We start from the raw sequence: 141991 nt of genomic DNA on the forward strand, positions 1-141991 counted from the left end.
TTTTGGCATTTTTCCCAAATTACAACATATAACCAGAATAATATTTTCACATATAATTGACGTAAGTCACCATATATAAAGCAGATAATCTCTGTCATAAGCAACCGATGATATAAAACCTTATGGTAATTTCCAAGTATTTTAATCCGTAGACCTAATTAATCTTTCTTTTCCAATTTTTTTTTTTTTTTTTGCCTTTCATTTTTTTTTTTTGAACTTGAGAGTTTCACAAGGGGTGTTATTGTCGATCAAAAGTGTGTCTTTGTGTTGCATTTGGTATAACTCAGAGAGTCAGTGCTGATTTAAACTTCTTTCTTTTGTGCTATTTCCATATATTCCAAGTAATCTACGTCGAAATAGTAAATAATTTTGAAAGAATTACTGAAATGTTATCCAGAAGTTGGTTTATTACTCATATCTATAAATTTTTTGAAAATTACTCAAATGTTTAGTGTCCTGGGTGTAATTACAATTTACCTCTTAGATTTAGTTTTTCGATTTTGAATAAAAAAGAAAAAGATACACATCCGCAAATTAAAATACACATCATTTTTCATTATTTTTTACAGTTTCCACTGTTCATAGCAAAAAAAAAAAAAAAAAAAGACACCTCGTCAATTGCTATTTGGTTTCAGAACCGTCGTGCTCGCTGGAAGACAAAACAGCTTGAGAAAGATTACGGTCTTCTTAAATCTCAATACGATTCTCTTCGCCTTAACTTTGATTCTCTCCACCGTGACAATGAATCTCTCCTCAAAGAGATATAAAAAATATCCAAACATTTTTTTTTTTGGTTAAAATTGAAACTTTTTGTTATAATTCACAATTTTGTTGATCCTTTTTTGCAACTTTGTTGATCCTTTGTTAAAAAAATTGAAACTTTTTTTGCAAATCTTGAGATTTAGAGAATAAAACTGAAGCTTTTGGTTTTGTTTGATGCAGATTAGTAAACTAAAGACGAAGCTTAACGGAGGAGAAGAAGAAGAAGAAGAATGTTCTCTCCCCTCCGCCGCACCCGCACCCGCCGCCTATCTTCTCGCGAATCGCGTCTGGTGACGAAGATCGTTCCGTGACGGAGGTTTATCTCATTAGCCATGGTGAGTGTGATCTCAATTTAAGACCTGATTTGGTTGGTGGGAGATGTCATGTAGCTGCGCTTACTCCTAACGGTAAACGCCAAGCTAGGGCTCTTGCTGTTTTCTTTAAATCTCAGGGTGTTCGATTCAGTTCTGTTTACTCTTCGCCTTTGGATCGAGCTAGATCCATGGCTGTTTCGGTTTGTCAGGTATAAGATTCTTAAGTCTCTCCTCTTGGATCTAAGCTTTTAATCTGATAACGAATTTGATAGAATTGGTTAGCTGATGCTGAAGAAACTTCCATTAATAGGAATCCATTGAAACCACTAGATTGAGCTGGAGAAATGATACTATGAATGTTCACTATAAACAAAGAGCACTGTCGATGTTTAGTAACTATTTAACAATGCTTCGGCGTTGAGCCTCTTAGTGATGGTTTGTTTCATATTATTGTGTTGGTTAATGGTGAGCTTATCTTGTTCATGGTTGGGTGAGGGTGCACGATTCTTTCTTTGTTTGTTTGGTCTTCAAGAACTGTAACTTTTAGTGACACTCTAAAGATTCTTAGTCTCTCCTCTTGGATCTAAGCTTTGAACAAAGATGTAAAGGGTGTGCGTTAAAGTAGCTGTACTATATTGCCTCTTTTGTGCGAATTTTGAGCTGTTATCTAAGAAAATCTATTGGAGACGAATTTGATAGAATTGGTTAGCTAATGCTGAAGAAACTTCACTATTTCGGAATCCTGGATTCATTGAAACTACTAGATGGAACTATAGAAATGATATTATGAATGTTAACTACTCTCTCTGTCTCACAAAGATTGAAGTTTTAGAGAATTTTCTTTGTCCCAACAAGATTGATGTTTTGAATATTTTTAATAAATTTTTGTTTTAATGATTACTGATGCTGTAGAGTGTATGGAGTGTAAAAGTGGGAAGGTGGAAAAGTGAAAAAGTATTAGAAAAATAAATCATATATTCTCTCTGTCTTAATATGTGTATAAAATCCTAAACTTCAATCTTTGTGAGACAGAGGGAATATATACGAAGACTGATGTCTTCAACACTGTCTTTGTTTAGCATATTTACCAATGCTTCGGCGTTGAGCGTCTTAGTGATGGTTGGAGGAAATGAGTTTTCCAGAGGAGCATGTACAATCCTCAGATGCTATTATCGAGATGAGTCTTGGGGATTGGGAAGGTTGCAATCAATTAGAGATATATAGTCTCGAAACCTTGAGTTTGATTGAACGATGCCAGCCTGATTTTACGGCCCCATCTGGAGGTTGCTAATGCTTTCGTTTCTTAAACCTCTGCTCCGAGTATAGTTTCACTTTATGATTGACATTATGAACATGCTTCTATCATCATATGCTCTGAGATTTGAATGCATGTGATTATGTATTCTTTCTTTGTTTTCCGTAATTACATTATGAACATGCTTCTATCATCATATGCTCTAAGGAAGATGATGACCATTACGATAGTGACTCTTCCAGTGGATCGTCTGCTTACGAAGAGTTTCTTGACCAGAATCAGATTTAAAATAGAATTCAAAAATTTTGTTTCCTATAAATTTTGTAAAGCGTTGCATATTATTATTATACCATCACGTTTACACTCTTTAAAGATAGTTCGTGACTATGCTCAGTTCCAGATGAATTGTACTTGGGTATGTAAAACATTGATTTGTCTATTTTCAAAGTTATGGCTGATTTACGGTTAAGTTATGGCTGAGTTATATAATTTACATGGTTGAGTTATGAATTACAGAGTTATGAGATATTAGTATGTATTCTTCTTTTTTTCCTGGGTCTTTTGTTCTGTCAGATTCCTAATTAATTATCTATTTAAAACATCTCTCGATATCACAAAAAGTGTTGTTGGGGAATCGCAAAAAATCACTAATTATGTATTCTGCTCAGATTCACACATAATAAATACATAAAGTTAGCTTTTCTCACAATATATTATTCAAATTAATTAAAAATTTCGAATTCGAATTGCGAATAAAAGAAATAAAAGTATTTCTCAAACAATTGACTGATATGACTGAGTTATCGACATAAACGGCTGATTTATGAAATATTTGTAAATTAGAATTATTATAACTCAAAATTAAAATATAGAATGAAAAAAATGAATATTACAATCATTATAAGCAATAAAAAGTAATAATTATAGACAAAGATTGATTTTTACACAGTCTGATCAAAATGTGTAAAACATTCAAAACATGACATTTAGGGGTTAGGGTTAGGGTTAGGGTTAGGGTTTGAGGTTTAGGGTTCATATTTCCAACATTATAGATTTTAATATAACAGTTTGATTTTGGTTATATTGTGTTTGGTTTAAGGTGGTAATTTGGATATACTAATATGATAACCATTTGAAAATTTAAATTTTTTTGAAATTACTTTTCGATTATTTCCGGTTATGGGTCGGTTAGATGAACATATAACCAAAAATAATCCAAATGTTATCCAAATTAGGTCGATTAACTTAATATTACCGATAGCAAGCCGAATATAACCGTAATTAACCGAAAATAATGAAAAAAATAGTTTCCGGTTCGGTTCGGTTTGGTCGGTTATTTAGTCATTCTAATTTGAGGGTTGGCAGAGTTATGGTAAAGTTATAGCTGAGTTATCGTTTAGGGTCTTCTCAATAATATAAAAACGTATTCTTCTTTCTTTCCTGGGTCTTTTGTTCTGTCAGATTCCTAATAAGTATTAAAACGTCTCTCGATGTTACCAAAAGTGTTGTTAGGGAAGCGCAAAAAATCACTAATTCTGTGCCTGCTCAAATCCACATGCATAATAAATTCATAAAGTGAGCTTTATATCACAAGATATTATTGCAAATAATATCTGGATCTTTTGTTCTGTCAGATTCCTAATAAATATTTAAACGTCTCTCGATGTCACAAAAAAATGTTGTTAGGGAAGTGCAAAAAATCACTAATTCTGTGCATACTCAAATCCACACGCATAATAAATTCATAAAGTGAGATTTTTATCACAAGATATTATTGCAAATAATTAAATAATTATTATTCGAATTTAGAATTTTATTTTTCTAAAAGTATTTCTCCAACAATTGAATATTAAAATTATTATAACGCAAAATTTAAATTTAGAATGGAAATATGTCTATTATTAGGTTAACTGATGGTTTCCCGCCAAAATATCGCTTTACGACTGAGTTATAATCATTACGGGAAAACGAAAGGTCATGTGACGGCTGAGTTATAATCATTACGGGAAAACGAAAGGTCATGTGACGGCTGAGTTATAGTGAGTTATGGCTGAGTTATCATAAGAAACAATCTGAAAGTAAATGGATGATATATATGACTTTACGGCTGAGTTATAATATTTACGGGAAAACGAAAGGTCATGTGACGGCTGAGTTATAGTTAGTTATGGCTGAGTTATCAAAAGAAGAATCTGAAAGTAAATAGATGATATAGGCTATGACTGGTAATATGTGTTACTATTGACTTAAGTTGAGTTATGGACTTAACTCAAATTTTATTCAAAAATGTTACCAATCACTAACAAAACTAACTTTTTAATTAGTTATTTTATTTCTCCTAAATTATTATTTTTTATTATCATTTGAAAATAGACATAGACCTAAATTTTATTCAAAAATGTTACCAATCACTAACAAAACTAATTTTTTTGAAGTTGAGTTTGAATAATCATGTGTTATGGTTGATGTACAAGTTTGAGGTATATCCTTTGTAAAATTGTTAACTCAAAAGATTATTCAACATCATGGAAATTTTCATGAGTTAAAGATGTGGTAAGTTGAGTTATCTATTTTTTTAATTAAAAAAAACGAAAATTCAGTTATATAATACAAAAAAAAAAAATTTTCCGCTTTTATTTAATTCATATATCAAGAAAAATAATTTTTACTGTTTTTCTTTTGTTTAATAACTTTTTTAATTAGTTATTTTATTTCTCCTAAATTATTATTTTTTATTATCATTTGAAATGAAAATAGACATAGACCTAAATATGATAGGATTTTAAATATTATGGCATGAATGTAGTTAATTTTTTCATTTGCAATGTAACAAAGAAGTTTAGTTAACAATGTAACTCAGCCACAACATGAAAAACATTACAGTAATTAAAAAGCAAAAAAAATTGCTGCCAAACTCAGCCGCTTCGTCAATTGAAAATATGTAACTCAGCCGTATCGTTTGATAAGTCAGCCGTAACTGAATAACATTCTAGTAATTAATCTTTTGTTAATAAGTCAGCAGTCAAACGGCTGAGTTGTCGATAAGTCAGCCTATGACGGCTGAGTTATAGTTTTTTTACCATAACTCAGCCGTAACAACATCTCATAAGTCAGCCGTTTTTCATAACTCAGCCAGGCGGAAAATGTTAACTCAGCCGTGTCGTTGTGATAACTCAGCCAAAATTTTGACAACTCAACCAAAATTTTGACAACTTAACCATCTGGTGAAAACTCAGCCGTAACTACAGCTGAGTTATGCGCATAATTCAGCCAGATTTAATAAGTCAGCCGTAACCTTTGCCTGACTTATGCACATAACTCAGCTAGATTTTAATAAGTCAGCTGTCCGCTCTTACTCAAATGTTTTTCCAATAACTCAGCCGCAACATACTCTGTAACGCGTTACGGCTGAGTTATGGTTACACGTCAGCGATTTCTGACGTGGCGTCTGACGTGGCAACGACATTTTTGTAATTACGTTTTTCCGGTAACATAAAACAGGGGCACGCTCGGTATTTTGAAAATACCCGAAACATTCTAGTAATAAAAAAGTTTTTTGTAGATTCTAGTAATATTACCTAAAATGAGTAACATTTGAATAATTCACCCAATAATTTTAGACAAATCCTTCCAAACCATCCCCGGGAGACAGCATCAATGAATTAGAAAAAGTCCGTGTACCATCACCACCATCCAGATATATTTGAATGTTGCTGACTTGTAGTTTTCAACTACTCTTCTTTTAGACTGTTTGGGAAAAACTATTTTTGCGTTGCTACTTCTCTGCTTACTGATAATGTTGATGTCATCCTCATGCAATTGAGGAATTGTTTACCACGTTTCCCATAATGATTTTGTGATATTGCTTTTATAACCTTTGTTACTAACGTTGAAGTTAAAATTAAATTGTATTTTTATGTGTATGTTAGACAAGTGGAGTATTGTCAACGCTAATCAACCAACAACCATGGCCGATGCCTCCCCTCAAGGTGGATCCAATCCCCAACCCCGCCCACGCCGCCGCCTTATTCCTCGTCCTCAGGTTTTCATCAGTTTCCGAGGAGAGGACGTGCGCAACTACTTTCTAAGAATGGTCGTGATGATCTTAGGATTTCGAAAGATTAACTGGTTCACATATACCCGCTTACCAGTAGGGGAGAATTTAGAAGAACTCTTCACGGAGATCAAAAAGTCAAAAGTCGCTATTGTTATCTTCTCCAAGAGGTACCCAGACTCTAAATGGTGCATGGAAGAGCTTTCCATTATTAAATTTGGGCTTATCATGGGCTTCTAACTAAAAACCAATTGGCAATTAGTAGATTGACCCTAACCCTTTATATATTAATGATAGTCCCTTCAAACTTCAGATGTGGGACTTGGATTGTATCCAACAATCTCCTCTTCAATCCAAGGACCACGCCTCCTCGAGATGACAACTCCATCTCGAACCGATCCCACTTGGACCGATAATAAACCCCTTCTTGGGCCCCCATTACTCGGGTTAACAAGAGGCATGTCCTTATCCACTTTTTCTAAATCCACCAAGATTTTTAACCTTGGGCTCTGATACCATATTAAATTTGGGCTTATCATGGGCTTCTAACTAAAAACCAATTGGCAATTAGTAGATTGACCATAACCCTTTATATATTAATGATAGTTCCTTCAAACTTCAGATGTGGGACTTGGATTGTATCCAACATCCATTATAGACGAGCTAGCGAGAGACGGCAAACTTAAAGTTGTCCCAGTCTACTACAAGGTGAGCCACAGCGAAGTGAAACACTTCCAGGGAGAGTTCGGCGAAAGTTTCGAAAGATTGAAAGATAAATATGAAATCAAAGAACCAGAGAATATCTTGAAATGGAAAGCTTCTGTGGAGTCAATCGCAAAGAGAAAAGGCTTGCTCTCTTACATTCGCGGGTATTGATTTCTATAATAATCATTAGTAACGATTAATTACGGTCTAGTTAGTTAGAATACAACTATGGCGATCTTTACGTTTGAATATTTAGAATCTTTACCTTACTTTGTTTATTTTTATATTTTGTTTACGACTCTGTGTTGCAGCAAAGTTCCAGCGCCTCTTCATTCCCAGATCGTTGATGCTGTTATAGCTTACCTAAACAAAATGCCAGGTGGAAAGGTCAAGCCCCTGGACACTAAATTCACGGTGATAGACGTGTTCATTTTGGCCTTTGTTGTAGCTTTTCTTTGTCGCTACATCATATCCCCTCTGTTTTTCAACAATGCGGATTTTTTAAATAATCGGAAGTGGCTGTTTGGTTTCCCGACAGCTGTTGCTTTCTGGTTCCACAACAACAACAAGAATGATCAGAACAACCCACCTCATAGCACAACCACACCAACCCCTTCCAACACCGAACCACCACCATCTCCTGGCACCAGACCAAGCCCTTCTAACTTTAAACCACCACCACCTCCTTTCACTAGACCAAGCCCACCACCTCCTTTCACCAAACCAAGCCCTTCTAGCTTCAAACCACCACCTCCTCCTTCCTCTACCAGACCAACCCCTTCCAGCTTCAAACGAAGACCACCACCTCCTCGCACCGAAACACCACCAACACCATCTCCTTAATCGGTTGACCTAGTTATTGGAGACATTATATAAGTAGGAAATTGTATGTTTGTTGTTGGTTTGTATGTTGTTTGATATACACATGTGTGTGTGTTTATTACCTTCAGAATAAGTGTTGCTTGCTATATTACTTGATTCTCGTTGTCCAAGACACCTTGGTAGCCTTGTATGTCTTTTATGAACACATTTCTTTTCCATGGATCCTTTCTTGTTAGGTGATAAGGCTTGCTACTAGTTTTGCTTGCTTGCTTAATTATCTTCTGTCATAGATGATCACTTTTATTAAGTTGTGTTAGTCAAATGTACAAAGTGTATTCACAACCTTAAAGCAGTTCACACTATTTGGTTGTACATTACATCTATGTATAATTGTTATTTACTACCATATAGAAAAAAAAAAAAATAGAGCTGTCCTGTTTTACTCTGTCAGTCCTGTGGTCTAATTCTCCTCTGCTTTTCCCTTATACGAAAAATTTCGAGACGGGTAAGTGGATCTTATGCTTCCGTTATCCTGATCTTGTCTGGCAAATTTAGGATAAAGTCGATCAGAACAAACCACCAACAACAAGTTTCACCAGGCAACAGCGTCATTCATAGCTTGGTTTAGGAAACGTTTTCTTTGTCCTTCCAGTCTTTGATTCATCATTAATAGTGCGATCGCTTGTTAATCCATTGTGGATTCCAGTAAGTCCTGAACAAATAATGTACTTACTGTACTTGGTTCAGTTTTGCGAAAGGCTTAAAAACCTACTAGACACCATGGATGATCCCGGTCAGGTTTGAGCATAAACAAGAACATTGTGGGACACTTCCTTCTCTCTTGATCATGCGCTTCTCTCGATTGATCATCAGTTTGATTAGCGGTATCTTCTGAGTAACTTGTCTCCAGATTTCGTTCACACTTCCATTTGGATGCGTATAGTCGAAATATCGCCTAACCTACACGAATCAGGTCCAAAAATTTCACATATTTGTTTTCAGGAACTCCAAGAAGACAAAGCAAGAAACTCTTCTTACCTCTTTCATCGTCTTTTGGTACTTTATAATCTTCTCTGGTTTCACTTTCCTCAGCTTCTTAACCACAAACCCCGGTTTCAACGCAGCATCACTCCTCAAGAATAAAGAGAACTTTCTGTAGTCTATAACATCTTCAAAAGGTAGCTCAATGCCATCACTTACAATCACCGGAACACATAAACTGGCAATTGAATCAAATAATCTGCAAGCAGAAGGAGTATCACCAGCTGGATGTAGACAAAACTTAGAAGTATGCATTCCTTGTTTAGCTGCACGCCTATTCTCTCTTGTTTGAGTTCCATGTTTGATCACAACATCGTCTTCATTCTCAAGCAACTTGAAAAGCAAATCTCGGACTCTTCCTCCCTGTCAAACACACACAGCAGAACACATTATAGAACAAACATTGTCAAAATCAACATCCGTGTTAGGCGGCAATCACACAAATGGGCAAACAAGAACACTAACTAGTAACCATGGCGGGATTCTCTATATCTACCTCAGAAGTACTCAACTTCTAAAAACACTATTCCAAAATCAAGATTCAAGAACAATGAAGATCACTAAATCTTACATCTTTACGATATCGATGTCCCATGAAGAACAACAAGTTGTTCCTATGCTTTACTCCAAGCTCGCCTTCATAAGCATCAATCCTATGAGAATAAGGTATGATTACGTCTTTCACAAGCGACCCTTGGTCAGCTCTTAACCGGCCAAAATCGGCCACAAGCAAAACCGCATTCTTGACCCGATCCATGACCCGTTTCAACGCATACGGGTCACCTGCAACAATCACGTGATTCCTCCCGTTGTTCCTCCTCCACCACACTTGACCTTCCAACCAACCCACCAAACTCTCCTGCATCTCCTCATCACTGTACCCAAACCCGGATCCAGAGTTACCGGGTCGACCCGAATTCACAATCAAGCTCAGAGAAGAGAAAGCTGAGACATAGAACAAATCCGCCTCAGCCGGATGGAAAACCCTGACAATCGGAGACCCGACCCGTTCGATTTCAGGTCGGGTAAGATCCGAGAAGAGATACCACTCATGCATATGCTGATGACCCGGATATTTCAACCCGGTGACGTCATCAATTTTCTTATCTCCGCCGCGAGCTAAGCCGTGTTGCTCGATAACTCCGTAAGTAAAATTCGTCGGCAAGTCGTACATGTAAACCTTCGTTTTACTCGAATTCCCCGAAAAATCGAAACTTTCTCGGGAATCTGAGCCAGAATCAGAGTAAAAGCTTGGGTAGAAGAAGGTGTTAACAAAGACGAAGACTAAGAAAACAGAGAGAAACGAAAGACTGAACTTCTTGGAAGATGAATTATTATTACTGTTGGGTTTTCTGATTTTGGGGTTTAATCTCTCTTTCATCTTTGTGAAAGTTTTCTCTTTTACACTTCCTTCTTCAGTCGAAGAAGAAGAAATTGAGTATTTGAGTTTCGTTTGGGAAAGATAAATAAATATCATGAAGATAGAAAAGCTCATTCATATTCACGAGACACGAGTGAGTATTCGAAGTCTTCTTGAGGAAATCGACGTTTGAAGTTCAAATTAAATTAAATTAAATTGAAGCACGATTTTATTCATTAAAAAAAACCTTTTGAGAGAGAAAATCGGGCGAGTGGTTTCCACGCGCGGCGATTTTTTCTCTCCCAGATTCTTCTTCTTCTAATCACAACCTCTTGCTCCGTCGTTGGGGGTTCTCCGTCGATTCCGGCGACGACGAGAGCCCAAGGCTCATGGTGCTTCATCGATTAACCGCTGCATCAATCCGGTGAAAGATTCGTAGTCGAAATCAAGGGAGCAGTGGAAGGGAGAAGCTTCCTCGACACACCAACGGTAAGAGCTCTATCGGCGGTGGTGCGACGAGGAGTAGAAAAGGGAGATTCACGGCAAGGATCGAGAGAGAGGGTGGTTAGATCTGAAACTCGGAGTTTCTGGAGGTTTCTCAGGGTTGTTGTTCGATGGGGGAGGTCGTCTACGGCAAGGAGGAGCTAAGCCACCGTCGAAGGGTTCAGATCTACTCCCTACCGCCTATCTCTTCTCACATGTGAGCCTGTTTCTCTTCGACAATGAAAGCTCGGCTCTTTTCTTCCTCCTCGAAGCTGCTCTACGGTGGCGGGATGGCAACGGATCTTGGATCACCATCTCCGTTTGACTCGCGTCGTCCAGGCTCGTCGGAGGACCTGTTCCGACGAGCATCCGCAAAATTTTGGGCGGCGGCTGCAACTGTGTTCTTCAGTTGCAGAATTAGGGTAAACGAAATCCGGTTTGATTCTGGTTCGTGTTTTAAACCTGGGTCAATTTTGATTCACGGTTTTTTATTTGGTTTGATGTAAGCGGTTTAAGCCCTTTGGGAATTGTAATGGGCTAAATCCGGAAATAGCCCATTGGGCATTTATTTATAAAAATTGAATACGCTTTAACAAAAAAAAAAAAAAGTTCAAATTAAATTTTTGTCGATTTAATATTTTAAGTCGGTACCTAGTGACTAGGGCTACTACCTACAGCTGTTATGAAATGTGTATAAAACAATTTTTTTTCTCGGTGAATTTTTATAATGTTAAATGTCGTATTTAATTCATTATTTGACCGCAAAAATATAATCAATATTTGCATTCTAACACACTTTTCTATAAAAAAAATTGCATTCTAACACACTTTGGACTAACACATATTTCTGTTATTTTTTATTTTTTACTTTATTTTCTTTCTCACCCTCTCTAACTCTCTCTCAATTTCCAAATAATTTTTATTTTATTCGTTTATCTTACTCTCTCTCTTTGATATATGTGTTTGAATAATCTTGAGTAGTGAATAACAATATATATATATATATATATATATATATATCCCTTAGCCACATTTATATCTTTTTAAAATTTTTCATTCTGATATATTTATCATCTACAAAATCAAATCCAGATGCTTATATGTTTATGAATGATTAGTTTCATGTTTAATATATATAGTATCATCCATCAAATTTTTTTCATATGTTATTGATCTTCAGTTTTATGTTTTCTAGTAAAAAAATCTTCAGATTTGGCTACATTTGTAACAATTACTATGAAATTAAATTTATGATTATGGTTTATGATCTAAGGTTAAGGTCTAAAGTTTAGGATTTAGGTGTTAGGGTTTAGGCTTTAGGGTTTAGGGTTTAGGGTTTAGGATTTAGGATTTAGGGTTTAAATGTTTAAGGTTTAGGGTTTAGGATAGGATATAATGATCGGTCTCATGCTTAGTTTTTAGGGATATGATGAGGTTAAAATTGTTTGATAGTTAACAACGATTGTTTCACCAAAATACAAGTAGTTTTTAGTGGACGTGTATAACTCATCATCCATGTGGATTTTATTTTAGAATAAGTATCCACAAATAAGACATTAGTATCCACAAATACGTATCCACATAATAAGACATTTTTAGCATCCACATAACAATTAACAAATATTCAACAATAATTGGATAATTAGGTATTCATACATTTTTCCCTGATCATCCTAAAGTAAGTATTCATCTAGATATGTTAACCATCCACATAATAGCGAACAATTATTCAAATATAAATAAATAATTTATAACTAATCAGTATTCATAGCACCTCATCCACATGATGGCATCAAATTTTTATTATACAAACCTAGTTTTTAAGATAAAAATACAATCGCTCAACACAAATTAATGGACACCAATTTTGTAAAGAATGTTGTCCACGTAAACAATACATAATGGACACCATTGTTTCGAGCAGTTATATATCCAGGACCTTTGTAGAAAAACATTCTTATTGGAAACAATGCATTAATAATGCATTATTATGTTAATTAGGCATTCTTATGTATCCACAAAAAAGTATCTACAAAAAAAATATTCACAAAAACGTATCCACAAATAAGTATCCATAAAAAAGTATCCACATAATAATTTACAAATATTCAACTATAATTGGATAATATGTAATACAATTATTCATTTGAAATATAGTAAGATGGATCATCAAATGTAGAAAAAATAAAATTATAATGAATCATAAAAACAAAATTGAAAATATATGTTATAATAATTAAATAAAATGATTACAAAGAGAGAAAGAGATAAGCAAGAATCTAGGATAAAACTATCCCACAAAATTGAAAATAAATTCTGGCACTACATGATTCTTGTTAACATATAAACTTTTATTTTTTTTGTTTTTTGAATCTTAATTTTTTTGAAACTAATAAATCTAGAAAATCATAGAAAATAAGAAGAAAATAATTAAATTCTGTTGTTTAAATCTCAAAAAAAAAAATCAACTATTTAGTCGCTCATCTGAAATTAATATTTTCTGGATTAGACTTTCTACTATATTAAAAATATATATATATATATATATATATATTTAAAAAGAAGCAAATTAGAAAACATACATAAGTACGAAAAACATTGTAAGTGAAAAAACTTGATATAGGGGATTCCAAAAAAACGCTTAGGACCCTCTTTCTAAACTAGTGGTTTCATTAGGGTTAGAATAGAGAATTGACTGGAGTAAAACACTCTCCATTAAGACCTTTTCATCCAATTTATGTCTTTGTCGGCTCTTTGGATAAATCTTTCGCAAAAAGTTGTCAAGGGTTCTTCTTTGATCAAGCTCTTAATTTCAAAAGTTGGTTCAAGTTTCTTGTTAGTGGTGGTTCTACCGTTTATTCTGCAGAGAGTTTAAGGTTTGCAAAGGTTTTCTTTGTTTGGGGCCTTTGGGTTTTTAGATCTCGGATCTAGTTTTAGTCTACAAGTGTTTCAGCATGTCGTCAGCCATGGATAGAGCTCTGATGGCTATGTCTCTGGATGAGGAGGATCTTCCTTTTGATATGCCTAACCTCCCGGAGTTCTCGTCTTGTGAGAAAAACGTCTTAAGTCTGGTTGGCAGAACTCTCAATCCTGGTTGTCAACCGATGGATCAGCTCGTCCGTATCATGCTGCGTAAATGGTAGAAGTTGGGAAGGACAAGAGGAGTGGCTCTGTCAAAAGAGAGATTTCATTCTTCTTCACTTCGGAACATGATCTCCTCGAGGTTCTAGAAAAAGGTGTTCATACCTTCAATGAATGGACGATAGTGGTGGATAGGTGGGTTGAGTTTCCCCCGGATAACTATCTCCAGTTCACACCTATGTGGATCCAGATGTGGAATATTCCGATAAATTTCTATACAAAGGAGGCGCTCACAGCCCTAGGGGAATTGATTGGTCAGGTTACAGAAGTTGCTTTTGATGCCGAGAAGCCGCAGTTGCAGGATTTTATAAGGGTTAAGGTTTTGTTTGATGTATCCAAACCTCTAAGAAGATCCAAGATTGTTAATCTCCCCAAAGGAGATACTACCTCGGTTAATTTTGAGTATGAAAGGGTTCAAAAAAGGTGTTTTACAAGAGTGAAGAAGTGTATTGGAGTCAACGTAGCAGGCAGAAGTGGCTGAGATCAGAGAATAGGAACTCAAAATATTTCCATGGATCAGTGAAAGGAAACAGAGCGAGAAAGAGGATTGAAATCTTGATGGATGCTAATGGGGTAGCTAAGAAATCTGAAGCAGCAAAAGGGGAAGTGGCTCTGCTTATTTCACCAACCTTTTCAAATCGTCAAATCCTCCGAGTTTTCAAGATTGGTTTTCAGATTTTCCTGCCAAAGTCACTGATGATATGAATCAAAACCTCATTGGTAAAGTTTCATCGGAAGAGATAAGAGATGCCATCTTCTCCATTGATCCAACGAGTGCTCCGGGTCCGGATGGTTTGACTGGTTTGTTCTTCCAACAATATTGGACCATTGTTGGTACCCAAGTGATTAAAGAGATCAAAGGTTTCTTCGAGCAAGGTGTGTTTCCTGTGGAGTGGAACTATACGCATTTATGTCTTCTTCCAAAAACTCATCACCCCACAGAGATGACAGACCTGAGACCCATCAGTTTGTGTTCAGTGCTGTACAAGGTTATCTCCAAAATTTTGGTCTCTAGACTGCAACCAATTCTACCCTTCATCGTCTCAGTGAATCAATCAGCTTTTGTAGCGGATCGCCTGATAACTGATAACATTATGATTGCGCATGAAGTTGTTCACAGCCTCTCTTCTCATCAGGAGATCTCCTCTCAATGCATGGCGGTGAAAACAGATATGTCAAAAGCTTATGACAGAGTAGAATGGAGCTACTTAAGGTTCTTGCTGTTAGCAATGGGTTTTCATCAGAAGTGGGTTGGTTGGGTTTTGAAATGTGTGTCGTCAGTCACCTTCTCTGTCTTGATTAATGATCAAGCTTTTGGAATGATCCAACCGCAGCGGGGAATAAGACAAGGGGATCCCTTATCTCCCTTCTTGTTTGTTCTTTGTACGGAAGGTTTAACTCACCTCTTAAACAAAGGACAGTTAAATGGTATTTTTTAGGGCATCAAGTTTTGGGTTGAAGGTCCAGAGGTCCACCATCTCCTGTTTGCAGACGATAGTCTGTTCATGTGTCAAGCAACAGTTGATCAATGCTCATTCTTGTTAAATACCTTGAAAAAGTATGGAGATGCTTCAGGTCAGTCGTTAAATCTCAACAAATCCTCTATAACCTTTGGGTCCAGGATTTCTCAGGACACCAAAGTTGAAATTCAGACCAAGATGGGTATATTCAAAGAAGGAGGAGCTGGCACTTACTTGGGGATGCCAGAATGCTTTAGTGGCTCAAAGGTGGAGTTGTTGAATTATATTAAAGACAAAGTCAAAGAGAAGTGTTCTGGTTGGTTCTCCAAACTTCTCTCTCAAGGAGGAAGAGAGGTTCTCTTAAAGTCAGTCGCTTTAGCCATGCCGGTTTTTGTTATGTCGTGCTTCAAGCTTCCAAAAACCACTTGTTCTAACTTAGCCAGTGTCATGGCGGATTTTTGGTGGAATAGTACTGAGCGTTCGAAGAACATTCATTGGTTAAGCTGGGAAAAGCTCTGTCTTCCTAAGGAACAAGGTGGCTTAGGGTTCAGAGACATCCACGTCTTTAATCAAGCCCTTTTAGCTAAGCAGGCTTGGAGGCTTTTGCAGAACCCTGAGTGTTTATTTGCCAAAATTTTAAAAAGCCGGTACTTTCCCTCTTTTAACTTTTTGGAGGCACCTTTAGGACCGCGACCATCCTTTGCATAGAGGAGTATCTTGTTTGGGAGAGAACTACTGTGCCGGGGTTTAAAGAAGAATGTTGGGAATGGATCATCCGTTAAAGTTTGGTTGGATCCTGGATTGAAGATGAGGAAGGTTGGAGAGCTCCTTGGAGGAGAATGGATTTTTTCGATCCTAATCTCAGAGCTTCAGATTTGATTGATGTGGTCAGACGGGATTGGGATCCCCAAAAGCTGTCGGAGAACTTCTTCCCAGATGATGTCCAGCGAATCCTTCAGATAAGACCAGTGGTTGTGAGTGAAGACTTTTTCTCCTGGAAGCACAATAAAAATGGGGAATTCTCAGTTAAATCTGCTTATTGGCTGGGTTCACTCTTAAGTAACTCTCCAGTGATTGTGGAAGCCAACCAACTTCCCTCCATTAATGTTCTTAAAGCCAAAGTTTGGGATTTACAAACAGACCCAAAGATTCAGGTTTTCCTTTGGAAAGTGCTGTGTGGAGCCCTTCCTGTTGCTTCAAAACTGATTGGTCGAGGTATGAAAGTGGATCCTTCTTGTCAAATCTGTGGAGAGGTTGATGAGTCTATCAATCATGTTCTTTTCAAATGCTCCATGGCTAGACAAATTTGGGCGTTAACTGATGGTTCGGTCTTTTCCAATTTTCAGTTTCTTTTAGAGAACGTTAGAAACCCTCTCTGGCCTGATGAATTAAGGAAGTCTTTCCCCTGGACCCTTTGGAGAATTTGGAAGAATAGAAACTTGGTTTCGTTTGAAGGAAATGGGTTCTCTCCTTTGGAATCTGCTCAAAAAATCAGAGAGGACTGGTTGGAGTGGATAGAGACTCAAAAAGTTGAAGAAGAAGCAGAAGGGGAAAAGGATAAAGCAGACTCGGGTGAAGATTGCAGGCAGAGTGTTGGCCTCGATCAGAACAGAAAGGTTTGGAGAAGACCAGCACCAAACTGGCTAAAATGTAATGTTGGTTTTTCTTGGTCAAACAGAAATAAGTTAGCAGGTTGTGCATGGATTTTGAGAAACCATGAAGGAATGGTGTTGTTACATAGCCGTAGAGCCTTATCCAGGTGTAAGGATAAGCAAGAGGCTCAGCTACAGTGGGCAATTGATAGCATGTCGAGTCACAGGGTGAACAAAGTGGTTTTTGCGTTGCAAGAAGAGTATTTGGTAAATGCGATTACCAAACCTGCAACTTCGCCTTCATTTAGATATCAGTCTATGGAGGTTGCTTCGTCTCTTAGGTCTATTTTAGAATGGAAATTATTTTTGGAAAACTCATCTTCAAACAGAGGGGCTTTGCTTGTAGCTCAGAGTGTCACTACTGATTGCAGGTTGCAATCGTATGTGGCATCAGGTCACCCTTTCTGGCTAAATGGTCTGTTTGAGGAGGAACGTGTTTTATCCTCTGATTGAATTTGAGTTTTGTATTTAGTAGGTGGGTTATAGATGGCAGCTGTTGTTTAGGCTGTTTTGGTTGTTGGTTTTTTGGCTACTGTTTGTAGCAGAGAAAGGGTTGAAGTCTGTATCCTTTCTCTCTGTATGTATTTATGGGCTGTTGTAACCGATTGTATGACCCTTCAATATATACAACACCAGTTGACAAAAAAAAAAAAACATACATAAGCACATCATGATCATACAAGTTATTTAGCTACAATTAGTAATAAAATTGTCAAAATAATTTCTCTATTTTTTTTTTGAGCAAGAAGCATAAATAAGAGTTAAGAATATGTTGATGATAGAGAGAAGGAGAATCTAATAAGATATTGATGTGTAAATTGTGAGTTGTCTTAAATCTTACTTTTTTATTTGGTTGAGAGAGAGAAAGAAGTAACAAAGTAAGAGAGAAGAATGAGATAGAGACAAAAAGATATTTGGTTTGGTTACTTTTTAGTTTGTTTTCTTTGTTTATATTTGAGTAAGGGTAAACTTGTCATAAAAAATAGTGAACAATGGAAAAAAGTGCTCTAGGGCATCTTTATAGGGGAAACTATTTTAGGTGTTCTTAGAGTAAAAATATTATGAAAATAATGTAAGATCAGTAGTTAAGATCTTTTGTTAAAAAGATAGTTATTGGGAGAACATGTTTAAGATCATAAGATTTAATAATATAATATTCTTAAACATATTACAATTATAAAAACTTATAAAATAACATTTAAATTGCAAACTTATAAAACTTTTACTAAAATTCAAAATACAATACCAAATTTTTATGAAACAACAAAAACATTAAAGATAAAAAAAAACATATTACTTAATTGAAGCACATAAACATTTTATTTAATTAATATATAGTTTAATGTCCAAATTTATTCTATATATTCTTAATCAGATCCTCTTTTAATTTGTGAAAAATTGTTTGCAAACAATTGTATCCATTCACAGCTTGCCACGTCAGCTTAGAACTGAGCCAAGATCAGTCTACATCAAGAACTAAAAAAAGTGTTCTAAGCCACTATTCATTATTTTTCTATTTTTTTTGGGCTAAGAACACCCCTCATGTTCTCCCTATAAAGATGGCCTAAGGGCATCTTTATAGGCACAACAGTTTTTTGTGTTCTTAGATTAAATAAATTAGGAAAATAATCTAAGATCAGTAGTTAAGATCTTTTGCTAAAAAGTTAGTTATAGGGAGAACATGTTTAAGATCTTAAGATTTAATAATATAATATTTTTAAACATATTACAATTATAAAATCTATAAATTTGGTATATAATATTAGAATTAAACTTATTACAATTATATAATATTCTTAATCATATTCTTAAACTTATAAATTATAAAAATTATTGTATTTTGAAATTGTGTTGTGAAGCCACCAGGCTCTGATCGGTACATATGTAACTGTTTCTACAATTGTGGTGCACAATGATCTCCTAGAGTGTTTGATAACGTAAACTTAGTTAAACATTATCATAATATTTATGGGTTACGAAATTCAATCCGTATGAAATTCAATTAGTTAAACATTAACTTAGTTATGAAATGATGTTATCAAGTGCGTGATGAAGTGCGTTTTCTTTATCATCTTCCTCCAAGTTTAACAAAACCTGTGTGGTGATTGGTCTATACCCGGCCACCCTCAGTTTTTCTGAGATTTCTACGAGCATTGAGTTGATTTCTTTGGCTCTCGGGTGAGAATCATCTTCCACAAGAAACTCATGAAGCACACCATCAATGTCGATCCAACTACACCCGGGATCTTTTCTTATATCCATCTCCTTCATTCTGAGCCTCATCTCCGAAACCTCTGACCATTTTCCTTGAGAAGCATACATGTTTGAGAGGGCCACATAAGCTCCACTGTCATGAGGAACCATATCCATCACAATGTCTGCAACACGCTTGCCCATCTTGACATTTCCGTGCATTCTGAAAGCACCCAAAAGTGCTTTCCATATCACATCATCTGGTTTTATAGGCATATTAAGTATGAACTCCTCAGCCTCATCAAGAAGACCATAACGACCCAATAGATCAACCATACACCCGTAGTGCTCAATCCTATGCTCTAACCCATCCACACTCACCATTTCACTAAAATACTTCCTTCCTTCTTCTATTAACCCAGCATGGCTACAAGCAGTCAAGAGATTGATGTAAGCAACATCACTAGGCTGAACTCCAGCCCGCCTCATTTTACAAAAACACTCAATAGCTCAGTAACATTCCATAACACAACCTCACCATCTCTCTTTCTTCTATCAACCATCACCACCATATCTTTCTCTATAATGTTCTTGTAAAACAACACACAAGCATCTTTCATCAAACCACTTATCACATACATTCTAACGAGATTACTCATCACAGCTCAACCCAAGCTTCAAAGCCAACCCATGAATCTGCTTACCTTGTTGAATCTTCCCTGTTTTCGCACAAGCCTTAAGCACAGAAGGAAACGTGAACCGGTTCGGTTCAACGAACTCATCGCTCATCATCAAGCAGAACAATGCGATTGCGATTACAGCTTTGTCTTCTTCATCGCTCTCACTGAAACCTCTGATTATAGTATTCCAAGAGAAGCAATTTCGTTGAGGCCTCTGATTAAAGATCTTATGTGCGTAATCGAGGTCACGGTGATGGACATCGGATCGCAACACACAACCCCATAAATGAAAAAGAGAGGATCTTTTTATGAGATAACAGAATTGTAACTAGGAATATGAAATGACAAACCTAGATTAAACTTTGGCCGGAGATTTCGGGAGTCAAAACGCAATCAGGCACCGGCCGATCGATCAAACGAGAGGGACCGAAACAAAGTCTGGTCGGGTTGACTCGGTTCTGCAAAGCGGGTCGAAGCTTTCGCCGTTTTCTCTCTTTCTCGAAGAGGAAGAGAAATAAAAATTATCTCCATTGCAAAAAATTCTCAACCATTTCCGTGAAGCCACGTAAACAAAGAACTAAGCTTAAAACTGTTCTAATTCAAGAACTAAAAATCTGTTCTAAGGCCACTGTTCAATTTATTAAACATATTTTTAGGCTAAGAACACCTAATAAGTTGTACCGATAAAGATGGCCTAATAGCATAAAGTGTCTAAAATGAAAGAAGTTTCATAGAAATTGTGTCATTGTGTCAATCTCCCAAAATATAAACTGTTTGGTCTTATTCATTTAAATTTTTAATCAGTCCATTCATAATATCTCTTATCTTCAGCTTATTTTCGATTTCGTTGACAAAAAATTGTATGCTTTGAAAACCAATTTATATGTGTTTGTGGGAGAATCTAATTTAAAACTATAGTAGGATTTAAGTTCAAGTGAGCATTCTTAAGTCAGACAGAATATAGTGAGAATTGAAATAAAATAGGATATTTAAGTTTTATTTTGTGCAAATCAGATCTAGTATACAAACTTAAATTACCTAAAAATAAAGACAGAAAACGTTCTCAGACCCGAGTATTAAGGACCTCTACTCTACCTAATAAAGATAGAACCTGGACCAAAGACCTTGTGTATTTGTTTTGGCTAGTCGACGTTTTTATGCTAGAAGAGTATTGCTTTTTCTAGGCTGGATTATTGGATCCTATTGTTAAGGTCAGTTGAAAAGGTTGAGGAGCAACGACATTATGAACATGTCTCTAAGGAGCTTTGGTTACTGTTGTTTCCTCAACCACCTATCATCATATCCCCACCTATAACCAATGCGTCTCTTCACCAATCTTGTTTTCCTGGTTCCTATGTTTAATGATTTCAAGCCAGTGCTAAACAACAATTCTAAGGCTATTAATCACGAGAACGAAGTGTGAGGAAGTATGGCATTATGATCCCCTCTCAAAGGAAGGGTGACTACCAAAACTTCCTCATTTTTAACTCCTTTTATCCGCTTCCCCTGAACATGGATCCCAAGATTATATCTGACGACATCTGTATCATTCAGGATACGTTATCTCTCGTCTCAGTGCCCTTCTTGTGTTCCGTGCCGGCAAACCAAGAGGCAAATGACGTCTATTCAACGTCACATGAATCATTATTGAACGTGACTACTTCAAAATTCTCCAATTTGATCGCAGAAGTGTCTATGACAGACCATGAGATCGCTTGTGGCTTGTTGCATGATTCCTAGTTTATGTCTTTCGAAACTTATTGTACTTTTTTTTAAGTTTGAAGACTTTGTAATTTTTGCGCTTGAGAGGCTTGCTTGTATGAAATAAATGTCTTGTTTGACAAAAAAATAAAAGTTTTATTTTGTGCAAGTAAAAGCAAGGAGGATAATCTTTAGATTATCACCAACATAATGACTTCAACATTTGATTTTATACGAGGAGAAAGAGGATAGAGTACAGTATCTCAAAGTGGCAATTCTCTAATTTACTTTATGTTTTAAATACAAATTTATATGAATTTTTACTTGCTAAAATTTTAATGACATAGGCTAATGAATTTTGTACTGGACACTATTTTAAACCTTTAAAGGATCAACTAATATTTACTACTATTTTTCAAAATCTGTCTTTTGAGTAGTTTAAATCTGTTTCTCCTTTTTTTTTTTTTTTGAAGTGAACGTTTTCTCAAGAATTTAAAGAAATCTTGAAGAAGATAAAGATTGAGTTTATTTCATTTTCAATAGTAGATGTTAAGTGTACATGCACATGATTGCATTGGACCTGAGAGCATCAAATCTGTTACGCACAAAGGAAGTGGTCTAGAGTGACGAAGAGAAGATGGCTTGTTTTTGTTGTTTAAGGCCTACTTCCTCTTCAATCTTCACTTGGTCTTCTTTTAGTTTGATTATTGAATTGTCTTAGACAATCTCGGGTAGAAAGTTGAAACCAAGTTTGAAACAATGGTCAAAGAAAGGTTGTCGATGCAAGAACTATTTACATTGGTTTTATGTTTACAACACCTACCTATTTCTTTTTAACATTCCACATCATTTTTTCTTTTTCTTTCTCTATACAATAGTTTTGTTTAATAAAATTACAACATCGTATGCTCAGTGATTCATTTGGCGCTTCTCAGACGAGCAAGAGTTAAATCCTCTTCATTTAGAATGGCTTCATAAACAGCACTCATACCACAAAAATTCATTTGTGTAGAAAATTCGGGGAATTCGGTTACTCCAACATTCATATTCGTTTCATTATCCATTAGAGTAAAAGAATAAAAGGGTGTTTAAGATGAATATCACATCGTCGATACATGATATGAATGATAGATTGGAACATTTATCGACATGAAGATATTTGGTGGATATCCATAATTTGGTATGCTCGGGATGGTTGGGAGATTGATTTTGAACTGATAATTGTTGGGATCTGGGTAGTTAAAAAGGTAATTAGAAAAATTTTGGGAGCTAAAAGGGTTAGGGGTGTTATTGGTTTGGGAATCACATAGAATTTTAATGACTTTAAATGTTACGTAAAATATGTTGTTATTCAACCTAGACTTTTAAAAACTCTCTCAAAAATTTGGTGTTATCAGTTGTGGATTTGTAAAAAGTTATCTAAAATCTTCATAAATTTAGTGTTATTGGATTAAGAGTTTTATAAAATCATTAAAAGTTGATATTATTCAAGTAAAACAAAAAAATCTTAGATTGTTAATAAACTAAATTTTTATGTTATTGGTTTAGGGCTTTATAAACTTTTTTTTCATAAATAAAAGTGTCATGAAAACACCCTCATAAAATAGAGAGTTGTGAATCATGAGTCCATGACTTTTTATGGTTCAAAAGCTTCATCATCGATTATGTTATCTCTCACTCTTTTACTCTCCCCAATTCTAATTGTTCAGACATCAGTGGTATCACCCATTCCAATTGCGGGACCACCAATAGCTAAGCCACAATTAATATCCTCAAATAAAAGTTGAAGATCCTCAAATTTTTCATTTGACTCATATCATAGATGTTTATGTTTAGGATGTTTCTATAAAAAAATTATATTACTTATACTATATGTTTGAAAAATAATGTTGTACGATTAACCATATATAATCAAATACATACCTTGAAGTAAACCCTTACATTTAAGGATCCCATCCAAATCCATAATTGAAGCGTTGAAGGTCTAAATAATTTTGGTATAGGGATCTCAAATACTTCAATCTACTTAGGTAGTGGTTGTGAGTTTTTTGACATTCAAGTCTTTCATTGAGAACAGGTAAAAAAATTTACTCAAGAGTTAGCTTGCTAAAAGTTACCGCTAATATCACGTCAGTTTCTTTGAACTACATCAACAAGTAGCTTTACTAGTACTTTTGTCTCCTGGGGTCCTCACTGCCTATATAAATCAATTTCCTTACTCTTTTGAGAATCTTCCATTAGCTTAGCATATATGTATAAACAGTAATAAATAAATATTGATATTCACTAGATTATCTCACTCATTCAAAGAAACAAAGAATCAAACACCCAAACATAAAAATATAATAAAATATAATACATAAATTAAAATTAATCAGAGAAAAGATGAAAACCTAGGTATGTACCTGTAACTTTTGACAAAAGCGTAGAATATTTAGGGAGATCGAGTATGCTTTTGATAAAACCAAAACTTATGCTTTTGTATAAACTAAATGACTATGGCAAAAATGATTTCATAGAAGATGAGATAAGCAACTGTTTACGTGGAAGAGAATATTGTGAAATATTTTTGAGATATATCATAATAAAAGTTAGAGATCTTATTATATAAACCTTGATGACAAAATTACTCATTAACAAGATCGTGACACGTGTCAATTATATTATTCAGATGTTGACACATGTAAATTGAGTATTAAAATTTTTAAAAATAAAAATGTAAAAATTCAAAACCTAACCTAAAAAGGTTTTATATAAAAGTAAATAGATAAAATAAAACTTAATTTTATTTAAAATCTAATTATAAGATAAATTATATATATATTCCATAAAATTCAAAATTATAATATTGTTTACTTATTTTAATTTTTAGTTGCTATATTACAAGAAAAATATTACTTTTTATATAAGATAAAAAAATGACTGTGAAAATTATACATTTAGTTATTGTTTCTAAAAAAATGTAAATACTCACCTTTACATAAAGAAAAAGATTGTTGAAGTAAAAAAAATAGATCGTTCCATATTTTTTTCACCAATCAAATAATTTATTCAAAAGACTGCTATTGTTATATAGTCCATCCGTTTCAAAATATAAGATGTTTTGAGTGAAAGCACGCAGATTAAGAAATAACCACTTTAAAAAAGTTCAACCAATCATAAACAAGACTGCATAAAATAAATAAAAAATATATATAAAAGTAATCTAAAAGTTACTTAAAAAGTTGAAAACATCTTATATTATGAAAAAAAGAAAAACCTCTAAAACATCCTATATTATGAAACAGAAGGAGTATATGATAGAAGTATGTAAGATTAACGTATGCATTTTTGTAACTATAAAAGTGTTAAAGTGAACAGACATATAATATATTATTTAATGTGTCCATAAAGACAATTTGTTTGTAATAGTTAAGACTAAAGAGTATATTTTAACAGTAAAACTATTTGTGTGTACAAATAAACTTTTAGTGGTAATGTAGACAATAGATGTGTTGTAACATCCGCAAACCAAAATTGGGTTTTTGGGGATGGGTTTCGATCAACACCACTGATTTCTGGTTTGACCAGTTCGATTTAATTATCGATTTGGACCGGTTTGGTTTAGGAAAAACCATTAAACCAAGATATTTAAGGGTGTGGTCGACCAGAAGGGTTTTTGGAAGTTCTTTTGTTGCCGTTTATCGTTTTGAGAAAAGAAAGAGAGAAAAAGTGTTCTTGAGCTTTTGGGAAGAGATTGAGAGATTCCTTGCTGTTCTTGAGAGATTTGGAGCTAGGAAAGAGTTAGAAGCTTGATAGGAGGCTTGGATTCGTTGCTATTGGTCTGAATCTTCCTGCAAAGAGGTAAAGGCAAAGTGTGATCGTGGAATCAAGGCAATGAAGAGGAGGATGTTCTAGGGACTCCATTGGATGTTGTCTGGCATTGCTAGGTTGCTAAAGTTGGGTCATTAGAAACATTGCTAAGTTGCTGGTTCCTTGTTTCTTGTTGTTTGGTATTTGGTTATTGCTTATGCTATGATATTGGGTTGTTATTGAATTATTATTGGTTTATTATTGGATATTGGTTTTTGTTATTCCGCTGTTGATTGTGATGTGGTTAGGGGGCTAGTGGGTATGGGACCACTAGTTGCAGTTTATTTATATATATATATTATTTATTATTTATTAAAAAAAAAGGTCGGTCGTTTCATTTTGGTATCAGAGCCCTTACGGTTCTTGGTTTGGGTTCACTAGGTTTCTGTTGTAGATGTTTGGGATTTGCATGCTTGGATTGATTATGTGAGTTAGTCAATTGTGTGTGGCATGGAGTCCTAGAACATCCTCTTTGAGCCGACTGTGTGATTCCATGGTGAGTTTATGTGTCTGTGTTGTATTGGAAATTGTTTGCTTAGCCTTCTGTTCATGGTAGTGCAGATGGTTAGAGAGGATGCTGTGGCTGGTCGAGGTCGTGGACGCGGACGTGGTCGTGGTAGGGGCAGAATCCCAGTGGTTAGTGAGACCGAGGACCAGAGTGTGACAGCTGAGGGTGTTGGCGAGTCGCAGGATGTTTCGGGGCATTCCGTGAGTGTGGCAGGATGGGGCGGTGCTGATGCTCCAGTGGCCAGTGAGGCTAGGGTCCCGGGTGTGGGAGTCCCAGCAGGTGGAGTCCTTGGTACTGACGTTGCGGCTTTGCTAGCAGAGGTGTTAGCGCGGTTACCACCAGTGGTACCGGCGCAGGCTCGGGTAGTGCCACCAGTGGTGGCGGAGGAGCGGTAGCCAGTGGCTGCGGATGTGGGAGTCCATTCTCGTTATCTCAGCATGCTGACAGAGATAGGCCGTATTCGTACTGAGCATTTTTCAGGAGGGGTAGATCCTACTGCGGCGGATGCATGGAGGGCGAGTGTGGAACGTAACTTCCATACTCTGAGATGCCCTGAGGAGTTTTGGGTGGACATAGGGGTCCATCATTTGGTTGGTGATGCTCAGATATGGTGGAGATCAGTGGCTGCTAGGAGGGTGCAGAGGAAGATGACTTGGGCTGACTTCGTCTTGGAGTTCAACTGCAAGTATTTTCCTAGAGAGGCATTGGACCGGTTGGAGGTGCAGTTCCTTCAGTTATCTCAGGGGACGCGGTCAGTGCGGGAGCTGGACTTGGAGTTCAGTCGACTTCTTTGTTATGGGGGTCGGGCTATGGAGCCTGAGGAGGCTCAGATCAGGAGTTTCTTGAGGGCTCTACATGATGATTTGAGAGTTCACTGTAGAGGGCGGAGTTATGCTACGCGTGCAGAGCTGGTTGAGACTGCAGCAGAGATTGAGGAGGATATCCGGGCACAGTCAGTGGCGGTAGCTCCAGCAGTTCAGCCTAGTAAGGCTCAGCAGCAGGGTGGTTCTAGCAGGGGCGGTAGGCATGCTCAGGGAACCAAGAGGAAGTGGGAGGCTACGTAGATGCAGGGTGGTGCGAGTTGCTTCAAGTGTGGGAGCAAGGATCATAAGATTGCTAGCTGTCCCAAGAGGAGTGCTCCGACGGCAGGGCCTCGAGTATGTTATCATTGCAGGGAGCCAGGGCAGATCAAGCCCTTGTGTCCAAGTTGCAGCCGGCAGCAGTGGCAGCGTTGCAGCAGGTGCAGCCTGGAGGTCAGCATGTGGCACGGATTGAGCAGGGGCCACGGGTTTACACGACAGCAGAGACTGGTGGAACCAGTGCCGGGGCGATCACAGGTATAATTTCTGTTACTTAAGCTTTGTTAATTTTTAGTAGGTTCAGATTTTATGTTTCCTGTGATAAAATGGTAGGTTCTCAACACATAAGGTTTGTGTAGGGACCTTGTTGGTGGGCGAGTTTAAGTCCCATGTTATGTTTGATTCTGGAGCTTCTCATAGGTTCATTACCCCGGAGTGTGCAGAGTGTGCGGGATCAGCGAGGATCCTGGAGAGCGTGCAGGAGTTGTCAGGGTTGCGGGAGGTGAGTTCCTGAGAGTGATTGGATGGGCCAGAGGAATTGATATTCAGATCGCAGGAGAGTCGTGGCCAGCGGATTTGCTTATCAGTCCAGTGGAGTTATATGATGTTATTCTCGGGATGGATTGGTTGCATCGGCATAGGGTGCATTTGGATTGCCATCGGGGTAGAGTGGAGTTTGAGCGTTCAGGAGGGAAGGTGGTTTTTCAGGGTATTAGACCGACTTCGGGGAGTCTCGTGATCTCAGCCATTCAGGCTGGGAAGATGATCGAGAAGGGCCGTGAGGCTTATCTGGTTACTATATCTATGCCAGAGTCAGTGGGGAAGTCTACGGTTAGCGGTATTCCAATAGTGGAGGAGTTTGAGGATGTGTTCCAGTCTTTGCAGGGATTACCACCATCTCGGTTGGATCCTTTTACCATTGAACTGGAACCAGGGACAATGCCGTTATCCAAGGCTCCTTACAGGATGGCTCCAGCAGAGATGGCAGAGCTGAAGAAGCAGCTAGAGGATTTATTGAGTAAAGGATTCATCCGTCCTAGTGTATCACCGTGGGGAGCGCCGGTGTTGTTTGTGAAGAAGAAGGACGGGAGTTTCAGGTTGTGCATTGATTATCGGGGTTTGAACCGGGTCACTGTGAAGAACAAGTACCCTCTTCCTAGGATCGATGAGTTGTTGGATCAGTTGAGGGGTGCTACTTGGTTCTCTAAGGTAGATCTGGCGTCGGGTTATCATCAGATACCGATAGATGAGGCAGATGTGAGGAAGACTGCTTTCAGGACTAGGTATGGGCATTATGAGTTTGTGGTGATGCCTTTCGGGTTGACTAACGCGCCAGCAGCGTTTATGAGATTGATGAACAGCGTGTTTCAGGAGTTTCTGGATGTGTCTGTCATCATTTTCATCGACGATATCCTGGTTTATTCTAAGAGTCCTGAGGAGCATGCAGTGCATTTGAGGTCAGTTATGGAGAAGCTGCGGGAGCAAAATTTGTTTGCCAAGTTGAGCAAGTGTAGTTTTTGGCAGCGTGAGATGGGTTTTCTGGGTCAAATTGTGTCTGCAGACGGGGTTTCTGTAGATCCAGAGAAGATTCAGGCTATCAGAGATTGGCCTAGACCGCAGAATGCCACAGAGATCAGGAGTTTTCTTGGGTTGGCAGGATACTACAGGAGATTTGTGCAGGGGTTTGCAAGCAGAGCACGTCCTATGACTAAGTTGACAGGGAAGGATGTTCCTTTTGTTTGGTCAGAAGAGTGTGAGGAAGACTTTGCAAGCCTGAAGGAGATGTTGACTACTGCGCCAGTGTTGGCTTTGCCTGAGCAGGGAGAACCCTATGTGGTTTATACAGATGCATCTAGAGTTGGTTTGGGGTGTGTTCTGATGCAGCATGGGAAGGTGATTGCCTATGCTTCGCGGCAGTTGTGGGTGCATGAAGACAACTATCCTATTCATGATTTGGAGATGGGTGCTGTAGTTTTTGCCCTGAAGATTTGGAGATCTTATCTTTATGGTGCAAAGGTACAGGTGTTTACAGATCATAAGAGCCTGAAGTATATATTCACTCAGCCTGAGCTGAACTTGAGACAGAGGCGGTGGATGGCACTTGTGGCGGATTATGATTTGGAGATAGCCTATCATCCTGGTAAGGCTAATACGGTTGTAGATGCTCTGAGTCGGAAGAGGGTAGCTTCGGCTCAGGAGCAGGCGATGGAGTCTCTAGTAGGAGAGATCAGTGCTTTGAGCTTGTGTGCTGTTTCACAGGAACCGTTGGGTTTGGAAGCAGTAGATAGAGCAGATCTTCTGAGTAGGGTGCGGTTGGCTCAGGAGAAGGATTTGGGGCTGGTGAATGCCTCCAAAGATGTGGATTCAGAGTATCAGGTCTCAGATAATTGTATCATCTTGGTGCATGGTTGGGTTTGTGTGCCCAAGGATGAGGAGTTGAGACAGGAGATTCTGAGAGAAGCTCATGCGAGCAAGTTGTCCATTCATCCAGGAGCGACTAAGATGTACCGTGATCTCAAGAGGTACTATCATTGGGTCGGGATGAAGAAGGATGTAGGTAGTTGGGTTTCGAGGTGTGATGTGTGTCAACTAGTGAAGGCTGAGCATCAGGTCCTGGCGCGTTACTGAAGAGTTTACCCATTCCTGAGTGGAAGTGGGATATGATCACCATGGATTTTGTGGTAGGATTGCCAGTGTCACGGACCTTTGATGCTATTTGGGTCAATGTGGACCGGTTGACTAAGTCAGCACATTTTCTAGCCATTAAGAAGACTGATGGAGCAGCGGTCCTGGCTAAGAAGTATGTGAGGGAGATAGTCAGATTGTATGGGGTGCCAGCGAGCATTGTGTCTGATAAGGATTCTAAGTTCACTTCGGTGTTCTGGAAGGCATTTCAGGCAGAGATGGGCACTAAGGTGCATATGAGTACAGCTTATCATCCCCAGACAGATGGGCAGTCTGAGAGGACGATCCAGACGTTGGAGGATTTGCTGAGGATGTGTGTATTGGATTGGGGTGGCCATTGGGCAGATCACCTAAATCTGGTAGAGTTTGCTTACAACAACAGCTATCAGGCGAGTATTAAGATGGCTCATTATGAGGCTTTGTATGGGAGACCATGTCGTACACCATTATGCTGGACTCAGGTGGGGGAGAGGAGCATGTTTGGTGCTAGTTTTGTTCAGGAGACCTTAGAGAAGATTCGGGTTCTCAAGCTGAACATGAAGGAGGCTCAGGATAGGCAGAGGAGTTATGCTGATAGGAGGAGGAGAGATCTTGATTTTCAGGTAGGAGACAGAGTGTACCTCAAGATGGCCATGTTGCGGGGTCCGAACAGGTCATTGTCAGAGACTAAGTTGAGTCCGAGGTATATGGGTCCGTTCAGAGTGATTGAGCGGGTTGGACCTATGGCATATAGACTGGAGTTACCCGAGGTTATGCCTGCATTCCATAAGGTTTTCCATGTGTCTATGTTGCAGAAGTGTCTCCGTGAGGGTGAGCAGGTGTTGGCTAAGATTCCTGAGGATCTTCAGCCTAACATAACATTGGAGGCGAGACTAGTGAGGGTTCTCGAGAGGAGGATCAAGGAACTTCGGAAGAAGAAGATTGCTTTGATGAGAGTCCTGTGGGACTGTGATGGTGTTGAGGAGCAGACTTGGGAGCCTGAGGCAAAGATGAAAGCAAGGTTCAAGAAGTGGTATGAGAAGCAAGCCGCAACTTGAGCTTGTTTAGCCTGGTCCATCTGTAATCCGTGGCTGGAGCGGGAATGGAGTATTCTAGCCCATCTCTCTTGTTACTCGGTCGCTTGGGGTGGTTGGTTGTGCGACTCAGTAACATGATGAGGTGGTGCTCGGGGTTTCTGGAGGAAAGTTTCCTGGAATAGGAGTTTTCTAAAAGTGGAAAGTTTCCAAAAATGGAAAGTGCTAAATATGGAATTTGTCCATTTTAGCGCTGGAGAGCCTTGGAGGGGCTTGTGTGGCATTAGTGGCGGACTTTCGAGTCAGTGTGCCGTGTGTGGCAGTATTTCTTTGTTATTGTGTGGCCTTTGTGGCAGGCTGTTTAGCCAGAGTGCCTGTTTAGGCGGTCCTAAGGGACAGACGGTTCTTCGGGACTAATGGTCCTTCGGGACAGACGGTCCTTCCGGACTGATGGTTCTTCGGGACAGACGGTCTTTCGGGACTGATGGTCCTTCGGGACAGACGGTCCTTCGGGACAGATGGTCCTTCGGGATAGACGGTCCTTCGGGAGAGATGGCCTTTCTGGCGGGCTGTTTAGCCAGAGTGCCTGTTTAGGCGGTCCTCTTTAGGACATTTGTTTGGCCTTGGTGGCTGTCCTCTTTAGGACATTTGTTTGGCCTTGGTGGCGGTCCTCTTTAAGATATTTGTTTGGCCTTGGTGGCGGTCCTCTTTAGGACATTTTGTTTGGCCTTGTGGCATGTATATGATCCTTGTGTGGTCATGGGGTATTCCAGTGAGGGGATATGTGGTTGGTAGGACATTGAGATGTTTTACGCGAGCCACGTTAAGGAAACCTGGATATGGATAGGACTCAGACGTGTTCAGAATTGTTTGTTCGCGGCTCTCGGAGGACTTAGGTTCTCCTAGTACTGCCATATCGACTTCGGACGACGGTCCGGAGGCGCACTGTAGGGTGACGACCCGAGAGAGGAGTTTGGATTTTTCCTTATATATTATGGCATGCAGACTTAGGTCTGATGAGGAGCCAATAAGAACTCAAGGTCTAGGCCTATGAGTAAAGGGAAATCCAAAAGTCGAGAGCAAATGCGCTTGGAGCGTGAGTCTATCACCTAAAGGTGACCTTCTGTAGATCAGTCAGAGGAGTGCGGGCCGTGGAGACGGTTGCACGGGAGTCCTTGGCTGATGGTCGTTCGAGATTCGAGGACGAATCTAGATTGGTGGGGGAGAATTGTAACATTCGCGAACCAAAATTGGGTTTTTGGGGATGGGTGTCGATCGACACCAAGGGGGTGTCGCTCGACACCACTAATTTCTGGTTTGACCAGTTCGATTTAATTATCGATTTGGACCGGTTTGGTTTAGGAAAAACCACTAAACCGAGATAATTAAGGGTGTGGTCGACCAGAAGGGTTTTTGGAAGTTCTTTTGTCGCCGTTTATCGTTTTGAGAAAAGAAAGAGAGAAAAAGTGTTCTTGAGCTTTTGGGAAGAGATTGAGAGATTCCTTGCTGTTCTTGAGAGATTTGGAGCTAGGAAAGAGTTAGAAGCTTGCTAGGAGGCTTGGATTCGTTGCTATTGGTCTGAATCTTCCTGCAAAGAGGTAAAGGCAAAGTGTGATCGTGGAATCAAGGCAATGAAGAGGAGGATGTTCTAGGGACTCGATTGGATGTTGTCTGGCATTGCTAGGTTGCTAGAGTTGGGTCATTAGAAACATTGCTAGGTTGCTGGTTCCTTGTTTCTTGTTGTTTGGTATTTGGTTATTGCTTATGCTATGATATTGGGTTGTTATTGAATTATTATTGGTTTATTATTGGATATTGGTTTTTGTTATTCCGCTCTTGATTGTGATGTGGTTAGGGGGCTAGTGGATATGGGACCACTAGTTACAGTTTATTTATATATATATTATTTATTATTTATTAAAAAAAAAAAGGTCGGTCGTTTCATGTGTAAATGGATATACATTAGTGTATTATAGCAAAAAAACAACTATTTTCTATAACTAAAAGTTTATCTCTTTACTTTTATACATTGTTTTTACTTACGAAAAGAATTAAATATATATTTTTTGTTAAATTTAATTTAATTTTAATACTTTTGAACTCATCTACAATTATTTTCTTTGACTAAAAGTGTATTTATTTTTTTTTCCAACCAAAAAATAAATTAAAAGGAATTTCCTCGGTTAGTTGCCCAAGCTAGAAGGAAGGGGTTTACAAAAGAAACTTCAGATATAAGAGAATGCGAAGCACGGCCAAGATAATCCGCCTTCGAATTTGTCGCATGCGGGATCCAAGATATGGAGAATAGTGGAAAAAAACTCCAGCGTATTAAACTCATCGAGCAAGTTGAAGAAGGATGGCCAATATTCAGGGGAATGCACCATAGTGAGTAACCCAGCACGTATCCGCTCCATGGCCCACAACAACGCTTCTAACTCTGAATGCAGGGGGGAGGGGCTCCGTCTTAGACACTTGGCCCCAAACAACAAGATTCGCTCCTCACCAACGCAACACCACTAGCCCAATCATGAATGCTAATTGGTTGCTTTCCAAGAACCATCAATTTGACAACAAGGTGAAGAAACCTGGACATCCGAGGACGAAGATGGAGCCGACATGACCGCCGTAAAGGATAGAACCTCTTCCCAGGCTAACTTATCTCCCAAACCTGAGCAATTATATCATTCGTCTTGATCTCTAAACCTTAATTTTGTTTTTATTTATGGCCTTCCAGATTGCCCATAAGAATCATGGTAATTAAAGAAGTTTATCAGGATCACCCTGTTGAGAGACATCCCTCCAGAAAACAAAATCCAAATTTGAGTACACCGACTCATATGGAAAATCCACTGATGAGACCAGAGTTAGAGATAAATCCTAAACTTCCCACGAGTGAGGGCAATCAAAAAAAATGTGATTAATAGTCTCAATCGCAGAGTCACACCTTTTACACCAGATATTTACATTGGACACCTCGGTGTATCTATTTACTTTTATAGATAGGGTTTACTTACTAAAAATACTTACTTTATATTTTTTGTTAAATTTTATTTTATTTTAAAAACTCTAAACCCGCACATCGGGCGGGTCCTAATCTAGTACTCTATAAAAGTTTGAGAGATTTTACGAGAAATTTTTTCTTTTCTTGCTTTTGATGTTTATTTTCCGTTGTAAATTAGTCACTCTGCTTTAAAATATGAATCCTACTCATCACTAACGATTCAATGTGTATGTTTTCATCGTGTTGTATATTGTTTTGCTTATCATATCAATAAAATTAAATTTTCAGTTTCTACTCATGACTAACCACCGTCTCTTTCCTCATGTCTATGTTTTTCGTTAACTAATATGCACTATCTGCCAATTGTTTGGTTGATATATTCGTTTGTCCAAATACTATATGTTGATAATTCCCTTCATCTCTCTCAGTCTTACGCAAACGTTGCATAAATTTTATTTTAATCGTACATGTGATTGTATGAATCCCTTTAAAAATTAATTATTTCACTAAAACTCTGCTAACGTAGATTCAAATCTAGCCACGACTATCTTGAAAACTAACCAATGAAAGGACATAGTAGCAAATAATAGAGCAACAACGATAAAGATAATATGTCACATACTTACAAGTCACAACCATATAAGAGACAAGATGAGTCATGAGCACATCTTTCCGCCGAAGACTCACTCAGAGGACATAGTAGACACATAGAATTCAATATCACCCACTTATAAACAACTTTTGATAGACTTTGTTATTTTATATTTTATTCTCATTTTTTATAAAATTAAATAATTTTTTTACAGCTATTGATTAACTTGATTTACTGTTTAAAACATATTATCTCTAAGTGGAAAGATATAGACATTTGAGCTCTATAATACATACATAGCATTTGAGCTCTAATCAAGTTATATGAGATTCTTATGCATTTTTTTTTCTTTAAGAAGAAAACAAAATAACTGAGATCACAAAGGAAAAACAAACACATCTTTTTTTACAGTAACATTATCTTTCCAAAAATAATATTTTCTATATTTTATTTGGTTTATCATTAAAAAATATATTTTAACATCATTTCAAAGATTTCAGAGTATGATTATTGATATAATTAAAATTAATAAAAAACAAAATAGTATGTATATGTAAACTTATAAATGTTAAAATATCGTAAAACGGGGTTATTTTGCATAACGAATTATAAGAAAAGATAGTTTAGATTAGCATTAGTATAAATTTTAAAAATATCATTAGTCCGACACTTGAATACTGGTTAAATCTTCATATGATTATTTTGTTAGTTTCATCAATTTTAGAATATTAGACATATCTAATTAAGCTGATTAATTATGATTATGTAAAAAAAAAATTGAACAATAGGTGAAATTCTAGAGTTAATAATCAAAATAAAAGTTTACAATCTTAAACACTAAACAAAACAAACAATATTAACAAACAAACAAATATAAGTTCCTACCAAAAAAAACAAAAAAATATCAGTCGACCAAAAAAACAAATGTAGCTTAAAATTTAAATATTTTAATTATAAAAAATTATCATGCGGTATACCGCATGCATATAATTTTATTATTACTTATATTTTATATTGTATTTGTTTGTTAAATATTGAATGTTTTCCAAATAGAGCAATAACAAATTTCCCAAGTGAGGAAGGTGGAGCCAAAGTTCTCTCCATGGTGGAGGAGTTTGGACGCAAGGTTCTCTCCATAAGAGATGAGGGTGGAGCCGAAGTTTTCTCCGTGGTGGTCATACACTATTGTGATATACATCATTGATTAGTATATTATGTAATATATTTTTTATTCGAAATGTTTTTTGAGCCAACAATTTTAGTAATTAAAAAACTATGCAGAAGTGAAAGTAAAATAGTTGGTTTAATATGTTCATACAGACATTTTCTAGGTGGGTGAATATATTTGTAAGATAGAGTATATTTCTGTGTAAAAAAACACTATTTTTAATGGTAACATACATAAAAGATTTGTAAATATGTATGAATCAATGTATTATAACAAAAATTTATAAATAACATACAATAAATTTTAATATAATTTATAAAACTTTAAACTTGCACATCGGACGGGTCCTCATCTAGTGATTGTTATAAACAAGAGGTTTTAGGGAATTGTTCCTTTGTTATTCATCTATCCCATATGATATAACATATATATAATGATACAACTTTAGGGTTTTAAGTTATACATCAGATCTACTAATTAATGGACCGATAATGGACATCAATTAGATTTTAACCTGCGATACACCGCATGCCTATATTTTATTTATAACTAAATTTAATTTAAATTGATGTTGTATGTTGTAGATTTTTATGACATTATTTTTTAAAATAGCTAGAATTCAGTTACATTTAACTTTTTTTGTCAACAGAATTCTGTAACTTTTATGGATGTATATGCGGGTTAATCGAATATAAATTTGGTTAATATATAGATATTTTTAAGATGAAAATAAGTATATTGTGTGTAAAGTCTGTCCAATTATACGAATTAGAGGGCGGAGTGTAATAAAATTCAATGAAGATAAAAACCAAAATTTAAACTTATTATAATCAAAGGGATACACTAACATATATAAAATAAAGTGAAACATATTTTTTAGTTAAAATCAGTCAACTTTGTGTTCATTTTCTTACATTTTTCTTTTGTTGTACAGTTATTTAAACTTAAAAGATTTAAATTTAATATATATATAAAGAAACAAAAAAGGCAAGTGTGGTAGCTGTTTTGTATTCAAAAATTATAACAACGTACTAGTATTAAGCCTGTACTACGTACGGGACAAAACTAATTAATTATATATATATATAAATGTTCTTTTTTGAATTACTGGTTAACTAAAATCAAAATAGTAGTTAGAAGAACACAAATGAATTGGAAAAAGAAAATTTTAAATATATACCAAAAATATATTCAACATAAATTATCAATAGCCAACAAAGAAAAGAAAAGAAAATTGCAGTTATTGACAGTCAAACGATGTTGAACAATAAATACAAAAATGAATGGATTGGATATGTAAATCTCTATATATTTACAAATTCTACACTAATTAATATGCAAGGTTTTTGTTGAAATTTGAAAAATGGAATTACCCTTGTTCATGCTTCATTATTGCAGTCAGCAATCTCTCTCTTGTCTTTCTCATATTCACCCATAATTGATCTCGAAGTTGAAGGAGACTGATGTCTGATTTTTATGTAAAGTGGACAAAAAAACATCGAAAGAAAAATGGTATATATCAAACATGATGGAAGGCTTGCAGAAAAGATAATAATAGAGCCCAAGGTGAGGTTTTAAAAAAAGTAATAAACAAATCACAAAGAAGATGAAAACGTATAAATAGACGCTCAATTGCAAAAAGAAACAATTGCATATAGACATGGAGAAGATCGTGGGGAGACATGGAGAAGATCGTGGGGAAAGTGGGAGAGATTTTAGGGTTGTAGGGGTTTTAGGAACTGTATTTATTTTAGGGTTACATAATGTGCTGTACTGCTGTTTCTCGCTCAAATTTTTAAAAATTGTGTTTCTGCCACAATTATTTTGCAGGTTTTTTGTATATATATATTTTTTACCACGATCTCACTTTTTTTTTCAAGTTAACTGGATTTACATTCTGTACGTATATCACTTTTTGCTTTTTTTCCTCTCCACAATCACTTAAAAATTTGTTTTATAAACATTTTAAAAAATAACTAGAAAGTAACCCCAATCCATCCCTTCGCCACTTAGTTTGGGAACGACTAGAAAGGATTGCAATAACTAGAAATGGCCCCTGGATGGCAATAGGGGATTTCAACGAGATCAAAAACAACAATGAGAAAAGAGGGGGGCCTCCTAGACCAGAGAGTTCGTTTGCGGATTACCGCAGCATGATCCAAATTTGTGATTTCCATGAGTTAAAGTTCACGGGTGATCCCTTTTCGTGGGTTGGTAAACGACACTCGCATGATGTGGCTTGTTGTCTTGACAAAACATTGGTAAATAGCGAGTGGAGAGCACAGTTTCCAGCATCTCATGTGGAGTTCTTGGAACTTATTGAATCAGACCACAGACCAGTCATCACAACTATTTCAAATGACTTCACACCAAGACAAGGCCAATTCTACTATGATAACCGGCTGATAAATCGGGAAGGTTTTCAGGATACAGTCAACCGTTGCTGGAATAGTCATCGTTATGATCAAGACATCAGCCTTGCTTCACGCTTAAGAAACTGCAGGGCAACAATTTCTAAATGGAAACGTCAGCACAAGCCAAATGCGCAGGAAGAGATAAAGATTTTAAGGTCATTGATTGATAAAGCTCACACAAATGGTTCCACTACTCAACAGATCAGAGACCTAAGACAGAGACTGAGTATTGCGTATGCTGAGGAGGAAGAATTTTGGCGACAAAAGAGCAGAAAAAACTGGCTCTCAAGTGGTGACCGAAACATTAAATATTTCTTTGCTACTGCCAAAAGTCATTCTGCAAGAAATAAGCTGTTCTCAATGCTAGATGATGACGGTCGTGAACATTTTGGGGATAATCAGATTGGAGTGGTGGCACAGTCTTACTTCACATCTCTTTTTAAGAGTGATCTAACCCCGCAGAACAACCACTTTCATGTTTTCCGTGATTTCCAACAAAGAGTTACCCCAGAGATTAATGCAGACTTAACAAGGCCTATCTCAGAAGATGAGATCAAGCAATCTGTATTCTCGATTGGTCCAACAAGAGCCCCAGGCCCCGATGGCTTTACCGGAGCCTTTTATCAGAACTTTTGGGAAACGACAAAAGTGACTCTTATACAGGAAGTGCAAAACTTTTTCACTACAGGCAGCTTTGATCGCACCCTCAACCACACAAACATTTGCCTCATCCCTAAGTCTGATGCTGCACGACATATTAGTGACTACAGACCTATCTCTCTTTGCAATGTAAGCTACAAAATAATCTCAAAAATCCTGGTTTCAAGACTGAAGCAGCATCTTGATCGACTTATCTCGGAGGAACAAGCAGCATTTATCCCTGGCCGGATCATCACAGACAATGTTCTTATCGCACATGAGCTCCTTCACGCCTTAAAAGTTAAACGACGATGTTCTAATTCGTACATGGCGATAAAAACTGATATTACCAAGGCCTACGACCGTTTGGAGTGGGATTTCCTTCAGGAGACTCTGTTCAAGTTTGGTTTCGACATAAAGTGGATCCAATGGATCATGACCTCTGTACGATCCCCCACGTTTTCGGTCAACATTAATGGTTGTCCTAAAGGCTTCATACAACCTGAGAGAGGTATAAGGCAGGGTGATCCACTGTCTCCTTATTTGTTCATCCTATGTGCAGAGGTCCTAAGCCATATGATGAAACGGGCAGAAACACAAGGACTCATCAAAGGACTAAAGATCAGTAATACTAGTCCCTCAATCACTCATCTGTCATTTGCCGATGATTCTCTCTTTTTCTGTCAAGCAAACCTTGCTTCTTGTGCAGCCATTAAAGAAATACTAACTCAGTACGAAAGAGCCTCGGGTCAGAAGGTTAACACAAGGAAGTCCTCTGTGACTTTTGGTAAGAGGGTTAGCGAGCAAACTAAAAACCAACTTAGGCATTTCCTTTAAATCCACAATGAGGGTGGATGTGGTAAGTATCTTGGGCTTCCGGAACAATTTGGTAGAAAGAAGGTGGAGTTATTTCAATATATTGTTGAGAATGTTCGAGGAAAAACAAAAGGTTGGAATAACAAGTTCCTTTCTCAAGGAGGTAAAGAAGTATTACTCAAAGCTATAGCAATGGCGATGCCCGTATTCACCATGAACTGTTTCAAACTACCAAAAGGCATATGTGAGGAGATAGAACAGATCATTGCTAACTATTGGTGGAATCAAAACCAGAATGATCATCCGGTCCACTGGGTTGCTTGGGATAGGCTCAAATATCCAAAGAAGGAGGGCGGTCTAGGTTTTCGAGATATTGAAAAGTTTAATGAAGCTCTGCTCTCAAAACAAGCCTGGAGAATTTTTCAAAATCCGAATTGCCTTTTAGCTCGAACCTTAAGAGGAAGATATTTCTCTGATTCATCTATCTCACTGCAACTGGCGGAACTCAACCTTCTTTTGGATGGAAATCAATCCTAAATGGGCGAGATTTGCTCTGCAAAGGATTACGGTTTTCTATAGGAAATGGCAGTACTATCTCTACATGGACGAGCCCTTGGCTTTCAACACATCCTCCACGTCCGCCTAGAGTACATCCTGGTTTTCAACCAGACAACAGCACTGTTGATAGTCTGCTTCTTTCAGATGGAAGTGGTTGGAACAAAAGTCTAGTGAGAAACAGAGTTCACCCTGATGATGTTAATGCAGTGCTTCGTAGCAAAATAAGTGTGTGGCAAGTTTTGGATCTTCTTGGATGGCACTACACAGAGAGTGGTATGTACACGGTTAAATCAGGGTACTGGTTAGCTACTCACCTTCCAGACTTTGAGTTTCAGGCTCAACCCCCTCATGGCGATCCACACATCAAACATGAAATTTGGAAAACAAGAACTCCTCCAAAATTCAAACACTTCCTATGGCGTTTAATGTCCCGAGCATTAGCAACTGGTAATGAGTTAGAAAGGCGTCATATGTCTCCCAATGGCAGTTGTAAACGCTGTGTTACGGATATGGAAACAACAAAACATCTCTTCTTCTCCTGTCCCCATGCGATGCGAATTTGGCGTGCCTCAAATATACCACTCACATGTCTCCTCAATCCGAATGTTACACTTGAAGCTAAGATGAAGGCAATTTTCGACTTTCATAAACATCGCAGAATATATGATCATCTATCATTATTGCCATTTTGGATCTTGTGGAAACTTTGGACAAGCCGCAATAAGCTAACGTTTCAGAACAGGAACAACAACTGGTTTCAAGATCTCAAGGAAGCTAAACGAGAAACTGATGAATGGTTGGCAGTTGATGCGGAAAAAAGAAGTAGTAATCTCCACGGATCACATCGTCCCATTAATAGACTTGATGATTCAACATCATGGCAACCGCCGCCACCAGGATGGATAAAATGTAACTACGATGGAAGCTTTATCAATAGTGAGAGTCGCTCAACGGCTGCTTGGATTATAAGGAATGATCAAGGTCGGTTTTGTGAAGCAGGTCAAAGAACTGGTAATACGGTTAACTCTGCTTTGGAAGCTGAATGTCAAAGTCTTGTTCTTGCAATGCGTCAAACTTGGCTCAGTGGTTACAGAAACGTAATCTTTGAAGGAGATTGTCAGGTTTTGGTAAGAATTCTCAATGATGGAACGAACAGGTTTGATATCAATAACTGGCTCCAAGACATTAAAGGGTGGGTAAGACGTTTTGACTCTGTTATCCTCCAATGGTCTTCACGACAATCTAATTCTCTAGCAGACAAACTGGCAAAAGCTTAGAGAAGTGAAGCTACAGAGTTTATATTTCATTTAGCTATTCCCCAATGTATCCGCTCTAGTTTTTGCTCTACCAACATTTCCTCTTCTTAATTATTAATAAAGTATGCAGTGTTAAAAAAAAAAACATTTTAAAAAATAATAGAATTTTTTGCTGACATGTCAAAATTATATTGATGCACTAACTTGTGCTTTATAGGATAAAGGATGTTACAGATTGTTTGTTTGGAAAATGTTTGTGGACGTGTAAACAAATACAATATACAACAGGATCATTATTTTGAGGCCTATTAGTATATCGTTAGGTCCATTAGTATGTTTACTTAAATTTCTAATGAACAATATAACAAAGTAGGGAAAGGATTAAAAAATAAAAAGAAGAGGTAATCGGTTTTTGTTCATCATTTGTTTATACTCGGATATCTCATACCGATTTAGATTTGTGATCTACAAAATGAAGGGCGATGAAATATGAAGGTATGTCGGATTTCAATTAGTTAATTCTCTTCTTTAATCCTTCCTCATCAATGACTTCATGTGGGATTTAGTTTTCAGAATTCTTTTATAAACTTCCGCTTCCGTTTAATTTCTTATGAATATGGATGAATTCATGTATGAGTTTGGGCTAATTTTAGCTGAATCGAGATTCCCAATTTCTACAAAACAAATATGATTGAGTGATTCATAGTATTCGTCTGATTGCTTCTTACCATATATAAAAAATATATCCTTATTGACGCTTTTTTTTTTTTTTTGGATTTATATCAAAGACGATGTTGCTGGTCATGTACGGAAACTATGAATCCAAGGGTGAACTACGGTTGATTTTTGTCGACAAAAGATAAGAGACTAACATTACGGTTCCTTTTTTTTGGCTGGTTTTATCTTCCACGCAACTGACGCAGTCCAACATTTTCTCTTGTAGTTTACTTTGTGTTGTTTTCATCTTCCCGGGTTAATAAGAAACAGCAATATATGATTCATGAACAGATCTGAGGATTAAAGAGATAAGCTATTTCGATATTATTTTCAGAATTTTCCAACTGTGATCTTTTAAGTTTAGTGAATGTGTCTAGACAAAATCTGGGATAAAAGATAAGTGACTAATCCCAGATTGACTTCAGGTAGATTTCTTTTGCAGGTTTTTTTTAATGGTACTTAACATGATTATCAGAAGCATAAATTAGATGGTTAACATACCGTGTAACCATGTCTTTTTTGACTGATGCGTGGATTTTCATTCCCTGAAATGATTAAAGTAGGTGTGTCAAGATTCATGTGAATAATAAATAAGAATGATGGAAATTATGTTTATTGATTGCTTCTTACAGTTTCATCAGCCAAGATCAACTCCAGGGTTTCTCCTGTGCTGTTTGTGTATTGACTCAACAAGTGAAGAACTTTCACTTGCACCATCGACACCATCTTGTAAGGGCGGACATCTCTCAAGAAAGCAAATGTTGCAGCTATTTCTCTCAATTTGTTTAGCTATGCGGTTGTAGGTTTTGGTTATGGGTGTTGTGTTTTGTTTGTGAAGATATTTATACATGAGAAATGCTTTATGAGCAAAGAGTTTACGATCTGTAGCAATAAAAAAGAGATTTTAGTGTTTTCCTTATTGAGTTGATAACATTATCGCAGAATAATATTCAGATTCTTAACGTGATATATACTATATTAAATGCATTTCTTGATGCTAAAGTTAAATATACCCGATTATTGAGTTTCTAAATTTGAATTCTCGTTTTTATGAACTTCATTAATGTTATAATAGTTATTGCGATTGTAATAATTTGTTACTCAAATTCGGGTGCGTCATTTAAATTTTAAGGTTTTCTCTCCAAGGGAGAAAGGTGGAAGAGGTTGGACGTAAGGTTATCTCTCCAAAGGAGGAAGGCGGAGCTGAAGTTTTCTCCATGGTGGTCATATATTATTGTGATGATACATGATTGATTGGTATATCATGTAATATATTTTTTTTATTCAAAATGTTTTTTGAGCCAACAATTTTAGTAATAAAAAAACTATGCAGAAGTGAAAGTAAAATAGTTGGCTTGATGTGTTCATATAGACATTTTCTAGGTGGTGATAAATATATTTGTAACATAGAGTATATTTAGGTATAAAAAAATACACTTTTAATAGTAACATACATATAAGATTTGTAAATGGATATAAATCAATGTATCCATTCCATACTAACATATAATTTTGTTTAATTGTTATCTAAATTGTACCCTAATTCTCTTTTACAAACGAAAACCGACATGTACTTCTGTTTAATTGTAAAATCTAAACAATAACCACTCTTTATAAATCCAAATCGACATAACTTTTTGTTTAGTTGTAAAACTAAACTATAATTATTTTTACTCTACAATTATTTATTTTTACTTTTATATAGATTTTTTTATAATATGTTTAGAAATTTCCTTTTTCAAAATTATATACTTTTTTTTGGTAAATATAGAAATGACCCTTGTCGACATCTTATGGATACAATTAACACATGTCACGATTTTGTTATTTAGTAACTTTAAAACCAAATTTTATATAATAATATTATTTTCTAGAGTTGTGAATCATGGAATTTTAGTTTATTTTTAATACTAAAACATCATTTAATATAGACCTTTGATGTTCTTATTAGGGTTTCGTCTGTCGTGATGGCTTGCGATATAATAAACGAATTGCCGGATTCGTTGCTAACTCAGATACTCTTAGAACTTCCTACCAAAGATTCTGTTAAGACAAGCATGTTATCCAAGAGATGGGGAAATCTTTGGTTAATTGTTCCTCGACTTGACTTATGCACCGTTGATTTCCCTTATCCTTATGAAGAAGGCTTCGGAAGGTTTATGAACTGATTTCTGGAGTTTAACCGCGGGTCACAATTGCAAAAGTTCAAGATATGGTATGAAGGTTGCAATGGCTATCGAGATCAGTTCATGGAGCTGATTGATACACACTACAAAAAATCAGTGGTACTAAATCATTTATTTTCTATTATTGTATCAGTTTTAAGTGATGCAAAAATAATTTGCATCACTTTAATGAATGATTTATATTTTGTCGATGCAAATAATTTGTATCAGTTTATATCAAAACGATGCTAATATTCAAATATTTACATCAATTATTATAATCAATGTTAATATATATCATTTGTTTAAAATTGATGTCAACGTTTATATCATTTTATTTAAGTGATGTTAATATTTATGTCATTTAGTTAAACTGATTTAAAATTAGTGTCAATTATCACAAATGATTAGAATATTTGCATCAGTTTCAACATGTTCTAAAAGTCGGGCGTCTAACCGATTACACATTCGAGTAGGCGCTGATCGGAGCATACCCGCTAGCCCTGAGATGTTTTTCAGGGTATCCGGATCCGGATCCGTATCCGTATCCGGCGGATATTAATATTATATATCCGAATCCGGATCCGTGGACACCAGATATCCGAGATACGGATAACCGTTTAAAATATTGTTCCCCGGCAGATATCCGGATCCGGAATTTTATCTGTAAAAAACATTAAATTTCAAACTATTGGGTTTTTGATTTAAAATCATATGGATCATTTAAGCCCAAAAGACCCAGGCGTCGATGATATAGAAGAATAGGAAGGAGTCTATATTTATAAGGAAGTAAAAGGGAAAGAAAATAGGTCAGGAGCGATGTGGGACAAAGTATTAGAGGAGAAGAGAGAGATTGGAAACCCACATCGGTGACTTGAAAAAAATGACTTCTTAAACATTAGTATATATAAATCGTCAAAAAAAAAAAACATTAGTATATATAATTCGCTTTTTCCCACTTTCACCGCATGTCTACCTTTCTTGACATCTTATAATCTATATATATAAAGTTAACTTTTTCTCTTTTTTTGTGCAGCCACCTCATCCACTTCTCATTAATATTTATGGATTTTCGCTTTTTATTTGGCCCAGAAAAACAATCACATAACAATCAAACTGACCCAACACCACATCCACTTCTCTCTAATATTTTTATGGATTTTCGAATTTTATTAGGCCCAGTAAAACAATCATTTACCTATCTAACTGATAAAGTTTAAAGGCCTAAACCATTTCTAAATTCATCTAAACCTACTAACGCATTTACTCGCCGTCATATTCTTGGTCGTTGGTGTCGGGGACGCTCCACCTTCAGACGTTTTTCCCTTCATTTACTCGCGAGCTATGGCGTTTAATATCTTCTCTTCCTACACAAACTATTCATATTCAATTCCTCCACTCCTCCATATTTTGATCGATCTTTCCATGTGTTTCACTACAAATTGGAAGTTTTTGTTGGTAACGGCTGATGATGTTGTTTCATCTTCTCGCATCTAATTCGCATCTAATGCACAGACCTCTACTTCTTCCTTAAATCTTCGTAAGTCCTTTTTTTATTTATAGCAATCTTTTGCAATTTACATTGTCTCAACTTACTGATCCATTCTCACAGATATGAATTCTGCTTTCGTTCCTTTCGCTGACCTCAAACTTGGTCGACTTGATCAACAAATTGTTGGTAGGATCCTCCGTTACTGGCCAGCGCGAAACGTCAAAAAAGGTGGACAACTTATGGGTGTTGATTTCCTACTCATTGACGAAAAGGTACCATTAATCTCTGTTGTCCCCTTTTGATTGAAACTCAATTATTTAGTGACCCTTTCTAATTTTTCCCTTGGTTCCAGTCTACTGTCATGCAAGGTTCCATCTACATCACCCACCTTCACAAATTCGAAGATGCTCTGCGTGATGGGGCAATTTACACAATCTCTGCGTTTGACGTCACCAGAAGCAACACTCGTTTAAAGCTGTCGGACTTCCACTTTTCCATATGCTTCACAGCAGCCACTCTATTTGTGGAAGCAGAAGAGTCCTTGTGTCTTATTCCTAAAGAGTTTTTCCGCATAAAGACACATGAAGAGTTGCTAAGGCTTGCGAACACCAATATGGAGCTGCCAGGTTTGTTCATGTTTTGAAACATTAAATATGTAGACTATTCTGCAAAAGTGTGTTTACTAGGTTGCATTCATGGTAGACTTTCTTGGGAATGATATGTTATAATATATCTGGTTGGGGAATTGAATTTCATATGTTTATGCCCTTAATAGATGTTATGGGCGAAATTGTATCCACCAAAGTGTATCGTAATGGGATGTCAGAAACTTTGGAAAGGATGTTAGTCCACATGCGTCTTGCAAGGTTCACCCTCACCCTCTTTCATCAAATACATCTGTTAATGTAATTCTTCTGTCGATATGTGTACTTACCAGATGTTGCCTCTTGTTTCAGTGGGGAGAAGGTCCGTTTAAGTGCATTTGATGATCATGCAACCTCACTTGACAAGTTCTTTAGCAAGAAAGAGGAGGGAACTTTCATTCTATTAGCGACCAATATAAACCCAAAGATTTTCGGAGGTGAAACACTTCATCTTATTGATTGTTTGTCATCAGATATTGTTTAACCTAGTATAAAAAAAATCTTTGATTTCAAACCCACCCATACTCTTCAGGTGAACTTTATCTTAATGCCACATCTGGGACTAAGTTTTATGGTGATGGAGACTGCACAACAACACAACAGTTTGCTGAAAGGTATTTAAAAGGTTGTTTAAAATTTTTTATATTTGACAAACTTATTAAATTTAAATATTTAACCTCTACCAACGCTTAATTACACCGAGAAACAGGTTGAAGGGGAGAGATAAAGATGGGACCAATTCGATCGCACCATATCATGGAGTAGAGAAGATTGAACATGTATCCATCGAAGAACTCAATCAGTTTCTCGCCACTGCAAATCCAGAGGTGTTTTCCATCGCAGTTTCTTCCTTTTTGTGTTGGTTAAATAACTACATTGCTGTGATTAACATCTTATTATCACTCTTTAACCTCTTTATTATCACCATGCTGGTTTATTATAGGAAGCTGAATTTTTATGCACGGCGACAGTGACGGACATACAAAGTCAGCATGGGTGGAGTTTCATTTCCTGTGGAGAGTGTGGGACGAAAATGGTCAAGAAGGAGGCGTCCTTAGCATGCAATAACTACAAGTGCGGTTCAACATCTGCAATCGGAGATGTCAAGTAAAATTACTAACAGCAACATAGTTTACAATTGTTTTTCTAATCAGTTAGTAACTTGATTTCTAACTATTCTCTTCTTTGACAATGTCATAATTTCAAAGATACCGTGTTGAGTTGGTCGTTAACGAAGGGATGTCAAACGGCGTTTTTGTCGCTTTTGATAAAGATATGGTCAAGTTAACCAACATACAAGCAACAACACTGACTTCGCAGATGGTATCTATAGAATTCTCAACTCTTTTAACGTTTACACAGTTCATTCTACGAATATTGTTACTTTGTGTACCATATAACACTTACTCTTTGCACTTCTCCTTCTACTAGGTCGACACCCATCAAAACTCTGAGTCTGACCCACATGCACACATTCTTCTCTGGCTAGAAGGTACAAGCAAAAACCCAGAACCAGCTGTCATAGACAAATTCATATCGGCTGAACTACCAGATCAGGAAGAAGATCCGGAAGGATTTCAACTGGTAGAACAACATATGATGCATGGACCCTGTGGTCTAGATAGACCGTACTCACCATGCATGGAAAATGGTGTCTGTAGTAAAAAGTTTCCACGAAAATTTGTGGAGAACACAACCATTGACAAATCTGGTTATGTTGTCTACCGACGACACAACGATGAGTCCAAATCTGTTTTGAAAGGTGGAACAAGATTAGATAATCAACATGTAGTACCACACAACCTACCTTTGCTGAAAAAGTATAAGGGACATATCAATGTCGAATGGTGTTGCAAGACAAGCGCAGTAAAATATCTTTTCAAGTATATCACAAAAGGTGTGGACAAAGCTACGTTTGTGATTGTGAGACCCAGAAAAGGGAAAGAAAAACAAGGGTCGAGTAAAGAAGAACCTCAGGCTGTAGATGAAATAAGTGAGTACCTTGATTGCCGCTATGTGTCTGCATGCGAAGCAGTGTGGAGAATATTTGCTTTCCACATCCATTATCACAAGCCAGCTGTGATACGACTGCAGATACATCTTCAAGATCAACATAGACTGCTTTTTGACCAGAGGCAACGTTTACAGAGCATTCTTACAAGAGATGATGTAGAGAAGACAATGCTCACTGAGTGGATGGCAAATAACAAAAGAGAGAAAGAGTCACCTAGCAAAGCACACAGGTCAGAAAAGAAGGCATTTGAGCTTACATATGTGGAATTTCCAAAATATTATGTGTGGAACACTACTAAGACCTGGAGTAGGAGGAAACAAGGTCTCGCAATTGGTAGGATAGTCCATATCCACCCCTCAGCAGGAGATTTGTTTTATTTCAGAGTATTATTGAATATTGTCAAAGGTCCTACATGTTTTGACGACATTAAGACAGTGGCTGGAGTTATATATGCAACATATAAAGAAGCATGCTATGTTAGAGGACTACTGGACGACGACAAAGAGTGGCACGATGTACTAAAAGAGGCGTCTTTTTGGGCAACAGCGTACCAATTACGCTATTTGTTTGTTACCCTACTGATCTATTGTGAAGTAGCTAAGCCAAGAGAACTATGGGACAAAAACTGGAGATACCTAGCAGAAGATGTGCAGCATAACAAAAGAAAGGTCTTTAATTTCTCAGGTTTGGAACTCAAAGACATTGAGATGGAGCAATATGCTTTGATTGAAATCGAGTAGTTACTAATAGAGAATGAAAAATGCCTCTCGAATTTCGAAGGCATGCCATTGCCTAACAAGGTTATTTTGAAAAAAATGAAACAAAGCTGCATCACAGAAGACTTGCAAATTGACGCTGACAAAGAAAGAGATAAACACAGCAAATTATTTCCATCGCTTACTGAAGAGCAGAAACGGGTCTACAATGCAGTTTTTAAATCCGTAGAAGAGAAATCAGGGAGACTGTTTTTGTCCAAGGAGCTGGAGGTACAGGAAAAACTTACCTATACAGGACAATAATAGCAAAGTTGCGTTCGATCAGCAAAGTTGTCATCCCAGTTGCGTCAGCAGGTATAGCTGCTCTGCTCCTACCTGGCGGAAGAACGGCACACTCACGATTCAAGATACCAATAACAGTCGACGAAGGTTCAACATGTGAAATAAAGTCAGGTACAATGCTAGCTTCTTTAGTTACCAAGGCTGACTTGATAATATGGGACGAGGCACCCATGGCCCATCGCCATGCCTTTGAGGCTGTAGATCGAACAATCAGAGACCTGATGGCTTTAGAAGATGATTCAGCACTTAACAAACCATTTGGAGGGAAAACAGTTTTACTTGGGGGAGACTTCAGACAGATATTACCTGTTGTTCCCCAAGGAAGCCGCCAAGACACCGTCCAAGCTGCTATTAATCGTTCTCATCTATGGCCTGCATGTCAAATATTCAATTTGTCTAAAAACCTCAGACTTGACCAATCAGATGCAGAATTTGCAGCATGGATTTTAACAGTAGGGGATGGAACCTCAATGTCAGCAAGCACTACCCCTGATGAAGATGGAGGAGGTCGCAGAATAGCAATAAACCAATCTCTAATTCTACCAAACAAAGGGAACCATCTAGAAGAGATTACAACAGCTGCGTATCCAAGGTTCCCTGAGAGCTACAAGAAACGACAGTACCTAACCGAAAGGGCTATTCTCACTCCTCGCAATGAGACTGTACTCGAAATAAATGATTATCAACTATCAAAAGTTGCAGGTGACATTACAGAGTATTTAAGCTCAGATTCAATTCAAACAGAGCTGGCACCAGGAGGCGACTGGAACAACTTATACACAGTTGAATATTTAAACTCACTCGAGTTTCCAGGCCTACCAAACCACAAGATAAGGTTGAAAGAAGGTGTACCTGTAATGCTCCTCCGAAATCTAAACCAGAAGAAAGGGTTATGCAATGGTACGCGGCTTCTTATCACGCGACTTGGGCAAAGGATAATCGAGGCAGAAATTCTCACGGGCACCCATGTTGGTGAAAAAGTCCTCATCCCAAAAATTGTTTTGTCTCCTAATGACAGCAAGCATCCTTTCACCCTAAGAAGAAAGCAATTTCCAATTAGGGTGTGCTATGCTATGACCATCAATAAAAGTCAAGGACAAAGTTTGAATCAAGTTGCTCTCTATTTACCACATTCAGTCTTCACTCACAGGCAGTTGTATGTAGCTCTATCTCGTGTAACTTCGAACTCAGGTTTGAAAATCCTAGACGCTACCGCAGACAAACATGGTACTGGAGGGGTCATGAATATTGTCTACAAAGAAGTATTCACCAACATTACAACTTAAAGAGGTACTAAGCTAACTCACGCTGCTTAAGCACTTTAATATATGTCGAAGAAAGGAAATTTTTTTATAGGAGCTCCTCTTTTAAACTGACGGAACTTCAACTAACTTTCTTCAATTATTGATCTCAGGTAAAAGAAGAGGACAGAACTCATTGGCTAATTCGCCTCTATTCCAACCCCCAAATTGCAGCAAAAGCAATTACGTACACTTTTTAAAAACTCCAGAGAAATGAACATTTTCAAATACAAGACTTGCTTAATCTAAATTCTTTAACGTTCCTTTTAAATTATCACATATGTATTATACATCTTTATAACGAACCATTATTTGACAAATGATGAGACTACTAACTTCTATTGCTTATAGACCACTAGAATAATGGGCTAAAATAGATTGAGATAATAGAAAAAGAAACAACACCAATCCAGAATAAGTTATGAAAAGGGCCTGCAAAAATATACCAAATGCGGCAAATACAAACAGAGTAGCAGAAGACCAAACGGAGACCCACAACATCCGCTCAATTAAACTAAAAAACGGAGATAAATCAACAATAAAGATCCGCCTGCCCACTACTCCCACTAACATAATTGTAATCAATGGCCACTACCTCCAGTAATGCAATTCTAAAAAAGTAAATTGATGTAATGCAAATCTGAAACGCCAAAGAGATCACAACTATATAACCAGGATAATGAGCACAAACGAAAAGGCAGATTCATACGACATAATCAACAGCGAAAATGCCTCCAAATAAAAAATTATCAGTCTTAGAAAGCTTACCACAAGATCTTCTTGGCGAAATTATGTCCAGAGTTGCAAAAGCTGGCCGTCAAGAAATTGTTCATTGCATGCGTGTCTCTCATGAACTAGCAAAAGCCTGCAAAGATGAAAGAGTTACAAAAAAACTCAGCCTCAAGCCACTAGACATGCATCCATTAGCAACATTACACAACTTTCAAGCACTTATGGAGAGATGTCTACAAACTGGAAACGCTGAAGCTCATTACATCGAAGGCATCAAACAATATTTCTACCATGACAACACAGACATCGGCCTTCATCATCTCCAAACATCTGCTGAAGGTTTGTATGAAAAAGGCATTTATCTATATGGAATTCTCATGTTATGCAGGGGAGACATAGAGAAAGGTAAACAACATTTGGATAAGCTTGAATGGGTAAAATCAATGACAAGATCTGATCGTTGTTGGAGCAACGTCAAACTATCTCTCCAAGGCATCCAAATCATCAAGAAACCATGCTACTTTCAATCCATAAGAAACAACAAACCAAACAAGATATGCAAGCTCAATGACATGGATACAAGATGCAAGAAGTGCTACTACTACAAACAGATGAGGAAGTTTGTTAACCTCAATTAGCATTAAAAAAAAAATGTATCTGAACTACTTTCAGCGATTTTCACTTTCTCTGCTCTTTTTCATATTGCTTTGTCAGTACTTATATTTTAAAACATAAGGTTTAATTTAACTATGCCCAGATTCACAGCAACATGTTTCCATATCAATGTTTGCCACAAACAAAAAAAAATTGACAGGTCGAGTAACAGTGAGACCTAAGTAGGAATAAACAAGTTGTCCCCAACTCATTATTACCGAAATAAAAACAAAGTCAACATTAGCATGTCTTATTACTGCAACTACACTAAAAATACCGAAATAGTAGCAGCTAACGAGCAAAAAAGCGAACCACATCATGCAATTGGTCTACAAACAGAAAACAAGATACTGAAATATCCGCTGGTTTACAACAGGTTCTCTATTACCTTGTCATCATATCTCCCAAAAAAATGGCATAAAACAGTAAAGGAAAAAATTTACATTTTTCAACAAGAAACAACTTTGCAAAATAAAAAGTTAAGAAGCAGCAAAGAAATTAAACAAAAGTACAAGGACGGCAACTTCAATTACAAAAAAACGAATATTAAAAACACTAAAATGGACCTTCAATTCGACGGACAAATTGGGCTACAGCCTATTAACAAAACGCTACGGTAAGAAAAAAAGACAGCCCATATACAAATTTAAATAGAAATGATCCGGTACAAGCATGGTGAATTATTTATAAAACCAATACGTCAACAATTTTAAAGCTCATCAAAAATAAAATGATATATTGAAATTCCAACACATACGAGGGATCGGTTTGACATATGAGAAGAACGATATAACTACAACTTTAATGCCCCACTATACATTACAGGAAAAACGAAACGACAGCCACTTAAAAAAACCATATGGTCAAAACTTTTTATAAGCATAAAAACATTAATGCATGACCCTTTAAAACAACCCGAGGCCATCTATATATATTGCCTGCATATAGTTTTCCCTAAGAACAATAACAAAATCTTAAAAAATACAATCAGAGAGCAAAAATGGCCAACTACCAAAATAGAGATTACACCTTTTCCTATGTAACTCAGCCTACTACAATACAGAGCGTCAATACAATCATCCTGACAATCAGAAGGCCACACACAGGTGAACATCTAATCGAGATCCACATCCCGTTCCACAGAAATTACGAGGGATCAACATTGGTAAGCATAAGAGGTAACCTACTATACCATCTAGCATCTCATGGAATACCAGTCAACGAGGCAAGAGTAAAGATAGGATGGTTCCTACAATTTCTCAACGCAGTACTAATAGCAGAAATCCCAAGCGATAGGACCATTCTTATAAATTTCATAGTTACAGATTACAACTTCCAGGCAAACAACATCGTTACAACAGAGATGCTCATTGCCAATCTGGAGACAACAAAAAAACCACCGAGCGAAGCAGAGGAAAATGAAGATTGCGTTATTTGCTTGGAATCATTTAGAGGGGTTGCTGAAATCAACAGACTGAAATGTAACCATATCTACCACCATGAATGTATTATTGCATGGCTCTATGAAAGTAGAATTTGTCCAATATGTAGGGCAACTGATTTATAAGAAATGCATCAATGAGGAACAATGTTGTCAATTGTTACTTCATTTTCTAACAAACTTCTTTGTTTAGAGAACTACAATATAGTATGTTTTCCAAAAGTATGACCTTCGAATTTTGTAATCTTAAGTAATATATGAGATTAGAAAGGGAACAAAAGGCCAACAAAAGGTACCCCAACAGTAAAACCAAAATATCGGGAAAATATTAAACAAACATACATTACCTAACATAATGAATCGTAGGAGTCAGACTACCAAATTAAAACACATACTAAACGGAAAAATTAAAAATAGGTTTCTATATTGTTTAAAACATTCAAAATATAAAACGTTTAATATACATACCATTCATTTCTTACCATTCTAATTTTTTAACAAACACAACTTAATTTACATACCTTTAAAACGGTAGAAAATATAGAAGGACACCAAAATAAATATCAATACCCACTCAGCCAAATAACTGAAACATTAATGTTCTAAATTAATGATTATAACGAGTAACGGACAATACTAATTAACACGTCAATATGAAAGGTCGAGTTTAAACAAATAAATGGCATGCGGAGAATAATATTTTAACCACGAAGAAACGAAACTGCAAGGAAGACCGACCCTATAAATCACCAAAGGGAAAACACTTAAAAAATATACTTCTCAACTTCACCAAAATGATACCAAACACCTCCTATTCACTTGACGAACTACCAACCGACGTCCTAGGAGATATTATCTCAAGAGCTGCTCGGACTTCACGAAGGACAGTCAGACATGTTATGCTAACATCACCAAAACTAGCCAAAGCAGCCCAAGATCATCGAGTGTACAAGAATATCAACCTAAGGCCACTAGCAATGCATCCACTAGCAGCACTAAACAAATACCAAGATCTGATGGAAAAATGCATAGCAAGTGGGAATGCCGAGGCCCACTACATCAAAGGGATCCAGGAATATTTTCACAAGAACAACACAGAAGAAGGCTTGGAACACTTGAAAATAGCAGCAGCAGGTAGTTATGAAAACGGTATGTACCTTTATGGAATTGTCATGTTGTGCAGAGGTGACACAGAAGAAGGACAATTGTGGCTGGATAAGCTAGGCTGGAAACAGAACAAAGGAAAAGGAGATCAATGCTGGAAAAATATCAAGAAGTCATTACACAAAGTTAATGTCGAAAAATTACACTGCTACTACGCAACATTGGCATCAGTTCACCCAACCATCAACTGCAATCTACATAACATGGAAGCTAGATGCGAACAATGCTACTACTACAAGCAAATGATCAAGTTTGTATTCTTCATGTAACTTAACAATCGGAAATATGGTTTCCAAGTTTTATCATGATGTAATAATTCTCAAAATATCCACCGTTCGACTTCTTTACAAGTTTGTTTAATAAAAAACCAAAAACAAGCGAAATAGACGTTCTTTTAATAAAAAACCAAAAAGAAGCAAGACACGAAACATAAATGTTTTTAAAAAAATCAAAGATGGCAACAAAGATCAGCAAAATGGTCTTTGCCTATAAGGGGAAAAATTAAAATGTATTAAGAAGCACTACAAACCAAAAACACAGTTAAGCAAACCCAGAATAGAAAAGAACATTAGAGAAGACAGATCATACCAGGGGAACAAAAGAAACAGATAAATACAGCTGATAGTAGGTTCCATAGGTGATAAAAATTCAGACATTGTTACAGCACAAAAACAGGATTTCAATTAAAATTGCAAAGCGATTCCAAAATCAATTGAACAGAACCGAAAACTGACAATATAAATAAAATGAAAAAATCATAGGGAACGAAAACCACAGCTAATCAAAATACAATCACAAACGGCACTACTAAATCAACTTCGTTAGACCAAGCCCCAAAAAACATCACCTAATTAAATAGAAAATCAAGAAGAAGTCGAATTAACAGTTCTAATCAAGGAAGAAACCAGGGAAGAACCAATTACCCACAAGCGATCGGAAGGCACAAAGAAGATGAAGAAGATTACTAATTCCAATTAACAAAATACAGTTACCCTGAGTGGATATGAAAGAGGATAAAATTAAAAATTCAACTGTCAAAAATTCAGAGCTCAACCTCTCCTGTACATCAGAAGAATGGATGGTCGGCATACCATTAATGACCTCACAAATTAAAAAAAGGTGACATAAGTAATACCAATACAAAAATCGTACCACTAAAGGGCCTAAAACTCAATGAAATACAAGCCCACACCATCAACCAAATAAAATAAAATTCTGGGAAAATACAAATGTAGCAATAAACATTTTTAAAAAACTTTAACAATACTCCACTAACTAATTAATCCAAATACACAAGTATTGAGAAGCAAATACTAATATGATATCGTACAAGCTCATATAATAAAAGCTATTTAAAAAGAAACAAAAAAATACAAACACATTTAAGAGAATCTGAGTCGTAGAGAAATAAATAACTCTATCACACCAGTTTCATTAATTTAAAATTCTCTAACTATATAATCAAACTATATACACAAATTTACCTACACAACTCAGTCTTTTTGTTTACTAAACATTAGGATGATTTGTTAGTAATAAATATAATAGATATATTTCAGAAGATTAATTCATTCACTTTATAAGCACCCATAAGTTTACTCAATAAACTATCTTTAACCAAAAAGCATCAGTAGACATTATAAATAATATAAAAAGCATCAGTAGACATAACGTAAACAGAAACAAATAATATACAAAAGTAAAATTACACCTTAAAGTAACTACAGCGCGTACCGCGTGTCTATTGCAATTTAAGAACAATGGTAAAATTAATATAGAAAAATTTAGCTTAACAACTCCATCTCTTTGGTTTACAAATTATATGTTTTGTCTTCTAAAGTTCTATATTATATATTAGTTCTTACTATTTGTAAAATTTCCCCAAAAAATAATATATATATATTTATTACTTTATACAATAAAACTGGTATTACACTTTAATCTTACTACCGCGCGTAGCGCAGGTCCATTGCTAGTATTATATATATTATATTTAGCTGTCTTATGGTGTTCTAACCAAACCAATGTAAATGGAAAAAATAATTTAGAACCCGGATCCGGATATCCACTCACAAAGAAACTAAAAAATTAACGCGTAAAACATTTTTTTCCACTCACAAATATATAGTTAATTAGATTTATTAATTGTTTAAATATATTTTTTTTAACATCAGTTTTTAATTGATGTAAATTTTAAATTGTTTTTAAATTAGATAATTATAACATCAAATGATCTAATTGATGTTAATCATTTTTATTTGCTTCACTTGAAAATAAGTAATTTAAATTTACTTCATTCTATTTTGTGATAAAAAAATAAATGATACAACACACCTGATTTTTTGTAGTGACAATGGTCGATGGTGGAATTCAACATTTGAATGTTGTGATGAATCCTTTTCACAGAGATGATTTCATACGTCAGAACATTTACAAGAGCAAGACATTGGTCTCCTTGACTGTAGAAACTAGGTTTCCACAATGAATTTGTTTAGTGAGGGAAACAAATTCAAAGAAGTAATCTCTCTAGAAAGTTGATCTAAGCTTTGAAATTGAAAAGGGATTTAGATCTCGCGAACTAGGGTTTTTGCTAAGAACAATGGAAAAACTGAATTATTGTATTAGATGTTGGATGGATCACAATGGAGAAGTCTCTCCTTATTTATACATGTACATAGATTACATAATATATTAACTTTCCTTATAAGACGGACTAAGATAAGGAAAGTTGCTTCATTCCTTGAGTCGGCCACCGGGCGAATTGGAAAGTCGGTTCTTCGTCTCCAAGGCTGGGCTTCCCTCTTCCGAACAGGCCTCAAACAATACCCAATTGGGTTCTTAATCGGATTCCCGGTTAAATAATCGAATTATCTTTGGGTTTAGTTCGGTATGTTGGGGGTGCTAAATCCCGCACTAACATTGACTCTTTATAATGTAGAGTTAAAGAATCCAGAGTTTGCTGTTTCTCTACCTTGCCTGAAGATCATGCTTCTATTAAATACTTGTCACGGTGAGGATGGTCCTTTGATTGTGGAGAAGCTCATCTCAGGATGTCCTGTTCTTGAAGATCTCAAGCTGATTAGGCCTTTTGACATTTCGAGTAAAAAAGTTGTGATGTTTCTGCGTTTGAGGTCTCTGACTCTGGAAAGCCTTTGTTTATATTTTGCAATGAATAGGGGTGATACAGATTTTTCTGTTGAGATTGATGCTCCAAGAATCAAGTATATGAGTGTTGATGAGGTTAAACCTGATAGCATTGTGGTACAAAGCCTGAGTTCCTTGTTCAAGATCGACATTAGGCATAGTATTTTCTGTAATTTCTTAACCGGGATATCTAGTGTACGACACATGATTCTCTCTCTGCAGAATCTAAAGGTATATTCATATATACACTCTCTGATGCATATATTAAAATTTCACGTATATTAATTCTCTGTGAAAAATAGCTGACATGTATAATTTGAAGGCTACGGTCTGGAGCTCCTCGCTACAACTGTTGTCTGCCTTTCTTGAGAGCAGTCCAAATCTGAAAAACCTCATCCTGACCATAAGAATCTACTTCATCGAATCTGTGATTTGGCTAAAGAACTTTGCTGAAACATATCGTAAACTCAGCTTGTTGATTTCGCAGGATTATTCTGTAGCAGTGGATCCAGAGCAAGTGGACTTTACCAACGTGCCTTGATGTTTAATATATACGCTGGAGTATGTTGAGATTAAGACGATGATAAATGGTGAAACTGGGATTCAACTAGTGAATTACTTTCTTGAGAATTCAGCAGTTCTTAAGAAACTGACTATAAGGTTCACATATTCTTCTTCTATAGAGCTAGAGAGCTACAAGAAGCTTATTACATCCACAAAGCTTTCTCCCACATGTCAAGTTATCTTTGATTGACATGCAGATGATGAATGATGATGATCCATCTGGGAATGATCTGCTCTATTCTCATGAATATTTAAGTTATAGGCTTTTACGATAATGTGACTCCTACACAACCACTTCGGTCACCTAAAATCACATGAGTCTTGTTTTAATGTATTTTTGTTTCAATTTCTAACAAAATAAAATTTAAATTTATAAGTTTTATTTTCATATATATGCGTGGTTATTATTGTTTATATATGTTGTTTGATAAGAAATAATAAATGTTATTGTTTAATTTTTCTTTGAAGATTTAATTTTTTCTTATTTTTAAGGGAAAGTTACTAGATTAACCCAAAACAAGAGAATAATTGCTAAATTAACTCTTAAAATATTAAGGTCAATTGGGTTATTTTCATGTCTGAAATACCCTTTAGGACTTTGTTAGGAAAAAAAAATACCATAATACCCTTATAATATTTTCCAGCGATTAGGAGAGGGAAAATTATAAAATCTGTGGTATGTGGTGACAGATTAATTTGATTGTCACATGTTTTTTTCTAAATGGTATCAGATTTACTTTGGCAGATTTATTTTGGTCGACAGACTTTTAAAAATCAGTTCTAACAGTTTTTTTTACAGCTGATTTTTTTCCAAACGGCAGACTTTTTTAAACGAGACAATAGACTTGTTATTATTTCTACCGGTTTGTTATAATTTGTGACCGACTTTTTATTTTAGTTGTTACAGTTTTTTTTCTTAAACTAAATATCTGTTGAAACGTGACAGATTTTTTGAGGAAAAAAAATTACTAGTTTGACGTTTATTGATAACAGATTTATTTTTAGTTACAACAGATTTTAATAATTTTACCAATAATCTGCAGAGAGATAGCAGATTTTTAATCAAAATTTGAAATTGTTAGTCTGACCTACACTTTGTAGCACGTTATGGCAGATTTATTTTATGTTATGGCAGTTTTTGTTTTTTTTTTCTATTAATGTGTCGTTTGTTGACAGATTTATTTATGGAAAATAAAAATTACTAGAATGACCTTACAAATTTGTTTAATGTTGTGACAGGTTTTTTGTTTGTTCGAGTCATTTTTTTTGGTTATGAAAGTTTTTAATTTTTATATAGTGACAGATTTTTTTTTGAACTAAACATTGACAGAATTATTATAGGTGTAATGACAGACTTGTTTCAGATTTTTTTTTGAACTAAACATTGACAGACTTATTGTAGGTGTGGCAGACTTTTTTATTTTTGTTTCCATGTATGTCACGTAAACATTAAATTTTTAGGGGTTTTCCCTAAACGGTTTCCTATTTTTTCTCCATCTATAGCACGACGGCGCCCCTATACTCCATTGAACATCGTTTTTTCCTTTTGGGTTCACAGTCAATTATATCTCTCCTTTTCAATCTTCTAAACGATTTTTCTTTTTTTTGGGATTGGCATGGATCACGTGATTGTGGTTTGTGGCAAATGGATCTTTGATGAAGTCAAGTGGTTGTTTGTTGTTAATAATAAGAGAGGGGGTCGAATTCTAGACTGTAACAACCAAATGAGTTACGACTTTGTGTTGAAGTGACGGCTAAAGTTAAGAGTGGATCGAGAAAAAGAGCCAGAGATGATAATTTGTTGGTTGAAGTAGATACTGAATTGGCTGACGGAGACATCACTAATGAAGATTCAGAAGTGGACGATGAAGAAATGAGATTTGATTACTATGATGATTCCGATGGAACAGATTCTGATGATGAAAATTTTAGCATGTATGGGATTGCACCAGAAGAAGAAGAAGAAAAACCTACTGCTATTTCACCAAATAAGAAGACAAGTTCATGTATATTCATTGAAGAACAAAAGGAAGATGATAATTTTGCAAAGTTAGACTTGTCTTCTCTTAAGTTGGCTATTGGTCAATGTTATGAAACAGAGAAGCATTTGGAGACACGATTGCAAATACTAACCGTAGTAGAGAAGTTCGATTACTACAAATATAAATCGAACCCAAGGTTGCTAATTGTCAAGTGCTGGGTAAAAGGTTGTAAGTGGAGGGTGAGAGCTACAACAGGAAAAGACTATCCAACGTTTCATGTCTGTGTGTTTATTTCACAACATACATGTTCAGTGACAGAGCGTTCTTCATGTACCCGACAAGCAACTCATGAGATTCTAGGAGCGTTGTACAAGGATTTCGTTGGTGGAGTTGGGCCGAAGGTATTGCCAATGCATGTTGCAGAAGCGTTAAACAAACGCTTTCAGATCAAGGTACATTGCTTGGTTTAAGATTCAATATTTTTAACACAGTTTTAGCTAACGTTATCGTTAATAATTCGTTTTGCAGATGGAATACTGGAAGGCATATCGGACACTACGACATGCTCGTGAATTGGTTAGGGATAGTCCAGAGAGTGGTTATATGAAGCTAAATACTTACTTGTACATGTTAAGGCAAATCCAGGAACATATACGCAGCTTGAACTTGATGATGCTGATAGATTTAAGTACTTGTTTCTAGCTTATGGTGCAAGCTTGAATGGATTTCCTTTCATGAGGAAAGTGTTGGTTGTTGATGGTACTTTTTTACAAGGAAAATACAAAGGGACACTTCTGACGGCCACAACTCAAGATGGCAATTTTCAGATTTTTCCTATAGCATGGGCCGTGGTTGATACAGAAAATGATGAATCATGGGACTGGTTTTTCAAGCAACTCCGATGTGTGATACCAGATGACAAAGGTCTAGCCATAATTTCTGATAGGCACAAATCTATTGGAAAAGCAATTAAGGAGGTTTATCCAAAGTCTAGTAGGGGAATATGTACATACCACTTGTACAAAAATATATTGGTTCGATTTAAAGGTCGGGAAGCATTTGGTTTGGTTAAGAAGGGGGCGAATGCTTACAGAGTAGTCGATTTTCAAACCATTTTTGATCAGATTGAAGCTTTGAACCCTGCACTTCATCATTACCTTGTCCAAGCTGATGTGCGACTCTAGACACGTGCACATTTCCCTGGTGATAGGTACAACTTGCTTAATAGTAACATTGCAGAATCAATGAATAAGGTGATGTCACACGCTAGAAGTTATCCTATTGTGGAACTGTTAGAAACAATTAGGTCCATGATGACTAGATGGTTTTCAGATCGAAGGAATGATGCATTAAAAATGACTACATCTCTAACTCGTGGTGTTGAGAAAGTTCTACATGTATATTTTCTCTTCTTATTGTCGTATATATTCTCTAATCATAACTTGTTGTTAAACTAATAATGATTTTATGTTTTTTTACAGAGTCGTGTAGAGTATGCTAAGCTACTTACTGTGCAAGATATAGATGCTAATCAAGTACAAGTTACAAGTGGATCATCTCTCCACGTTGTAAATTTGAAATATAGAAGGTGTACATGTCGCATGTTTGACTTGGAGAAGTTGCCTTGTGCACATGCGATTGCGGCTTGTGAAAAGAGGAACATATCTCAAATAAGGATGTGTCATCCTTATTTCCGTAGAAGCTACTTGTGTGATTCCTATGCAACTGCCATCATGCCAAGAGATTTTGGTACACCAGTTCCTGAACAAGTTGTGAGCAAGGTTGCTTTACCACCGATACCTAAAAACAAACCTGGAAGGCCAAAGAATTCAAGAATGAAGTCTGCTCTGGAGATTGCGATGAAAAGGAAAAAAACCAAGAAAACAATACACTTGTGGTCATTGCAATCAAGTAGGACATAATCGAAAGACATGTAATAACTAGAGTATCATTTTCAGTTCAGTTTGTGTTTTTGTTTTTGTTTTGCCCTTTGAATACACTTCTGGTAATTGCAATACACTTCTGGTAATTGTTAAACTATCTTCGATTTTGTTTTAGTTTCGACTGTAATATTGTTTAGAGGAAAACATTGTTTACAGTGCATGTTAGAAATGATACAAAAAAAAACATGTACACCCATAATCGTTAAGGACACTACTCATAATCGTTAGTACTACTTAAAAGTGAAATGAATTACTACTCATAATCGTTAGTACTACCACATGATCGTTAGTGACAAAAAAAAAAAACATGTACACCCATAATCGTTAAACTACTCAAAAGTGAAATGAATTACAAAAAAAACAAAGACACCACCATGAAAGGTTTTAAACCCAAAACAAACTATCACTCATCACTCATCAATGAGGTGAGGGATTCATCAATAAGGTGAGGTATTACAAACTGATTAGGTTGAGACAAAATAGTAGTCATTCTATGGCCAAGACTCTCACCAACTTCATCAAATAACTCACATGCAAGTTTGATCGGAATCGCCGGGATGTTCTCATCGCATATCCCATCAAATTTTTTCCCAAGGGCCAAGCACTCAATGTTCTTTAGAGCAAACACACCACAATCGCCTGGATATTTATTCAATGACACACCTTGTGTCATTCGTTTCACCTCTAGCATGGCATAGCTCTTCTTGCGAACCTGTGGAGGAATTGCTTGACTTAACAATGCAGGGATCATTCGCCTAAGTGCAATGCACTCTTTCACCAAATCAGAATCTTTCACCAAGGATGGAATGCTATCATATACGTATATGGTTCTAGCTGGCAAGTTAATATCCAGAGCCACCCAATGATTTTTGTTGACAAAAAGGCAAGCATATAAATGATCCACATCAACGTACCACTTCTTCTTTGTCTGCGAGTCAACAGGAGCTAAACCATTGTAGTGTTCCAAGTACATGTCTCTGAACAAGAAATTTCTTCGTGAAAGTGCAAACTGGTCAAAATCTCTCAATAGTGATGAGAGCATATCTTGATCCAAAAAGGCTATGCGTTGGTTAGGGTACTGAGAAGGCTCACGGATGAATCTGTTGCGGAACATCTTCATGGCAGCGCCCATGTGCTACATTACAAGCAAATTCACATTAGAAATGATCATAACAAAACCACAAAAAAAAAGCCAATAGAAACCAATATGTATACACTTACAAAGTCTTTCAACCATCCATAATCAAAACTAGGCCAGTCCAATCTTGGTGTCATAATCTGCCAATAAAATCTAACATCTGCATTCCCAGTTTGCAAAGGTGCCTCCCTGTAAACATGTATACATCATTAAGCTAATGTGTACTAATAGGAAATAAAAAACATAATGTAAGTATCATAAAGATAATACTTACTCATCAAGCTTCAGGAAATCCATAAGTTTCTGTAACTTAGCATCTTCAGCTGGCTTTAGATGATCATAAGACACATTGGAAGAGATTATTCGTTTCACAGTAGAGTTACCAACAAATAGATACTTTTGAGATTTCGCCAACTGCGGAACTCGTTTTGCTAGTGACGTATCTCCATCCAAATTTTTTAAATGCTCTCCAAGTCGTGTCAATGTTACATCAAGCCTTTTACTAACCAACTGTTGTTGAGGGTCATCCCATGTATCTTCTGAACTAGAAGCCATTTTTGTATCAAGAGCAACAACTTTGTCAGTAATATCTTCAAGTTCACTACCATCAGCAGCTGGCCTCTTTCCCTTCTCCTTTTCAACTTTGACAGCAGCTGGCCGAACATTCTTGCGACCAAGTTTCTTTAAAACATCACCCACTAAGTTCTTCTGAAGATCTTGAGTGGCATAAGTCTGCTCACACAGAGGAAGATCAGCAGATACTTCTGTTTCTGACTTCTTCTTTTTATTACTCACACTGTAAACCTTCTTCACCACTTGAGGGACTGGAAATTCATCTTTCGATGTCTCTTTCATCTCTACCATCCAAGACTGCAAAGTTTGAAAAAAAATGAAATAATGAAATCGTATTACAATATTGGAGACAAAATTAAACAAATGCAAATTAAATACCAAAATAAAACTTACTGGTTGATGACTATGAGCCTCATCCTCTTCATTGTTGTTTGAAGTTGAATCAACTGGGACATTAGTGGGTTTTGTTTCTTTCATTCCTTTCAAATCTACCTCCACCATTCTAATCCTATCACTAAGCTTCTCATCTAACACACCCATTCTCTTCTCAACAAAAGCTTCAAATTTACCTTCTAATGCATTCATCCTACTGATTAAATTCTTGCCCAAGTCGCTAATTGACTCATTCATTTTTTCTATCATCCTCCAAATATCCAACAAGCTTTTTCTCTCATCTTCAACATCCTGCAATGATTTATTTGTTACTATATGTATGTAGTTTATAGAACTGCTAATAATAACTTAAGAAACAATATTGAATATGCAAGTGAATAAATAACTAACCTCCATATGTTCCTTGCCTTTCTTTTCCTAATTCATTACATCTTTTTCTCCTTCTTCATCGATTGACAAATCAGCTTTCGTTTTCAATTTCTTAGCACTGCTTCGACACTCGCCAGTCTCATTTCCTTTAGCTTTTTGTTTTTTTTCTTCCCATGCTCACTGTTTTGTCAACTCTCCAAACATCTGAAGGTAAGCAATCATGGACAATATCATTAATCAATTTGTCTAGGGCTGGATCCTTATTCTCTTCATCGTCACTCCATTCAGGATACATATGATCCTCTGAAACATGAACCATATGCTTTACACGGACCTATATACATCATCGAATTAAAATATAAGTGTTCATCATCACATGAAAAAAGGAAAAACAGAGAAATTATAAAACAAATGGTGTAGTCATAAATTCGAAAACAAACCTGTCCATGTTTAGAATACTCATCCTCTATCAATTCATTCATCTTGATACCTTTCTGTGTTGATTGCCAATCAAGCAGAGGAATGCCAGTTCTCGTAGACCTTCTCAACCCATACAGTTTTCCAATGCCAGGCACACTCTCATACAACCAAATCAACAAAGCATGCACACATCCTTGTACCGTGTAAGAGTCTTTATCTAAATCAACAATCTTGACTGAATTGACTAAGCAAGTAAAAGCCACTCGACCCCAAGGATGTTTTTCAAAACCATTTGGATCAAACACCCTTTTAGCACTTGGAAGAGGGATCCTAGAGCCATGATGTATGCCATGTATTGCAACAGATAATAAGATTAGCCTACCAACCATCATCCTTTTCTCTTTAGACCATGTCTTACTAAAATCCATAACATTTTCCAACTCAGTGTACTTTGGACCGTCTGAAGTTGTTTCAATCTCCATTTCTCTCCAAAATGCATGATGATCAACATCTATGTTCTCCGACTAGTCAATTGGATGACAGTTTAATCCCGTTATTTCAGCAAACTCATTTAACAAAAATCTGATAGGTCTACCATCAATCAACAACCATACCTCATGCGAATTGTTGACTGCTAGCTGATGTGTAAGGATATAGTGAACTTTTGCAGGAGACCATGTGTATGATACTTCAGCTAACTTAATAAATACTCCAAGCGATGATTCCTTCAACTTACGCCACACATCCAATCCTAAACCCTCTTTCATTTTCCCAATTTTTGACAAATAGCAATTATGGTTCATGCTCCTGTTTTGCAAGGGAGATCTTCCTTCTTCATAGATGCGAGGAGAATATTTTGAGACTGTACTCGAGGAAGCCATTCCTATACATATTGAAATTTAAATTATGAGTCAACAAAGTATATAGGATCAGCTACAATAAAACCCATCGGAAACAAAACATGTGTGATTGAGATCAATAAAAATCGATCACTAAAATATTTAACATTGCATAAATATGTGTCTAAAACAATAAAAATCCATATCAAACAAGAATTTGGCCAAAGAAATCACCAAAAAGTATCCCGATGAAGTTAAAAATTTAATAAATAGACTCTCACGAAATTGAAAATTGGTGTTGGACAATCTTCAAGCTAGGATATTAAAAGAAACTCACCAAAGGTCTAAAATTGACAATAATGGAAGAAAGAACTTCTTGCTGGAAGGTAAACAGCACCGATTATTTTGAGGACCACCGAAACAATTGAGGAGCAAGATCCAAAACAAAAAAGGGATAAATTAAACAAGCCAAAAATCGAGAGCACCACCGATTATAATCGAACCCAAAACTAAATTGAATCCAAACAAACTTAAAACCCATTGCAAACAATTCGTGGGAAGAATATAACCGATGCTAATCAGCTTACATAAATTTCACCTTCAAACCAAAACATCTAAAATTCCGAAACAAAATAGCAACTTACATAAATTTCGCTTACATGCATACATCTCACCTTGTTAGCAAAAGTATAAAAATTTATCCCAGAAAGAAACCGATAAAGTCCACAAATTGAAAAAAAATACTAGACACTATCGAAATTGAATATCGGATTTGCTAAAATTATAATCTACGAATTGAAAGGAACTCACCAAATGTCTAAAATTGACAATAATCGAAGAAGGAAGTTGCGGTTGGAAGAAGAACAACACTCGCCAAACCTTAACCGACAGAGACCCACGGCGAGCCAATTTTGATCTTTTAATCTCCTAATGTCGATCTGTTAATCTCCTAACGAAACCTTACCCAATGTCGATATGTTAATCTCCTACGACGGACACTCAAAACAAGACCCACGGCGAGCCCAAGTCGGAGAAGAAACCACGCCGTTTTATTCTCTCCCACGCCGGCGAAGAAACCAAAGTTCGTGTCTTTTTTTTTTTGTCAAACCCAAGTTGGGTTTTTGTTGTTTTAAGAAAAAACTGTTATGTCGAGGTTTTTAGTTTAAGAAATAACCTAATTAATTTTTTTAATAACCATTTAAATTAATGTTACAAGGGTATTTTTTCAGTGTTTGGTTTTTTGAACTTTTAACAAGAAATCTGTGTCAATGTTTTCAGAATCGAATGGGGTCCAAGTCAGTTATTTTTGGCCAAATTGGTGTCAAACTGGGTAAATCTCACTATTTTTAATAGACACTTTTATATAATTTTGTATGTGTAATATCATATTTAAAATGTTTTATGTTATAAAAATATACACAACTATCTTATATTTGTATAAATTTTTCTATACTTTTTTTTTATACAACAAAAGATTAGCTCATATGAGCCAATTGAGTGGAAAACTGTTACATATAAAATATTATGCGGAGATGTACGCACTTGGCGTGCCAAAAAATCTGAATTTATATTTGCATTTCTAGATAATAAGAGATAAAGAGAAAAAAGTAAACTTCTCCCTGTCAATCTTGATATAATTGAGGTATGTCAAGAATGCTGGCCAATCTAAAGGAGAAGACACCATCTTCATCAAGTCTGAGTAGTTTATCAAGTCTGAGCAGTTTTTATAAAAAGCCACATCCCGATAGTCATGTCCGATCATGCACCACAAAGTCCAGATGAAAGTTTCCACTTCAGCATGTAAAAGGGAGGGACTATGCCGGAAATTGGTGGCTCCCATAGTCGGCGACGAATCCTGAAACAACGTACAAAACAATTCTGCACCTCCAAATTTTATTCTGCAAATTTTATACGCTTTATAAATACCTTTTAAACCCTTTTAAGTACCTGTTAAAAAAATTTAAAATCTTAAAAAATATGAAAAATATTTGGATTTAGTCTCCAATTAGTAGTTACTATCAAGAAATATTATAAATCTTTATAAAACTTTATAATTTCAGATTGACAAGGTCTATTTATAAAAAATTATGATATTTTGAATAACAATAGATTTCAAGTGTGTTTTAGATGATTGAATTACGAGAGACCGTTAGTTATTTCAAATGATTTTAAATGAATTTTAAGTTGAATATAAATGAATTTGAAAAGATTTTTAAAAATCATAAATTTAATAACAAGTGATTTTAAAAATACTCTAAAATCTTCTAAAATATCAAGTTCAATACCCTCTATTTATAATTTCATAATAAATCTTGTTTTTAATATGATTCGAGTATCCTACAAAAGTTTATTTTACAGGCCAAAGCAAATGTAAATTAATGAATGGAGGCAAACACACGACCTTTATCATTTAGTACGGATAATGATTCGCAAGCACATTCTCTAATCTCTTGGACAAGCCCACATGTTCCTCACATAAAATGAAGCTTTGATGCAAGTTATGATTCAACTACAAACAAGACAACTGGAGAATGGATTATTCGAGATCATGAAGGGATTGCAAAGTCTTGGGGTTCTTCTCGTTTACAAAATACAAATTCACCTTTGGAAGCTGATGTTCTGGTTCTACTAGCATCAATGCAACAAACCTGGATTCGAGGTTTTACTTTTACCAAAATTAACTTTGAAGGCGATTGTCAGATATTGATGAACAATTTAAACAATGGTCTTTTGGATGTCTCCATAGCAGGAATTTTGTCAGGTTTATGAGCTTCAAAATTTGCTGATAAAAGTTTTGTACATGTGAAGCGCAGTTTTAACAATGTTGCTATTACAACAGCTTGGCAAAATATGGATGCGATGAATCAAATTTTTATTCTGCAAGTTTTAATCGCCTATATAACTTGCGAACAATTTGTATAAGTGAAAATATACCAGTTTGACAAAAATTTGGTAATTAATTGCTAGATTGACAACACTCCATCCTATAATGAAACAAAATTTACCTAAAAATATTGAAAACCCAGAATTCTTTTTTTTTTTTGAAAAAACGGAAAACCAAAAAAATAATAGTATTTAATATATTGATTTAAAAATATGATTAATAAAAAATATAAAATGATTAAAAATTTATGTTTATATTTTTAAAATAATTTTAAAAATAAAATATGATTTGAAATATAACATATAAAAATATTTAACCTCTTAATTTGGGTTTATGAGTTAATTTAATTAACCTCTCAATTTGGGTCAATTTAGTTTCGGTCCCTTTGTATTTTAATATTTCAAACTAATAAAATCTTATTTCGACAATTTTTTTTTTCCAGATTTAATAAGGGAAAATTGGAAATAAAGGATCACTAAAAAAAAATTGTCCATCTATACTTTTTTTTGAAAATGGTCATTTTTACCTAAAATACCCATAAAAATTGAAAACCCCACATTTAACAAGTTTTAAAATGTGAAATATAGGAAAATAAGTAGATATACAATAATAGAGGTAATATTATTTTTTTCCAAAAAAAAAATGTATAAGTTGTTTTTTAAATGGATAAAATTTGATATAAAAAATTTAGAAAACGTTTTCCGCTGTTCTGAAAATTTAAGATGATGTGGTCTAACATTTTGTACATGTTATACTAAATTCAGAAATCGTTTCTGTTCTAAATAGTTTAGGGGCCCAAAATTCGGAATTCTACAAAATTCAGAATTTGTATTCTACGGTTTACTCTATGTTCTAAACGTTTTAGTATAATCTTTCTATGGTTTAGTATATGCTCTAAAATCGTTAGAATATTTTTATTCTTTTTACTCTATCTCTGAGAAAATTAGTTGACATATACTACCAAAAAGTAGATTATATACTCTGAAACTTTTAGTGATTGCTAAATATAGAAAGTGAATATTTGGAATAGGAAACTCAATGTTTGTTAAGATTACGTTCTACAAAATTTAGAAAAGGTTGTCTAACTGTTTTAGAAATTTTACTGCACTAGTTTATCCATCCCTAATGGGGTTTGTCTCAGGTGGTACCATTGGTGGGGACATGGGTAGAACTCAGAGTCAACCTGCCCCAATAGGCCAATAGCACCTACTCATAATGCCTCGTTACATAACTCCAGCCAGGAACATTCACAGAGGTTTGATTCCTTTTAGTTTCACTATGTTGCAAGTTGTAACATAGTAATAGTATTGACCTGTTTCTCTTACTGTTGCAGTTCGGAGAATCGGCCTAGAGAGAGGAAGAGAAGATCTGGTTGGGATAATTGAGTGCGCCACGTTTTGCATGATAAGTTTGATGAAGTGGTTTACGCAAATGTGTAATGAATGTTGTATAATTTGTTTTTAAAATATTGTTGTTTATCCTTTTAAAAAGGGTTCAATTACAAAAAAGAAAGAATCACACTTGAGTTTCATACAAGAGACGAGAGAAGTAAAAAGCTTATTACATGTCTTGAAGCAAAGTGACGGACATGATCTCAATTGGTGACTTTGGTTGATACTGTTCATCAGTCTCAACCTCCTTGATGTCCTGAACGACGTCTTGTGCCTTGGCAACTCGACCAAAGACAGTCAATTTCTCGTTCAGATCTGTGATCTGAGCAGATACAGTGAAGAAGTCGAATCCTCCTTGCTCGTTTTTAGCTTTAGGAGTTCCCACCATGAATTCTTCTTGTTTCAAACTTGATAAAAAAAAAAAAACACAGAGAGAAAGAGTCCATCCATCATCTGCTGTCGCTGTCTTTTTTTTTTCTTTTTTACGATTTGGTAAAAAAGTGAATTGGGAGTGAAGTTTTCATTTCTTTTGGATGTAGAAAACTCTGGTTTTGACAAAAAAAAAAAACTCTGGTTCCAGAAGAGGTTTCTATATAGGAAAAAAGATGGCTAGCTACATGAAGTATAGAAGAATGCATGGTCACACATGCCAAGTATAATATTGTATCCTCAACTACACGAAGTATATGTATTGCATGGCCACATGCATGAACTATATGACGTTATGTGGTCAACACCATAGACATAAAATCCAGTACACCGGTCGAATGATTCCGGCAAAGACCGACGTTGACTCCGGCGTTGACCAACATTGACAAAAAAATGTATTTTTTTATTAAAAAAATAATAATAAATTATTTATGGTTTTTCATGATTAGAAAACATAATCTATTCAATATCTAATTATTTATATATCTCTAATCTATTCATTCTTATAATTAGTTACTTTTTATTTTTAAAGCTAAAATAATAGTTAAATAAAATCATTAATCAATATTTTCAAGAAATATATATATATATATATGTAAAATATGTAATTATTAATGATTTTATATATATAAATCTCTGATCATCAAATTATTAAATTTTAAATACTACAAGAATCAATAAAATCAAATTCAACTACTTTCATTAAAAAATAATATGCAAAAGATTTGAGTATATGACTCTTTACTTTAAAATTTTCATGGTAAAGAGTATACAAAATTTTAGATACTCTTTGGTATAAAAAAAATTACTTACTCCTAATAACATGTAAACAATAACAAAAAAAATAATATTATTTACTTTTAACAGATAAAATTAAAGATACATAATTATTTTCAATATATAATATAAGGGCATTTGAAATAATCCTCTTATTCTATATCCTTTTGCAAACATATCCTAAAATCAAGATAAAATCTATATATATTTTGAAAATAATTATTAATTATTTTTATTTAACTATTATTTTAGCTTTAAAAATAAAAAGTAACTAATTATAAGCAAAAATACATTAGAGTTATATAAATAATTGGATATTGAATAGAATATGTTTTCTAATCATGAAAAACCATAAATAATTTAATATAATAATTTATTATTTTGTTTAATATAAAAAATTAAAATATAATTTTTTTGGTCAATGTTGGTCAACGCTGGAGTCAACGTCGGTCTTCGCCGGAATCATTCGACCGGTGTACCGGATTGTATGTCTATGGTGTTGACCACATAACGTCAGATAGTTCATGCATGTGGTCATGCAATACATATACTTCGTGTAGTTGAGGATACAATATTATACTTGGCATGTGTAACCATGCATTCTTCTATACTTCATGTACTAGCCATCTTTTTTCCTTCTATATACTCAATTTTTTTATTTTTTTTTATTTTTTGTAAATTATTGAAAATTAAGTTTATTGTAATTTCGTATATTTGGTGGTTTTTAAAAGTAAAGGCAAAATTGAATTTTTATTATTATAAAACCTATTTGACCAAACCTAAAAAAGAAAAATATATATGGACATTTATATTTAAAAATATACTTTATTTCCAATTTTCCCTAATAATAAAGGGTATTTTTTTTTTTTAAAAAAAAGAGTAGATGAAGGGGTATTCTTTCAAAGGGTACCGTAAAATAGGTAAAATCGACAAAATCTATGAAATCCATTTGAGTAAAGCAAAAGCTATTGTAGAATCCGGTGGTGAATCAAATCGTCGGTGAGTTCTTCAGATTCTTCTATTGCTTATTATGTTTTAGGTACATGTGATTATTAAACCCTAGAACTTGGGAGAAGTTTGTGGAAATTAACGCCCCCGATTTTTTATGTTGGAAGCTTTTAGGGTTTTGTGATGGGGAAGATAGAATCAGCGCACTTCCGGATTCTTTGTTAACTCAGATACTCTTAGAGCTTCTTACCAAAGATTCTGTCAAGACAAGCGTTTTATCGACCAGATGGAGAGATCTTTGGTTAAGTGTTCCTGGACTTGACTTCTATGATGCACGGGTACGTCTATTTGGTAGCCGTCCCCGTACCGGGGACATGTTGGGGACGGAAACTCTACGGGGACTCTATGGGGACGCCTTAGATGCTTTAGGGGAAGATAACATCGAATTTTTTGATATTTGCATCCATTTCATTTCATTGAAAGCACTCTTATCATAAGCATATTTTCATTTCTTTATGTTTTTCTACTTTCTAGACTCTTTTCCCCTCTCTCCTTTTCCCATTAGCTTTACTAATCCCCTCTTATTCAAGGTATGGGTATATTTTCTTATATGTTTATTGAAGTACCCAAGCCGTACCCGTATCTACTAATTTTTACTTTGCCGTTTTCCATCCCCGTTTCCGTACCCGATTCCTGTTCCCGTACCCGTTTCAGTGCAACCTAGCTTGACTTACAGGTCAGTGATTATTTCCCTGTTCATGAAGAAGTATTTGAGACCTTCATGGAAAAATTTATGGAGTTTAACCTCGGGTCACACCTGCAAAAGTTCAAGATAAAGAATGATCACGTCATATACAATGTACGTAGCGATTGGGTCACCACAGCGGTTGAACTGTTGGATACAATCCAAGTCCCACATCTGAAGTTTGAAGGGACTATCATTAATATATAAAGGGTTAGGGTCAATCTACTAATTGCCAATTGGTTTTTACTTAGAAGCCCAGGATAAGCCCAAATTTAACATGGTATCAGAGCCCAAGGTTAAAAATACTGGTGGATTTAGAAAAGTGGATAAGGACATGCCTCTTATCAACCCGAGTAATGGGGGCCCAAGAAGGGGTTTATTATCGGTCCAAGTGGGATCGGTTCAAGATGGAGTTGTCATCTCGAGGAGGCGTGGTCCTTGGATTGAAGGAGAGATTGTTGGATACAATCCAAGTCCCACATCTGAAGTTTGAAGGGACTATCATTAATATATAAAGGGTTAGGGTCACTGTTTGACATTGATTTCATGCCTATGAACATTTACCAGAGCAAGACATTGGTGTCTTTAAAGCTTGCAAATGTAGGGCTAATTGAGAATCAAGATATTGTTGTTTCTTTACCTTGTCTCAAGGTCATGTATCTAGATAACATTTGTTACGGTAACGATGGTCCTTTGGGTGCGGAGAAGCTCATTTCTGGATGTCCTATTCTTGAAGATCTTACCGTTGTTAGGATTTACTATGAGGATCTAGAAACATTGCCTCTTCTGCGTGTGAAATCTCAGACTCTGAAGATCTTCCGTTAAATTTTTAATTGGGGAATATCTACTACATATTTTTCTGCTGAAATTGATGCTCCGGAACTTAAGTACATGAGCTTTAGAGATAGTCAATCTGATAAAATCTTGGTCAAGAACCTGAGCTCCTTGTACAAGATAGACCTTGACACCCAATTTAACGTCAAATTTGGCGGCAGTCCTTTGGAGCCTGAGGATTTAAGGAAGAGAGACATAATCCTTGGTTTTCTCACCGGTATTTCGAGTGTAAGACATATGATCATCTCTCAGCCTACTCTAGAGGTATGTTATACTCTGATGCACAGCTTTATTTTTTAATGAAAAGATTCTCACATGTAACGTTTCTATTCTTCTTGGAGGTGCTTTCTAATTATCCAAAACCATTAACGATACCCAAGTTCCATAATCTATCTCATTTGGAGGCTGCATTCTCCAGCTCATCGTTGCAATTGCTGCCTGTTGGAATTCTTACATCTAACCTCTCTTAGGTTAGATCTCTCTTCTCTATATCTCACTAGATTTGGTTTGTTTAGTCTAGAGACAACGAGAACCTTTTTCTTCAGCTTCTACATTGTTAAACTTGGATAATTGTTCACTTACAACATTACATTTCTTTTATACTACTTCTTCCTCTTAACCTAATTACTATGCTACAAACAATCAAACCCACTTAACACATTGGGCTTAATTCACTTATGGCCCAAACACCTTATTACAAAACACACAAGTCTAACTTCTTCTTCCTTGTTGACTTTTCCCTTGTTGTTGACTCTTGCTCCTTCGCTGTCACGACACTTTCAATCTTCTTGTCCGCTTTGCTTCTTCTTCTCTTCATCTTCTTCTTACTCTTCTCTTTGTTTACTCCACTTGCAGGATTAACCAATTAATCAACTTCCAACACTGCCAGCCTTCCTTGAGAGCTGCCTGAATCTGAATAATCTCATCTTGGTAAAACTCTGTTTGATTTTGTGATTCGGCTAGAAATTTTTGAAATTTATTGTAAACTCATATTATTTATTTGGCAGATTTATTCTGTTACAGAGGAGCCAGAGCAACTCGACTTTACAGCCGTGCCTCGGTGTTTAACATCGACGCTGGAGTATGTTGAGATTAAGAAACTGATAATTAGAGCTGAAACTGGTATTAAAATAGTGAATTACTTTCTGGAGAATTCAGGCATACTCAAGAAACTCATTCTGAGTTTGACGGATTCTCCTATGAACAACCAAGAGCTAGAGAGCTACAAGAAGCTTCTTACATCTACAAAGCTTTCTCCCATATGTCACGTTGTCATTGGTTGAAATACAACTGATGATGCGGGTGAGCATATCTATGAGTGTAGGAATTTCAGTTTATGTACCTTTGGATTGATCTTATAGAAACCCTCTCTCGTTTGTTTTCAATCCAGTGTCATGGTTTATTAGGTTTGATAATCTTTTGCATTGCTTTTTGGTCTTTATGGTTTGAATTGTTTCAATATCTCCAGTTAGGATATCTTGTATGCTATAAGAGTCCTCGATTCTAAGGGTTTCCCTAATTCCCTTCTTTTCCATTTAAATCTCTTTAAATCCGTATCAGGAATACCAAGTCACACTACAGAACTGAAGATGATAAATGTTTCTTATAAGCATGGTCTCTTTGATTGCAAGTTTAGGAGATAGTGGAGACTTGAGACAGCATGGTTTGCTGATGTTCAAACTTCAAATATCTCCCTCGATGGAAATATTATTTTTGAGCACTTCAATAATGCAAATAACTCATGCTTGTTATATACTTTGATTAAATCCTCAGCACTATTCATAAATCACAATGGCTATTTATGCAGTTGTGCTATTTCAATTTTTTTGCCAACATCAAGGTTTGCTTAAGCCTTACCGTAAACCTGAAGTAGCTTATCTTGGTCCTCTTAGGTTAATTTTTACGTATGCGTTTTTTAGTTTTTACTTGTTAGTGACCCAACCTAAAAAAAAGCCCATAAAAAAAAAAAAGTAGGGTTTCCCGATCGATAATCTCCTTAAGACCTTAACTATCATTTTATCACTTTGTTTGTGATATCGCCAGAGATAATCTGCCGTCATATCAAATCATTTTTGACTATATTTTCGATTGTTCGTTAGAAATTTCAGAAACTCATCGCCCTAGGAAACGAATTTTTATGTTGATATTGATGTTGTAGGGATGGAGTGCGATTATACCAGCGAATTGCCGGATTCTTTGCTTACTCAGATTCTCTCATACCTTCGGACCAAAAATTATGTTAAGACAAGCGTTTTATCCAAGCGATGGAGAAATCTTTGGTTAAACGTTCCTGTACTTGACTTATACACCATTGAATTCCGGCCTTATCCTAACGAAGAAGACTTCGCAAGGTTTATGGAGAAATTATTTATGGAGTTAAACCGCGGGTCACACTTACAAAAGTTCAGGATAACGTATTGTGAATGCAATGGCTATCGAGATCGACTCATGGAGCTGATCAGAACAGTGGTTGATGGTGGAATTCAGCATTTGGATGTTTCTATGTATCCTTGTAACAGAGATGATTTCATGGGTCAGAACATCTACAAGAGCATGTCATTGGTCTCTTTGAAGCTTTGTAATGTAGAGTTAAAGAATCCAAAGTTTGTTGTTTCTCTACCTTGTCTCAAGATTTTGAAACTATCAAAAGTCTGTTACGGTGAGGATGGTCCTTTAGTTGTGGAGAAGCTCATCTCGGGATGTCCTGTTCTTGAAGATCTTGAGCTGATCAGGCCGTTTGATATTTTGAGTCCACAAGTTGTGTTGTTCCTGCGTTTGAGGTCTCAGACTCTGAATAGCCTTTGTTTCTCCTTTGCAGTGCATAGTGGGTGTACAGATTTTTCAGTTGAGATTGATGCTCCAAGAGTCAAGCATATGAGTGTTGAATGGAGTCAACCTGATAGCATTGTCGTAAAGAACCTGAGTTCCTTGTTCGAGATCGACATTCGTACCCAACGTTATCCTGTGAAACCAGATGATTTTAATATTTTCTGTGATTTCTTAACCGGGATATCTAGTGTAAGACATATGACAATCTCCTTGTGGGAACTACAGGTATATATATATTTATATACCTCTCTGATGCTTAATGTATTAATTCTCTATGGAAAATATCTGAAATGTATCGTTTTTATTCTTCTTGCAGATACTTTTTGGTTATTCCAAACTCGGACCGGTTCCCATATTCGAAAACTTGTATCATTTGCAGGCACATGTCAACAGCTCATCGCTACAACTATTGTCTGCCTTTCTTGAGAGCTGTCCCAATCTGAAAAACCTCATCCTAACTGTAAGAATCTGTGATTTGGCTAAAGAAGATTGATATATGATATCGTAAACTCAGCTTGTTTTTTCCGCAGAAATATTTTGTTGAAAAGGAGCCAGAGCAAATGGACATTACCAACGTGCCTCAATGTTTAATATCTTCGCTCGAGTATGTTGAGATTAAGAATCAGAGGAGGGATGGAATTGGGATTAAACTAGTGAATTACTTTCTTGAGAATTCAGCAGTCCTCAAGAAACTAACTATAGGCTTCGAATGTTCTTCTGTAACCAACGAAGAGCTAGAGAGATACAAGAAGCTTCTTACAACAACAAAGCTTTGTCCTACATTCTCGTACAACTCAAGTTGTGATTGTTCGAAATGCAGCTGATGTTGCGTCTGAGCACATGGGCTTGTTTCATCGAACATTAGTATAGGAAGAATTCACTCCCATTAGCCTTGTTTCATCGAACATTAGTATAGGAAGTATTTACTCCCATTAGCCTTGTCATTTTATTGACATGATTTTTTATTAGGTTTGCTCATCTTAACCAGTCTGTTTGGATCCTTAACACCATGGATCATCTTATATGCTTTAAAAGTCAAGATTATACATCTTTTTGCTTTCATTTTAATCTCAGTTTCATGGAGGACATATTGATGATCTCTCAATAGCCTTATGGTCTTTTTGATTAGATATGCTTATTGACAAGTATGATCACTTGAATAACTATGTTTTGGATAATGTTTTCTAGGGAGATTAATTATTAACAAAAACATCCGCTGATTTTTTTATGAATATGTCAAGAACATTAGATTAATGGGTTGTTGCCTTGTTGCAGAAGAAAATAAGAATTTTGTCCTTCTCTCTCTCTCTCTCTCTCTCTCTCTCTCTCTCTCTCTCTCTCTCTCTCTCTCTCTCTCTCTCTTCACCTAATCTCTACAAGAGACACAACTAGAAAACACAAGAGGTAAATCTAACCAAAATTTCCCTCCAAGAGACACACCTAATACGGTATTGGTTTCACAGGTTTTGTGGAAGCCCTTCGAATATTCGACGGATTTCACTCGCATCGCCTGCGATGAAGACTGGTATGGCGCGGGCCGTTTGGCGATTGAAGTGAGTGAAGGCATCTTCCGACGCTTCTTCCGTAATGTTCCAATTTTTTTTCTTTAATCGAAACGACTTTTTAATAGTCAAGCACAATTTGATAGTGTGGCATCTAACTCATCAACATTTTACTAATTGATTAATTTGTGGCATTGTATGCTTCTATACTATTAAAAGGGAAGCATTATTTACAAGGCAAAATGAAAGTTGAGAATATATGACATAAAATAACCCTGAATAAATTAAAAAGCATATAATAGGAGAAGGACATTAAAGTAATTTTTAATGTGAAAACAAGATGATCCGTTTGTGACCCCGGTTTTCTTAATTCGGATCATGTTTTACAAAACGGATCAAGAATAAAAAGTCTTGCATCCAAACATAATCGACCACAATTATACACAATAAAAGTCAAACAAAAAAAATATATTTTAGGGAAGTGAAAAAAAATCAGTATCGGTGATAATTAGTAACTTCCATAACTAATATTATGGAACATTAATCACACAGTTTAAATAACATATAATTCAATAGAAAACTATCCATATTTAAATTCTAATTAAAAATGAATCATTAAGTTGAAATCTCGAATATTATCTTAAATAATGATATCAAATCAAATATCTAATTAACCTCAAATGGTTGTTAATTAGCAAGTTAAATACGACCATATATAATTTTAGTAATTTAGGAAAATTGTTTTTATTTAGGAAATTAATGTGATACAAAAGTCTACACGTTTCATATCTTTTCTTGATTTAGTTTGAAAAATTTAGATTATCATATATACAAAATTTAAGCTACTTACCAAATTCTGTAGTTATCTTAGCTAATTATAAAAACGGGTATAAAATTATAAATTCAAAATTTTATATATGTAAACATATTTCATTTGGTTATTTATTTTGAGATATTTCCGGAAACATTGATTATCGATTTTATGTTACAAAATCGAACGGTTTAAAATTGATTTTACATTATGATTTTCCTTTTTATTAGTATATTAAAATATATTGTATTGAGCTAATCTAATCTCTATATAAGACATATCGAAATATTTTGTTTCATTCATTCACAAAAAAAAAATTTGAGCATCAATATTTTGAATTTTGAGTTTCTTAACTTTTATATTTAAATATCTTTTTGTCTTTCAGATTTGAAACTCTTCAAGAACATGTGAAATATAAAAGTCAAGACTATAAAACTTCTAAAACATGGGTGTTGTAAAAAAATCAAGTTCTTATAATCGATTTTATCTTATGATTTTTTTTGTATAATTACCATTTTTAATGTTAGTACATATATACATTAGTTATAATAGTATAGTTTTACTTCATGATTATATTGTTACAAAATCGAACAGTTTAAAATGGATTTTACATTATGATTTCTTTTTTGTTAGTATATTAAAATAGATTGTATTGAGCTAATCTAATCTCTATATAAGACACATCGAAGTATTTTGTTTCATTCATTCACAAAAAAAATTTTGAGCATCAATATTTTGAGATTTGAGTTTCTTAACTCTTATATTTCAATATCTTTTAGTCTTTCAGATTTGAAATTCTTCAAGAACATATGAAATATAAAAGTCAAGACTGTAAAACTGTTAAAATACGGGTGATGTGAAACAATAAGGTTTTTATAATCGATTTTATCTTATGATTTTTTTGTATAATTACCGTTTTTTAATGTTAGTACATATATACATTAGTTATAACGTATAGTTTTACTTCATGATTATATTGTTACACGTCGCCTATTGATAATAATCATATTAGTGTGAGTGATTTCTTCGATCTATTTCCAAATCATAATAATTTTTGCAGTGTTATAAGGTTCTGAAATGGCTAGCTTAACCATCTGATGAAGGTTTAGAACTAAAATATAAATAATGCAATGGTTCCTTCTCTTAGGTTTAACATCTCAAGACTAGAGTAACTTTGAAAAATTGTAATGAAAAATTTGTAACATATTTCATTTAAGATCTAATATTTTAAATTGATATTTTTCATTTTAAAATGATTTTAATTGTTTTTAGCCATACATGATTTAATAATATTTATATGTATTTATATGTTTGGAGGCGGTAAAAATAACAAATGTTGTTACTACATATGGTGTGAAAGAGAAAATATGAAAGAGTAATTGTTAAGGGACTTTAATCATGAATAATATGTAATTATATATCATATTTGTTTATCCATCCACAGATATAACGTAGGTATATATGTGTATATATATATGTTTGGTATAAAAAATCAAAATGTTATTAATATATTTTAAAAAATCGAATTTTAAATTCACATTTTTGTTTTTTTTATTCAATTTGGGTGCTATTTAAATTGAGGTTATCAAACAAAACAAAACATATGGCTACAATTGTCTATCCAAACTGATAAGAATCAATTTAATCTTCAATAAAATTTTGGAAAGATAATTATAAATTTAAGTAATATAAGTAATTCATATTTAATTCTACCGTATATATAGAAATTATCATACCAACTAAAAATAAAGAATCCCCCTAATCTTCGCCTTCATGAACCATATAATGCAATTTCAAAAAAATATGTTTGGGTTTCAGTTTGAATCATTACGTTAATATCATAAGTCTTTCAATACAAATATATCAAAATGATAAAATTTTGATTCACACGAATATTCTTAATTTTCCTTATAATTCGAATATATTTTTTTGAAGCAAACATTAATTAGATTAAAAACCATAATTACTGTAACAGTGATAATGCATAAGGGTAAATTTCATGAATAAAAATACCAATGAATAAAGGATATCATATATTCATATGATATATAAATATACTATGAAATATGATATTTTCAATAAGAATAAAAAGTCAATAAATTTTGTACTCTTTTGCAAATGATTAATTTTGGGACAGGTAAAGTTCTACTTGGAGACAAAATTTACAGGAAATTCAAGTATTTTTAAAAACATAATAGATAAATTTTGAAAAACATAAAGAAAATTTGGATAATTTTCATTAATTTTGTAAAACTTAAATACCCAAAAAAAGGTACATAAAATACGGGTATATATTCCATATGAACCTCTTACCTATTTTTTTATATGTTGGACTAAAAAATACAATCTCAAATTTATAAAAACCATAATTATGAGATAGAATCAAAACATGACATATATGAGACGGGAAGAGTTTTTTTTTCTAGAAATAAACATACTATTTTTATCTTATATTTTTATTGTAGTTATTTCTACTAATAACAAAACAGATCTAATCCTTCTTTTTAACTAAAACACATAAAATATTGTACTGATATGAGTTTAGATTATAAATATTAATAATGTTCGTTAAAAATATGTTTACAAACATAAATCCACACATACGTAATATATTGTAAACCTAATAAATCACCTTAGTTTTTGAAATCAATCTCGCACGTATGTGCGGGTCCAAATCTAGTAATTTGTTAATATGGAATCAGCGTGATATCAATAAAAACACACGATGTTTTGGTACAGGTTGAAATTGGTCATTATCCCAATCTAGGTGTAGGTGGTGCCTTGGTTGGTGTCTCTTGAGAATTAAAAAGTACGAACCCTTGGCCTTGTTGTTTTTATTTATTTATGTATGTTACTAGTGGCCTTTTTGGCCCAATTAAGCCTTTTGTTAAAAAAATAATAATTATAGAAATCTCTCCTCTCTAAAATAAAATAAAGACTTATATTAATCTACACACATAAAAAAATGAAAAATAAAATATCCAACAATTATTACTAATTATAAAATAACTATAGTTAGATATTTATTATTTTAATATTCTTCTAAGTATGTTTTCATATTAATATATTATCTTAATATAAAAGTCAAAAATTCAAAAATAAAATATATAAAAAACCCTCTTAGGGTTTCCAAATCGATCATTAACGATCATCTCTCTAATTGACGGAGATGGACCAAGCCACTTTGAGATAGCTAAAGATGTGAACATGTTCTCTCCACAGAGAGGAGGGCAGAGCCGAGATTATTTCTATGGTGTAGGATGTTGAACGTAAGGTTATCTCCCCAAGATAGGAAGGTAGGGGAGATTGGACATAAGGTTATCTTCCCAATGGAGGAAGGCGGAGCCAAAATTCTCTCCATGGTGGAGCAGGTTGGATGCAAGATTCTCTCCTCGGTTTTTCCATGGTTAGTCATACACTATTGTTATGTAAATAAGTTTTCACCTGCGGTACACCGCGGAACTAAATTTTAAATTAATGTATTTTAAATAATAATTTTTCATTTATTTAGTTTTCAAATTCCCAATTTTTTTCAAATTAATTTATAATTTTGTTTATAATGTTTTTTCTTCATCTTACGTTTTACAGAGTTTATAACCTAATTACATTAAATTTGTTATTAGATAGAATATAAAATTTTGAAACACTTAGTTTTGTTTTCTATAATTAAACAGAGGTATATGCCTATATGGTATGTTAGTGTATATTTTTATGTGTATACAATTTTCTTTTTTTGGAACATTAATAATGTGTTGTAGTATGTGTAATATTTTGTAGTTCATATACTAAATAATTTTTAAGTTAATATTCCAAACTATGACTACAAAGCTATAGTATATGAAATAAACTAATAGTTTTAGTATTGGTTCTATAGTCCAAACCCGCCATGCTAGGCGGATCACGTAACATGTTAAAAGATTTTTAATCCGCAAAAACTTATCATACGAAACCCGTGAAAGTAAAATATAGTATGTGAGGCTAAAAGTCACTTTTTATCAAATCAGTTTTTCAAATTTTTAAAGAACTAGATTAGAACCCGTCCGATGTGCGGGTTTATAGTTTTTAAAATAAAATTAAATTTAACAAAGAATATAAAGTAAGTATTTTTAGTAAGTAAAAACTATCTATAAAAGCAAATAGATACACCAATGTGTCTAATGTGATATTTGGTGTAAAATGTGCGACTATGTGGTTGAAACTATTAATCACATTTTTTTTGAATGCCCTCACTCGTGTAAAGTTTGGGATTTATCTCCGACTCCGGTCTCATCAAAGGATTTTTCATATGAGTCGGTATACTCAAATTTGGATTTTGTTTACTAGAGGGATATCTCTCAACAGGGTGATCCGATCAACTTCTTCAATTACCATGAATTTTATGGGCAATCTGGAAGACCAGAAATAAAAAAAGTTTTTCAAGGTTTAGAGATTAAGACGAATGATATAATTGCTCAGGCTTTGGGCGATAAGTTAGCCTGGGAATGGGCGCTTTCTTTTACGGCTGTCATGTCAGCTCCATCTTCGTCCTCGGATGTCCAGGTTTCTTCACCTTGTTATCAGATTGATGGTTCTTGGAAAGCAACCAATGTGCATTCAGGATTGGGCTGGTGGTGTTGCGTTGATGAGGAGCGAACCTTGTTGTTGGGGGCCAAGTGTCTAAGACGGAGCCCCTACCCCCTGCATTCAGAGTTAGAAGTATTGTTGTGGACCATGGAGCGGATACGTGCTGAGTTACTGACTATGGTGCAATCCTCTGAATATTGGCTGTTCTTCTCCAACTTGCTCGATGAGTTTAACTCGCTAGAGTCTTTCCTACTATTTTCCATCTCTTGGATCCCGCGTGCATCAAATTCGAAGGCGGATTGTCTTGTCCATGCTTCACATTTTCTTATCTCTGAAGTTTCTTTTGTAAACTCCTTCCTTCCGGCTTGGCAACTAATGGAGAAATTTCCTTTTAATTTATCATTTGGTTGAAAAAAAAATAGATACACTTTTCGATAAAAAAATAGTTGTAGATGAGTTCAAATTATTAAAATTAAATTAAATTTAACAAATAATATATATTTAATTCTTTTTGTAAGTAAAAACAATGTATAAAAGTAAAGAGATAAACTTTTAGTTATAGAAAATTTGGTTGAAAAAAATAGATACACTTTTAGATACAGAAAATAGTTGTAGTTGAGTTCAAAGTTATTAAAATTAAATTAAATTTAACAAAGAATATATATTTAATTTTTTTTGTAAGTAAAAAACAATGTATAAAAGTAATGAGATAAATAGTTGTTTTTTTTTTGCTATAATACTCTAATGTATATCCCATTTACAAATCTACTGTCTATATTACCACTAAAAGTGTATTTGTACACACAAATATATTTTACCTGTTAAAATATATTATTTAGTTTTTACTACTACCAACAAATTATCTTTATCAACACGTTAAATAACCTATTATATGTCCCTTCACTTTAACATTTTTTTAGTTACAAAAACGCATACTTTAATCTTACATACTCCTATCTTATATATTAAAATAGCAATCTTTTTGAATAAATTTTTGATTGGTGAAAAAAATATGAGACGATCTATTTTTTTTTTTATTTTTTTTTACTTCAACAATCGTTTCTTTATGTAAAGGTGAGTATTTTCATTTTCTTAGAAACAATAATTAATTATATAATTTTCACAATCATTTTTTATCTTATATAAAAAGTAATCTTTTTTCTTGTAAAATTAGCAAATTAAAATTAAAATAAGTAAAATAATATTATAATTTCGAATTTTATGATATATATATATAATTTATCTTATAATTAAATTTTAAATAAAATTAGGTTTTATTTTATCTATTTTACTTATAGTAGGTTTTTGAACTTTTACATTTTTATTTTCCTAAATTTTAATAAATTTAGAATTGACATATGTCAACATCTGAATGATACAATTGACACGTGTCACAATCTTGTTAATGAGTAATTTTGACATCAAACTTTATATAATAAGATAATACCCCTTCACTCGCCTCCTTATAAATTAAGGAAATAAAATCTGTATACATTTACAATTATGTTTGTTACCTTTTAAAACACTTAGCTTCTATAAAAAAAAATCAAATATAATAGAGTTAATTTTTTATTAAATTAATTATTTAATGCCAATGGCATACTTGTAAATAGGTTTAAACTTCAGGATTTATTTCATAAATGTCTCCAAAAATATATATATAGATTTGTTTTTTATTCGAAAAATATTTTTTGAGCCAACAGTTTTAGTGATTAAATAAACTATGCAAAAGTGAAAGTAAAGAGACATATAATAGTTGTCCTAATTTGTTCATATAGATATTTTCTAGGTGGTGGTAAATAATATATTTGTATATGAATATAAATCAGTATTGTAACAAAAAGAAAATTTTAATATATTTTTATGAAATTTAATTTTATTTACAAAATTTTAAACCTTATCTAGTAGATAAATAAATTTCCCTTTATTTGGTTGCATGCACCAAATTCTAGTTCTGTTTGGATTTATAATATACATGTATTTGCTATTCGGTACGACGGATAATATATTCTCTCTTTCGTTACAGTTCGTTGGGTGAGTTTCTCAGATTCCTACCTTGATCGTTACGTTTTTGTGTGATTGTTTCATTGACGTAAATCCGATCGGTCTCATCAAGAATTTTGATATATATTGTAATCTTGGAAGCTGTTAGGGTTTCGTTACTGTGATGAGGAATGATATAATCAGCGAGCTTCCTGAGTTTTTGATAACTCAGATCCTCTTATGGCTTCCGACAAAAGATTCGGTTAAAACAAGCGTTTTATCAACAAGATGGAGAAATCTATGGCTTAATGTTCCAGGAGTAGACTTAAACTCCAGTGACTTCCCTTTTCCTTACAGAGATAGCATCTACAACGTCACCGAAAGATTTCTTGAATTTAACAGTGAGTCACGCCTTCAAAAGTTCAAGATTAAGAATAATCACGGCAGATACAATGTGTGTAGCGAGAGACTGAAGGAGTGGGTCGCCACAGCGGTTGATAGAGAGATTCAACATCTAGATGTTAAGACCAAGAATCCTCTGAATCTCAAAGATTTCATGCCAAATGAACATTTATAAGAGCAGGACATTGGTGTCTTTAAAGCTTGTATACGTAGGGATGAATGACCCTGCAGAGTTTAGTGTTTCTCTACCTTGTCTCAAGATCATGCATCTAGAAAACCTTTGGTACCGTAACGGTAATGCTGATTCTTTGATTGTGGAGAAGCTCATCTCAGGGTGTCCTGTTCTTGAAGATCTTACCGTGATAAGGATTCATGATTGTGAGAACTGAAAACGAGTTTCTCCTTCCGAAGTGATTTAAACGTGGAGGAGCTTATCGCCGTTAAGTAGTTCCGAACTGGATTAAGAGAGTTTTTGAGTATTTGAATTTGTATTGCTTTTTTGGAAAAACGTTCGATCCTTTACAACTGACACCCCCCTTACATATTTATACCGACCAATTTATTACCCAATTAATGCACAATTAATAGGACGCGATTTGCGCGGTCTAATTAATCCTCTTGAATGCGGGAATCTTTGACCGGGCCCGAGCTGCGAGCTGACCAACACGAAGCATCTCCGCGCTCTCTTCCTTTCTCCGGGCCTGATGGGCCGATCGGCAATACCCTCTTGGCCCATTAGACAAGCCCGGCCTAGGCCCTCCTGCCTATTGCCCGAGATGACAGATCGTGGGTACAACAGTTGCCCCCCAAGTCTCCCGAGCTGAACAGTTCGGGGGACTTTTAACCTTCAAGCGATCAATTTCGGGAAACTGAATATTCCCCATATCTCCACGATTTGATCGTGGTAATGATGGGATTTGCCTTCCCGAACAAGCCTCGGGGCCCACTAGGTGGCGTGTTAACTATAAGAGAGAGAGAGAACGGTGCGAGACCTTTCACTTCCCCAGGTAATCATTGCTCCCTGGTTCCGTGTATAAAGGTAAACTCGACTTCTCTCTCTTTCAGTCTTAATCCCCAACTGTGCTTGTGTTTTCCGTTCTCCGATTTTCTTTCTTTTCCTCTGTGAACTTCTTTACTTTCGCCGGAAAACCCTTCACTCTTCCTTTATTTCTTGCTACTTTTACCAGAAAAGCATGTCTCCACCGAAATCCTCATCGGGAAAAACCGCAAAACCCTTGATTCCGGGCGTTTTCGGCCCCCACCAGCCGTCGATTCTTTCTGCGGAGAACATAGCCGAGATTAGAGGATCCACTGGGATTCCGTCGGAGGTCGAGATCAGATTCTCGGAGGCTCATGAGTCTCCGGAGAACCCCCCTCTAGGGTACTGCTGCGCGTTCGAGATTTTCTTCTCTGCGTGCGGTCTGTCATTCCCCCTTCCCGAACTCATCGTGAAGATGATGTTCGAACTGGGCTTCGCTCTTCCTCAGATGTGCCCCAACTTTGTTCGGACTGTCTTGTGCCTTCAAACTCTGGGGGAGGAGTTCAACTACCAGCTGTCATTGGCCGACTTCCTCCAGGTATACACGGTGAAGACTGGTCGTACCAAGGGCACGCTTTACGTAAGCCCGCTTGCCGGGCTAAAGGTTTTTGACGACCTGCCCGAGAAGGATGAAAAGTGGCGGAAGTCCTACTTCTTTTTCCCGATTAACGAGCTCACTTTCGGCCACCGCGTGAGTTCGCACGTATCGAAGTGGACTTCGAAAATCGGTAGAATGGAGTTCCCTGCCAGATCCAAGTTAGGTGTTGCTTGACTTTCCGTCTCACCTTTTAACTGTTTCTTTTTCAGATCACTTCGAGCGCGGGTTGCTTTGCCCCACATTCGCAGAGTTCTTCTCGAGGTTCTGCAGCCAGGGACAGATTGCTTGGGACTCTTTTTCTTGCAAAAGGGTCAGAGAGTCCACGGCGAGGCTCGGAAGGCGTTCTCTCGTCTGTTCCACCCCCTTGAGCGTTTCGGAGATGAATTACAGAGAAGAAAGGGCGTCCCGAGCTGCCGAAAAAGAGGCAAAGAAACAGATGGCGATGGCCCTCGCCGAAGGCAAAGCTCGCATTTCTAACAAGAATTCCTCTGGCTCCTCCGTTCCCAAGGTGAGCGGGACTTCCGCGCCTCCAACTGGCTCTCCCGAGCTTGGTACAGAATCAACCAGGGCTTCTGCTGGCCCGTTGATTCCTCCCGTGATTGTCATTGCTGATTCTAGCGATGAGCCACGGGAGGTCGCTGCTCCCCCCCCAGCGCCGAAGAAAACCTCTGCTGAGGCCTCCTCTCAGCAAACTGATTCATCAAAGAAGAGGAAGGAGCCTGAGACCGCCTCCTCTTCTCGTGAAAAGGGGCGAGCCCGGACTGGCCCATTAGGGGATGAGCGAAGTAGATCTAGCTCGAAAGACAGGGGTCCCTCCTCGGAGAGGAGATCTAAGGAGGCCCCACCGTCTAAAGACTCCGGAGACTCCTCTGGAAGAAACCCTCTGAAGGAACAACGTCCTTCCGCCCGAGGTAAAATTTTTTCTGAGATGCTATTACTTTTATACCTTTGACTGTTCGATAGTTGATGACTGAAATGACTTGCTCAAAAATCTTTCAGTCCCCCCTGCATCCCCAGCCGATCTAATGAGGAGCTACATTCGACCCGGAGTTCGGATTCCGGTATTTGCTGACATGACCGAGGTCAATCGCGCGAATTTCTTTCGCTTCGCGGATAAAATCGGCGAGGTAAATATATATATATATATATATATATTTTTTTTTGCCAAATAGTCGCTTACTAAGCTATCTTTTTAGCTAATGATCGAGTTTAACTCCTCGGTGGCATCCTATGAGGAGCAACTGTTCCCTTCCCCCTCGTCTTCCGAAGTACATCTCTTTCAAGAAATGTAGGTGGGTGAACTTCCATCGGAGTTGAACTCGCGTCTAGCTCGTCTAGAGGTGGGTGAACTTCCATCGGAGTAGGCATAACAGGGGCCGGATCCTCCGAGGCTAAAGAGTCCGCAGCCGTCTTACGAGCTGCTTCCTCAGCAGCCAATTGTTTTTTCGTCGCCCGGGTGACGACGTTTGAGCTCTCCAGTCGGATACTTGGAAACTGGATGACTTCGACGGGGATAATCCTAGTCATCGCGAGATCCGAGTGGATGCCAGAGATGCTAAAGCGTCCGCAGCGGAGTTCTCACTTCGTGGGATCTTAGTGATTTCGAGCTCCTCGAACTTGGCGACTAACGCCCGAGCTGTGGACAAATAAGCCTCCATACGACCATCCTTTGTCTCGTACTCCCCCAAAAATTGGTTGGTGACCAGCTGCGAATCGCAAAAAGCTCGAAGTTTTCGGACACCAATCCCCACTGCGAGGCGTAAGCCAGCAAGGAAGGATTCGTACTCGGCCTCATTGTTGGACGCACTGAAAGCCAAGCGAAATGACTGCTCGATCACTTCGCCTGTAGGAGAAGTGAGGCGGACCCCAATTCCTGCTCCCGATTTGGAAGAAGCATCATCAACATACAACGTCCATGGGGCTTCGACATTGTCGCTAACCGAAGAGGCTAGTGGGAGTTCAATCAAGAAATCAGCCAGCACCTGCGACTTCGCACAGGTTCGAGTACGGAACTCGATGTCGTATTCGCTCAACTCGATAGACCATTTAGCTAGCCGCCCGGATTAGCTCGGACTATGTAATACCGTCCGAAGTGGCTGCGTTGTCAGGATTATGATTGTATGGGACTGGAAGTAAGGCCGCAGCTTTCTTGCCGAAGTGACCACTGCTAGGGCCAATTTCTCCATCATAGGGTACCTGGACTCCGCCCCAGTAAATGACTTGCTGATATAGAAAATTGGTCTCTGCTCCCCCCTTTCCTCACGAACCAAGACTCCGCTGACCGCACTGTTCGATACGGCTACGTAAAGAAAGAGCGGCTCACCGAACTCAGGCTTAGCCAAGACCGGTGGTTCAGATAAATAAGCTTTGAGCTGAGCGAACGCTTCCTCGCACTTCGTGTCCCATAGGAAGTTTTTTCCCCCTTTTCGTAGCAGCTGGTAGAAAGGGAGGCATTTGTCCGTAGATCGAGAAATGAAGCGGTTGAGAGCTGCGATCCGTCCGTTAAGGTGTTGCACTTCGCGCAAGGTCCTAGGAGAACTCATAGACAGGAAAGCATTAATCTGCCTCGGGTTCGCTTCAATTCCTCTTTCTGTGATGATATACCCCAGAAATTCCCCTGATGGGACTGCAAAGGTGCACATCGTGGGGTTAAGCTTCATCCCGAACTGATTCAGGATGTCAAAGCAGACCGTTAGATCAGCGAGATGCGAGCTGGCTTCCATTGACTTTACCAGCATGTCATCGATGTACACTTCCATGGTCTTTCCGAGTTGATGCTCGAACATTCGATTCACCAGTCTCTGGTAAGTTGCTCCCGCATTCTTTAACCCAAAAGGCATCACCTTGTAGCAATAGATCCCACGGTCCGTAATGAACGCAGTCTTGTCCTGGGCGTCCGGGTTCATAAGGATTTGGTTGCAGCCAGAGAATGCATCCATGAAAGACATCAGCTCGTGACCCGAAGTGGACTCAACTAACCGGTCGATATGCGGAAGTGGAAAGCTGTCTTTGGGGCGGTGAAATCAACGCAGACTCGTGACTTTTCATTCTTCTTTTTGACTACCACTGTGTTTGCGAGCCACTCAGGGTATTTTACTTCGCGTATCTGTCCTGCCTTCAGAAAACGTTCAACCTCTTTGTTAACGATTTCAGCTCGCTCAGGACCCAGCTTCCTTCGCTTCTGCTTTACAGGTCGGAACGTAGGGTCCACATTCAGCTCGTGGGAGATAACTTCTGGACTGATGCCGGACATCTCGTCTACGGACCACGCGAAGGTGGCCGTTCATTCTTTTAGGAAGGTTATCAGACTGGCGCGGAGCTCGCTGTCCAATCCCACTCCGATCTGGATTTCCTGATCCGGAAACTTATCATTGATGAAAATGGACATCAGTGAGGTCGCCTTTTAACTGCTTCTGAACTGGATTCTTCGGGACCTCAAGCTGTGGTTGCTATTGGATCAGGAGCTTGTGACTTGCGAGGTAACAGCTCCTTGCCGTCCTTTGGCTTCCTAGAACCTCCCGGACTCCTTGCGGGGTCGGAAATTTGACGCACTGATGGTACGTCGAGGCCACTGCCTTCATCTGGTAGAGCCAGGGAGTTCCTAAAATAACATTATAGGCCGCAGGTCGGTCGAAAACCGTGAACTCCACCATTTTAACCACTCCTTGAGTGGACACCGGTAATGTGATCGTACCCAAAGACATTGACGTCTCGCTAGTGAACGAGACCAATGGTGAGGGTGGTCCTACGATGTGTTCTTTCCCGATACCCATTCTAGTGAGCGTCTCGAGAAAAATCAAGTCTACCGAACTCCCAGTGTCAATTAGGATTCGGCAGACCTCGTGGTTCGCCACGTCAAGTGAAATGACGAGTGCGTCATCGTGCGGAGTGTCCAGTCCCTCAGTTTCCTTCTCGGAGAAAGAAATTTCAGGTAGATCGCTTGCTACTATCTTAGCTCGCTTCGGCTGGGGGCTAGTGAGCTTCCGCTGGTGGTCTTTGATCGCAGTGATGGAGTTCCGAAAGAGACGCGATCCCCCCATTATCACTTCGATTCTTTTCTTGGGGGTTTCATTGCCATCAGACTGCCTCGATTTTTTCGAAGGTGGAGCATCTTCGTCCACCTCGGGAGTCAATTTCTGCTCTAACTCCTCGATTGTTACGTTTGGCATTTCTCCCGCCATGTACTTTTCTGCGAGGCATCAGCTTCTTACAGTCACGAGTGGAATGACTGTTGGTTTTGTGGAGCTCGCAGTACGTGTCCTCATCTCGGACCCACTTGTTACTTGGGAGCACACCACTCTTGGAGCGCGGTGAGAATGGCGGTTTGGACGGTGAATTCTTTGGAGAATTCTTTTTAGGAGATTGAGTGACTGCGAACGTGCTCGGCTCGGACTTCGGAGTCGTAGGCGGAGTCTTTTTGGCGGGCGATTCGAACCGTGGTTTTCCTGTAGGCGGAGCGTTTTGTTTTTGTGCAGCGGCGAGTTTGTCTTCCTCCGCGACTATCCAGTTTGAAGCCCGGTGTAATGCGTCCTGAATGGTTGGGAACCGATTTACGGACAGCTCTTCGCGGAAGCGAGATTCATGCCAGAGGCCGTTCTTGAGCTCGGCCAGGGCTGTGGAGTCCAAGAGTCCTGGAATCTTGACCTGGATCTCCTTGAACTTTGTTATGTAAGACCGGAGAGACTCTCCAGCCTTTTGGCTTAAGTTCCAAAGCTGAGCATCCGTCACCGCAGTTTCGATTAGGCTAGAGTACTGCTTGACGAACGAGGTCGACAGCTCGGTAAAGTTTGAGATGGAGCCAGCTGCTAAAGAGGCGAACCAAAGCAGTACCGGTCCACTAAACGTTTCTGCGAACAGCTTGCAGTACCCAGCGTCTGCTTCGTGGGGCTCGAGGTCCACCCTGCTAGCTGTCAGCAAGAACGTCCTGAGATGATTGGTCGGATCTCCTTTTCCTTCGTAGCGCGAGAACTTAATTTTGCCCGTATCTTTGATGCGGACTCGGGCTATTTGATCGGAAAAAGGAGTTCGCCTCAACTCCTCGATCACTCGAAAGATGTCTGGAGCTGAAGTGGTTGCACTGTGCATCACAGACCGCATGTCCCGGATCTCGCTCTGCATGCGGAAGATCTTGGGATTGGTAGCATATCCCGAAGTCGAAATGTTTCCATCCACAGGGAGAGGAAGACGGACTGGGACCTCGGAAGATCGGATGACGCCGGGCTGAACCGGAGTGTGGCCAACGCCAACCAGCGGTGGCGCTGTTTGCGTATTGGTTTGAGGTGGGAACGAATCTCCCGGAGTGACATCTGTTGCTGCCGCCTGCGAGGTGGAAGGTGGAGTCACACCGGAGAAATCTAAAGCACGCCGACGTGGGTTTTGGTCAGAGGACAGGAGATCGACCCGATCGGCGTACGCGCGGTGGGAGGCTGAGAGGTCTGCTACGGACGTCGTACCTTCCTCCAGACGAGCGGAGATCTGACCCTCCAAGGTGTCGAATCGTTCAGTAAGAGCGGCGGAGGCGGCTTGCTGATGGTTGGACTTTTCGGACAAGTCCTGCAGGAGCTTCTGGATCACCTCCAAGGATGCCTGATTGGGAGAGCTGCTTGCCATAGCGGTGGTTGCGTGGAGTGTATTTGTGTATGAAATTGGAACTTAACGAGAGTCAGGCGATAACTGCCCTCCTTCTAGCGCCAAATGTGAGAACTGAAAACGAGTTTCTCCTTCCGAAGTGATTTAAACGTGGAGGAGCTTATCGCCGTTAAGTAGTTCCGAACTGGATTAAGAGAGTTTTTGAGTATTGGAATTTGTATTGCTTTTTTGGAAAAACGTTCGATCCTTTACAACTGACACCCCCCTTACATATTTATACCGACCAATTTATTACCCAATTAATGCACAATTAATAGGACGCGATTTGCGGGGTCTAATTAATCCTCTTGAATGCGGGAATCTTTGACCGGGCCCGAGCTGCGAGCTGACCAACACGAAGCATCTCCGCGCTCTCTTCCTTTCTCCGGGCCTGATGGGCCGATCGGCAATACCCTCTTGGCCCATTAGACAAGCCCGGCCTAGGCCCTCCTGCCTATTGCCCGAGATGACAGATCGTGGGTACAACAATGATGCGGATCTACAAGCTCTGCCTGTTCTACGTGTAAGTTCTCCAACTCTGAAGATCTTCCGTTTAATGTTTGATTTAGAGATGTCTACTAAATCTACATTGGTTAAGATTGATGCTCCAGAACTCAAGCATATGAGTTTTAGAGATAGGCTGTCTGATAGAATCATGGTAAAGAATCTGAGTTCATTGCTCAAGATAGACCTTGATACTGAATTCGGTTCTTTTGATATTTACAGGAAGAGATATATCGTCCGTGATTTTCTCACCGGTATTTCGACTGTAAGACATATGATCTTCTCCCAACGTACTCTAGAGGTAAATATTGTTCTCTGTGATGCATCATATCTAACAGTTTAGTTATCTATTGGAAAGATTCTCACATATATGTATCCTTTGCTTTCTTCTTGCAGGTCATACATCGTTATTCAAAACTGGAACCAATTCCTAAATTCCATCACCTATCTCATTTGAAGGCATCATTTTCGAGCTCATCGTTACAACTATTGCCAGCCTTTCTTGAGAGCTGCCCAAATCTGAAAAAGCTCATCTTGGTAAGAATCTGTTTTGATTTTTGATTTGGTAAAATAATATCATTGTTGTTGACATATATTATATTGTAAGCAGCTGATCAATTCGTTTTATTTCGCAGGACTTATTTGTTTCAGCGGAGCCAGAGCAAACTGATCTTACCGACGTGCCTCGGTGTATGACATCAACTCTGGAGTGTATAGAGATTAACAAACTGATCAGGAAGGAAGCAACTGGGATTAAACTAGTTCACTATTTTCTTGAGAACTCACGAGTCCTTAAGAAACTCAAGTTAAGTTTCACAGATTCTCCTAAGAGTATGACTAATCAACCCATATATCATATCTACAAGGTGTATCTTACATCCAGAAAGCGTTCTCGCAGATGTGAAGTTATCATTTGTTAACATGCATCTGGTGGATTTTACAACTTTTCTAGCTTTTATGATCTCAGTCTCAAGGTTTTTTTTTTAGGACAATAATAATCTTGGCATTGCCTTCATATTTGCCCATCTTTCTTCAGTTCTGTTTGTATTCTTTGTGTTATGTGAAGCATGGTATCATTTTGATAAAGTTTCATAAAATTAGTCCAGTATAAACTCCGTTTTCTTTTTTCTTTTCTTACTAACGAATTTAAAAACAGCATTGTGATAGTACCTTGTTAGTTTTTTTCCGTGTTTCCGTTGATTTGTGATAGTACCAAGTTAATTTGAAGGAGCTAGAGCCAGAGCTTAATATCGAGTATATTAAGAGACGGGGAGTGAATCATACAAAATCACGAGACCAAAATGTATTGAAAGTGTTTGAATTTGTTATACTAAACAAATAATTCATATGAATTTTTTTTAAAAATTCGAATAATTATATTTATATTTAAAGATACGCAACACGCCGGTGTTGTACCCACGATCAGTCATCTCGGGTAATAGGCGAAGGGCTTAGGCCGGGTTTGTCTAATGGGCCAAGAGCGTGTCACTGATCGGCCCATCAAGCCCGGAGAAAGGACGGGAGCGCGGAGATGCTTCGTGTTGGTCAGCTCGCAGCTCGGGCCTGGTCAAAGATTCCCGCATTCAAGAGGGTTAATTAGGTTGCACAAATCACGCCTTATTAATTACGCATTAATTAGGTAATAAATTGACCGGTATAAATATGTAAGGGGGAGTTTTTTGTAAAGGATCGAATATTTTTCCTAAAACAGCAATACAAATTCAAACTCTCAAAAACTCTCTCAATTCAGTTTGGAACTATTTAAACAGCGATAAGCTCCTCCACATTCAAATCACTTCGGAAGGAGAAGCTCAATCTCAGTTCTCACAGCCGGGTATTTTAAAACTTGATCTGTATCTAGTTTTGAAAATACCATAGTTTGCTCAAATTCAGATAAATAGTTGCTATTGTTATTGAAGGGCCTTTTGTTTTACATTTAAAAAAAAAAACATATATGCAAAAAGAATGACCAATATAATTTTGCACATATCATAAATGTTGGGATATGTGGTGAGGAAAAGGTAACTTGCAAATCATCTAATAATAAAATAAATATATAACTTTTGTCCCAGCATTTTGAGAATTAAATATTGAAATACGGAAAGATTCACACGGTCATTTGGTTTATCCGCTAACCAATGAAGTTTTAAAGTCATTTACATTGTTTGTTAGAAAAACTGGAAATTCCACAAAACAAAGCCATATTTTTATTACTTCACTCACTCTTCAAATTTGATATGTCCTTTTCAATTTTGGTTTGAAAATTCTGGTTACAATTATTTCCTTTTCCGTTTAGCCTTCTGGCGTTCTGGGTCCAAGAAAATTGCAACTTGATACATTAATTAGCAAATTACAGCTGATGGAAGACGAGAGAAGCCACTTCATTCCAGGCTGGAAATGAATACGACAAGGACCACAACTAAGTAAATACACATCAAGGTTCAAGGATGCCCTCGCGCACATATGCTTTGCTGATGACCTTATCTTTTTTGCTGAGGCCTCAGTGGCACAGGTTCGAGTCATTCGAAGAGTCTTAGAGCGTTTCTGTGTAGCATCAGGACAAAAGGTGAGTCTGGACAAATCGAAGATCTTCTTCTTAGAGAATGTGAGTCGGGAGCTGGCTCAAATGATTAGCAATGAGAGTGGCATTGGTTCGACTCGGGATTTGGGCAAGTATCTTGGCATGCCAGTTTTACATAAACGGATTAATAAGAACACGTTTGGGGATGTGGTGGAAAGAGTAGCCTCCAGATTGTCTGGCTGGAAGGGACGTACGTTGAGTTTGGCAGGTCGGATCGCTCTTTCCAAGGCAGTGTTATCAGCTATACCAATCCACTCGATGAGTGTTATTGCTCTCCCTAAGTCGACTTTGGATCAGCTGGATAAGATCTCCAGGAACTTTGTGTGGGGAAGTACACCTGAGAAGAAGAAGTAACATTTGCTCGCATGGGATAAAGTCTGTCTACCAAAACGGGAGGGTGGTCTTGGTATCAGGTCTGCGGTCACTATGAATAAAGCTCTGTTAGCAAAGATTGGGTGGAGATTGATTCACGATGGGGAGAGCCTCTGGGCTCGTGTTCTGCGTCAGAAGTATAAAGTGGGTAATATCCAGGATACTTCTTGGTTTGCTGTGAAGAGTAACTGGTCCTCAACTTGGCGTAGTGTGGTGACCGGATTGCGGGAAGTTGTGTTCCCAGGCATGAGCTGGGTACTTGGTGACGGGAGCTCTATCCATTTTTGGCGAGATAAGTGGCTCTCTGATACTTCCTTGGTTGAATGTGTGTTGGTAGATATACCAGGTGAGCTTGTGGATGTGCGAGTTAGTGATTTATGGATTGCGAGTGCAGGTTGGGATATGACACGCATTGCTCCGTTTGTATCCAACTTCACGTTGTCGTGCCTTGTGTCTATGGTGGTGGATATGTTGACTGGAGCTAGGGATAGACCATCATGGGGTCCAAGTCCAAATGGTAAGTTTACACCCGACCCATTCATATACAACATCGACAGACCAAGGTTACTTCGTCCACAACAAGTTCAACAACCGCAACCAACAACAATTGAGGAGACAATGAACAATCCAAATGGTCCACCAGCTCCTCAAGCAAGGACCAACATAGGAGCAGGGGATGCTCCATCTACTCATACTCAAAGGAATGACATTGTGCCACCTGCTGTCCAGAACAACAATTTTGAGATCAAGAGTAGTCTCATCCAGATGATACAAAGCAACAAGTTTCATGGATTGCCAATGGAGGACCCATTGGATCATCTGGATGAATTTGATAGACTCTGTACCCTCACCAAGATAAATGGAGTTAGTGGGGATGGATTCAAACTCTGGAGGATTGATTCAAACTCCGGCTTTTCCCATTTTCCTTGGGAGACAAAGCACACCTCTGGGAGAAATCACTCCCCAAGGAGTCCATCACCACCTGGGAAGCATGCAACAAGGCATTTTTAGCCAAATTCTTCTCCAACTCCAGAACTGCTAAGCTGTGAAATGACATTTCCAGCTTTGTTCAGAAGAACAATGAGACGTTCAGTGAAGCTTGGGAACGTTTCAAGGGATACACTACCAGATGTCCTCATCATGGCTTCAGCAATGCTTCATTGCTAAGTACACTTTACAGAGGAGTGGTCCCCAAGATACGGATGTTGCTGGACACCGCAAGCAATGGTAACTTCCTCAACAAGGATGTTGATGAAGGTTGGGACCTAGTGGAGAACTTGGCTCAATCTGATGGGCATTATAATGAGGAGTACGATCATACTGTGCAATCTACAGGAGAGAAGATGCCAAGTACAAGAGGGATATGAAAGCCCTCAATGACAAGCTCGATAAACTACTCAACCAGCAGCAGCATGTTCATGCAATATCAGAGGAAGAACAATTTTTACAACAAGATGGGGAGAATGTTCAAATAGAGGATGTGAACTACATCAACAACCAAGGAGGTTACAACAAAGGGTACAACAACTACAAGCCCAATCCGAATCTGTCATACCGTAACCCGAATGTTGCCAATCCTCAAGACCAAACATACCCATCAGCAGTTCAGGGGAACCAGGTCGAGCAGAAGCCTTTTGTTCAATACAATCAAGGCTATGCCCCTAAGCAACAATATTCTGGAAATTACCACCAACCCATTGCACCACGTGGATTCCAACAACAGCAAGGCCCGCAACACCAATCACAAGACGCTGACCTACGCGGCCTAATTTAGCAGATGATTCAAAATCAGGCATCCGCTACTATGGAAACTGCAAAACGATTTGCGGAGATGAGCAAAAAGATCGATTGAAGATACAATTACTTGACTGCCAAGTATGAAACGCTCAATACTAAGCTGAGGTACCTCGAAGGCCACCACAACAACCAACCACCTCCAAAGATCAACAAACTTCCAGGTAAAGCAGTTCAGAACCCTAAGGATTATGCCACTGCCCAAGCCATATTCCTTGGTGATGACTATCAAGATTACCTCACTGAGGACAGTGATGTTCAAGATGGGGAGGATATGGATCACTATGGGATAAATAAGGTCAAGTACTACATATCCAAGTATGAACCCAAGCCTTCACCCGAGGAGACTGATCGAGTTGATGATCGAGCACTAGTTCGAGAATCACAAATTGAAGAACCACCCGAGGCAGAACCTGATGACGTACCCGATGATGGTGATCGGATGATACATCGAGTAGATGTTCAGATGACAGATCAACCTCAACTACCTGTAGCAGCAGAAGGGGAACTACAGGAAAGGTTCAATGCTGCTCTTGACACCCAACTGGAGACGCTTGCAGAGCGTATGGCCAAGCGTAAAGCTCCACCTCCTAATCTTTTGCCACCACACGAACTTCAAGAGGAAATCGCCAAGGAGGCAGCTCAGCTGGAGATTGAGGTTAAGGAAGCTGTCAAGGAAATTGGGTATGAGATTCTCAAGAGTGAAGTGTGTTTAGACCCTGAGCTGTGAATCGAGGAAAAATTGGAAGATCCTGGCTCTTTTACTTTGCCATGCTCGATAGGACTTCGGAATTTCAAAAATTACTTGTGCGACCTATGAGCCTCAGTCAGCATCATTCCACTGTCAGTTGCCAACAATTTGGGTTTTAGCAGTTTTAAACAGAGTAGTCTGTATTTGGTTATAGCTGATAGAACAATGAGACATCCGATTGGAATCCTAGAAAATTTGCCTCTCAGGATTGGAAGGGTGGAAGTCCCCACTGATTTCATGATCCTTGATATGGATAAGGAACCAGACGATCCACTGATCCTAGGGAGAACATTCTTGGCAATAGTAGGTACAATAATTGAGGTGAAGCAAGGCAAGATCAGAATTGAGCATGGGGAGGACTTCAAGATGGAGTTTGATGTCAAGAAGGGAATTAAGAGGCCAACTATTGATGGTCAAGCTTTTTCCACTAAGAATAAGCAGAGAAAAGTCAATCATCTTGAATAAGTCAACACCACATTTGCTGTGGAACCTGGACAAGACTTGGAAAATCCATTGGATCAGCCTGCTACATTGGAGAGGATTCCAGAACCTCTCCCTCCTAAATCCCATGTTTAAAAGAGCATGAAGAGTCAAGCTTAGTGACTTAAAACAAGCTCATTTGGGAGGAAGTCCCAAAGGTATCCTTTATTTTGTTTTAAGTTTTATCTATCTATTCTACCTGATGTTCTATTTTTGCATATTTATTTATTTATAAAAAAGGGGAAAGTGAAATAAGGAAAAATTGAGGAACCCGAGCGTCAACCCGACACCGTACTCGACGCACCTGATCGTGTTTCTACTCGGGTGGCGAGTGAAGTCCGAATTCCACAAACCAAGCCCACTCTTGGTGAAGCCCAAGCTGCTAACCCTACTCTATTTTAAGGGATTAGAACCCTTCTCCCTCTTCAGCACAAACCGATAAGTCTCTCAACCCTAAAATCTTTTTATTTTCCTACTTTCTATTTTCTCTCAAGGGAATCGAGACTCCTTAATTTTTCGGGAACTAACCCTATTAATCTCAAAGTTTAGCTGTTCTTTCTTCTCAAGGATTCGATAATGGAACCAAACATGAAAATCTACCAAAGGAAGGGAAGAAGATCAACCTCTGCCGCTGCTAGAACCGGAGGTGATGCCGTCAAACCTCGAGAATCCCAAGGAAGAGGAGACATTCCGCATTCCCAACCGCTGGTTGGATGTTTTGCTTCTCCAACCCGATGCTCAACCCGATCCATCACCCGATCCGGTGCTCGAGCAACCGATCGTGTAGACCACCGAGTTCGTTCACCATGTCCGATGGCGAGTGCTGTTTGCCGATCTCCTCGACGTAGGGACCTGTCTACGTCCTGGAGAACTGTTACCGACCCCATGGAGGTCGATTCTGATGCTGGTGGAGGAGAGCCAGAGGAGATCCAAACGTCGCGGTTAAGGAGCAGAGCCGCGGTTGCGAGAGGGAAGAGACCAGCTTCTGGGAAGGCTGAGAAGGTGGATGAGAGAGCGGCTGAAGAAGTAGAACGAGACACAGAGGAGGAGAACCGTGACCGAGAGGAGGAGCAGAGAGACTGCACATGCCAAGCCTCGCGGAGATTGAAGCAAAAAGAGGTGGAGACTCCGGCTAAGCTCTTCAAGGTTTTTCGCAAGATGAGTTTCGTTGGTACCCGCTACCCTCACCGAGAAACGATGAAGCAGTTGGGAATCGCTAGAGATGTCGAGTTCCTGTCCGACATGTGCCACCTGGGCCAGATGATGCGAGCCAACCTTGAAGCTTATGAGGAGGAGACGGTCAACACTGAGGTTGCACTACTTTGAGGACCACCCGACCCTACTACCTGATGGGGGGATCGGGTTCATCACCTTCTCCGTGCAAAACAAGGAGTACCGGCTTACTTTCAAGGAGATGGAGATGCTGTATGGTTTCAAGGCTGGGTTTGAAGAAGGCATGGAAGTTAGCAAGGAGGAAATGAGATCCCTATGGCTGACAATAGGAGACAAGTTCCCCTACAAGTCTACAAGATCGAAGTCTGCTCAAATAAGGAGCCCCGTTTTGAGGTATTTTTCACAAGTCCCTCACCTGCACTCTTTTTGCTAGAAAGAAGACTAGGAATGTGAATGATCATGAGCTCCAGCTGATAGATATTTCCTTGTGTGGAGTTTTAGACAATGCTAGGGATGGTACACCGCTAGTAGGAGATGTTGCGGATACTAGTATGGTCTTTGTGCTGCTCGATCAAGTCCTCTACCTCAAGTCATGGGCTATGAAGAGAAGAGAAGGGGGCGGAGAGATCTCCATTGGAGGACTGGTTACACCAATTTTGGTGGCTTGTGATGTACCTTTGAAGGGAGTAGTACACGACCCGAGATGGCTGGACATTGACTACCTCATGCTGGCAAGGTACATGGCTTATGAGAAGTCAAACGACATGCTGCTCTTCAAGTTTGTCCATCCAACCGCCGGAGCCGCCCAAATGATCCTGCCCAATGTAATGTGCACCAAGGTCCGGCTGGGGGACAACATCCACTTTGCACCGCCTCTGGAGGAGCTGTACAATCCGGAGGAGGAATCAGTAGCTGAACAGAGAGAGGCAACCAGGCAAGGACAGGGAGACAGCTCGGAAGATTATGACTTTGAGGAGTATGTTTGCTCCCAAAAGCAACCTGTTGGAGTGAGGGAAGTCCACAAGAGGATCAGATGGCTGAAGAGGATGAACAAGTTTTTGGTGAGAAAGGTGAAGGATCTTACCGGTTCAGTGAAGATGATGAGAGGTTAGATCAAGGAGCTGCAAGACAAGGCAAGTTGTGCCTCAGCTCCTACCTCGGCATATGCACCAACATGGATGGGGAGAAGCGGACCGCAAGGAGGAATACGAGGACTAACACCTCCATAACCTCCCAGAGCATCATACTACAAGCCCCAAGCTGAGGAGGATGTCACAAGACCTGAAGTATCGAGGAGAAGCCATTCAAACACCTATCTGATGCCTATCCCGATGGGATACACGATGCCCTATCCGATGCATCCATCGAGCACACAATCAGGTGATTACTCAAAACTTTTCCCTCCGCCTTACCAGATGCCATACACGATACCATATTCGATGCATCTTGCGAGAGGCTATAAGGGTGATCACTCTGGACCTCTTCCACCATACCCATCATATTACATGATGCCCTACCCGATGAGCTACGCGATGCCCCCCACGATCAACCCCTCAGATGCTGGTCCGAGAAAGTCGTCCGTGCATATCACCGAGCTCTCTGACGAGCAAATACCGGCACCTGCTGAAGCCGGCGACGACCCTGGCTACACGTTGGCGAGTATGGAGGCTGCTACAACCTCCTTCTTCACCAGCCAAGGAAGTACCAAATTCATCCAACCTTTGTAAATAACATTGCATTTAGTTTTATTTTACTTTGTTTGATTCTTGGATTCTTTTTCCAACTTTCAATTTACACAGAGACTGTGTAATTTAAGTTTGGGGGAGGGTCTCAGAATGTTTTTAACATTGTGTTTTATTTTCTTAATTTTATTATTTCAAATTTTTGCATGCTAGTTTTATTCTTTGAGTCTGCATCTATGTGCATTGAAAAACCCAAAAAAAAAATTTGAAATTTTTTTTAAAAAATAAAAAAGAGTGTTCATGTAGTTGCATTTACATATTAGGATTGAGTCTAGTTTGCTTCATATAGGATTGTTGCATATGCATCTTAGGGGACAATGATTAAAACCACCTTGTTTAAAATCAAACCTTAGGATTGAAGCTATAGCCCTTAATCACAGTTCATTGTTGCTAGATCAATCTTTGGAAAAAAATGAAAAATCTTTGTTTAGAACCTTGTGTCTTTTGAATGCTTCCTCCACTTGCTTGAACATTGGAACATTTCTATATTATTAGACTTAATTTGAACTTAAATTGTCTTGCTTATGGAATTTGAATACTTGCTCATGGTAACTCTAAACTCGGGTTAGCACTCCATTTTTACCAATCTTTTTCGTTTAACCCGATTCATTTTTCCTACCCTTGAACCCAAACCTTTCTTTCAAACCTTGTTGTGAATTGTTGAGTGAGGCCTTTTTCATTGTGCTATAGGTTGTGAAACCTTGAGAGTATTGAGAACGACAAAGAACTGCCTCTTGATTTAGCTAAGTTAGAATTTGAACTAGCTGATAGATTCGGTTTTGAAAGATAGGTGGTTAACATGTTTATTTGGGTTAGGTTAGGGAATAAAAAAGAAGGAGAAAAGAAGTCCCTAAGGTTAGAATAAAGTAGCTCTAAGTCTCTAAGTAGAAAAAAAAAGAAAAAAGATCTTGCTATAGTCTCCTAGAAAGAAAGAAAGAAAAAATATATACATATTAGGAGTTTAGCAAAGAAAGAAAAGAAGAAAAAAAGAGAAGAGAGCTAGATGTTTAAAGTTTAAACCTTAGGGATTACAAAAAAAAAGAGTTAAAATCAAGGTTGTGGGTAGTTTTATTCTAGGGGGTTTTAAAAAAAAAAAAAGAGAAAGTGAATGAGAAAAAGGTAAATTATCAAGAGTTAAGCTTTGTATGCCCAAATTGTTCTCAATCTTAGATAGTTTTCACAACTGTCTAGCATTCATTCTTTTGAGAGGAAACCACCCAAAGAATTTGCTTGAAACCACCTTACCAAAAAGCCTTACCCTTGAAACCGATTGAGCTTGATTCACCTTCCATTTGCAAGAATTCGCCAAACACTTAAATGAATGTGAAAGAGATGTTCTTTACTTTTAGTTGGAGGTTGAACTAGATCGATGCATGGTAATAAGCATAGAAAAATATTTGTAAGTATGTTGATTGATCTTAGCACCAGTAAACTATCTTTAAGGACTATAGCTTGAATCCTTCGTTTAGCATATAAAGGTTATGAGTCCCTGCTTTCAAACCGCACCCTCCTACTTTCTTGCTAGAGGACTAGCAAGATTTAAGTTTGGGGGTCTGATGACTCTCTAATTTACATGTTTTTAGCATCCTATTTTGTCCATACTTTGCATTGTTTATACCTTTACCTTAGTATTTTTAGGTCATTAACTGTAGGAATTCACTTGTAGGCCATTTAGGGTGTTGCATTCTTGCATTTGATATTTTGGATGAAAACATGTGCTTTAGAGCCTAAAATGGAGAGAAACAAGGACAAATCCGAGCATGTACCCGAAGGAGCCATCGAGCTGGAAAAACAGTCCGAACCCCAACACAATCGAGGAAGATCCAAGAGCAGGAAGAACAACCCAAAGATCTACCTGAGGAGTAACTCGACTTTATCCTCGTGTACCCCATCGAGTAGACCCTTGGGCAGGACTGGGAAGCTAGGTCAAAGGGGTTTCCATATATAAACCCCTACTCTTCTTCCTCACAAACGAGCACTCCGCAGACCCTCAAACCAGAGAGCGAGAGCTTCTGAGAGAGATCTAGAGCAACTCAAAACACTTTTCACTTTTGTTAGGATTTATTTTATATCTTTTTGTTATTTCTTTAGATTTCTACTTTGTACTCTTTATTCTCTACTCTATCTTTTAATACAATGCAATTTTTGTTCATATATGCTTTTATGTTTCTTGCAATTATTTTCGAGTAGTGTAGTAAAGTTTCTAGGGATGGGATAGATGATTTTGTGTTCTTGATGGGTTAGGATGTCTTAGTTTGATTGTATATGTTTTATAGATTCCCTTCTAGGTCGGTGTTCTTAATGCTATCAACAAACCAAGATGGTGAGATTAGATCTAAGGTGTTTTACCACCGAGAGGTGTAGATGAAATGCTTGAATCAATCGATGCTAGAGATTTACTCACTTAGCCTAAGAGATTAGATGAGTAAGGAGTTTATTGACAATAATGAATCGGTTCTTATTGCCTGCTTGGTCATGTTTCTCCAACGAGAGTTGGGTAGGGGAGTGATCAAGGTTGATTGTTTCTATCACGAGAGTGTTTTAACATGGTTTTCGAGGTTCATTGTCTAGGGAATATTTGCTTGAGGCATGTAAGACATATGTATTGGTCAGGAACACTTAGGAGTCGATTACCCCATCCTTAGAAGCTTTGGTATTTTAATTGCTTGCATTTTATTTCATCACTCGATCCCTTACCCCAACAGGTACATGATCATCTGCTTCGAGTAACCCCACGAGTTGTTCATACCTTCTTTGTTTACTCGATCACCCCACCTGATCTTGTACTCGAATGCTTGCATCGAGTGCTTAGGTCGTGTGGTTCCTTGTTTATATTATTTTCTTTTATTATTTTAGGATTGTTAGACAAAACCCCATTATTGCTTGGCTTGACTTGCATTGTTCTGATTGCATCCTACCTGCTAGCATAAACAACCATTTGCATTGTTAACCCTTTATACTACAACTGCATAGGGAATTGATACCCTGGGTGAAAATCCGCTTATCAACACTTAACACCGGACGTGATTTCACTGTAATAAATCCTAAAAACAAAACCAAAACCAAAATCCTAAGAAAAATAAACACAAAAGGGTAAGCCAGCACAAACCCCATAGATTGCCTCCCATAAGCGCTTGTTTAAGGTCTATAGCTTGACCGTGGTTTCAGGTGTCAAGTGATGGGAGGATGAGAACTCATATCAGAACAAGCTCTCCAATTCGCCAACTTAAGCTCCAAAGTCTTTTTCAGCATACCATCCATTGCTTCTTGGCCTTTTTCTTTAAACTCTGGAGTGAGGATGGCTTTAACTTTAGAGAAAGGCCGAGATATTCCTTTGCACTTCACCTTGTACTCAGTGGTGTCTCTAACATATTTCTGGGGTACCAAGGTTGTCAGAAGATTTGGTATTACTCTCTCTATCTTCGGCTTGTCTCTCTTCTTAACCCTCTTAGACCTTTTCTCAGAAGAATGAGTGACTCCATCCAGGACTTCGTTGACCTCATTCTTATCAGCACTCTCTCCCATTATCATGACATCCACCTTCTTCTCATGTTCTACAACTAGACAAGAGCCATGTTGTATAGCATCATTTGCAGTGATTGCGTTGTAGAAGACCTTATCATCAATGTTAGAGAAAGTTATCCTCTTATTAGACAAGTCAACAACTGCTCCCACTGTTGCTAGGAAAGGTCTCCCAAGAATCAAAAGCATAACAGAACCCTCGCTCATTTCCACAACATAAAAATCTGTAGCAACCAAGCAACTCCCAGCTCGAACATCTAAATTATTAATGAAGCCTTGTGGAGTCGTGGTGACAGCATTTGCAAACTTAAGAGAGACCTTAGAAGCTTTCATATCATCAATCCCCAACCTCTCTGCAACAGCCTTAGACATTACGTTCACACTGGATCCAGTGTCACAAAGGGAGCCCATAAAGTTCACTCCTAGGATAGAGCACGGAACAACAAATTTTTCTGGATCCTCTAACTTTGGTAGTCTTTTCAAAACTGGAGCATGAATGCTCTTCTTTAGAGCCAAAAACGCCTTAACCTTCACAAAATCCTTTTCTTCAACCACAACATCATTGTAAACCTTTTTAAACAAAGAGATGAACTCACTTATAGCTTCTTTGTACCGAGCATACTTCTTTTCATCCAGAGGTCTCTTTTCATGTCTTCTTGGAAAATGAATTTTTGGCCCATAGGGCTTTGGTTCCACAAGAATTGATTCCTTGGTATTCGTATTAGGAGCAGAGGAGTCGTAAATCCCCATTCTTGCAGCATGGAGCGGTCGTTCAACAGAAGGAGCAGTCAGTCTGGAATTTTTTGAGAAAGACTCTGCAACAACGACGGGATCGACCGATCTATAAGGGGGATCGGTCGATCTAACTTCCCTGGGGATCAGACTCGAATTATCAGAATAGATGGGACCAACAGGTCTAGTCTCAGGATTGATCGATCTCGTCTCTGCGGAAATCAAATGAGTTGATCACAACACAACTCAGCTCATCTTCAATCTCACCATGGAGTGTGATAGCATTGCATGACTCTTTATTCTTAGAGCTAGAAGAAATAGCAGAGACTCTCTTATCAATGGAATCAACACGTGAACTCAACCTCTCAAATTTCCCATTCAAATCATTGTACATGCTATCAATCTTGACACTAATCTCAGCAGAACTTTTCTTATGGCCCTTCGATAGTGCTTGCATCATTAATTCGAGTTTGTTATCTTGTGGAGATGCAGATGGAGCGTGGTATCCTTGGGCATTTGAGCTATTAAATACAGCACCTTTGTTCTGAAATCCTTGCGGGAAGTTACCTTTTTGATTATGTGGAAGATACACCTGATCCTGAGGATTCTCAACGTTTGTGCTTATGTAAGAGAGATTAGGATGATTTCTATAATTCTGATTAAACCCATGATTCTGATAGCTCCCTTGTCCTCCTACATAGTTCAACTCCTCCGTCCCCTCAAAACTTGAATTTACTCCAACTTGCTGATACGCACCCGTCTGCCCGTCGCACATGTTGACAGCTAGCTGATCTCTCTTCAAAAGAAGGTCTACCTTAGCAGTAAGATTCTTAATAACATCTGTATTCAAGGAGCTAACAACACACACAGAACGATCATACTCATGACTATGATTGCTGTTACTCGCTGCAAGGTTTCGATCAAGAGGTTTGCCTCAGCGGCAGTGTTAGTAGAAAATCTCCTCTGCTGGCGGTATCGAGTGCCATCTGGTACTTCTGGTAAATTCCTCCATAGAAGATGTTCATAAGATTCTCTTGTGAAAAGCCATGATGAGGACAGTCCCTCATATACTCATTGAATCTCTCCCACGCTTTACAAAAAGACTCTGTACCACCTTGTGAGAAGGTAGTGATCTTGCTCCTTAACATAGCTGATCGTGACTTAGTGTAGAAGTGGTTTAGAAATGCTGCTCTACATTGCTCTCAAGTGGTAAGTGATCCTCGGTCCAAGAGATTTAGCCATCTCATAGCCTTACCTCCTAAAGAGAATTGGAACAAAGTCAACATGAGGTAATCATATGGAACTCCATTAGACCTTGTCATACTAGCCAATCTCTCAAAAGCTTCAATATGGTCTAGAGGGCTCTCTGATGCTCATCCATTAAACACACGATTCTGGACCAAATTGATCAGGCTATGCTTGATCTCATAATCTTGTCTCGCAGGAGCAGGAGATTGAATCGCAGACCGATTCTTAAATAGCCTGTTGTGAGCTTCTTCGTCCCTCAAGGTGGTTTCCCTTGCTGGCTGATTTGGTTCAGCTTCGTTTTGCTCTTGCTGAACGTGCCTCTGCTGATGTTGAACGATAGCTGCTGGTGGATTGGGTTGGCAAACCTCTTCATTGTCTTCGGCCATCTTATCGGAATCGGCTCTCGCTTTTCGGTTCTCTCGTTCCAGTCGTGCTAGCTCCTCGTTTCCTAGTATACACAAATCAGCTTTTTTGTGGCTCCTTGTATGCATACACCTTAAACAAAAGAGGAAGAACACAAGAACAAATCAGTAATTTAAAGTAAAATAAACCTTAGACTAAACGTGAATCTAAAATTTCAAAGACAACGTTTTGGTCCCCGGCAACGGTGCCAAATTGATCAAAAGTCAATTAAAACCCATTGTGTATTCCACCAAGATCTAGTGGTATCGTTGTAATACTTCAGGTTCGAATCCACATAGACCAAGCAGTTGCACTATGAAATTATCAAGATCAAATATAGCTAAGACAAAAGAATTTTGTGTTTGAAAGTCACTAACAAAGCAGTAAATAAAAGAGTGTTTTAAATCAAAAGAGAAAACATTGGGTGCAGGGAATCATTAGGGATTATGATCAAAATTTAGATGATTAGATAGGGATGCATTAAACACAATTCTTGAACTCAAATCATGTTTATAAAGCTATCCTACTTCCGCAGCGATAACTATCTAAGCAATGAATTTACTAAATCCTAAACTTCCGTTTGAATCCAGCAAATCAAGCAAGCATTAACAAGTTCAGGTTTGATAAGTTCACAAGGTGCCTCAACTTCAACTTCTGTTGGCTAAGGTCAACCTTGCTCACCTATATTCTCTTCAAGCAACTCAACAACACTTTTGGTGCCCCGATGAATTAAACCTACAATCATAAACTAGGTAGCTAATCTAGTTTAAGCTTTAAGAACAACAATATATGAAGAAAAAAATAGATCAATCCCAAATCTAACAAACCTAGCATCAATTAATCATAGAAACCCTTCTGAAACTCTAAACCCAATTGAGAAACTACTCAGACATGGAGAAGCAGAAACAAAAAATCAAAGATGAAGAAAACATAATTGAATTGCAAAAGAATAGAAAATAGGGTTTAGAAATCTTCTCCAAAGTGTCAAGAAGGATTAGAGATCTTCTCCCTTAGCTCTCAATAAAAATAGTTTCAGAAAATAAAAGCTTATGTCTCTGGAGGCCGAGCCTCTAACTTAGCTATCAAAATAAAACCCTAATAGTCGGTTTAAAGCGAAAAATAAAAAGTTGTTTCGGGTACGGGACTGGTCGATCCCGAATGCGGATCAGCCGATCCTGGATGCTTTTTTCTGTTTGCTCCATCTGCTTGCTATTTCGATCAGTCTTCACCAAATTGGCTTCAGATGTTTGTCTTCATCCCCAAAACACTCAGTTCCTTCCAAAGTCACCTAAAACCTGTACAGACTCTCAAAAGGCTAAAAAGACTCTAAAAGCATATATTGATTCAATAAAAGACTCAAAACAAATGTAAAAACTATGGTTAAAAACCAATAAAATACTGATACATCAATTCTGTTCGGTTTTGAACCGAACCGAACCGATAGCCCAATGTGTTTATGTTAATTAATATAATTAGATTTGTAAATATGTAATCTCACGAGTAATCTCACAATTGCATTTGCTACCTCTCGCACACGTTTGATTTTTTTTTTTTTTTTACATTTCTAATGAATTAATTTATGTAGAATTGGGTTTTGGGTTTAATTGTTTCTTAACTTATGTTCTAAAGTGTTAAACTCTATGGACATCAAAGCAAATTCATATCTAGTTCCTCACTTCCTCTCTTCTCTGCTTTTCTGGAAGATTGTTATGTTACACTGTTGTTGTTGCTGGTTTTTTCAAATTTTTTTTTCTACGGAACTTTTAGTTATTAGGCGTTTGATTTTAATATGGTTGTTTTTGTAGGTTTTCCTTTTTTCATGGTTTATTTGAATTATTAAACTTATACAACTTGTTGACTATTTTAGGATATCAAAGGACAATGAATTTGTTTGTTACATTAACTAATTTTTTGAACCGAACATAAACCGATCCGAATCAAACTGAACAGAACATAAACTGACCCAAACACAAACTAAACCAAACAAAGTTTTGTTGAATTTCGTTAGAGTTTTATGAAAACCGAATAAACCGTACCGAATCGAACCCAAACCGAACCCGAAGTTTAACCGAAATGCCCACCCACACACTCTCATTTCATGGATTTTGTTTTGTTTTGTTTGAGTGGCTTCAAAATTTGGGTCCTTAGAAATACATTATCATGTTTGCCAAAAATATATATATATATATATATATATATATATATATATATTTACAATAAACATTTCGATTTAAAAAACGATGAAATTATATCATCTGCTTAAATGTGAAGATGAATGATGATGTACCGCTGCAACCGTATACAATACCATCATTATATATAGGGACAACAATTTAAGTCCATCTCATAATTTCTACAAACAGATGTAAACGATGTTTCCGATTTCAACTCTCATCACTGAAAACACAATATTGATTGTCACACCTTACGCAACTGTCGTTCTCATAGCTATCTTATCGATTCTATGGTACTTCTTGAAACGCTTGCCAGATCCACCTCTACCGCCTGGACCGCGAGGGTTACCTATTGTCGGAAACTTTCCCTTTCTTGACCTGGAGCTTCACAGACACTTCGCAACCCTCGCTCAAAGGCACGGTCCAATCTTCAAACTCAATCTTGGTTCAAAACTAACCGTAGTGGTCAACTCTCCAGCACTAGCTCGAGAGATCTTGAAAGACCAAGACATCAATTTCTCAAACCATGACATCCCTCTGACAGGCCGAGCCCTTACCTATGGCGGTATCGACCTTGTTTCGTTACCGTATGGGGCCGAATATAGAATGCTTAGAAAAGTTTACGTTGTCAAGCTTCTTAACCGTAAAACCTTGGATTCTTTTTACGAGCTTCGACGCAAAGAAATTCGGGAAAGAACGAGGTACTTGTACCAGAAAGGTCAAGAAGAATCACCGGTGAAAGTCGGAGCCAGATCTTTTTGGCGATGATGAATCTCATGATGAATATGTTATGGGGATGTTCGGTGAAAGCAGAGGAAATGGAAAGTGTTGGAACAAAGTTTAAAGAAGTTATTTCTGAAATAATTAGGCTCTTAGGAGTGCCTAATGTTTCTGATTTTTTCCCGTTGATAGCTAGATTCTGTTGGTTAAGCTTCTAGAATGTTCTAGAATAGATATCCTTAAAGGAATTAGGAATCTACTTAGAAAAGGAAAAGTTGTAATACTAAACTAAAAAGGAAGTTAGTAGGTTTTAGAAAAGGAAGACTAGAACCCTATAAATATAGATCATAAGAAGGATGTATGATCATAAGGAAAAACAGAGCTTGTGTTTAGTTTTGAGAAGATTTTCTAAACATTAATAAAGGAAGGATTCTTTGTTCAAGCTTTAAGGTTTTGTGCTATTGATTCTTTATTTGGTATCAGAGCAAATCCTAGGGTAAGGAGAGCTCATACGAATCATGGCTGAGACGAAACCATCAGAGAAGACGCCGACGTCAACCTCCGCAGTTCAATGTCCGATGTTGAACTCAACCAATTACACCGTCTGGACATTGAAGATGAAGGCAACATTAAGAGTTCACAAAGCTTGGATTGCAATCGAGCCTGGAACGGACAATGAAGAGAAGAACGACGTTGCAACAGCTTTGTTATACCAATCTATACCAGACAGCCTGACTCTGCAAATTGGTGAACAAGACTCACCAAAAGATATTTGGGAAGCTATCAAATCAATAAATCAAGGAGTAGAACGCGTCAAAGAAGCTCGTCTTCAAACCTTAATGTCTGCATTCGAGAATCTGAAGATGAAAGACTCAGATACTATCGATACCTTCTCAGGTAAGTTATCAGAGTTAGCCTCGACATCAGCCTCTCTAGGTCAACCTCTTGATGCACCAAAGTTGGTGAAGAAGTTTCTAAATAGCCTGCCCGCCAATAAATTCATACACCTCATTGCTTCTCTTGAACAAGTCTTAGATCTAAACAAGACTAGTTTTGAAGACATCATTGGGAGATTTAAAGCTTTTGAGGCTCGTATAAACGGGCAAGCAGCACAAGAAACTCAACAAAACCTCTTGTTCTCAAATATGGACAGAGACAGCGGTAGAGGTAGAGGACGCGGCAGAGGCAGAGGGCGTGGTCGAGGAAACAGAGGCAGAGGACGAGGAAGAGGAAATTTTCAAGATAGAGATCAAAAGGACAGATCTCAAATTATATGCTTCCGATGCGAGAAACCAGGACACTTTGCCTCTGTTTGTCTAGTGAAGTTCGTAAAGGAACAAAAACTCAACAAAAACGAGACAGAGGAAGCAGATACAGCCTTATATATGCATGAAATTGTGTACTTAAATGAGGAGAAGGTGATTCCAAAGAAGTACGAAGTAAACAAGAGAGAAGATGGAATTTGGTATTTGGATAATGGTGCAAGCAACCATATGACAGGAGAGAAAGGATATTTTTCTGAGTTAAACGAGAATATCAAAGGAACCGTAAAATTTGGTGATGGATCTTGTGTCAGCATTGGAGGAAAAGGATCGATCCTCTTTGAAGGAAAAAACGGAGAACAGAGACTTTTAACAGACATCTACTACATTCCGGTGTTGAAGAGCAATATTCTTAGCTTAGGACAAGCTACAGAATATGGCTGCGATGTGAGAATAAGGGCGGATTATCTCACTTTACGTGATCCTAATGGATGCTTGTTAGTCAAAGTAACTCGTTCTCCCAATAGACTGTATAAGATCAGCCTAAAGATAGGCAAACCAACTTGTTTACACTCGAGGATTGAAGATGATTCATGGAAGTGGCATGCGAGACTTGGTCATATCAGTTTCACAACGTTGAACTCTATGTCCACACAAGAGATGGTTCGAGGCATGCCTAAAATCACAGGTAAGAAAGAGTTGTGTGAATCATGTTTGGTAGGAAAGCAGATGAGACTTGTTTTTCCGAATGCAACTCAATATAGGTCTACTCGAGCATTGGAGTTGTTACACGCTGATCTGTGTGGACCTATATCACCAGCCACACTTGCTAGAAATCAGTATATCTTTGTAATAGTGGATGATTACACCAGATATATGTGGACAATCTTGCTCAAAGAGAAGAGTCAAGCCTTTGAGAAGTTCCAATCGTTTAAAGCACCTGTCGAGAGGGAATGTGACAAGAAGATTGTAACTCTACGCACAGACAGAGGTGGAGAGTTTACATCAAGAGACTTCCAAGATTTTTGTAATGCAAATGGAATCAGAAGGCACCTTACAGCACCCTACACACCTCAACAAAACGGAGTAGTTGAGAGGAGAAACCGGACATTGATGGAGATGACTCGGAGCATTCTTAAGGCAATGAATGTTCCAAATTATTTGTGGGGAGAAGCTGTAAGACATTCAACATACTTGATCAATAGAGTTCCTACTCGAGCTCTAAAGAATCAAACTCCATATGAATGCCTTAGAGAAAGAAAGCCGAGTATCGAGCATCTTAGGATCTTTGGTTGCATTGCTTATGCAAAGGTAGAAGCTGAGCATCTAAAGAAGCTTGATGATCGATCACAAACACTTGTCCATCTCGGCAGACGCTTCGGTTCTCACAGAGAAACGACGGTGGAGCTTTCTTCTCAAGGCTTGAAGGGGAGGGTTCGGACCACCGGCTAACAAATCGGAGATGAGAAGGTTCGGCTTCTTATGTGTGAGGTGTTGCATGTTGTTGTAATTAATCTCCGGTGGTTTTTATTTGTTAGGGTTTCGGATTAATGAGTAGAATTGTTAGAATTGATGAGTAGATTGTTAGAATTGTTAATGAGTAGGATTCAAGAACACGTTGAGAAGTTTGTTTTGATCTGTTTTGATCTTTGAGTTTTAAAGTTTCGTGTCTTAGTTTTGTTCATGGTAAGCACCAAGAGGATTTAGTTATTGCTCACTTTTTCTTTTTGATCATCAGTATTGATTGACTAGTAGTCTTTCTCCTTTTCAGGATTCATTGTGCAGCTACGAAGCTTGGATGATCATACTCCTCTTCCGGGTATCACTTCTCTTTTAAAGATCTATCCTTTTTATTTTTCTCTTGATTTGGTTCTTTGGTATTCTAAATATTGCTCTTCTACATAGATATTGGTCGTGTGATGTTTATAACTCTTTTGTGATGTCATGAATAAGTGTGTGATGTTTATGACTCTTTTGTTTTGTTTTTTGGGAGCTAATCATAAACGGGATACAGCGGTGGAATGGCAAAAAGTGTTGTGTTGTTGCAGTGGACACAGCGGTTGCAAGGTATCACTTGAAAAGGTATGGTTTAATGTTTTATGTTTGTATAAATTAGTTATATGTTCTGTATAAACAATTTGTGTGAATAAGTGTCTAGTTTGAGTTTTCTGTTTAACTATAACTTTGTTTGGGGTTGGTTTGAGATTGTGTTTGGTCAGGTGTTAAATAAATAAAAATCCCGTTTGTTGTATGCTTTGATGTGTGGTTTTGTGTCAGTTTGTTTTTAAGTCTAGTTTGGTATCAGTTTGGTGTGAGTTTGGTTTGAGATTGGAGTTTGCCCAAGTGTTTTATGTTTAAGTTTGGTGAGTTTGGTTTGTTTTTAAGTCTAGTTTGGTTTTAGTTTTTAAGTCTGGTTTGTTTCAAAGCTAAAGTGTTTTATGTTTTCAAAACTCGTTTCTTGTTTGGTGTGAGGTTTAGGGTAAATGATTGTATTTAAATTTTCTATTGACTTTAACCATCAGCTTTTGGAATCAAATAACAGAAAGAGATTTACTGAAAAGTGATTTAGTTGTCCAGTCATAGGGATATACTGAAAAGTATATCTCTTTTCTTCTAACCACTCATTACCTTTTTGCTCAATAACCTTTAGTTGTAAAACACACATCATCCACACTGGGTACATATAAACGATCATTGTTTAACACTAACCTAAACTCTTACATTATTTTCTCCAAACCTAACACTCAGCCTATCTTTTTCGGTTTCACTAGCCTAAACAATGGATCCTAGCAACCCTTACCATTTTTGGGATCAAAATTTTGTTGATCTTATGAATTCTCAAGAAAACTCCAACCGTTCCGCTAATACTATTCCTCCATATTCCACCCAATCCTCTCAGACTATTCAGTTTAGTAACCCATTCTCTTCTCAGCCATTAAACATTAGCCATCCATTCTCTTCACAGCCTCTTAACCAGACTCCCACATCTGAATCTGAAGACTGTTTGGACGTTACGGCAGATGAAAGTGATGAAGAAGGAGGCAGAGGAATTAGGAAGCGATGGAGTGCAGAAGAGGATGTCCATCTAATAAGTGCCTGGTTAAACACAAGCAAAGATCCAGTGGTGAGCAACGAGCAGAGGAAAAATAGTTTCTGGAATAGGGTTGCAGACTATTACAAAGCTCATATTGGAGGAACCAGTTCAAACAAAAGAGGGACTACACAATGTAAGGCAAGGTGGAGTAAGATAAACCACAAAGTCAACAAGTTTGTTGGGTGTTACGCACAAGCGAGTACAAGAAGGAGAAGTGGAGAATCAGAAGATGATGTTTTGAGAATGGCGTATGAGTTTTACAAAAATGACATGAGGAAGCCGTTTCTGCTAGGACATTTCTGGAGAGAACTGAAGAATGATCAGAAATGGATCACAGAACGCCATGAAGAATGTGGCAATAAGCGGACTAAGCTTGCTTCTGAAGGAGAATTCGCAGCTACTTCGAGCAACGGTGGAGATTAGATGAGGCCTCCGGGGGTTAAAGCTGCCAAGAAAAAAGGAAAAAAACCAGCAGTTAGTAGTGATGTTCCGGATGGTTCTGTCGATAAGTTGGATAAGATAATCGCAATGAAGGATCAAGAACAGGCGGCCAAACTTCATCATGGCAAAATGAGATTGTTAGACAGCCTACTTAACAAGAGTGAACTAACACCCGCTGAAGTACTACTTAGAGAAAAACTCCTTGATCAAATGTTGACAAACATTTAGGTTTAACTCTTGTGTCTTTGCTATGTTTTGTGTTTAACATAAACCTATACTTGTCTTGTTTTGTGTTTAACATAAACCTATACTTGTCTTCTTCTTTTGTTTCAGGTTTGAGGGACGACATATGAAGCATGTGAAGCAGTCTCGTTGGCATCTGAAGTGAAACATGTTGGTCGACATATGATGTGTTCTGTTTGGAAGCATGTTGGTCGAATGGAAGCTGTCTTTTTTTTTGTATTGATGTGTTCTGTTTGGAACCCGTGAATGTGTTGGTTATTTTTTAGTGCCATTAACGGGTGTCTCTTTTGTTTAAGTGTGGTCGGCTTTTGTTTGTTGAACAGATAAGTTTGCAATCCGTGAATGTGTTTTGGGTTGTTGTATTAATGTTTGTAACCCGTGAATGGGTATTGATAATGTTTGTAAGGTCTATATATTGAAGGCTCATGATCAATATCATTTGCGACTTTAAAACCATTGTTCTCATTTCTTCTTTTCACTTCTTCCTCCTTAAAACAAAACAAAGAATTATTATAGCATCCCCTTCTTATCATTTCCTCCTTATCATTTCTTGTTCTCTTTTCTTGCAACGTTTCTTCTTCTCTTTTCTTCTTCTCATTTCTTGTTATTATTTCTTCTTGCTAAATACTCAAAACCATATTTGACTACTAATGTCTAATTGGAGTTCTGATCATGAAGTTGATGAAATGGTAGAGGAGGAAGTTGATAGTATAGTGGAAGGGATTCAGTACAACTACACTCAAGAGGAATAACCACCAGCTCCAATATTCCGAAGAGTGCACATAAATAGAAACAACGAAGAAGGCCATGCTCAACTATGGAATGATTATTTTAGTGAGAATCCAACTTACACTCCCGCTATGTTCCGCCGTCGCTTTAGAATGAACAAACCATTGTTCGAACGCATAGTCAGTACTATTGAGAATGGAGTCCCGTACTTCAGACAAAGACGAGATGCTACTGGAAGGCTCAGTCTTTCCGCACTTCAAAAATGTTCTGCAGCTATCCGTATGATGGCATACGGATGTTCGGCATATGCGATGGATGACTATTTACGACTAGCTGAAACAACCGCACACAAATGCCTTGAAAAATTTGTAGACGGAGTCATCGACCTATTCGGAGATGTCTATCTCAGATGACCTACAGCGGAAGACCTCCAAAGATTACTGAATATTGGAGAACATCGCGGTTTCCCCAGAATGGTGGGTAGCATAGATTGTATGCATTGGGAGTGGAAGAATTGTCCAACTGCATGGAAAGGACAATATTCACGTGGATCTGGAAAACCAACAATTGTACTAGAGGCAGTGGCATCCCAAGATTTATGGATTTGGCACGCATTTTTTGGACCACCTGGTACGTTAAATGATATCAATGTTTTGGACCGCTCACCGGTGTTTGATGATATTTTAGAGGGCCGAGCTCCAAGAGTTTCATATGTTGTCAATGGACATCAATACGAAATGGCGTATTATCTCACTGACGGTATCTATCCCAACTGGGCAACTTTCATCCAATCAATTACACTACCACGTGGTCCTAAAGCTAAACTCTTTGCTCAATGTCAAGAAGCATGCCGGAAAGATGTAGAGCGTGCCTTTGGAGTCTTGCAAGCACGATTTGCGATCGTGAAGAATCCAGCACTTTTTTGGGATAAAGGGAAAATAGGGAAAATAATGAGAGCATGTATCATATTGCATAACATTATAGTGGAAGACGAACGACATACCTACAATTTCTATGAACCATCAGAGTTCTATCACGGAGAAGGAAGCGGAACTTCTCAGGTTGATCTATCGTATTCTACAGATAGACAAACAAATCTACATAATTTGATGGGCATTCGAAATGCCGTTCATGATCCACAAATGCATAATCGTTTGAAAAAAGATTTGATTGAGCATATTTGGCAAAAATTTGGTGCAACCCATCAATAAATCTTCTTCCGAATTATGTATAATATGTTTAGTATTTCTTATTTTAAATTTATGTTTAATATTCCTAAATTTGCTAATTATTTTAATGATTAAGTAACCTAAGTGAGTTTCTCTATTGGAAGATTGATTTTGTGTAAGTTTCTAAATAAGATTGAAGGACTTTTTTAGAAGTCACTTCTTCCCTAGTTCGAGGTTTATCTTACACATATGTCCCTAGTACAAACTACCTAATACATGCAAATTAAACCAATCACAAAACCTTGCAATATGAATTCTTGACTTTAGTGTGTCTTTTGATTTTTCTTTGACATTCATAACAGTATATATGATATATGATGTTGTACAAAAAATTCTTCTTCATAAATATTTAGTCAAGATTGTGTCGTAGCGTAAGATTCTTTCAATAACATAGTTCTCAAAATATACTTATTTGTACCAATTATGCCATTTATCGGTGACCTTTAGCCGTTAACCTTAACCTAATGACAATTATTACTAACATCAAAAGTTTTAGATGTGAAACGACCGCACCCGGATTCCTAATCCTCACATAGGATATACGAGAAACAATCTCATCGGAACCCCATAATTCTGACGAGAAAATCGGTGTAGAAATCACTCCTTACAAAAACTCCCACAAATACACCAAACCCCACCTCATCTAGTCACTGAGTCGCACAACCAACCACCCCTAGCGACCGAGTAACAAGAGTGGTGGACTGCAATATTTGATTCTGTCCAGCCACGGACAACACTTTCCCACAAATACTTCAATTCACTATCAACTCCTTTATCGCCCCCGATGCCCATGACATCACTTATATCGATCTCTGCTCATCCAAACCTAAATCTAGCAGTCTTTCTATGATCCAAACACACAACAACATGCTGGTGTCGACTGACACTACCTTGGTGTCGATCGACACCCCAACCTTACCACAAAACCGTCTATGCCATACCACAATACAAACACTTGATTAAATCACAAACCAACCGTTAATTTCACAAACACACCGTTGGATACAGAGCCTGTTGCACCAGGAAGCTCCCCACCAAATTTCAGCCAAATCGGACTTTGTTTCATCCTCCAAACGTTGCTCCGAAATAGCCATCCTGGACCAGTTCGCGCTATCCGCGCGTGGGTGTTAGTGTCGACGGACACCACCATGGTGTTGAACGACACCAAGCCTGAAACACGACATGAAGTCGATTTCAAGCGCCTCTCGGCCACCAAATCCTAACTCGATGACCAATACTCTTTTCCCCACAATTAATCACATACCCAACGTATTCATAAGAATAACAACAATAAAAAAAACTCATGGATTCATCTCAATCCATCTTACCCATCACCAATCCACCACAATCATCTCAAAACCCTAGATAAACCTAACATCAATCACTTACCTTGGATTAGGGACGAAATCTAAAGGAGCAACACCTCACCACCAGCAGTGCTTCCCCCTCCTCCTCCATGCCACAACATCACCACTCCACTTCATTCCCATCCCCCAAAACCATCTTCTCACCTCCCTAACATCAAAAGATACCCAAATCTCTCTCATCTTCTCTAGGGAAGGAAAATGACTTGGGAAAGGAATCCCCAACACGAAGTGGGCGTTCTCCTTTTTATAGGAAACTTTAGGGTTTCTCCAGAACCATAAAACCGCACAAAACCGGAGAACAAACCAAACCAGAAACCTTTAAACAATATGGTGTCGACCGACACCCCCAGGTGTCGGTCAACACCTACCTCTAGAAACCAAACTCGGGTCACAACGTTACAATTCTCTTCCACCAACAAGGATTCATCCTCGAATCCTGCAACACCGTCCATCCGCCAAGGACCTCCGTGTAACCGTTGCCACGGCCTGCAGATCCTCCGATCGGACTGAACACTGTCAGCCAAGATTTCCTGTAACATCCGCGAATCGGAATCCCGGTTTAGGGGGTGCATCTGTCGATGCAAGGCCGGTTTGGTGCGGAAGAATTTAAGTTAAACACTGCGTTTTGGGGTTAGGGAAAACCCTTAACTCGAGTTTTTGTCTCATTCGTCGAGTTTACCGCTTTTGAGAGAGAAGAAGAGAGAAAAGGTGTGCTTGAGTGTTCTTGTGAATTTTGAGAGATTTGAGGCTGTTTGTGTGGAGATCTATAGCTAGGATCGTTGTAGGAGCTTCCTTGGAGCATTTTTTTGCTTGTTTAAGGTTTATAATCTTCTAAGAAAAGGTGAGTGCATGACCATGACTTATCCAAGCTTGAAATTTCCCTGATCTGCTTGTTTCTGTGTTGTCTGGCTTGTTAGAACGTTATTAGAGGTTTTGTGAAGCTTTCTTGTGGCTTGGGATCGAGTTGAGGTTTGTAGGAACGAAGATCCGGCAAGAAGCTTTGGGGAAAACGATGCAATGCGAGGACGGCGCGATTTGACCTAGGAACATCTATCGATGCCATATGGAGGCGTCGGTCGATGCAACTAGGGTTTTTGGTGAAATGTCGAGCATGCGTTGGTCGATGTAATGTGAGTGTCGGACGATGCAAGTGAACCTTGCGTCGGTCGATGCATATCATGCGTCGATCGATGCAATCCCCTGATGGTGTCGGTCGATGCAAGGTTGGTGTCGGTCGATGCAGTGCCTGGTTTCTTTGTTGATTGTTGTTTGATGGTTAGAGTATCTCAATTGCTTGTGTGTATAGCCCAGTAGATGGGAGGATTGCCTCACTGAGTGTTTATAAAATACTCATGCATCTCAATTTGTGTTTGTGGTGCAGGTAAAGGCAATGTGTGATCGTGGAATCAAGGCAATGAAGAGGAAGATGTTCTTGTGGCTCGCTTGGTTGCTTTCTGGCTTCTGTTAGGTTGCTAGAGTTGAGTCCTAGACTGATGCCTAGGATTGCTGATTATTTGTTTCATGTTGACTGGATTATTGGATTAGTTATTATGAATTGATATTGGTTATTTGAGTATTGGTTATTTATTGGTATTATTATTTCCTTCTTTTTATGTGATTGTGGATAGGTGGCTAGTGGGTATGGGACCACTAGCTTAGTTATTTATTATTTCTTTAAAAAAAAAAAAAGTGTCGTTTCAATTTGGTATCAGAGCCCTTACGGTTCTAGGTTTTGGTTTACTAGGCTTTGTGCTGTAGATGTTTGGGATTTGCATGCTTTGATTGATTATTTGAGTTAGTAATTGTGTGTGGCATGGAGTCCTGGAACATCCTCTTCGAGCCTACTGTGTAATTCCACGGTGAGTTTATGTTTCTGTGTAAGTTATAATTGTTTGCTTAGTCTTCTGTTCTTGGTAGTGCATATGGCTATAGATGATGTTGTTGCTGGTCTTGGACGCGGTCGTGGTCGTGGACGCGGTCGTGGTCAGGGTAGGGGCAGAGGCCCGACAGTTAGTGATACTGTGGACCAGAATGTGACAGTTTAGGGTGTTGGCAAGTCGCAGGATGTCCAGGAGGATTCCTTGGGTGTGGTCGGAGGGGGTGGTGTTGTTGCTTGAGAGGCCGGTGATGCTAGGGCTCCGAGTGTGGGAGTTCCAGCGGGTGGAGTCCCTAGAGTTGATTTTGCGGCTTTGCTAGCACAGGTGTTGGAGCGGTTACCAGCAGTGGTACCGGCTCAGGCTCAGGTAGTGCCACCAGTGGTGGCGGAGGAGCGGCAGCCAGTGGCTGCGGATGTGGGAGCACATAGTCGTTATTTGTCTATGTTGAAGGAAATGCGTTGCATTGATACTGCGCAGTTTTCAGGTGGTACAGATCCTACTGCTGCAGATGCGTGGAGGACGAGTGTGGAACGTAACTTCCAGACTCTGAGATGTCCTGAGGAGTTTTGGGTGGACATAGGGGTCAACAATTTGGTTGGTAATGCTCAGGTGTGGTGGAGATCAGTGGCTGCAAGGAGAGTGCAGAGGGAGATGACTTGGGCTGACTTCGTGGAGGAGTTTAACCGCAAGTACTTTCCGAGAGAGGCATTGGACCGGCTGGAGGTGCAGTTCCTTAAGTTATCTTAGGGGACGCGGTTAATGCGGGAGTTCAGTCGACTTCTATCTTATGGGGGTCGGGCTATGGAGTCTGAGGAGGCCCAGATCAGGAGGTTTATGAGGGCTCTCCGTGATGACTTGAGGGTCCATTGTAGAGGACGGAGTTATGCTTCGTGTGCAGAGCCGGTTGAGACGGCAGCAGAGATTGAGGAGGATATTCGGGCACAGACAGTGACGGTTAGTCGAGCGGTGCAGCCTAGGAAGGCTCATCATCAAGGAGGTTCTAGCAAGTGTGGCAAGCATGCGCAGGGAATCAAGAGGAAGTGGGAGGCTACGTAGAGATCGAGTGGTGTAAGGTTCTTTGGATGTGGGAGCATGGATCACAAGGTAGCTAGCTGTATCCAGAGAAGTGCTCTGACGGCAGCGGTTTGTGTATGCTATCATTGTAGGGAGCCTAGGCACATCAAGCACAAGTGTCCCAAGTTATAGCAGATGGCAGTGGCAGCGGTTCAGAATGTTGTGCAGCCTGGAGTGCAGCAGGTAGCACAGATTGAGCAGGCGCCACGGGTGTACACGACGGTCGAGAATGGTGGAACCAGTGCTGGGGTGATCACAGGTATAATTTTTGGTACTTAAACTTTGTGAATTTCAGTAGGTTCAGAGTTGCGGGAGGCACATTTTTTAGAGTCATTGGACGAGCTAGGGGAGTTGATATTCAGGTCGCAGGAGAGTCATGGCCAGCATATTTGCTTATTAGCCTAGTGGAGTTGTATGATGTTATTCTCGGGATGGATTGGTAGCATCGGCATATGGTACATTTGGATTGCCATCGGGGTAGAGTGGAGTTTGAGCGTCCAGGAGGGAAGTTGGTTTTTCAGGGTATTAGACCGAATTCGGGGAGCCTCGTGATCTCGGCCATGCAGGCTGGGAAGATGATCGAGAAGGGCCGTGAGGCTTATTTGGTTACTATATCGATGCTAGAGTCAGTGGGGCAGTCTATGGTTAGCGGTATTCAGGTCGTTGAGGAGTTTGAGGATGTGTTCCAGTCGTTGCAGGGGTTACCACCATCTCGGTCTGATCCTTTCATGATTGAACTGGAACCGGGGACGACGCCGTTATCCAAGGCTCGTTACAGGATGGCTCCAGCAGAGATGACAGAGCTGAAGAAGCAGCTAGGGGATATGTTGAGCAAGGGATTCATCTGTCTTAGTGTATCACCGTGGGGAGCGCCGTTGTTATTCGTTAAGAAGAAGGATAGGAGTTTCCCTTTGTGTATTGATTATCGGGGTTTGAACCTGGTCACTGTGAAGAACAAGTATCCTCTTCCTAGGATCGATAAGCTGTTGGATCAGTTGAGAGGTGCTACTTGGTTCTCCAAGATAGATCTGGCGTTGGGTTATCATCAGATACCGATAGATGAGGTAGATGTGAGGAAGACTGCATTCAGAACGAGGTATGGACATTATGAGTTTGTGGTAGTGCCTTTTGGGTTGACTAACGCACCTGCAACGTTTATGATATTGATGAACAGCGTGTTTCAGGAGTTTCTGGACGTGTCTATCATCATTTTCATCGATGATATCCTAGTATTTTCTAAGATTTCTGAGGAGCATGCAGTGCATTTGAGGGCAGTTCTGGAGAAGCTGCGGGAGCAGAAGTTGTTTGCCAAGTTGAGCAAGTGTAGTTTCTGGCAGTGTGAGATGGGTTTTCTGGGTCACATTGTTTATGCAGAGGGAGTTTCTGTAGATACGGAGAAGATTCAGGCTATCAGGGATTGGCCTAGACCGCATAATGCCACGGAGATTAGGAGTTTCCTTGGATTGGTAGGTTACTACAGGAGATTTCTGCAGGGTTTTGCAAGGCACGTCCGATGACTAAGTTGACAGAGAAGGATGTTCCTTTTGTTTAGTCACATGAGTGCGAGGAAGGCTTTGCAAGCCTGAAGGAGATGTTGACTACTACGCCAGTGTTGGCTTTGCCTGAGCAGGGAGAACCCTATGTGGTTTATACCGATGCATCCAGAGTTGGTTTGGGGTGTGTGTTGATGCAGCATGGGAAGGTGATTGCCTACGCTTCGCGGCAGTTGCGGAAGCATGAGGACAACTATCCTACTCATGATTTGGAGATGGCTGCTGTAGTTTTTGCCCTGAAGATTTGGAGATCCTATCTTTAGGGTGTAGAGGTACACGTGTTTACAGATCATAAGAGCCTGAAGTATATATTCACTCAGCCCGAGCTGAACCTGAGGCAGAGGCGGTGGATGGAGCTGGTGGCGGATTATGATTTGGATATAGTCTATCACCCTGATAAGGCTAACTTGGTTGCAGATGCTCTGAGTCGGAAGAGGATAGCTTCGGCTCAGGAGCAGGAGATGGAGTCTTTGTTAGGAGAGATCAGTGCTTTGAGGTTTTGTGCGGTTTCTCAGGAGCCGTTGGGTTTGGAGGTAGTTGATAGAGCAGACCTTCTGAGCAGGGTGCGGTTGGCTCAGGTGAAGGATTTGCGGCTGGTGAATGCCTCTAAGGATTTTGATTCAGAGTATCAGGTCTCAGCTAATGGTACTATTTTGGTGCATGGGCGAATTTGTGTGCCCAAGGATGAGGAGTCGAGGCAGGAGATCCTGAGAGAGCCTCATGCGAGCATGTTTTCTATTCATCCAAGAGCGACTAAGATGTACCTTGATATCAACAGGTACTATCACTGGGTCGGGATGAAGAAGGATGTAGCTAGTTGGGTCGTGAGGTGTGATGTGTGTAAGCTAGTGAAGGCTGAGCATCAGGTTCCAGGTGGGTTACTGAAGAGTTTGCCCATTCCTGAGTGGAACTGGGATATGATCACGATGGAATTTGTGGTAGGATTGCCAGTGTCTCGGACTTTTGATGCTATTTGGGTCATTATATACCGGTTGACTAAGTCAGCACATTTTCTGGCCATTAAGAAGACGGATGGAGCAGCGTCTTGGTTAAGAAATATGTGAACGAGATAGTCAAGTTGCATGGGGTGCCAGCGAGTATTGTGTCTGATAGGGATTCTAAGTTACCTTCGGTGTTCTGGAGGGCATTTTTGAGGCAAAGATGGGCACTAAGGTGCATATGAGTACAACTTATCATCCCCAGACAGACAGACAGTTAGAGAGGACGATCCAGACGCTGAGGATTTGCTAAGGATGTGTGTGTTGGATTAGGGTGGCCATTGGGCAGATCACTTGAACCTGGTAGAGTTTGCTTACAACAACAGTTATCAGGCGAGCATTAAGATGGCTCCTTATGAGGCATTGTATGGGAGACCATGTCGTACACCGTTATGCTGGACTCAGGCGGGGGAGAGGAGCATGTATGGTGCTAGTTTTGTTCAGGAGACCGCGGAGAAGATTCGGGTCCTCAAGCTGAACATGAAGGAAGCTCATGACAGGCAGAGGATTTATGCTGACAAGAGGAGGAGAGATCTTGAGTTTCAGGTAGGGGAAAGAGTGTACCTCAAGATGGCCATGTTGTGGGGTCCGAACCAGTCATTGATAGAGACTAAGTTGAGTCCGAGGTATATGGGTCCGTTCAGAGTGATTGAGCGGGTGGGACCAGTAGCATATAGGCTGGTGTTGCCTGAGGTTATGCATGCGTTTCACAAGGTTTTCCATGTGTCTATGTTGCGGAAGTGTCTCCGAGAGGATGATCAGTTGTTGGCTAAGACTCCCGAGGATTTTCAGCCTAACATGACCTTGGAGGCGAGACCAGTGAGGCTTCTCGAGAGGAGGATTAAGGAACTTCGGAAGAAGAAGATTCCTTTGATGAGAGTCCTTTGGGACTGTCATGTGTTGACGAGCAAACATGGAAACCAGAGGCGAGGATGAAGGCAAGGTTTAAGAAGTGGTATGAGAAGCAAGCCACGACTTGAGCTTGTCTAGCCTGGTCCCATCTGTAATTTGTGGCTGGAGCGGGAATGGAGTATTCCAGCCCATCTCTCTTGTTTACTTGGTCGCTTAGGGGTGGTTGGTTGTGCGACTAAGTAACAAGATGAGGTGGTGTTCGGGGTAGAAAATTTTCGTGAAGCGGAGGTGTTGAGGGAAATTTTCCTGAATTAGAAGTTTCTAAAAGTGGAAAGTTTCCAAAAATGAAAAGTTCTAAAAATGGAAAGTTTTATGTGAGTTAGAATTTGTCCATTTTTAGGGGTTATGAGCCTTGGAGGGGCTTGTGTGGCCTTAGTGTCGGACTTTTGAGTCATTGTGCCCGTGTGTGGCGGTCTTTTGAGACATTGTGTGGCCTTTGTGGTGGGCTGTTTAACCATTGTGTGGTCTTTGTTGCGGGCTGTTTAGCCAATTGTCTGGCCTTTGTGGCGGGCTGTTTAGCCAATTGTATGGCCTTTGTGGCGGGCTGTTGAGCCAATGTGCCTGTTTAGGCGGTCCTTCAGGATGTATGTTCTTCGTGACAGTCCTTCGGGACGTGTGCCCTGTTAAGGCGATCCTTCGGGATGTATGGTCTTCGTGACGGTCCTTTGGGACAAGTGGTCTTCGTGATGGTCCTTCGGGAGAGTGGTCTTTGTGACGGTCTTGTTGAGCACATTTGTTTGGCCTTGGTGGTGGTCCTACTTAGGACATTTGTTTGGCCTTTGTGGCAGTCTTGTTTAGGACATTTGTTTGGCCTTTGTGGCGGCACTATTGGCATGTATATGATCCTTGGGTGGTCTTGAGGTATTCCAGTGAAGGGATATGTGGTTGGTAGGATATTGTGATGTCTTACGCGAGCCACGGGAAAGAAACCTGTTTAGGGATAGGACTCAGACGTGTTCAGAATTGTTTGCTCGCGACTCTTGGGGAACTTTAGTTCTCCTAGTACTGCCGTATTTTGAGACTTTGTGGGCATGAGAGTATGGTGGGTATATCAAATTCGGATGACGATCCGAGGGCGCGCTGTAGGGTGGCAACCCGAGATGAATATTGGACTTCCTTATATATTATGGCATGCAGGCATAGGCCCAATGAGGAGCCAACATTATGGCATGCAGGCTTAGGCCTGATGAGGAGCCAATAAAAACTCAAGGTTTAGACCTATGAGTAAAGGAAAGTTCAAAAGTCGAGAGCAAATAATGCCTGGAACGTGAGTCTATCGCCTAGAGGTGGCCTTCCGTTAATCGGTCGGAGGAGTGCGGGCCGTGGAGACGGTTGCACGGGAGTCCTTGGCTGATGGTTGTTCGAGATTCGAGGATGAATCTATGTTGGTGGGGAAGAATTATAACATCCGCGAACCGGAATCCCGGTTTCGAGGGTGCATCGGTCAATGCAAGGCCGGTTTGGTGCGGACGAATTTAAGTTAAACTGCGTTTTGGGGTTAGAGAAAACCCTTAACTCGAGTTTTTGTCTCATTCGTCGAGTTTAGCCGCTTTTGAGAGAGAAGAAGAGAGAAAAGGTGTTCTTGAGTGTTCTTGTGAATTTTGAGAGATATGAGGCTGTTCCTGTGGAGATCTGTAGCTGGGATCATTGTAGGAGCTTCCTTGGAGCGTTGTTTTGCTTGTTTAAGGTTCAGAATCTTCTTGGCAAGGGTGAGTGCATGATCAGGGCTTATCTAAGCTTGAGATTTCTCTGATCTGCTTGTTTTTGTGTTTTTGGGCTTGTTAGAACGTTATTAGAGGCTTTGTGAAGCTTTCTTGTGGCTTAGGATCAAGTTTTACGTTTGTAAGAACAAAGATCCGAAGAGAAGTGATAACAGGATTTTCACCCAGGGTATCAATTCTCTATGCAGTTGTAGTACAAAGGGTTATCAATCCAAATGGTTGTTATGCTAGCAGATAAGATATGTTAAGAAGCAAACAAGTCAAGCCAGGCAAAATTGGGGTTTGATCTAACAATCCTAAAATAATTAAAAGAAAATAAGTAAACAAGAACCACACGACCTAAGCACTCGATGCAAGCATTCAAGTAAAGGATCGGGTGGAGTGATCGGGTCACGAAGCAAAAGATGAACAGCTCGAAGGTATACATGAAGCTGGTGATCGAGTACCAGTTCGGGTAAGGGATCGAGTTATAGAATAAAGTTAAACAATCAAGATGCGAAAGCTCCTAAGGATGGGGTAATCGACTCCTAAGTGTTCCTGACTAGTATGGACGTCCTACATGCCACAAGCAAATATTCCCTAGACAATGAATCTCCAAAATCTTGTTAAAACACTCTCGTGATAGAAACAATCAACCTTGATCACTCCCCTACCCAACTCTCGTTGGAGAAACATGACCAAGCTGGCAATACAAACCGATTCATAATTGTCAATAAACTCCTTACACATCTAATCTCTTAGGCTAAGTGAGTAAATCTCTAGCATTGATTGATTCAAGCATTTCAACTACATCTCTCGATGGCAAAACACCCTAGATCTAATCTCAACCTCTCTGTCTGAAAATAGCACTAAGAACACCAATCTTGAAAGGAATTTATATAACATGAACAATCAAGCTAAGACATCCTAACCAATCAAGAACACATATTTGTCTATCCCATCCCTAGAAACTTTGTTTCACTACTCAGATCTCATTGCAGAAAACATAAAAATACAAATAAACAAAAATTGCATTGTATTGAAAATAAGATAGAAGTAAAAGAGTACAGAGTCGAAATCTAAAAGAATAGCAAAAGAAAATGTAAAAACAAATCCTAACAAAGTAGAAAAGGTGTTTGAGTCGCTCAAGATCTCTCTCAGAAGCTCTCGCTCTCTGTTTTGAGTGTCTGCGGCATGCTAGGGCGAGAGGAAGAAGAGGGGGGTTTATATATGGAAACCCTTTTAACCTAGCTGCTACGTCATGTCCGAGGGTCTGCTTGATGGGGTGCACGAGGATAAGATCGGGTTGTTCCTCGGGTTGGTCTTCAAGTTGTTCTTGCTTCTCTTGGATCCTCCTCGATCGGGTTGAGGTTCGGACTGTTCTTCCTGCTCAATAGCTCCTTCGAGTACATGCTCGGATTTGAACTTGTTTCTCCCCATTTTAGGCTCTAAAGCACCTGTTCTCATCCAAAATGTGCAAATGCAAGAATGTAACACCCTAAATGGCCTAAATGCGAATTCCTACGGTTAATGACCTAAAAATGCTAAGTTTAGGGTATATATAATGCAAAATATGGACAAAAAAGGATGCTTAAAACATGTAAATTAGAGAGTTATCAAGAAGCTTCCGGGAAATTGATGCTCGGCATGTGTATCGGTCGATGCAATGCAAGGACGGCGCTATTTGACCTAGGAACATTGGTCGATGTCATGTGGAGGCGTCGGTCGATGCAACTAGGGTTTTTGGTGAAATGTCAAGCATGCGTCGGTCGATGAAATGTGAGTGTCGGTCGCTGCAAGTGAACCTTGCGTCGGTCGATGCAGATCATGCATCAGTCGATGCAATCCCTTGATGGTGTCGGTCGATGTAAGGTTAGCGTCGGTCGATGCAGTGCCTGGTTTGTTTGTTGATTGTTTTTTGATGGTTAGAGTATCTCAATTGCTTGTGTGTATAGCCCAGTAGATGGGAGGACTGCCTCACTGAGTGTTTATAAAATATTCATGCATCTCAATTTGTGTTTGTGGTGCAGGTAAAGGCAAAGTGTGATCGTGGAATCAAGGCAATGAAGAGGAGGATGTTCTAGTGGATCGCTTGGTTGCTTTATGGCTTATGTTAGGTTGCTAGAGTTGAGTCCTAGAGTGATGCTTAGGATTGCTGGTTATTTGTTTCATGTTGATTGGATTATTGGATTAGTTATTATGAATTGATATTGGTTAGAGTATTGGTTATTTATTGGTATTATTATTTCTGCTGTTTGATGTGATTGTGGATAGGTGGCTAGTGGGTATGTGACCACTAGCTTAGTTATTTATTTATTATTTATTGTTTTAAAAAAAAAACGGGTCGTTTCATTTCCCGTCCAACTGTCGCAACAGCCTGCACATATACGTGAACCAACAGTCCACATAACCTTGACCCCACTAGTCAGCACAATCCAAAACACAAGATCAATCCCGACCCCCGAGGTCTACATCTAGTCACTATGCTCAAATCCACGTCCTAGACATTGTTTGCTCCCTCACTCATACATTCTCAGGTCGCAACCTTCGAACTGCACCGCCTACACTCTCATACCATCGTCATCGAGCCATACCGTCTCACCCTCTAGATCTCGGTACCAGGGAAACTACTCATCCCCTCCGGGGAACTAATCATCTCCTAGAAGAACTTATCATCTCCTCTGACGCTCTCAGGGTCACAACCCGTCAAGCCCGCGGTGCACCAGGAGAACTAATCATCCCCTCAGGAGAACTAATCATCTCCCCAGAAAAACTAATCATCTCCTCATGAGCAAACAAGCAAGGGCGGATCCACCTTGGTCAAGGTGGTGCATGTGCACCATATGGAATTATAAAAGCATTTAAGATGAATAAAAGATACTAAGGTTAAAGTGGCTTATTGGTAAGAATGCACCATATTAATTATGAGTTCATGAGTTCAAACCCCACCTCTATACCATTTTTATAGTTTTTGCACTTGATGTGAAGATTGGCTAAATCCGCCACTGCAAACAATTCCTAACGTCTATAAGCATCTCCCGGCCGGAACTATCTCCCGTGGTTCGCATAAAACATCGTAATGTCCTACCAACCATCATATTCCCCCACCAGAATATCACCACCACCATGACCACTCTTCATACAACCTCTAAAACATCTCAACCATTTGGGTGTTTGCACATGCCCTTTCCAAAAATAGAAAAGTTCAAACTATTCATAGAACGTCCTATTAGTTTGCAACCGCACTTCCATAAATAGGTAAGCTTTAATTATTCATAAAACTTTCCATTTTTAGAACTTTCTATTTATGGAAACTTTCTACTTCAAGAATCGCATAAAAATTCAACCATTACGCATCAAGATTCCATCAGAACTAGTAATCTTATTAAATCCTCTCCCACCAGAACAGTCAGAAAAATTGCAATACGGTCAACTGGGCCTGAGCAACTTGCTGCCACACTCACATCACCCATTGAAATGGCACCCACACTAGCCACACTCTCATACCCCCTCTTGACCCGCATGAAAATACCTGACCTGCTATCCCGTAGAACTCCAAGCCACACCGATGAAGTAAGTTACCAACTTAGCTTCTCGAACACCGAACAATTTCTTTCCTACTTGATCACTTCTAGATCAAATATCTCAACAACATCTCTGTGCTCTTTTCGTAAACCTTACCACGTCTAAATGACCTAGACAAGTCTATAACCATTATAGAGTCTATCCTAGAGCCGTATATGCTCTGATACCAAATTGAAACGATCGCACTCGGATTCCCAATCCTCACACAGATCCAATGGAAACAATCTCATTGAAACACCATAAAAATCACTCCTCACAAAAACTCCCACAAATACACCAAACCCCACCTCATCTAGTCATTGAGTCGCACCACCAACCGCCCTTAGCGACCGAGTAACAAAAGAGGTGGGCTGGAATATTTGATTCCGTCCATCCATTGACAACACTTTCCCACAAATACTACAATTCACTATCAACTCCTCTAGCGCCCTCGATGCCCATGACATCACTTATGTCGATCTCTGCTAATCCAAACCAAAATCCAGCAGTCTTTCTATGACCCAAACACACAACAACATGCTGGTGTTGACCGACACTACCTCGGTGTCGCTCGATACTCCAATCTTACCATAAAACCGTCTATGCCAAAGCACATACAAACACTTGATTAAATCACAAACCAACCATTAATTTCAAAAATCCACCGTTGGATATGGAGCCGGTAGCACCAGGACGCTCCCCACCAAATTTCAGCCAAATCGGACTCCGTTTCATCCTCCAAACGTTGCTCCAAAATAACCATATCGGACTAGTTCGCGCTATCCGCACGTGGGTGTTGGTGTCGACCGACACCACCATCATGTCGAACGACACAAAGCTTGAAACACGACATGAGGTCGATTTCAAGCACCTTTTGGCCACCAAATCCTAACTCGTTGACCAATACTCGTTGACCAATACTCGTTTCCCCACAATTAATCACATACCCAACATATTCATAAGAATAACAACCATAAAAATAACCCATGGATTCTTCTCAATCCATTTTACTCATCACCAATCCACCACAATCATCTCAAAACCCTAGATAAACCTAACATCAATCACTTACCTTGGATTAGGGACGAAATTTGAAGAATGAGCAACACCTCACCACCAGCAGTGCTTCCCCCTCCTCCTCCATGCCACAACATCACCACTCCACTTCATTCTCATCCCCCAAAACCATCTTCTCACCTCCCTAACATCAAAAGATACCCAAATCTCTCTCATCTTCTCTAGGGTAGGAAAATGACTTGGGAAAGGAACCCCCAACACGAAGTGGGCATTCTCCTTTTTATAGGAAACTTTAGGGTTTCTCAAGAACCACAAAACCGCACAAAACTGGAGAACAAACCAAACCAAAAACCTTTAAACAATATGGTGTCGATCGACATCCCCAGGTGTTGGTCGACACCTACCTCCAAAAACCAAACTCGGTTCACGTGCGTTACAAGATTGTTCAACATGTTGTATCTGCTTATATAGAACTTGTTCATCAGTCAAAGATTAAGGTGGGTACTTCTTCACTGCGTGTTTTTCCTTTCAGAAATTTCTTTTTTTTCAATAAAGATTGCCCTACATGAAGATATCTTATGTGACTTGACGGTACTCAAACCAACATGTCTTTCTACCAGCTAGCAATAAAACGTCGTTCTATCATCTATGCAAATGGAACAAGATAATTTTCCAATTGGCATCCATCTCGACAACTTACCATCTGCCAGAAAATTGCTGGTAGTCCACGAGATAACATCTTGAAGGCTGAAATTATGAGTTATTGGTACGTCGTAGGGCTCAACTTGATTGATTCATAACTCTTTTAACTCTTCAGTCAGTGGTTAGAGAAAAACATAAAACCTATAATTTGATCCCAACTTTTAAAATCGTAAATAAATGTAACACCGCGACCGCCAACCTCTTCATGGGCCCCATGTCCACTCCCAGTCCATGGGCTCACCTTCCTTAATGGGTCTCACCTCGTCTCACTAGGCTCGTGAGCCTCTCAATATCCGACGGCCGGTTTGCTATGTTAGGGAGGCTTGAAAGACTTGTTTATCATCCCTACAAATCACCACATGATCTTTCCCTATGTTTTGTCCTTACTTGCACAGTTCCGACAATCACTTACCAAAAGTTCACCCATTCTAAAACTACTCTAGCTCAAACACGCTTAACTCTGGAGTTCCCTCAAGACCATTGACCAAAAAGATAATTGCACTTTGATGACATAGGTGACCAAATCAATTCTTTTAGACCTCTCCGCAAGTCCGGGGTGTAATAATTCACCCCCACTAACAAATCGCAACGTCCTTGTTGCGCTTCAAGACCGTCACCTCCGACGGTGTGAGCCCACTCAACTTCACACATGTCTAAGTTCGGCTCTGATACTACTTGTAACGCCCGCGAACCAAAATCCTCATTTGGGATGTGCACCGTGCGACGCAAGGTTAGTTTTTCAGGACGACTTAAGTTAAACGCTCGTTTTGTTACGTTTTTGGGTTTGGAACAGATATAAAAGGAGAATGGTCGACGTTTTAGAGAGGTTTAGCCACTTTTGTTGTTCCCAAGAAAAAAGAAAGAGAGAGAAACTTCTAAAGGTTCCTGAGAGCGTTCTTAGTGAGTTCTAAACCGTTTTTGGAGAGATCTGTCCATGTGAGTGGAGATCTGAGGCTAAGAACGTGAGAGAAGCTAACTAAGAGGCTATTTTGTGTATTTTAGAGTCAAATTCGTCATTCTGAATGGTGAATGCGTGACTATGGCTGATCAAAGCGATTAGATGTTTGATTGTGTGTTTTTGGGTGTTGTTTTCTTATGTGCTCTTATGTGGATGTTTTTGCGGGTTTATGTGGCATTTGGAGTCGGTTTCGGCATCTTGGAGCCGAGAGGAGACGGAGGAGATCGAGAGCGGCGTTGCATCGCGCGTCTGCATCGATCGATGCAAGGAGTGTGTCGGTTTATGCAAGAGTCGACGTGTAACTCCCCAACTGCCACCCCATGTCCACTCCTAATCCATGGGCCCACCTTCCTTAATGGGCTTCACGTCCTTTCACTAGGCCCGTGAGTCCATCCATATCCGACGGTCAGTTTGCTACGTCCAGGAGGCTTGATAGAGTTGTTACCGTCCCTACAAATCACCACATGATCTTTCCTTGTATTTTGACCTCACTCGCACAGTTCCGACAATCACTTCCCAGAAGGTCACCCATCCTGAGAGTACTCTAGCGTAAGCACGCTTAATTGTGGAGTTCTCTCAGGACCCTCTACCGAAAAGATAATTGCACTTTGGTGACATAGGTGGCCAAATCAATTCTTTTAAACCTCTCTGCATATCCTGAAGCTAGGGTGTCACAATTAACCCCCACTAACAGATCGTAACGTCCTCTTTGCGCACCAAGACCGCTACCCCCAACGGCGTGAGCCCGCTCGACTCCACGCTCGTGCGGATTCGGCTCTGATACCACTTGTAACTCCCCGACTGCCACCTCTCAGTGGGCCCCATGTCCAGTCCTAGTCCATGGGCCCACCTTCCTTAATAGGCCCCACATTCTCTCACTAGGCCTGTGAGTCCATCCATATCCGATGGTCGGTTTGCTACGTCCAGGAGACTTGAAAGACTTGTTACCGTCCCTACAAATCACCACATGATCTTTCCTGTGTTTTGTCCTCACTCGCACAGTTCCGATAGTCACTTCCCAGAAGGTCACCCAATCTGAGACTACTCTAGCATAAACACGCATAACTATGGAGTTCTCTTAGCATAAGACAGAAATCGACTGAACTCTGAGTCCAGCTCTCGCACTGACCGAGTCTCCTGAAATAACTGAAGGAACTGCACCTCCAACCGGTCTAGTGCCTCTCTCGGAAAATACTAGCGGTTGAACTCCTCCATGAAATCAGCCCAAGTCATCTCCCTCTACACTCTCCTAGCAGCAACTGATCTCCACCACAACTGAGCATCACCAATAAGGTTGTGGACCCCTATGTCCACCCAAAACTCCTCAGGACATCTGAGAGTCTGGAAGTTACGTTCCACACTTGTCCTCCACGCATCTGCAGCAGTAGGATCCGTACCACCCAAAAACCGCGCAGTATCAATGTTATGTATCTCCCTCAGCATAGACACATAACGAGCATGAGCTCTCACATCCGCGGCCACTGGCTGCTACTCCTCTGCCACCACTGGTGGCACTACCTGAGCCTGAGCCGGACCCACTTCCGGTATCCGCTCCAACAGCTGTGTCAACAAGCCCGCCAGATCCACACCTCCTATAAGGGCTCCACCTGCTGGGATTCCCACACCCGGAACCCTAGCACCACCGTCCACTCGAGCACCGACAACGCCCACACTGACCCCCTCGGCGCCTAAGGTTCTATCAGTACCACCACCGGCCACACTCATGGACCCCTCTTGAAAGTCCTGCGACTTGAAAACATCTAAGTTGTCACACTCTGCTCAACAGACTCACTAACTGCTGGGATTCTGCCCCTACCACGACCATGACCGTGTACCCGACCACGTCTGCGTCCGCGACCAGCAATAGCTCCACCCTTAACCATCTGCACTATCCATAACAGAAAACTAAGCACATAATTCAAAACCGCACATAAAACACACATCTTACCGTGGAATCTCATTGAAGGCTCGAAGAGGATGATAATAGGACTCCATACCACAAACAAATTGACTAACTACTAACAGAAAATTCCATCACACAACATCATATATCAAGCAACAGGAAAATAATTCACCCAATTAAATTCCTAAACCACTCTAAACCATCCACTTAACCATCCTAGAACCGTGAGGGCTCTGATACCAAACTGAAACAACTCGACCCGTTTTTTTATTTAATAATAATATATAATTAAGTATCTCATACTACTTAATTAAACCAACAACCCATACATTGCTAACAAACCACAATACCAATAATAAACCTACATCCAATCACAAGCACAATGGAAACATATAACATTAATCATCTCAAATATATAACATCCATACAATAATATCCTAACCTTTCTATCCAATAACTTAGCAAAAACTCTATCCATGGTTCCAACATCAATAACATAACCAACAACACACAATCGAGACCCTAGATCATCCTCCTTCTCATCGCCATGATTCCACGTCACATATGTGCACACCACAAACAACAATTGAGATACGTAAGTATTATCACAAATACTTAGTGAGGCAATCCTCCCACCTATTGGGCTATACACACAATCAACCGAGATTCCAATGTTTAACAACCAACAAACAAACCAGGAAACCACGCAACAGACAAGTTGGTGTCGATCGACACTGACCCCAACATGGTGTCGACCGACAACTACTTGGTCGATCGACACCGACTCTGAAACATGATCTTCACAAAGCCGAAAGTCGCAGAACCTCCAAATCTTCCGAAACTCATCCAATATCCCTAGAAAACACATGGGAACCACATCCCAACCACAGCCATACAAGAAGACAACACAAACAGCCACAAATCAAGCAAAACAAAGGATTATCAGGCTTAGATCAGCCATGTTCATGCACTCACCTCTTTTGCGGGAAGTTTCTGCCCAAACTGACGAATCTAACACCTTAGCAAGCTTTCCCTTCGTTCCTAGCACCATATCTCCACTCCACAGGAACAGAACTCACCAAAACAGCATAGAATCTCCAAAATCTTCCAAGAACACTCTCTTCTCTCTTTTTTATCTCTAGAAACGGCACAAACCCAAAATCCCCAATTTTGGTTTGCGGATGTTACAAGTTCTCTTAGGGTCCTTGACCGAAAAGATAAGTAAACTTTGGTGACATATGTGGCCAAATCAATTCTTTTAAACCTCTCTGCATGTCCCTGAAGCTGGGGTGTCCCACGATGCGTGTGTTCAGAGTTGTTTGTTTGCTTGTTTCTCGGTCTATTTAATTGTGCTTGTCTTTTGGCTTGTGTGTATAACCAAATAGATGTGAAAATCGGCTCACAGAGTATTTATTGTAATACTCACGCATCTCATTTGTGTTGTGGTGCAGTTAAAAGCAAAGTTTTGATCGTGAAATCATGGCAATGAAGAGGAGGATGTTCTAGAGTCTTGGTTGTTTGTTCTATGCTGTTTTTAGGTTGCTAGAATGGAATGTAGTTGTTTAGAACGATTGTTTAGTTTGCTGTTTCATAGCTTTATGACTTTGCAGGTTATTGGTTATTAAATTCATTGGTTATTGGCTATTAATTCTGTTGGAGTTTTTGATTTAATGTTGTTGATTATTTTTGTTGTTATATTGATTGGGGTTAGGATGTTAGTGAATATGGGATTACTAGTTTAATATTGTATTAAAATGGAAAAAATGGATCGAAACAAATACTCACTTCTCATGCACAGATATAGAGGTAAGTTGTATGGTGTCATGGTCACTCGTAACACCCTCAAACTAAAAGGAGGGTTTCGGGGTGGGTGTCGATCAACACTTTGGTACCCGATTGAGTTTTAAATCATTTATCTTGGTTTGGGTTAGAAGAAAATCGTAAGGCTTGTTTTAAAAGGAAAATCTGAGAGGTTTTTAGAATTTGTAATCACTTTTTCGTATTTTTTTAAAAAAGAAGAGACAAAAATTCATGTGTTTCTCCGAGAAAAAGAGAAGGTTTTTATGGCAGTTTTGGTGAGATCTGTTTGTGAGGAAGGAAGTCTCAACGTGTGCAACTTTAGGAGGTTGTTGTGGAGCTTGTTCTTATTGTTCTTGTTCAAAATCTTCTTTTTTTAGTGGTGCGTGCATAAACATGGTTTATCTACGCGTTGAGATATATGTTTATTTGTTTTGTGATTGTATGATTGATTTGTCTTGTCTTGTAGATGTGTCTTTGTGTTGGTATGACGTTGGATGGACGTTTAGGGGGTCGGTTTCAATTGACGCAAAATAAAAATTATTTGTTGTTAATTGGTTATAATGATTAAATTGGATTTTTGTTGGTTATTATGTATTGATTATATTTCTATATGAAGGTGGTTGTTTCAACTAGTGCATTTACTACTTTTCTAATGAAGTTTGAAAAATATATTATTTTCCAACTTATCTCTTGATTTAATTATAATTACAGAAAAAAAATAAAATTATTTTGCAATAGATAGGAAGGAGACGACACTTTCCTAGTTTTTGGTATCTGAAATAAAATTGGAAACAGGTTAAATTCTAGTTTTAAAATTAGAGGTTGTAACTTTTTCCGGGAAGTTAAAATCTTAAATTTTTAACGTTTTAAAAGCAATTAAAACTTAAAAGTCATAAAAACATTTTATTTGTCAATCAAGATTTTACCTTTTTAGCTGTTTAAAGTTTTCACAACCACTTTAATTTTTTCCTTCTTTAAATCTCTTTCTTTTATTTAAGCCTAAAACTTTGTAAAGCCAATAAATTTCTAAAAAGGAAAAAATTATTCCCCATCGTAATTAAAAACTCTCTTTTAATTTACATATATGTTTTGCACAAAATTTTTTATATAAATTAATAATTAACATGTTTTTCTTTTTGACATCCACTTTTTTCACAAATATATTATTTTCGTCACCATCATTGTATTTTGTACAATTTTGTTATTATTAAAATTTGTTGTTTTGTTACTATATTACATATGGATTAATATTTATCAAGATATATATTTATAAACTTTTTTTTCAGCAAAAAAAATTATATATAATAATAAAAAAAAACAATTTTAGGTTTCAAATTTTTATTTCTAATGATTAAATTTTAATAATTAAAATATTTACAGCGAAACTTGTACAACCAAATCCTTTACATCCAAATTTTTATAATCAAAATCTCTACAACCACGAATAATAGTTGTCTCAATTGTCTCTTATAAATTAAAATTAGAGGTTGTATGATTAACTCTTTCCGAAGGGACACATGGAGTCCTCCTAATATCGTTTTCTCAGTTGTCGTCTATCCCAAAGGGACACATGGACTCTTCCTAATATCATTTTCTCAGTTGTCGTCTATCCGAAAGGGACACATGGACTCTTCCTAATATCGTTTTCTCGGTTGTCGTCTTTCCCGGAGGGAGACATGGACTCCTCCTAATATCGTTTTCTCAGTTGTCGTCTATAAATTAATATTGTCGATCCCAAAGCTAAAAATAATACCCGTTTTATATAGTCGTTGGTAGAATTAAGTTAGCGGCACGACTCACGTTTTTTTTTCCTGTTTTGGACATAATAATACTAGTTAACAACGACTCTTTAATTATGTTTTCTTTGTGTACATAATTTAAACTAGAAAGTATACTCTCTGATAACCCACTCGAGAAGAGATGAAGGAAATGAAGCCATGTGCCGCTAACTCACCGCCGTTGACGCCGTTAGGGTTCTTGGAGAGAGCCGCCATCGTATACGGTGACTGTACCTCCATCGTTTACGGAAGTAACACCGTTTACACGTGGCGGGAAACAAACATCCGTTGTCTCCGCGTCGCGTCCTCTCTGTCTTCACTTGGAATCGGAAAGTCCGACGTCGTCTCCGTCCTTTCTCCCAATACTCCGGCGATGTACGAGCTCCAGTTCGCTGTTCCCATGTCCGGCGCAATCCTCAACAACATCAACACACGCCTGGACGCACGCACCGTCTCTGTTCTTCTCACACACTCTGAATCTAAGCTTCTTTTCGTCGACGTCTTCTTCTGCAGTCTAGCCGTCGAGGCGATCGCGATGATGACGACTGATCCGCCCGTTCTCGTCTTCGTCGCAGATAAAGAAGAGGAAGGTGGAGGAGATGCTGACGTGGCTGATCGCAACAAATTCAGTTACACTTACGATGACCTGATACAGAGAGGTGATCCGAATTTCAAATGGATCCGACCCGAAAGCGAATGGGATCCGGTTGTGCTTAATTACACTTCCGGTACGACTTCGGCTCCCAAGGGAGTGTTACATTGCCACAGGGGCATTTACGTTATGTCGGTTGACTCTCTAATCGATTGGACCGTACCGAAAAACCCGGTTTACTTATGGATTGTACCGATATTTCACGCTAACGGTTGGACCTATCCATGGGGAATCGCCGCCGTCGGAGGAACAAACGTCTGCTTGCGCAAGGTTGACGTGCCGTTAGTCTACCGTTTGATTCGTGATCACGGCGTCACACACATGTGTGGAGCTCCGGTGGTGCTCAACATGTTGTCCTCGACTCAGGACTCGCAGCCTCTTCTTAACCGTCCCGTCAACTTCTTAACCGCCGGTTCTCCGCCTCCAGCAGCCGTGATCCTCCGAGCAGAATCAATCGGTTTCGTGATCAGTCACGGCTACGGACTAACGGAAACAGCCGGTGTGATCGTCTCCTGCGCGTGGAAGCCACAGTGGAATCATTTACCGGCGAGCGATCGTGCCATGTTGAAGACACGGCAAGGAGTGAGAACCGTCGGAGGGTTTAGTGAAATCGACGTTGTGGATCCTGAATCAGGTGAAAGCATTGAGAGGGACGGAGACACCGTCGGGGAAATAGTGATGAGAGGAAGCTCGATCATGCTTGGTTACTTAAAAGATCCGATCGGAACCGAGAAAGCTCTCAAGAACGGGTGGTTATACACCGGAGACGTTGGTGTGATTCATTCGGATGGTTATCTAGAGATTAAGGATAGGTCAAAAGATATAATCATAACGGGTGGAGAGAATGTGAATACAGTTGAGGTTGAAACGGTTTTGTATACGAATCCTGCGGTAAGTGAAGTGGCGGTGGTGGCGAGACCTGATGAGTTTTGGGGAGAGACGCCGTGTGCGTTTGTGAGTTTGAAAAGTGGGTTGAGTACGAAACCTACGGAAAAGGAGTTGATAGAGTATTGTAGGAAAATGATGCCTAGGTATATGGTTCCTAAAACTGTCTTGTTTATGAATGAGTTGCCTAAAACTTCGACTGGAAAATTCTCGAAGTTTTTGCTTAAGGAGATTGCTAAGAACATGGTTGATGAGACAGTTTCTTAAACATATTCCACCGTTCCACAAAATTTTGGAATCGCATTCCATTGGTTCTATTTTGTAGCCAATATAATATACAATGGTCAGTGGATTTGTTATTCCTCTATTCGATCGTACGTAAGTCAGATCGTGATTCAATAGATGGGATGTGTACCAATATGTAACAAAAGGGTTTGAATATAGTATTGGGATTTGTTTGTTTTTACGCGGCTTTGAATAGCTCGTTTTATTTGGCAAGACTTATCTGTTTCGACGGAGACAGAGCAAACTGATCTTACCAATGTGGTGTGTAACATCGACTCTGACGTGTATTGAGATTAACACATTCATTATTGTGTTAGGTACTTGTTTATTTTTTCTCATTCTTGTGTTGTGTTATTCATTCTTGTTCCAAGTTCTTAATTTTACTGTCAGAAACCTATCTTAGATGTAACATTACTTAAGTTTTTATGTGTTTGTTTGTTATGTTATTACAGCTTCATT

The 141991-nt window shown here is 38.3% G+C and overlaps 10 protein-coding genes, 3 long non-coding RNA genes, 2 other non-coding genes and 5 pseudogenes across 25 annotated transcripts; 14 read left to right on the plus strand and 6 right to left on the minus strand.

Moving 5' to 3' along the window:
* The first annotated feature begins 583 nt into the window (after positions 1 to 583).
* LOC104771679 (uncharacterized) lies at positions 584 to 1767 on the plus strand. The gene is made up of 2 exons (XR_015593689.1): positions 584 to 1285; positions 1387 to 1767. It is a non-coding gene; the product is annotated as an uncharacterized LOC104771679 (long non-coding RNA).
* Positions 1768 to 6298: 4531 nt separating this feature from the next.
* Positions 6299 to 8134, plus strand: LOC104771680 (TIR domain-containing protein-like). The gene is made up of 3 exons (XM_087504062.1): positions 6299 to 6538; positions 6992 to 7254; positions 7402 to 8134. Exons 1-3 carry the CDS (start codon positions 6299 to 6301, stop codon positions 7931 to 7933), a joined length of 1035 nt encoding a protein of 344 aa, XP_087360188.1. The 3' UTR covers positions 7934 to 8134.
* A 60-nt stretch (positions 8135 to 8194) lies between these two features.
* Positions 8195 to 11402, minus strand: LOC104771681 (putative arabinosyltransferase ARAD2). Its single transcript, XM_010496248.3, has 3 exons — positions 9525 to 11402; positions 8951 to 9316; positions 8195 to 8872 (listed from the first exon to the last, which is right to left on the minus strand). Exons 1-3 carry the CDS (start codon positions 10446 to 10448, stop codon positions 8684 to 8686), a joined length of 1479 nt encoding a protein of 492 aa, XP_010494550.1. The 5' UTR covers positions 10449 to 11402; the 3' UTR covers positions 8195 to 8683.
* A 7669-nt stretch (positions 11403 to 19071) lies between these two features.
* Positions 19072 to 36911, minus strand: LOC104772819 (pentatricopeptide repeat-containing protein At5g48910 pseudogene; annotated as a pseudogene).
* A 4545-nt stretch (positions 36912 to 41456) lies between these two features.
* On the plus strand, positions 41457 to 42833 carry LOC104771687 (uncharacterized). Its single transcript, XR_764907.3, has 2 exons — positions 41457 to 41699; positions 41993 to 42833. It is a non-coding gene; the product is annotated as an uncharacterized LOC104771687 (long non-coding RNA).
* Positions 42698 to 55678, minus strand: LOC104771683 (uncharacterized). Of its 2 annotated transcripts, none has more exons than XR_015592592.1 (4): positions 55510 to 55659; positions 54580 to 54647; positions 51364 to 51460; positions 42698 to 42803 (listed from the first exon to the last, which is right to left on the minus strand). It is a non-coding gene; the product is annotated as an uncharacterized LOC104771683 (long non-coding RNA). The 2 variants fall into 2 exon arrangements; XR_015592591.1 differs by lacking the exon at positions 42698 to 42803 and adding an exon at positions 47074 to 47310 and having other exon boundaries at positions 55510 to 55678.
* On the plus strand, positions 43889 to 58603 carry LOC109131395 (F-box/FBD/LRR-repeat protein At5g44980-like; annotated as a pseudogene).
* On the plus strand, positions 45372 to 52095 carry LOC147919700 (uncharacterized). Of its 2 annotated transcripts, none has more exons than XM_087504518.1 (11): positions 45372 to 45626; positions 45699 to 45850; positions 45931 to 46204; positions 46354 to 46444; positions 46535 to 46659; positions 46755 to 46836; positions 46932 to 47049; positions 47166 to 47329; positions 47431 to 47545; positions 47654 to 50584; positions 50709 to 52095. In XM_087504518.1, exons 2-10 carry the CDS (start codon positions 45701 to 45703, stop codon positions 48974 to 48976), a joined length of 2442 nt encoding a protein of 813 aa, XP_087360644.1. In that variant the 5' UTR covers positions 45372 to 45626; positions 45699 to 45700; the 3' UTR covers positions 48977 to 50584; positions 50709 to 52095. The 2 variants fall into 2 exon arrangements, with proteins under 2 accessions (XP_087360644.1, XP_087360645.1); XM_087504519.1 differs by having other exon boundaries at positions 45769 to 45850.
* LOC147919701 (uncharacterized) lies at positions 49411 to 50587 on the plus strand. The gene has a single exon (XM_087504522.1). It carries the CDS (start codon positions 49411 to 49413, stop codon positions 50578 to 50580), a length of 1170 nt encoding a protein of 389 aa, XP_087360648.1. The 3' UTR covers positions 50581 to 50587.
* A 3028-nt stretch (positions 58604 to 61631) lies between the features above and the next one.
* LOC104772820 (uncharacterized) lies at positions 61632 to 62198 on the plus strand. The gene is made up of 2 exons (XM_010497389.2): positions 61632 to 61673; positions 61758 to 62198. Exons 1-2 carry the CDS (start codon positions 61632 to 61634, stop codon positions 62196 to 62198), a joined length of 483 nt encoding a protein of 160 aa, XP_010495691.2.
* Positions 62199 to 62443: 245 nt separating this feature from the next.
* On the minus strand, positions 62444 to 64851 carry LOC104772821 (uncharacterized). Of its 2 annotated transcripts, XM_087504521.1 has the most exons (6): positions 64714 to 64851; positions 64324 to 64614; positions 63632 to 64227; positions 63441 to 63546; positions 63134 to 63354; positions 62444 to 62931 (listed from the first exon to the last, which is right to left on the minus strand). In XM_087504521.1, exons 1-6 carry the CDS (start codon positions 64717 to 64719, stop codon positions 62904 to 62906), a joined length of 1248 nt encoding a protein of 415 aa, XP_087360647.1. In that variant the 5' UTR covers positions 64720 to 64851; the 3' UTR covers positions 62444 to 62903. The 2 variants fall into 2 exon arrangements, with proteins under 2 accessions (XP_087360647.1, XP_087360646.1); XM_087504520.1 differs by having other exon boundaries at positions 62444 to 63354.
* Positions 64756 to 67091, minus strand: LOC104771688 (uncharacterized). 3 transcript variants are annotated; one of them, XM_087504525.1, is made up of 5 exons: positions 66762 to 67083; positions 66289 to 66330; positions 65727 to 65995; positions 65133 to 65636; positions 64756 to 65026 (listed from the first exon to the last, which is right to left on the minus strand). In XM_087504525.1, the coding sequence occupies exons 3-5, from the start codon at positions 65991 to 65993 to the stop codon at positions 64841 to 64843; spliced, it is 957 nt and encodes a 318-aa protein (XP_087360651.1). In that variant the 5' UTR covers positions 65994 to 65995; positions 66289 to 66330; positions 66762 to 67083; the 3' UTR covers positions 64756 to 64840. The 3 variants fall into 3 exon arrangements, with proteins under 3 accessions (XP_087360651.1, XP_087360650.1, XP_087360649.1); XM_087504524.1 differs by lacking the exon at positions 66289 to 66330 and having other exon boundaries at positions 66762 to 67091; XM_087504523.1 differs by lacking the exon at positions 66762 to 67083 and having other exon boundaries at positions 66289 to 66755.
* A 5224-nt stretch (positions 67092 to 72315) lies between these two features.
* LOC104771689 (putative F-box/FBD/LRR-repeat protein At5g44950) lies at positions 72316 to 75383 on the plus strand (annotated as a pseudogene). The gene is made up of 8 exons (XR_015592304.1): positions 72316 to 72431; positions 72496 to 72869; positions 72915 to 72970; positions 73105 to 73326; positions 73627 to 74223; positions 74301 to 74392; positions 74841 to 74889; positions 74967 to 75383. The product of XR_015592304.1 is annotated as a putative F-box/FBD/LRR-repeat protein At5g44950 (transcript).
* Positions 75384 to 75985: 602 nt separating this feature from the next.
* LOC104771690 (F-box/FBD/LRR-repeat protein At5g44980-like) lies at positions 75986 to 77875 on the plus strand. Its single transcript, XM_010496254.3, has 3 exons — positions 75986 to 77013; positions 77105 to 77248; positions 77319 to 77875. The coding sequence occupies exons 1-3, from the start codon at positions 76120 to 76122 to the stop codon at positions 77610 to 77612; spliced, it is 1332 nt and encodes a 443-aa protein (XP_010494556.2). The 5' UTR covers positions 75986 to 76119; the 3' UTR covers positions 77613 to 77875.
* A 7956-nt stretch (positions 77876 to 85831) lies between these two features.
* Positions 85832 to 94930, plus strand: LOC104772822 (putative F-box/FBD/LRR-repeat protein At5g44950; annotated as a pseudogene). The gene is made up of 4 exons (XR_015593844.1): positions 85832 to 86427; positions 93821 to 94119; positions 94215 to 94355; positions 94454 to 94930. The product of XR_015593844.1 is annotated as a putative F-box/FBD/LRR-repeat protein At5g44950 (transcript).
* Positions 94931 to 96273: 1343 nt separating this feature from the next.
* On the plus strand, positions 96274 to 103615 carry LOC147919702 (uncharacterized). 3 transcript variants are annotated; one of them, XR_015592232.1, is made up of 3 exons: positions 96274 to 97117; positions 97335 to 101362; positions 101471 to 103615. XR_015592232.1 is itself a non-coding variant. In XM_087503546.1 (2 exons), exon 2 carries the CDS (start codon positions 98840 to 98842, stop codon positions 99293 to 99295), a length of 456 nt encoding a protein of 151 aa, XP_087359672.1. In that variant the 5' UTR covers positions 96274 to 97117; positions 97335 to 98839; the 3' UTR covers positions 99296 to 102915. The 3 variants fall into 3 exon arrangements, 1 of the variants encoding a protein (XP_087359672.1); XM_087503546.1 differs by having other exon boundaries at positions 97335 to 102915; XR_015592231.1 differs by lacking the exon at positions 96274 to 97117 and having other exon boundaries at positions 99904 to 101362.
* LOC147919703 (small nucleolar RNA R71) lies at positions 97812 to 97918 on the minus strand. The gene has a single exon (XR_015594209.1). It is a non-coding gene; the product is annotated as a small nucleolar RNA R71 (small nucleolar RNA).
* A 4391-nt stretch (positions 103616 to 108006) lies between the features above and the next one.
* Positions 108007 to 108113, plus strand: LOC147919704 (small nucleolar RNA R71). Its single transcript, XR_015594285.1, has one exon. It is a non-coding gene; the product is annotated as a small nucleolar RNA R71 (small nucleolar RNA).
* A 2874-nt stretch (positions 108114 to 110987) lies between these two features.
* LOC147919705 (flavonoid 3'-monooxygenase CYP75B137-like) lies at positions 110988 to 111557 on the plus strand. The gene has a single exon (XM_087504063.1). The coding sequence runs from the start codon at positions 110988 to 110990 to the stop codon at positions 111555 to 111557; it is 570 nt and encodes a 189-aa protein (XP_087360189.1).
* Positions 111558 to 139659: 28102 nt separating this feature from the next.
* Positions 139660 to 141711, plus strand: LOC104771691 (putative acyl-activating enzyme 6 pseudogene; annotated as a pseudogene). The gene has a single exon (XR_015593439.1). The product of XR_015593439.1 is annotated as a putative acyl-activating enzyme 6 pseudogene (transcript).
* The last annotated feature ends 280 nt before the right edge of the window (positions 141712 to 141991 follow it).

Source organism: Camelina sativa, chromosome 20, assembly GCF_030686135.1.
Source record: "Camelina sativa cultivar CO46 ecotype springtype chromosome 20, ASM3068613v1".
Classification (NCBI taxonomy): domain Eukaryota; kingdom Viridiplantae; phylum Streptophyta; class Magnoliopsida; order Brassicales; family Brassicaceae; genus Camelina; species Camelina sativa.

Bases quoted from the DNA above. Each gene is read 5' to 3' on its own strand.
- LOC104771680 (XM_087504062.1), top strand. From the start codon at position 6,299: ATGGCCGATGCCTCCCCTCAAGGTGGATCCAATCCCCAACCCCGCCCA. The intron at 6,539-6,991 runs GTTATCTTCTCC...TATTAATGATAG, and splicing joins AAAAGTCAAAAGTCGCTATT to TTCCTTCAAACTTCAGATGT. The intron at 7,255-7,401 runs GTATTGATTTCT...TCTGTGTTGCAG, and splicing joins TTGCTCTCTTACATTCGCGG to CAAAGTTCCAGCGCCTCTTC.
- LOC104771681 (XM_010496248.3), bottom strand. From the start codon at position 10,448: ATGAGCTTTTCTATCTTCATGATATTTATTTATCTTTCCCAAACGAAA. The intron at 9,317-9,524 runs GTAAGATTTAGT...TGTGTTTGACAG, and splicing joins GACATCGATATCGTAAAGAT to GGAGGAAGAGTCCGAGATTT. The intron at 8,873-8,950 runs GTAAGAAGAGTT...TGATTCGTGTAG, and splicing joins ACCAAAAGACGATGAAAGAG to GTTAGGCGATATTTCGACTA.
- LOC147919700 (XM_087504518.1), top strand. From the start codon at position 45,701: ATGAATTCTGCTTTCGTTCCTTTCGCTGACCTCAAACTTGGTCGACTT. The intron at 47,050-47,165 runs GTGTTTTCCATC...GGTTTATTATAG, and splicing joins TCGCCACTGCAAATCCAGAG to GAAGCTGAATTTTTATGCAC. The intron at 47,546-47,653 runs GTATCTATAGAA...TCCTTCTACTAG, and splicing joins CAACACTGACTTCGCAGATG to GTCGACACCCATCAAAACTC.
- LOC147919701 (XM_087504522.1), top strand. From the start codon at position 49,411: ATGCTAGCTTCTTTAGTTACCAAGGCTGACTTGATAATATGGGACGAG.
- LOC104772820 (XM_010497389.2), top strand. From the start codon at position 61,632: ATGACTACATCTCTAACTCGTGGTGTTGAGAAAGTTCTACAT. The intron at 61,674-61,757 runs GTATATTTTCTC...GTTTTTTTACAG, and splicing joins GTGTTGAGAAAGTTCTACAT to AGTCGTGTAGAGTATGCTAA.
- LOC104772821 (XM_087504520.1), bottom strand. The intron at 64,228-64,323 runs GTAAGTTTTATT...CAAACTTTGCAG, and splicing joins AGGCTCATAGTCATCAACCA to TCTTGGATGGTAGAGATGAA. The intron at 63,547-63,631 runs GTAAGTATTATC...ACATGTTTACAG, and splicing joins GATTTCCTGAAGCTTGATGA to GGAGGCACCTTTGCAAACTG.
- LOC104771688 (XM_087504524.1), bottom strand. From the start codon at position 65,993: ATGGCTTCCTCGAGTACAGTCTCAAAATATTCTCCTCGCATCTATGAA. The intron at 65,637-65,726 runs GTATGGTTGTTG...CCAATTGACTAG, and splicing joins CAGTCAACAATTCGCATGAG to TCGGAGAACATAGATGTTGA. The intron at 65,027-65,132 runs GTTTGTTTTCGA...TGATGTATATAG, and splicing joins AGTATTCTAAACATGGACAG to GTCCGTGTAAAGCATATGGT.
- LOC104771690 (XM_010496254.3), top strand. From the start codon at position 76,120: ATGGAGTGCGATTATACCAGCGAATTGCCGGATTCTTTGCTTACTCAG. The intron at 77,014-77,104 runs GTATATATATAT...TTCTTCTTGCAG, and splicing joins TCTCCTTGTGGGAACTACAG to ATACTTTTTGGTTATTCCAA. The intron at 77,249-77,318 runs GTAAGAATCTGT...TTTTTTCCGCAG, and splicing joins TGAAAAACCTCATCCTAACT to AAATATTTTGTTGAAAAGGA.
- LOC147919702 (XM_087503546.1), top strand. From the start codon at position 98,840: ATGGATCACTATGGGATAAATAAGGTCAAGTACTACATATCCAAGTAT.
- LOC147919705 (XM_087504063.1), top strand. From the start codon at position 110,988: ATGTTTCCGATTTCAACTCTCATCACTGAAAACACAATATTGATTGTC.